The sequence below is a fragment of the Urocitellus parryii genome, chromosome 9, assembly GCF_045843805.1.
Source record: "Urocitellus parryii isolate mUroPar1 chromosome 9, mUroPar1.hap1, whole genome shotgun sequence".
Classification (NCBI taxonomy): Eukaryota; Metazoa; Chordata; class Mammalia; order Rodentia; family Sciuridae; genus Urocitellus; species Urocitellus parryii.
This window is the reverse complement of record NC_135539.1, coordinates 146,178,289-146,319,591: the sequence shown is the minus strand read 5'-3', so window position 1 is coordinate 146,319,591 and position 141,303 is coordinate 146,178,289. Positions and strand designations below refer to the sequence as shown.

Genomic DNA, 141,303 nt, shown 5'->3' with positions numbered 1-141,303 from the left:
GCAGCTCCATAGTTTTTCATCACTGAAGGGAGCTCTCCTCCTGTGAAGCCCTAGTTCTGGAAGGAGGTCAGGGAGCAGCTCCAGATCTTGTCATCACTGAAGGGAGCTCTCCTCCTGTGAAGCCCCAGCCCTGGAAAGAGGTCAGGGAGCAGCTCCATAGTGTGTCATCACTGAAGGGAGCTCTCCTCCTGTGAAGCCCTAGTCCTGGAAGGAGGTCAGGGAGCAGCTCCATAGTTTGTCATCACTGTAGGGAGCTCTCCTCTTGTGAAGCCCCAGCCCTGGATGGAGGTCAGGGAGCAGCTCCATAGTTTGTCATCAGTGAAGGGAGCTCTCCTCTTGTGAAGCCCTAGCCCTGGAAGGAGTTCAGGGAGCAGCTCCATAGTTAGTCATCACTGAAGGGAGCTCTCCTCCTGTGAAGCCCTAGCCCTGGAAGGATGTCAGGGAGCAGCTCCATAGTTTGTCATCACTGAAGGGAGCTCTCCTCTTGTGAAGCCTCAGCCCTGGAAGGAGGTCAGGGAGCAGCTCCATAGTTTGTCATCACTGAAGGGAGCTCTCCTCCTGTGATGCCCTAGCGCTGGAAGGAGGTCAGGGAGCAGCTCCATAGTTTGTCATCACTGAAGGGAGCTCTCCCCTTGTGAAGCCCTAGTCCTGGAAGGAGGTCAGGGAGCAGCTCCATAGTTTGTCATCACTGAAGGGAGCTCTCCTCCTGTGAAGCCCCAGCCCTGGATGGAGGTCAGGGAGCAGCTCCATAGCTTGTCATCACTGAAGGGAGCTCTCCTCCTGTGAAGCCCTAGCCCTGGAAGGAGGTCAGGGAGCAGCTCCATAGTTTGTCATCACTGAAGTGAGCTCTCCTCCTGTGAAGCCCTAGCCCTGGAAGGATGTCAGGGAGCAGCTCCATAGTTAGTCATCAGTGAAGGGAGCTCTCCTCCTGTGAATCCCTAGTCCTGGAAGGAGGTCAGGGAGCAGCTCCTTTGTTTGTCATCACTGCAAGGACTTCTCCTCCTCTCAAACCCCAGCCCTGGATGTTGTTAATTGAGTAGCTCCAAAATTCATCATCACTGAAATGGAACTGGCCTTCTTAGTAAATTTGGTTATGAAACTGGTATCCAGGTAAGCAAATATGGAGTGAGAGTTTATGAAAATAATCCTTTGCTACCTTCTTTTTGCATTGTTTAGATCCTATTGACCTGTTACACGTATGATCGTAATCTTCTGATGTGACCTTTCAGAGCCAAGGGTGATACAGTGGGTTGCTCTCCCAACTAGCAGGCCGCAGTTTTCACCTTTTTTCTGTACCTCCTGTCTTAGGTTTTGCATGACCAAATGCTACTGGAGGACTGCTGTGGCATCAGAGTGCCTCCACTGTCTTTAGTGAAGTCTCCAAGGTCATGTTGAAAGTTTAACACTGAATATCTCCCAACAGTTCAATAACTAAAGTTTATAATAATACAGAAGAAAAGATATAGTAGTTTCAACATTTTCAGCTTGAAGACAGGTACATTTAAGAAGGAAAGTATATGTCAGTGTGGCCGTATGTGTTCATTGGGACCCATTCGTGTTCCCAGTTCTTGAGAGATTGTGCAACCTTTAGTGTTCTTGGTGTAACATCATGTAACACTTGTTCTGCTGACCTGCAGGCATGAATGAGACAAAGGAAGGCATGGCAGTATGCCATGGGAATGATGCTCACCCAGAAACCTTTCTCAGGAAAGCAGCCTATATATCTTATGCATCATCTATAACTTGAAGACTATGCCAAAATCCAGCATCTTGAAATAACTAAGAGACAGGGCTCTTGCTTCTGTAGGATTTAAAACTGACTAGGTAGATGCACTGTGAGCACACAGCATGCATCTTCAAAGCCCCATGTCCACATAGATATTGCGCAGGTGGAATGTAGAACCTGGTGACCCTCAATCTTGTGGTACAAAATTCTTTGGGTCTTCAGACATCCCTGCCGGCATCTGAGGAGCACAAACAGGCCCAACACAGCCCCACTGACACCCAAATAGCCCGCACTGGGTTCGAGCTGCATCTTTGAACATAGCACCCAATGCCACCCTCCACCACCACCACCGCAACCTGACACTTCATCGCTGAAAGCAGCCACCTCCATCTTGGGACACCTTCGTCCCATTTTTGGTTTGGGCAACTCCCAGCTTGGAACACCAGCTGGGCAGGTATTGATAGCCCCCAATTCCCCCCTCTTCCCAGCAGCCGCTAACACTACACAGTGAATTCCCAATTCAAAATAACTCTCCAAGACAGGTGTGCAGCCCCCAGAGCACAACCCAGAAGACCTCTGGAGAGAAACGTTCCTGATTAAGAAGTAGCAAGGGAGAGGGTGAGTGATATATAGTTTTAGAGACTAAATTAGAGACCAGGAACTGTGAGGTCTAAAGGCTATATATAAGGAGATAAGACCAAGGGCCCACATCATACAAGCAGGCCCCAAAGGAGATTGTTGGGGTACAGTCTTTTATCAGGGACCAGCTGGTGCCTTACCACACTTCCAGGAGCTCCACCCGCAAGACCAAGCCTCCCACCCTGGTAACCTTCTCCATCCTGAGGGTGGAGATACCAGCAAACAACAGACAACACCACCTACTGGATGAGCAGGAAGCAGGAAAGACAATGAACTCCAACCAAAACAATCTTGTTTCTTCCTTCAGGGTTTTTTTCCTCCCTCTCTATTTTCCCACCCTCATATCCCCAACATTTGTAGAACCAAGTACTTTACATGACTTGGGACAATGACGACTGAGATGTCTGAATAGTATATTGCAGTTGTGTTGTGTATTCTTTTATCTCCTATTTTTACATTTTTATTTTTCTTAATATTTTTGTGTGTTTGTTTTATATACTTTATTGTCTTCCCACTCACTTGTCTCCCTCAATCTTGTGGTACAAAATAGAAGTGATGCTTTCTATTGAGCTTTTAATTTGATTTATTGTTTCTTTCATTTCAAGGATTTCTCTTTGTTTATTTTTTTCAAAACCTGCATCTCCTTATTAGTAACCTTGTGCTTTACAAAATAACTTCCTCTCTCTTCCCCGGCTGCTAACTATCTGGTTATTTGTCCACCATATTGTAAACTCTTTTGCAAACCTACTGTTTATATTGTAGATAATAATTGAACTCACCATTTCTGTATATTGTGACAAAACTGTAAACACCTTAATAGCAACTATTTGGTTTAAGGTTATATACTGGTTGTATTGGGATCTTTTAACAATTTTTCCCCTCAAAGGAGAGGTATTGGATCCATGAAGGGGCACTATAAGCCTAAAGAGTAAAAATGGTAATGCCATGATCCACAGTGCTAGAAGGGAAGATGCACAAACAACATTAAAAAAAAAAAAGGAAAAAGATGCTCCAAACAAATCAAGATTACACTATTAGAATCCACGGCCAGCACAACAGTAGAAATTACAGAGAAGGAGTTCAGGAAGTACATAATTAAAATGTTCTGTGAATTAAAGAATTATATAAGAGAAGAAATACAGCTATCAAAAGATAATTCTGATGAAGAGCTACATAAGAAAATACAGGAAGCAAACGATTACTAATAAGGAGATGCAGGTTCTGAAAAAAAAAACAAAGAGAAATCCTTGAAATGAAAGAAACAATAAACCAAATTAAAAGCTCAATAAAAAGCATCACCAACAGATTTGACCACTTGGAAGACAGAACCTCGGACAATGAAGACAAAATATATTATTCAAAAATAATGTAGATCACACAGTGAAGATGGTAAGAAACCATGAGCAGAACATTCAAGAAATATGGGATATCATACAAAGACCAAATTTAAAAGTTATCAGGATAGAGGAGGGAACGGAGTTCCAAACCAAAGGATAAACAATCTTTTCAGTGAAATAATATCAGAAAAATTTCCAAACATGAAGAATGAATTGGAAACCAAATTCAGGAGGCTTACAGGATGCCAAATATACAAAGCCACAACAGATCCACACCAAGCCACATTATAATGAAAATGCCTAGCATGCAGAATAAGGAGAGAATCATAAAAGCCACAAGAGAGAGGAATCAGATTACATATACAGGGGAACCAATTAGGATCTCTGCAGATTTTCAAACCCAGACCCTGAAAGGTAGAAGATCCTGGAACAATTGAGCAACTTAGAAATCATGAAAGATAACACAAAACTAGTCTGTGTCAAACCATCAGGTTTTAGGATGATTGTTGTGTAGCAAATGTTGAACGTGAGTGGCTGGAAAATAATAACAAATCAGGAAATTACTGAGTCATGTTCAGGGGACAGTGTGACTAGCCTGGCAATGTCAGCACAGGGTCTATGTGAGAAGCGAAGTGAAGAGTGAGGAGATGCAAGCTGGTGCCAGGCTTCAAGTCCCTGGAAGTTACTAGGCTCTAGCATCTTAAAGCAGGGTGCATAGCCCTTTCAACAGGCTGATCTTTAGGGGTGAAGTGGATTAGTGGGTGCCAAGCGAGGCAGAATAACCCACTGACATGGGCCAACATAGGAGACATGGACCAGTGCCCAGTGCAGCCAGCCTAGGGTGCTTTGCTTTGTGGTCCCTGAGAAGGCAGAAAGCATAGACCTTTCTGTGTCTTCTGTCAAGTCTCACATGCCAACTCAAGTAATTACCAGGAAAAGAACTTGCTGCTGGCATTTAGGAAACAGGAGAAGTGTTACTCTTTGGAGTAATTTGCTAAGATATCCTTTGGCCCTGTTAGGGGTCCTGAAAGAAGAAACAGGAAGGGCAAAGTTCATCTCCTCTTTTAGTTCTCAGTGGAACTTCAACCTACCACTTGCACAGGGTGGCACAGTAGAGCATCGCAAATGGGATTCACACTCTGTCAGACTTGAGAAGTCTAGGACTAGTACCACGTACAAATTTGGGGCTGTAAAAGGGATAATACCTAGCAAGGGTAAGCAGCCTAGGGACAAAGTCAGCCATTATTGATGTCACTTCTGACTTCCTGCCGCAGTACAGCTTCTGAGAATCTACACAGGAAGAGGTAAAAGTTTTACTCTCAGAAATACTGAAATCTTGTTCCAGTTCCATTACTGACCTTGTTAAGACCTTGGACAAGTTACTTGTCTCTTGGCTTTTGCCATCTTATCTGTGAATTGCAAAGATGAACCAAACCAGTGCTACTCAAACTTCAATGTGCGAATAACCTGCAGATAATCTTTTTTACTTGTCTCTTGACTTTTGTCATCTTATCTGTGAATTGCAAAGATGAACCAAACCAGTGCTACTGAAACTTCAAACTTCAATGTGCGAATAACCTGCAGAGAATCTTTTTGGAATATATTCTGGTTCAGCAAGTCTGGAGCAGAATCTGAGCTCCTGTGTTAATAAGTGCCAAGACTGTGCCAGAGCTGCTAGTGCATGAACTGTGCTGCAGGCAGCAGAAGAGCAGCCAATTCTCCACTGCCACCTTCAGGTGTGTGTTCTGATGAAGTTGTTTCTTCCTTGAAGTCATGAGCCCTCTTCCACCACTACCCTTCTAAAACATCATTATTGAGGTAAGGATGCCGATGGGTTTCCAGTGGCTGCCAGACATTTGTCAAGCTTAAGAAGCCAAAATAAATATTCTGATCACATGCAGTTTGTGAGTTGTGCCTGGCCTATATGGGTCCTAAGGTTGGCATCTGGATCCTCTTCAGGGCAGGAAAAACCCCAATCCAGAAGCAGCAATGAAACTGCCCTTTGGCACAGTTCTCAGTAGGACAACCCCCACCACTGCAAACCATCCTCTAAGCCAGTGGCACATGAATGGCTTCTGACACCAACTTCTGACTTCCTGCCCCAACACAGCTTACTACAGATGGGGAGGGTACTGAGGAAGGGAGCTGCTACCCTTTAGGTGACAGCAATCATCACTGGACTTCCAGGAACACCTTCCTCCATTGCCAAGGCAACTCGACCAAATTGGCCCTACAGCCCTGAGCCAGTTTGGTTTTGAGAGGAAGTAGTGCAGCTCTTCTCCTAGAAACAGCTGGTGGACTCATGGGCTCTTTTACCTTGCTTTTGCCCTGTGCATGTGGATGCGACTCAGAAATCATGGGAGTCACACTGCTGTGTTAAAGTCATGCATATTTTGTTTTATAAAAATATACATTTTTTATTCTATGGCCAAGTCAACATGAATGTAAGTGTCCCAACTCAAAGATGTGGATCCAACTCAACTAACACTCCTATCAGAGTGGGTATTATGAGATGAAGAAGTTCCCCATCATACTAAACAGAGAATTAGTGGTGCATATATCTTGGTCCACACACACCTTCTGCCACCCAGTCAGAGAGGATGCATTGGTCATAGCTGGATCAGAGGTCAGACAGATGCCGCATTAGAGAGAGCTGGACCAGAGGTCAGAGAGATGCCGCATTTGAGCCAGCCCTAGGCAGAAATGAGAAGCTTGTATTCAACTTTGGATTCAATAGTGGGGAGCTGTGGCTTTTTATGGAATTTCTTTCTTGTAGGTCTCCTGAAAAATGCAAAGATAAGAACAGATTTTGATCTCAGAATTTCTTACAGCTAGCAGTAGCCTTTGACCATAAAACAGTAAATATCAACAAAAGAAGTGGTGAGATCAATGTATTCATTTTTTTAAGTGTTTGCAATTTTCTTCATTTTGATATATTTTTTAAATTTGTATTGGTTCTTTTTAGTTATATATGACAGTAGAATCCACTATAATGTCATTATACAAACATGGACTATATCTTACTCTTACTAGGACCCCATTCTGTGGAGTACATGATGGAGAAGAGTGACCTTATGACATTTTCCAGTAAATTAATGTATCTGGAGATAATCATGCTAAGTGAAACAAACCAGTCCCCTAAAACCAAAGATCAAATGCGTTCACTGATATGTTGAAGCTAAACTACAGTTAAACGGGGGAGTAGAAGAGAAGTTCATGGGATTAGATGAATGGTAGCAAAGGGAAGGGAGGGAAATCAGAATAGGAAAGACAGTGGAATGCGTCTAAGGTATTCATTCTTATGAATGATGCAGCTAGAAGGTCCCTATTGTCACTCCTGTCTTGCTCCATTGCTGCCTGCCCTTTCTCCTGTTTTTCTATTTTCACATCAGAGCTTCCTGGCTACCCATAGCAGCTGCTTCACCTGGGAGGGAACAGGAGGGAACAGGTGAGGAGGAAGGGGGCTAGGAGCAAATGGATCTGACCTGGCTCCTCCTGGGTATTTAGAAGTTGGAAATCAATTGCCCAGTGTGTGGGGACTTGAGTCAGGTGGGTGTGTCAGGCCTGAGTTTCCTGTGACTTCACTCCTGGATCAGTGAGGACCTACGATGCTTCTTAACTTCACCCCAGCACAGACATTATAACTGGGTTCTCATCTGCATGTCCTCCTCTGATCTGCATTCTGGCCCCTCAAGGCTGGGATCCATTCTCAGCCTCCAGGGTACTCATGAAACTAGGTCACAAATTGCTTCCATCTCTTGGTAGAAGTGAACTGACATTGATGCTTTCTCTGCTCCTCTTATCCTGGAGATAACTAAGCATGTGCTACTTCACAGGAGGAATCATGAGTGTGTGAAGATCTACTATGACTCACCGCCAGCACACATTAGTCAGAAGCCCCCAGCCTGCTGAAGCTCATTGCCCATGTAAGGGCCAAAGCTTCTAGAGCTTGAAGTTGAATAGAAGGCAAAATTTAATCACCTCACCCTGTGAGTCAGAGGCAGAGGTGCAGGTTAGGGAGGGAGAAGGGAGGGCACCTGGATTGCCTGGCAGAGAGAAGCAGGTCAGTAGCTGTGCACGGGGAGGGGAGTCTCCAGCTCCTAGCCTGCTGTGTGCTCTCCACAGGGCCAACACTGTGATGAGGATAATGAGGTTCTAAGAGGTTCTCTGGTACTGCAGATTGGGTTCCTGGTGACCATGGATGTTTGGGGTCAGTTCCTTGAGCTGAAGAAAAGTCTCCCATCCAGGAGACTTTGTGAGCTGTGAGGCTGGAGAGAGAAGAGGACAGTTACGTGTCTTGCTGGCCTGGTCCCCTCCTAACCCTCTCCTCCTATGGAACAGACCTGCACAGGTAGCTGAGCTCACGCCCAGAGACCTTCTGAGAGACCATGTAGGTCCCCAGCCAGCTCCCCTTTATGGCCACATGGTGACCAGCTCTGGAGAACTTGTCCTTGAATAGCACAGGACCCACTTGAAAGCTATATGGTCTTTAAACAGCCTCCACCCAATTCCCAGTGGTAGGTGAGGCTGGGATCTATCACTCCTTCTCCTTTCGTGGGACACTTTTGATGCAATGCCAACCAGGTGCCTGAGAGGGTTCCACAAGCTTTTTTCAAAGTGGAGCCTCCCAGAAGAGGTGCATGCATAGTTACCTACCTCTGCCTGTGCTCTGTAGCATCACCAGCACAGCCCAGAGCAGACAGAGGAGCAGGGTGGAGTGCAGTCTGGCCTGGACGACACCCACATCCAGAGCCATCCTGCTGTGGAGCATGCTGAGCCAAGAGCAAGTGAGTTCTGTCTCACAGTCAGTGAGTCCCCAGAGTTTCCTGCCCGTGTGTGGCCACCCTCTGGAAACTCAGCAACCTGACCCGGGTCACAGCCTTTTCTGCAACCACCTACAAAATGCAAAGCCCGAGGGCTCCTAGAGGTGCAGTCCTCCGCACTCTGATAGCCTGTGAATCAAAAGACTCGTTTCCATGTGGTTCTCCCTCACACTTCAGCCAGTCAAAGACACGGGCACGAGCCGACCATTCATTATTCCTCCCCATCAAGCTCTGTGCTTGAAAGGGGCCTAGGATGAGGTAGGGTGGCAGAGCCCCTGGCCTCAAGTCCTGGCACCACTCGGGAGGTTTTCGACAACCCCCAATGTGGTGAGGGTTGTTCCCAAAGTGCGAGCTCAACAGTCAAGTGACTCCTTCACCTACACCCCATCTTATTTAAGAGGCAAAACACACCAAGCTTCAGAGGTTCTTGAATCCAGAGGTTCTTGCTCACTGATATCAATACCTAGAGGCCATTCCCTGTAAAACATCAGTAAGACATTTTTCCATCCTCCAAGGAGCTCAGCCTCTGCAGAAGGAGGCTAACTGACAAAACAGTGATAGTAATGTGGCAAATGGTGAGGTGCTCTGTCATGGGGAGGCCAGAGGACACTTCACTGACCTCGTGTGCAAATGTAAAGAGTGTCAGAAGTCAGGGAGGCAATAGGGAAAGACCAGGATGGGTTCAGTGCTCAAGTTTAAAACAGAACTTTTGCATAGAAAGGAGCATTGCAGCTAGAGGGGCAGCGACTACAGACAGGTGGGGACTGTGTGTAGACTCTCAGTGCCAGAAGAACACAGCACAGCCTGAGGGTCTGTTGTATGGTGTGGGAGGGGGTGCAGGAGACCACTGGCCCCAGCAGATCAGAGCCATCCAGGACCAACAGGATCTTAGAGCCCTGAGGTGGGAGGCAGGGGCAGGAAGAAGAGCTGAGCTGTTGTATTTCCCTGCTCCAGCAGGTTCCCTGAATCAGTGGCTCTCAAAGCCAAGCCCTTGGGCCAGCTATGTAGGCATCACTGGGAACACCTTAGAAATAGAAACTTCCACGCCCCACACTGGGCTCGCTGAATCAGAAGCCCAAGGCTAGCCCCCTCCAGGTGACCTAACACTCAAGTGTGAGCAACGTGGTCTACACCAGGCATCTTCTCTGAACAGCTTAGAAGCTTAGATAGAAGGGCAGAGAAATAGGTCTTGGACATGCCAACGAGGCAGACCTCTTTCCATCTGCCCAATTCAGGACCAGGTTCCAGGATACCAACTTTAAGTGCTTTAAGACTTAAACAAGAGGATGTCCTAAAAGGAAAATAATTGGAATGATGACTCTACTTCAAAAACACAAAGGAGAAAGGGAATGTTTAGTGTATGAATCCACAGGCCAATAGGTAAGAGGATTTTCAACCAATATAGAAATCAGGACTTTTAATGAAACTCCATGGAAACACTGTGAGCATGCAGAAGAAGCAGAGAATGGCACCATACCTGGGAGACACCCCTTGAGCACTGAGACTCCTGTGCTTCTTGTGGTCATTGAGAGTCCAGAGGCAGTGGAAAGTTTGGCTATGGCTGTGACACCTCTTAGAGCAAAGCAGGATTCATCTAGGAGTTTCTGGGTGCCACTCCTTCACCACAGCAGGCTGGAGAAGAAGGCTCTGCCTGCTCCTTGTGAGAGTCTGGCACGTGTGAGCTGCTGGCTGGTAGCAGCTGCTGCAGAGAAAATAATCATTTCCTACAAATGGAACCTATTTCCTCCAGGAATTAATCAAGACAAATGCAATCTAAATCCATTTAAACACAGTTGACCAGCCTCCACTCTGTGTCCCTTGATTATGGAAATTGAACTGTCTCCAACAGGCATGCCAGCCTCTCAGGCCCCCTGGGAAAGCTTATTCACATAAGGTCAGGGTGCCACCTGGTCACCAGCTGACGGCAAGTCACTGTTGGGGTTAGGTGTTGTATGTTCAAGACATTGCCCAGGTGCCACGTAGAGCTTCATTAAGAGGGTGGGAGCTCACTATGTAGTGTGTGAAGAGGCCAGCACTCAGCCCACATGCCAGGGAGCCCTGCACAGAGAGAGATGCCTGCTGCTACTAGGGAAAGTCAAGAGAAGGCAGCACTGGAGCTGGCTTTGAAAGGAAATCACTGCATCATAAAACTGAGGCCTGAGAAGGGAGGAGAGAGCATCTTCAGGAGGACTTCAGTGAGCAGTTGACAAGCTGACACAGTGTGGAAGGGCAGAGATGGGGCATGGAACAGCACCTGGGTTTAGATGGGGGGTCTCAAAGGCCCCTGGTCTGCACTAAACTGAGGGCCCTGACAATTTGCTCTCGGAACATGAAGCATGTGAGACATTTCTGCACTAAAACAAAGACGCTGGGCCCTGGTGCAGCACCCTCGGGTTCTGTGATGTCTCCAGCCAGCTCAAGCACCACTTCCCCCTGTGAAAGGTGACTGCTATCAGGAGAGCACAGCTCAGTGGTGCCTTCTGCTCGGTCTTCCATTTCCTGCTGCGATGGAAGAGTGCTCTTCCTTGCCTGCTAATTCACTTCAGAGAAGTGAATTGGCCCCCAGCTGCTGAAAAACAAGAGCGCAATTCCTAGAAATGCAGCCATTAAGACAGAAATTCCATTATGTGTGGTTGAGCAGCATCTGACCTCCTCCTCCTGTGTGCTGTCTCCAGCCTCAGAGGTCCTCCACGTGATGTTCTTGGCACGTGCTGAGCCGCAGATGGGGTGCAAGGAGGCTGTTTCAAGAGATTTGTGGCCATTTATCCAGTCCTGAGTCTGTATCCTTCTACAGTCTGACCCAGAGAAGCCTACCAGGATTGCTAGGAGGGCCAGTCTATTCCTGCGGAAGACCCCAGGACAGCAGAGAGCAGCTACGTGGGGGATGAGGGGCCGTTTGCTTGCTAGGGAATCTGCCCTGTGTGGACCTGAGTCTTTGCAGAGTTGAGAGGAAGCCCAGGGTTTAAGGTGGGTGTCATTAAATATGGATGCAAATGGGATCTCTAAAGATGCTAAGATCAGGAAATTCATGATGCTGTCTGCCATTGGTGGTGTTCTTGTGTGCCCATGTATGTATGTGTGTGCATGCATGTCATGTGCACATGACAAGTTCAAACAGTGGCCACTGGCTGCCTGTCTTGGAAAGGCCAGGAAAGGCCAGGAGATGATGGGGAAGATTTCAGGCATTTCCTAGAAAGCAGTGCAGAATGGAGGGTCCAGGTCAATCAGTCCAGGCTTTTGAAAAGTTCCTAAAACGATGGTTCTCCACCTTGGCTGAGCATCAGGATCATCCAGGAGCTGTGATAAAGCCCATGATCAACCACACACTGAGAAAGCAAGTGTAGTAGGTACAACCACTTTCAAAAGCACACATTCCTGTAGGTACATGTCCATAGGAAAGATGTACATGGGCCAGAAGCTCAATCTCAGCACTATCGCAACAGGTCAAATTTGAAAGCTATCACAAAACTTCTGAGCATCGGTGAGGATACAGCAAGTCCACATTCTTGAATACAACATTGGGAAGAAGCTGAATACAAATGCATACTGCCTTCAGCAGGAGTCCTGGGCACCAGCACCATGTGGGGCAAATAGTGGTAATTGATGAACACTTTCAAACAGAGGGAAGGATAACTAAATTAAAGGTATTCCTTCCTGTGCTTTGCCTACCAGTGGGCTAACATTATTTTGGCTTACCCATTCTGCTGTAGAGCGATAACAAAAATAGGAAGTAAAAGAGAAAGAAAGGCAGGTAGCAAGGAGGAGAAAGGTCGGGAGGAAGAAAATGAAAATCCATTTAATGTTGCATATTTTCTAGGCACTGTTCAGGGCACCAAGGCACACACCAACTCGTTTAATCAGCATCACTTACAGAGAAGAACAATGACACCCAGAGCCTCCACTGCTTGACGAGGATCCTTGCACGGCAGGATCCACTGCAGAAGTGGCTGAGCATGGTGCTTACTCAGGACCCGTGATGGCTGCAAATGTGCTGCTGGCTCTTAGGGGTGAGTGGCACTGCAAGTGCTGTGTGTTGGTCAGCTGATTCACGCCTCTACAACCCTAAGGGCGTGAACTACTGTGGAAAGCTCACAGTACAGGTGAGGGAACTGTACTAGAAGATACAGCCACAGTCAATGATGGCTCAGCACTGCCCATCACTGTGCCTAGCAGAGCAGGCATAGAGGGGGGCTTGCTCTGGTGAGTCCAGGTCACATTTGCTGCTATGGCACAATCGTGATAGCACTTCCTTCACTTGCACAGGTGCTAGGTTTACACAATAATCGCTGTGGTTCTAACTGCACCTGCTGGGGCTCTGTGATCTCCTGCTCTTTGGCTAAGAGTCTTACCAAACCAGAACCTTTCCCCTGACCATGTACTGCAAGTTGGGTGCACGTCTACTTTAGTAGTTCAGTTGTGTTGACCAGAAAATACCTTTATACGCTTCCTCGAACAGCTAAAGTCTCAGTGTCAAATGTCTCTAGGGAACTTATGCTGTTTCGTTGCCTTTTCACAGTCCACATCACACTTTCACTGACCATGGCTCCTCTCTGTTCAGCAGCCTCAACCTCTTTCACACCACAGTCACCATTCTGCTTTCACAACTCCACTGGACCAGACCACATCAGCGCTTGAGCTCTTCCTGGGTTTTGGTGATTCTCAAAATTCAACGTCATGTCCCTCTAGCCTCCCACTAAAAACCACCCCAGCAGCTGCGGCCTCTGCTTGGCTCTTGAAGCCACCAGCCCCTGGTCTGCTAGTCCTTCTGCTGACCCCTCTGCCTGTGACACTGCTCCAGGCCCACTCCTGCTGGGCAGCACTTTCTCAAGTGCCAGGTGGGTTCAGACCCTCTCCTGGGTGTGGTCTGCCTGGACCACCGCTTCTACCTGGGTCTCCCTGGGATATTCTGCTCTTGTTCTTCAGCGATGGTAATTGTGGTGTGTTATCTGGCAGGTCTAAAGCTTTGTTTCACTCCGGATGTGGAAAGGAAGTTCTGCTAGCCCTAGCAACATTATTCTTCCTCCAGAGTCTGTGTTTGTTTCAAACAGAAAGCAGACCTGAGTTTTCCCATTGATTCCTCTGCTGACAGCTGAAAGATCTCAGCCAATTTATTTCACTTCTGGGAAACACAGATAGAAGGTGCTGCCCACAAACCCATTGAGGTCTTGTCATTGACAGGATAGACACAATTCCTGTCCTCAGAACTGGCAGCATCATGGAGAAGGCAGAAGACAGTCATCACTCTCACAAGCCAACTGTGATTGGAGAAGTGCCAGACTTGTGGGGAAGACATGAGGTCAGCTATCAAGCAGCAGCCGAGTTGGACGTGAGGTCCATGTGTCAAGGGTCTGCTGCTGTGGAGTGCTGCAGTCCAACCTCAGTCTTGAAGAACCATCACTGACTTCTTGGGGCTGGGCCAGCCTTCCACTCCCAGGCTCTCTGCAGGCCAGCCCGGGCTGGGCTCTGCAGGTTGGTGCTGCTCCACGCCGTGCAGCCTCCGGGGACAATGGGCCGGCCAGCATCCCTTCTTCTCACAGACTCTCAGCAGTGTCTGAGGGCAGGCAGGAATCTTCTGTGATGGTCACTTTTAGGTGTTCAGCTGCTTGATCAGATGACCCTCTGGATGCTTCTCTAGAGGCAGTTCTGTAGGTTGACCTTTATGGTCAGTTGGCTTTGAGAAGAGATCACCCTCCAGGACGTGGGCCTCACAAATCAGCTGAAAGCTGCCAGAATAAAAACCGTGACTTCTGCAGAAGGGGTCCTGTCACCCTGCCCCGCGGCTGCAGACTTGACTGCCCCTCACAGGGTCCCTTGGGGACTGATTTCATTTTGATCAAGAAAGCCATTTCCTTATCAAAAGAAGACACACTGGTGCACTGGCAGTTGAATAAAAACCCAGACTTGCTTTTCTCATTACTTCATATAACCCCTTCTGGAAAATTACTCTTTCTTTGGAAAATGACTTTTTAATATGCAATTTGAGATCAGTTAATCTGTTTGCCTAGAATAATTTAATGATTTGTTGAATTTATATAATTAACTAGAGTTTTGTGTTATAAGTAACTGTTTCAACACAATCACCCCGCTTCAAGGTTCTTTACATGGAGCCATGCTTTGAAGACACTTTTGTGAGGTTCCAAGGCAATGGATTTCACTGTGATCATTAACTCCAGATCTTGACAATGAGACGTTCCCAGATGTTTCTATGACAACTACGGAAACACTTAAGAGAAAGTGGCTTAGGGTAGGCATGTGTCATAGAGCACACCCATCGTTAACCAGGCTGAAAAAACAAAAGTGTGAGAGACGCCAGAAGAAAAGGACCCAGCTTCTCTGTGTCTTCCCATGACCACTGGTGGCATGTACCGACGTACCTTCTGCTGGGAAATAGATATCCCAGACTGCATGCTTTTTTTCTTTGTTTAGGAACTTTAAAAGATGTCATAGTTAAAATAGCATCATTATTTTGAGTTCAAATCTTGCTAACAATACATGTTTTGCACTGACATATTTTCATAAATATTCATCTTTGAAATTTTTTAACAAAACTTACGCAATTCCATTTTTAGGAGTGAGCACCCAGGAGAGGATCCCACACACAAAGACCACAAAAGGAATATACGAATGGTGGACTTCTATGCAGGGTGGGCAGGAAAGCTTTGTAGATAGAGTGTCAGGAAGCTAGTTCTCAGTGTTCTGTTTCAAAGTTCAAAGTGGCAACTACAAAAATATTCAAAGTAGTCAGACAGGGTGCATATACATCCATACACCTTTCAAAATGCATGATTCTGAGCCCTTGGAATTCATAGTGTTGGAACTGTGAAAAGAAGAGGAGCCGGTGGGGGAGGAAGCTGCCTGGTTCTTCTCTCCTCTGAGTCTCGGTGGCAGTCATGGAGGAGTGCCTCTCAGACCTCACTTTTAGAAAGACAGCCAAATCAGGGCAGCTAGCTCACAGCTCCAGCTGCAGCATCCCCAGGATCTATGGCAGTACCCACACCTTCCAGTTAAAGTAAAAATATTCAGAGAGGGCTTTGAGATTCCAGGGCACACAGCATGCTAGAAGAAAAAGACACCAAGCCAATGCTGCAGAAACGGAATTGCCACCAGGTAGAGAAAGGTGAAAAGGACAGTTGGAGCATGATGATGGTGATGGCAGCCTGCAATAGAGTATGGACGAGGCAGAGAAGTCGGAGTGGAGGGGACAGTGGGAGGGTGACAGGGACAGGTAAGGCACTGCATGCCCTGTCATGGAGGCTGGCTGCAGGAGTTAGTGGGTGCTGGCCACACCATGCATGTATCCCCTGCTCTAGGAGAAGATACATGCAGACTTTGAAGACAGAGGTCAGAGGTTAGACAAGTTACTCTGCTGCAGTAGGCAGGGAGCCTTCAGAGGGCCTCATCAGAACCAGTGCAAACAGGGCAGCTCAAGCCCATTCCACATTCTGGGTGATTCAACTCTCTCCACTCATGATTTCTGCAGATCCCAGGGTTCACGGTGGAGGACTTATGTTTCCATGGTCTTCCAGGTACCAGATTTCTGCTTGGAATATTAACTCTTCTGTCCTGTGCCCTGCTCTCCTCCTCCGCTGTGTCCCTGCAGACCCCGTCTGCAGCCTTGGTCTGCTTTGGACACTTTCTCCACTCACTAAAACCACTCCTTACTCTCCATTTTAGCTCACCCACACCAGCTCAGCTTGTGGATAGACAGGAAATTCTTCTTGAGCCTCTTTGTGGGGAGTTGAGATGGGAGTTGAATGGGGATGGCTTCTTTGAGAGGGAAAAAAAAATCTTTTTAACAAAAGTCTCCTGGGGCTGGGACATAGCTCAGCAGTACAGAACTTGCCTAGATTGTGCAATACCCTGGTACCAAAAGTAAATAAATTAATTGATTAAATAAAATAGAAAGTCTCCTGGTTGACTTAAAATACTCCCCTATAAATCCAGCAACCATATGCCTAGCTATGTACTCAGTTGTGTTACAAACTTAAGTCCACACAAAAACCTGCACACAATGCTCAGCAGCTTTCTTCATAAGCACCGAAAGCCAGAAGCAATCAAGACATCTATCAATATGAAGGTAATGTCCCATTATTCAAGGCCAAAAGCCATGAGTTGTCAGCCACAAAGCTGGGCATGGTGGCACAGACCTGTCATCCCAGAGGCTCAGGAGGCTGAGGCAGGAGGATCATGAGTTCAAAGCCAGCCTCAGCAAAAGTGAGGTGCTAAGCAACTCAGTGAGACGCTGTCTCTAAATAAAATACTGGGGATGTGGCTCAGGGGTCAAGTACCCCTGAGGTCAATCCCTGGTACCCTTTCCCCAAAAAAATGAGACCTAGAGGCCTTGAGTGAAGAGGCCAAAGGAGGCAAGCTCAGTGTTTCTACCTGATGCCATTTGGAAGAGGCAAACGGAAAGAGTCAAAACAGCAAACACTGGGGAGGAGGGAGGGAGGAGAAGGTGGAGCAGGGGCCTGGGCAGACCCTCCCGCCTGGAGCAAAACGGCAGACAGGTCAGTGCGCATCAAGACCTGCAGCACATCAGAGAGGATCAGTGACCATGGGGAACGTCACAAAGGCCAGGCGGAAGGTGGGCTGACCAGGTGCCTGGCCTGCTGGGCTGGGAGTACCCTGGAGAGGCAACACGTGGGCTTGCCCGTTGGAACCTCAGTTCTGTCCCAGCAGAGGCTGAGGTCTCCGGCAGGGAAGACCTGAAGAAGTCAAGCCTCCACCAAGTAGGATAAACTGGGGAAAGTTCTAGACAGAGCTGAGTTTGGGAGGGAAGAGCAATCAGAAGCTACGAATTGGCCAGCCTGGACTAGGGGACGAGGGGTAGTCCTCTCAAGACCGACCTTCACCACACTAGACAGCATCTCTGCTGGACAGAGTACGGCTGCTGTGTCCTTCTTCCTGGTCAAGAAACGCTGGAGTCAGTGAGTGTGCCTCAGGTTGATAGCTGGGAATCTGAAGGAGGGAGTGGGCAGCAGAGAGCATGCTGGTTCCCCCAAGGTGGACTGCACACTTAAACTTCAACCCACTGGGTTTAAACTATCTGCTCGACCTGCCTGCTACATCTGTGGTGACAGCAGAGAATTCCCCATTGCAAAGAGTAGGAAGCACTCAGAGACTGTGCTCACATCTAGTCAGTGGCACCTCCCAATGTAACAACCAGAAATGGCCCCAGAATTGCCAATGTCCTGGGAGGGTAAACTTGCCCTGGTTGAGAGCAACCCACCTAAATGGAAAGAATGGCAAGCAAAAAGCCAGATCACAGAGGGCAGGACTGTCAGCCTCCTCTCATCTTAAATGCTTGAGCTGTGAGGGAAGACAGGGTGGCCTGGTGGAAGGTGAAGCGACTCGGCCAGCCTGGGGCTCGTTTCCAGCTCCACTGCTTGAAAGTCATGTGATGCTGGGTCTCAGCGTGTCATCTGTGCTGTGGGGAAGGACCCACCATGGCACAAACCACTGTGCCAAGACTTGATTCTCAGGAGATGTCCTCAGTGGGAACCAGGGCTGTCCTTCCATCAGGCTAGGAGGGGACAGGAACAAAGCCTGGAACAGACACTTAGCGGTTCCTCCAGTGACCTTCTCCCAGGGTGAATAAGCAGCTCCAGAGCGAGTTCTGCACTTCTGGGGCAAGGGCTGGAGGTAAGTCGTGGTGGGCGGGGACACAGACCTCTCAGGGCTGGGGAGACAACCATCTGAGTCAGAGAAAACTGGAACCAGCCACATTGAAAGGCATTCAAGACTAATTTAAAGAGGAAACAAAGCACAAGCGAGCTCTACTCTATAGCACACATTCAGCCCCATGAGCAAGAACTGCTCTACAACACACACTCAGCCCCAGGGAACTCTGCCCAGAGCACACACTCAGCCCCACGAGCAAGCACTGCTTCACAACACATGCTCAACCTCACAAGTGAGCTCTGCTCAGAGCACACACTCAGCCCCATGAGCATGCTTTGAGCTGAGCAATCTGTAGTCTCTGAATCTCCTCTGTCCTGTCTGCACTGGGGCAGGAGCTGGCCACCTGGTGCACTTGCTAAAGGAGTTGGGAGCAGGTGCGGCCCTGTGACGCATACTCCATATACACGATGGTCCCCAGGTGGGCTTGCCATGCTGGCAGAACCTAAGCCTGGTGCTGGGTTGGAAAGGGTGGCCACTGGGAGGCAGCCCTGGCAGAACCTGAGCCTGGTGCTGGGTTGGAAAGGGTGGCCACTGGGAGGCAGCCCTGGCAGAACCTGAGCCTGGTGCTGGGTTGGAAAGGGTGATCACTGGGAGGCAGCCCTGGCAGAACCTGAGCCTGGTGCTGGGTTAGAAAGGGTGGTCACTGGGAGGCAGCCCTGGCAGAACCTGAGCCTGGTGCTGGGTTGGAAAGGGTGGTCACTGGGAGGCAGCCCTGGCAGAACCTAAGCCTGGTGCTGGGTTGGAAAGGGTGATCACTGGGAGGCAGCCCTGGCAGAACCTGAGCCTGGTGCTGGGTTGGAAAGGGTGGTCACTGGGAGGCAGCCCTGGCAGAACCTGAGCCTGGTACTGGGTTGGAAAGGGTGGTCACTGGGAGGCAGCCCTGGCAGAACCTAAGCCTGGTGCTGGGTTGGAAAGGGTGATCACTGGGAGGCAGCCCTGGCAGAACCTGGTGCTGGGTTAGAAAGGGTGCTCACTGGGAGGCAGCCCTGGGAGAACCTGAGCCTGGTGCTGGGTTAGAAAGGGTGGTCACTGGGAGGCAGCCCTGGCAGAACCTGAGCCTGGTGCTGGGTTGGAAAGGGTGATCACTGGGAGGCAGCCCTGGCAGAACCTAAGCCTGGTGCTGGGTTGGAAAGGGTGATCACTGGGAGGCAGCCCTGGCAGAACCTGAGCCTGGTGCTGGGTTGGAAAGGGTGGTCACTGGGAGGCAGCCCTGGCAGAACCTGAGCCTGGTGCTGGGTTGGAAAGGGTGGCCACTGGGAGGCAGCCCTGGCAGAACCTGAGCCTGGTGCTGGGTTGGAAAGGGTGATCACTGGGAGGCAGCCCTGGCAGAACCTAAGCCTGGTGCTGGGTTGGAAAGGGTGGTCACTGGGAGGCAGCCCTGGCAGAACCTGAGCCTGGTGCTGGGTTGGAAAGGGTGGTCACTGGGAGGCAGCCCTGGCAGAGCCTGAGCCTGGTGCTGGGTTGGAAAGGGTGGTCACTGGGAGGCAGCCCTGGCAGAACCTGGTGCTGGGTTAGAAAGGGTGGTCACTGGGAGGCAGCCCTGGCAGAGCCTGAGCCTGGTGCTGGGTTGGAAAGGGTGGTCACTGGGAGGCAGCCCTGGCAGAACCTGAGCCTGGTGCTGGGTTGGAAAGGGTGGCCACTGGGAGGCAGCCCTGGCAGAGCCTGAACCTGGTGCTGGGTTAGAAAGGGTGGTCACTGGGAGGCAGCCCTGGCAGAAACTGAGCCTGGTGCTGGGTTGGAAAGGGTGATCACTGGGAGGCAGCCCTGGCAGAACCTGAGCCTGGTGCTGGGTTGGAAAGGGTGGCCACTGGGAGGCAGCCCTGGCAGAACCTGAGCCTGGTGCTGGGTTGGAAAGGGTGGTCACTGGGAGGCAGCCCTGGCAGAACCTGAGCCTGGTGCTGGGTTGGAAAGGGTGGTCACTGGGAGGCAGCCCTGGCAGAACCTGAGCCTGGTGCTGGGTTAGAAAGGGTGGCCACTGGGAGGCAGCCCTGGCAGAACCTGAGCCTGGTGCTGGGTTGGAAAGGGTGGTCACTGGGAGGCAGCCCTGGCAGAACCTGAGCCTGGTGCTGGGTTGGAAAGGGTGGTCACTGGGAGGCAGCCCTGGCAGAACCTGGTGCTGGGTTAGAAAGGGTGGTCACTGGGAGGCAGCCCTGGCAGAGCCTGAGCCTGGTGCTGGGTTGGAAACGGTGATCACTGGGAGGCAGCACTCCAGAACCTGAGCCTGGTGCTGGGTTGGAAAGGGTGGTCACTGGGAGGCAGCCCTGGCAGAACCTGAACCTGGTGCTGGGTTGGAAAGGGTGATCACTGGGAGGCAGCCCTGGCAGAACCTGAGCCTGGTGCTGGGTTGGAAAGGGTGGTCACTGGGAGGCAGCCCTGGCAGAACCTGAGCCTGGTGCTGGGTTGGAAAGGGTGGTCACTGGGAGGCAGCCCTGGCAGAACCTGAGCCTGGTGCTGGGTTGGAAAGGGTGGTCACTGGGAGGCAGCCCTGGCAGAACCTGAGCCTGGTGCTGGGTTGGAAAGGGTGGTCACTGGGAGGCAGCCCTGGCAGAACCTGAGCCTGGTGCTGGGTTGGAAAGGGTGGTCACTGGGAGGCAGCCCTGGCAGAACCTGAACCTGGTGCTGGGTTGGAAAGGGTGGTCACTGGGAGGCAGCCCTGGCAGAACCTGAGCCTGGTGCTGGGTTGGAAAGGGTGGTCACTGGGAGGCAGCCCTGGCAGAACCTGAGCCTGGTGCTGGGTTGGAAAGGGTGGTCACTGGGAGGCAGCCCTGGCAGAACCTGAGCCTGGTGCTGGGTTGGAAAGGGTGGCCACTGGGAGGCAGCCCTGGCAGAACCTGAGCCTGGTGCTGGGTTGGAAAGGGTGGCCACTGGGAGGTAGACCTGGAGACTCACTGCTCCACTCACCTGATTACTCTGCCCTTGAGATATTTTTGTTTGAAGCCGCTGAGATAAGAGGAGCGTTGCCATAGCAACTGCACTGATGTTGTTTGGTGTCTCCACGCAGATTGAACCACCCACAATTCCAATCAGCCATGTTCCGGTGGCCTGATTTCTGAAAGCCTAGTGCGTTTCCCTCTCGATCTCTCTATGAAGTTGATGGTGACTGTGGGAAGATCCCTGGGGTCTGGCAGGTGTCTGTAACCGGGCTTCAGAAAAACCATTTCAGATGGAACCTGTGGTTTATTGAGAGAGGCACACTCTAGCTGGATCAGGAGATGAGAGCCTCCGTGTGGGGTTTTGAGTAACTCCCTCACTGACCTTCCTGAGCCTCAGTTTTCTTATCTGGAAAGCAGGCTTGAGATGATTTCCTCCCCTTGTCCCCCTCATAGTCAGCACCTGCCCTTGGGGCTGCTGAGATGGTGTCAGAGCAAATGGTACTGTGCCAAATAGTCCCAGAGGAGAGGGGCACCTCTGAGCCACCAGCTGTGCGTTGGGTTCGAGGGGCCTGCAAAGATCTCATGGCTTTGGCTGCGAGCTTCTGTAACACCACTCATTCCTTCCCCAATTATTTCGTCTATGAGAAGCGCCAAGCTGCTTCCTCAGACAAGTACCCAAAAGTAAACTCCCCTCTGTTTTCTCCAAAGAGGAGCCTAGGACACACTTTCCTGATCAAAGTGTGAAATCATCTCAGAAACTGGAAACCAGCCACTGAGCAGGTACAGGGATGGCACCCTGGTCCCTTGGCATGGGTGGTCTTCATAGTCTGAGGGCCCAGAATAGAGCAGGGGCTGGATGAAAGCCCCTCCGTGGAGGGCAGCAGCAGCCAGGCAGAGGAGGCGAGTGTCGGGCTGCCAGGTGGGCACAGACCTGGAGCAGGAGGACCTCTGCCAGGCTGGGCAAGCCAGAATGTCTGACCTTCAAGCCTGCCACCCAGTGTCTCACCAGCCAGTTACAGAGCCCGAAATCTGCAACCCTTTCTCCCTGGTTTGCTCAGGAAGCCATCCTTGCTGCTGGGATCTCATTAGCATTTGAAATGGAAACTCACAGCAGCACCAGCCAGGGAAGGTCCTCTCTGCCTCTTCCTTCCCATGTCATGGTCTGCACGTGTCTGCTTTTGAGCATAGCAGCACATCTGTCTTCACAATGGCCATGGTGTTCAGCACCGCACTTCTCACGCAGAATCAGGAGCAGAAACAGTAGAATCGATAATGATCGTGGCCACATTTTATGATTACCTGAACTTCAAAATGAAAAATATCTTAGCTGCAAGACTTATGACCAAAATCTCTCTAAATTGCCTGGGCTGCCTCTCTGCACTCAGGGAGGAAGTGTGAACAACATAATTTAATCTCTGATGACTCAGTGGCTGGTAGGGACATTGGCATGAATGCCATCCATCAGTGAGGGAGGGAGGGCACGGCAGGTGAGTTGAGAGCTCAGAGACGGAATGCGACCAACTGTGCCTGGCTTTGAAACCTTCTCCGGAAGTTTAAAAAGATAGAGCTCTGCTACAGATGTATCTCCTGTGACCCATCTAACCCCTGACAGTGGTCACTGCTCCAACAGCACAGCATAAGGCTGAGGCTGAGGAAGGGTCCTGTGGATGTGGGCGGGCCTGCTGCTCCCTCCTCCTCCGTGTCATTGGTGCCCTCAGTCTCCAGCAGTGTCACCATAATTGCCCACTGAGGCCTGGCAGGATAACTTACAGAGGACCCAGAGCACCCCTGGGTCTCCAGGCCTCCAACTCACCAGCTCTGCTGACCAGTCCTTCAGGAGCCCTGACCTGTGTCCTTTCTATCTCTTCTGCTCCCTGGGGATGCCCCTGCCACCCGCTAGCCGCTGCCTTTCTCAGCCTCCCTGAGGTACAGCGGAATCCCAGAGCCTCAGTGGGAGAGAGGTGGCCAGGGCTGTGAGACAGCTGAGGACTTGGGGAGCAGGTGACTGCCCTGAAGCTCCATAGACCAGGTGGTTTTCAATGGCTGGGAGTCTGGATCAGGGTGTCGTGTGCTCTGGTCTAGCCAGGGGGCCCTTCCCCATGGCAGGCTGCCAACTCCACGTGCCCTTCAGGGTGGGAAGGGGCCAGAATGCTCTGGGGTCCCTTTACCAGGGCGGTCACTCCAGCCATGAGTGCTCCAGCTCACTTCCTAACCACCTCCCAGAGACCCCATGGCTGCACGCCATTGCACCGGGGTTAGGATCTCTCGTGTAAATTTTTGGGAGACACATTCCATCTATTTCAACAGCTCTGCACCATGAGAACAGGACTAGGGAACAGAAGCAGGCTGAGGGCTGTGGTTGCCAACTTGGCTCTGCTGGCCTCCCTGTGCGGCCTTCTCACGGATCTCCCTGCAGTTCAGATTCCAGGTTGGGCTTTTCGAACACGCTAATGCTTTTCTCTCACTCTTTCGGGAAAGTTCACGTCCTTCAGTGGCCTGGCCAACCAGGACAAGCTGGCCTCCTCCAACCATCCCTTCTTTGGTTCTGAAATCCCACTTTGCCACTCAGCCCTTGAGGTGGATATTTCCGCCCAGGAGCCCCTGCCTCCTCCACCCCGACTGTCTAGTCTGTCCCTGGGTGGGGTTCCCTTCATTCCACCTCCCTGCGGAGGCCCCATCATGAACCCAGCTCCCTGGTCCTTGCTGAGACCAGGGCTCATGTCCCAGCACCCATGGGGAGTCAGGCTGGTCTGGCAGGGCAGGGAGCCAGCGAGAGACTCTGAGGGGCAGTTGCCAGAGCAGGATTAAGCATTTGAGGGTTAATGTCTGCTAAGATGAATGTATCCAAAGGAATTTAAATAGGATGTCACAGAGACTTCTGCCCCTTCGGTTCCTTGTGGCCTTGTTCACAACCGTCAAGAACTGGCATCAGCCCGTGTGTCCACAGCTGTGGGTGGGCACAGTGGAACCCTGCTCTCCTGCAGAGACAGCATGAGAGCCATCACCTGAGGGGATGGGGACGGAAACCAGCCAGGTGCAGAAGAGCAGACTCTGCACAGTCTGATTCCAACGTGGAGTGTAAATGGGCATCTCATTGAGAGCAGAATGGCGGCCCCAGAGGCTGGACAGTGGGGATGGCAGAGGTGGCCCCACGACTGTAAATGACAATAGAGTGCTGTATATTCCATAAATCTAGAAGAGAGGTCCTGGAGTCTCTCACCCCGAAGTCGTGATAAATGTGAGGAGACAGGAGCGTCTGTCCTGACTTCAGCCTGGGCAGGGGCAACCCCTGAGCAGGTGAGATCTTTGGGTCCATCAAAAGGGGTCCAGTGCCTTGGCAGGGGGCCATCAGAATGGCAGGAAAGCCTGGGTTGCAGTGTAGTCTGAACCCAGAAGGAAACTTGGCAGATGGAGTGCACCCTACTCACATGTCTCGGGGCCTGGACACCAGGGAGGACAGTGAGCAGCCCAGTCTCCCCAGGGGGCATGAGTGTGCACTGACCAAGCCTTGGAAGCAGCAGCCTGGGGCTCTGTCTGTCTCCAGGCCTGGGCACCTGTGCTCTGGGCAGCCCTGCTTGCTCTGCTTGCCGATGGACTCCTTCAGTGCCCAGAGGCGCAAGGGCAGCGCTCAGAAGCGGAAGCCTGGAGTGAAACTCACAGGACAGGGCAGGGATGAAGGGAACTCTTCAGAGTGCCAGGAGGGCCCGCGGCAGCTCAGCGGTCTGTGCTGCAGGTACACAACTCTGCCAAGATACAAGAAGATGCAGGTGGGAGAGATCCATGTGTGAGGAGGGGGCACAGCCACCATGCCGGCAAAGCCAGGGACTCTCAGCAGATGCCCGAGGGGACAGAAGACTCCCGCTGCCTTCTAGTGGCCTTGTGGCCCTACCAGGAGTATTGAAGCAAGAGTGTTCCCACTTAGGAGGAGAGGAGGGTCTGGACCATGGCAGGGGTGGGGAGGGGGGTAGGCACTTATTGTGGGGGTTTATGGGAATGAAGAGCTTTGAGAGGGAGAATTACTGCCATTTTGGACATCCTGTGTTTGATGGGAAACGCAAATGAGATAATGCAGGGAAAGTGCTTCACACCATGAAGTGTTTTAGAAATGGAAGGGCTATTTTAAAAGGAGATGGTGAGAACCAGTTCATGACTAACCAAACCCCACCCGCCCTCCTGCAGAAACAGTGGTGCGCCTGAGCTGTAGGCCGGAAGAGCTGGTCCTAGTTCTGGGTCGGCACCCTGGCAGGAGCATGCCCTTAGCAAGGCGGTTCCTCTGCGTGGCCCAAGAGGGCCAGGCACACATCTCCTCGGGCTCCCTAGAGCTGGGGCGCTGCTCCCCACAGACCCTCCATGAGCACAGGGTATGCACACAAAGGGAGGGACCACATTACTGGAGAGAGAGAAAGGGGTAGCACCAGATTCCATCTCACTGCTCAGAACAGCACTCAGTTTAAAACTTACAAATGGTTTATTTCTGGAATTTTCATTTTAATATTTTCAGACCATAATTGGCCATGGGTAGCTGAAACCACAGAAGGCAAATCTGTGGCTGAGGGGACCCTGTGCCTGCTCCCTGGGCACACATGCTGGCCTCTGAGCCACACAGGGTCCCTTCCCTCCAAGAGGCAACCTCTTCCACTGCAGCTCAGCCTACAGCTCCAGAGGCCAGCAACTGAAATCAGGCTCTTTCAGAGCACCGTCTCTGTGAGCCTACAGGGACAGTGTTTTTTAAAAGAACTCTGAAGAGGAGAATAGGCAAGTGTCCCAGCCAGCCCTCACTCTGGCAGCCAGAGTTTGTGGGGCCTGGGTATGTGTGTCAACAGCATCAAGGCTCCTCAGTGCTGTGGGTTTTATCATTCTCTGTTGTTTGCTATCAGGAGTTTCCCAAATCCTTGCACAAAAAAACACAGTTCACGAGCATCGTGCATCGTCCAACTTCAAGACCTGACTCTGAAGGAGCTGCACTGGCTGCACAACAGCGGTTCCAGAGCCAGCCTTGGGGCAGGGCAACAGGTCTCCCTCAGCTACCCAGGCAGGGCCACGCCATCTTGGGACCCCCAGCCAGCAGCACTGAGCCAGTGTGCAGCCCGGTGCTGTGTAAAAGCGGCATGAAACACGTGGAGGACACGCAGCTGTGCTAACGCAGGGAGGCCTGAGACGCAAGCCAAACACTGTGGTCTGCTGTGGTCACCTCAGCAGGGCTGGTGCCACCAGACTTGCTTCAGGGTCGGCCCATGGAGGATGCTCTCTGCTGGGCCTCATGGGGTCCTTCTGTGCTTTGGAAGGGTCTGGAAGGTCCAGCCTGTGTGCTTCACTCAGGCCTCTGTTCTATTCTGATCCCTCTCTGGTCTGTCTTGTCTGCCGGTCCACAGTGTGCTCCCTGGATCTGGCCTCGGCATTCTGCTTCCTATTGCCCTTATCTGCTTCTCCTCCTCCATGAGTCACCCCTGGGCTGTTCTGGGCTTGGGAGCCCTGGCTTGGTGTTTTCTTGGTGTTTTGATCTTAGCCATGGTTTAACCCTTAAACACCAAGAGTCCAAAGCCAGGGCAGTGATAGAAGGCTGCTCAGAGGGAGTGGATTTTCTAACATTCTTCCTAAGGTGCACCAACTCGTCATGGTATTTGCAAGACTCGGTCACCTCCCTGAGACTCTCAGGTATCTCCCTCCTGCATTCCTAGCACCAGTAACTGTCACTAATTGGGAATGTTTGGCATTTTTACCACCAGAATAAGTTCTTTGGGGGTAGGAATGGGATCTGTTTTAGTCAACTTTTCCACTGCCATGACTCAAAAACATAATGAGAACAGCGTAGAGGAGGAAAAGTTTATCTGGGGCTAAAGGTTTCAGGGGTCTCAGTCCATTGCTCTGGGTCCAAGTGAGGCAGAACATTGTGGCAGAAGGGTGTGGAGGAGGGAAGCAGTCAGGAAATGGCCACAAGAAGCAGAGAAAGCTCCACTCACCAGGGATAAAACATATACCCCAGAGACACTCCCCCAGTGACCCACCTCCACCAGCCACACCTGCCTGCAGTCACTCTCTAGTTAGTCCATTCAAGTGGACTGATACACAGATGGGGAGAGGCTCCCCTGACCTGATCATTCCACCTCTGAACCTTCTTGCAATGTCTCACACATGAGCTTTTGGGGGACACCTCACATCTGCACCATAATGGTGTTAAGATGGGATTGGAATAATTCACCGAGTCAATCTTAAAGCAGCAGAAGGAAACTTTATTCCCCAGTTGGTGATCTGGATCCACCAGCTGGTGGGCCCAGGGGTCGGCAGCAAGTCTACACCCTTCAACCCCCCTCTCAGGGTTTAGTACACCTTTTATAGTCCAAAACCATATTAAAGCGTAAGTGCATGTGGCTATGATTCAAAACCATGAACAAATGTCATGAGATCTGAAATCATAAGCGGAAAAGAGAGTGGGCCAAAACATGCCTAGTTGAGAACAAGGTAGAGAATGGTTTCTCACATGAGACAATCAATCTCTGACAGGAGACACTGTCCAAGAAAAATGGGCACCAAAGAGAGAACACTTTCACATTGTATCAGAATTGCCATTTTGTGTTGCCAAACATGTTATGCTAAGAACTGTTGATGGGCACCAAGGCGGGGCTTTCCCTGGGACGTGGGGGCTCAGGGCCACATGGAGTCTGTTGGGTCATTGCCCATGTAGCCACCTCTCTCTGGTCTGGCCCCACCAGCCCTTCTCCAGAGGACAGCTGTGGTTTCCTGCACATCCCTGACCTGCTCCTGCCTGCTATCCACGAAACAGTGGAGGACCTGCCAGGCAAGTGTGAAATGCAGCCTGCCACTCCCTCCCATTGGAGGTAGGCTCAAGTCCCAACACCAGGACCCACAGACCCCATCCGACTCTAACCTGCCCCTGCTGCTCTCCGCAGCCTTCCTCAGATCCCAGCCCCGGGGCCATTTGCACACTTCTGTCTATGGAAGTCACACCTTCAGACCTTAAGGTGGTTTCCTGAGAGAATCGTGCTTCATCCTTGGAAAACAGGACTCCTCACCTCCATTTCTCAAGCTTTCCCTTCCCTTCCAAGCATTACCATTTCACATATGTGACCATTTCATTTGTTGATGACATTTGATCAAGGGCTGGGTAGTCATGGTCAAGGATTCACTGAGTGCACACAGAGGTTCCGGAGGACCCCACTGCCCAGTCTGGTCACAGTTGTCCTCCTCTGTGTGGGCCACAAGTGACCAAGTCACCCAGGGCTGGCTGAGTCCAGTGCTGAGCCCTGGGTGATGAAGCTTGGTGTTTGGTCCTCCCCATGGGACCAACCACAGGGTCACGGGGTGCAGGGCCATGCTGAGCCTGGTGCCCTGTGGAGCCCCACTCACCATACACAGGCATCACTTTCCAGACACAGGGCATGTGCCCAGCATAGACCTGGGCTGAACCTGGCTACCTGGTGTCACCAGGAAGCTGGGGTCGGGTTTGAGAGCCATGCTCAAAGAATGCAGAGCAGAGACGATGCTGCCAAGGTTGAGGAAGAGTTTGGTGAGTGTGTGCCAGGGGAGGGATATTCCAGGAGATGCCTGGGCACAGAGTGGGGAGGGCTGGGGTGTCTGCTGTGCTCAGTGGGCCAGCGTGCCGGCAGAAGTGGAGGGGGCTGAAAAGTAGGGCTGGAGTCAAGTCGTGGACCACTGCAGTGTGGGACCACGCAGTGATGCTTTAATCCTGGTACCTGAGGAAGAGGAGGTGGGAAGGCTGGTGCCAAGTTGCCAGGATCCAGCCCATCTGTGGGGAGCTGGAATTAGAACCCGAGTCTGCCCCCGCGAGGTTCCGGCAGTTTCCATGACACCGTCATCTTCTTCCACCCGCATAAAGCAAGTAGGCGCTCATGAGACTGCGGTTTCTGTCTTGGGCTAAGCTCGGCAGAAGAAGGATTTAGTCTTTGGGGCAGGGATATTTGATTCTTCCCCTACTTCTGGAAGAGGAAGGCCCAGCTGATTGAGTGGGCAGTGCCCCAGGGCCTCCGGTGCTTCACCCACTGTCACAGCGTTGGGTGGGCACTCCTGGTCCTGGGATGCTCACTAGTTGGTGCAGAGGAAAGCCCGCTTCCCAAGCAGGACATGGAGGTCCCTCCTCCTGGCACATGGCATCCTCTGGCCTCGGGTGTTTGCTTTTGAGTCTTAAGCTCAGGGAGGAGGAAGCTTCTAGCTGAGAGGAAATTGCCACCTGAGATGGTGCAAACACCCCAGGCGAGTTCTGGCTCACACCCTGCTCCAAGGGAAGGGCCTGAAGCCTGTGGGGCGCCTTTCCTCCTGAGTGCTGAGAAGTGCTTCCTTTTGCTCTCCCTGAGCCAAGGCTGAAGAGAGTCCACACCTATTGTGCGATGTGGGGGTGGTTCTCTCAGCCGCTTCCCAAGGCCCAGCCCTGGACAGCATCAGGAGCTCTCTTACCTGTCCTGTCACTTGGTTCTCACCACAGTCTCGCTCTCTATCATTTTGTCCTGGCTTCTCATGTCGGCTCTTGCAACAGTCTTCATACTGCTTGATGATTTCACAACCAGTCGGCTCTTTTTGATCTGCCCTCTTTAGAACATGAATCCAAGCAGAACTTGGGCTAGCCCACACCCCATCCAGCCTAGGGCAACTGCTAGTCTTCACTGTGGTGAGAAGCACCCATGTGGCTTCCTTTCACTCTTCATTCCCCACAAAGCTCTGCTCATACCAAAAACCTCTGTGGTCTCCACACAGTTCACTTTTTTCCCATTCTTCACAGTCATGCCATGACCTTAGGACCATCTGCCAGGAAGGCCAACCATCGCTCTGTCAAATGTGCAGTCTTGGAGGTTGCTTGGATCCTCTTGGTCTCATGGCACTCTCTCAGGGTGGGCTGTGTGAGGCCAGCACCCTGCTGGTAGGGGGCTTAGTAGCACCTTGGGCTGTATGTGCCCACTGCAGTGGGTAGCTCTCACCACGCCTGGCATTGTGATGTTCTGAGATGATTTGAACAGCAAGGATGTCTGTGCTCTCCTTGAGTTTACTTTCCAAAACCCTTCCCCAATTTAAAGGGTTCAGTTTATTCTCCATTCTCTGCTCTCCTGGGATTTCTTAGTTATGGAGGGAGTTTATAATGATGGCACTCACCTGGTGTCTTCTGGCTTGGGGCTTCTTCCCTGTAGGAGGCACCTTCCTGAAGAGCGCCGGGCATTGTGATCCCTGTTCAGGTCATAGGACCTGGCAGAAAGTCTGGTTAAGTGTCCAGTAAATACTCCTTTGTGAATCAATCCTCCATTCTGCAATGCAGAACTGATGAACGGATTCAAGCTCCTGACCTTGCTGACTTGACTTGTTCCTAGGCTCCTGCTCAGACTCTGTCCTTTTTCCAGGACAGCAGCAGGATGCCTCCATGAGTTGCAATTGCCTTCAGTGGGTCTCCACTGTGCCTCGGAAAGGCCTGGCCTCTGACTGCCCATGAACCCTCTCAGCCTCTAGTGGCATCCGTCCCTGCCATCTCTTCTATTCTTGAGTGGCTGCCTGCTTTCCTCTGCCTGGCTCAGATGAAGAGCGTTTCACATGCTCTTCTTCCACTTGGAATCATTTTCTAGGTATTTCTTGGTTTTCTCACCCATCAAATCCCGTTTCAGATGCCTCCTTTTCAAAGGGGCCTTTCCTGACCTACTACCCCACCATCTGCTCCACCACTTCCTATCTTCCTTTCGGCCTGGGTCACTCTAGAGATCTTATTTGCTGATTTTCTGATTCCTTCCTTGGTCATGAAAGCTCCACGGGGCAAAGACCTGGTCTGCTTGCTCACCTCTCAGTGCAGGTCCTCAAACAGCTCCTGGCTCAGAAGAGGTGCCGGAAAGCTGAGGCTTAGCTGAGCAGACACCGCAGCATTTGAGAGCAGAGCTCTCCACACACCAGATGCCTAGAGAAGGGAGATCACAGAGCAGCAGGAGTCAATTCTCGTGCCCATCAGAGAGAAGCACAAGACCACCAAGGCGGGGGGTGCCCTGGCCGCTTTTCCTCCAGCAAGCCCCATGGGATGCTTCCCCAAACATCCCCTACAAGTATTAATCCTTTTAAGAAAGCCAGAAGTCACCGTCAAGGAAGTGAACGACTATGAAAGCTGAAACAGAATGATGGCAGGAAGACCTGCTTCTAGCAGAGCCAGAGCAGTCGGTCTGAAGCAGCCCCTGCTTCCCGGAGCAGGGAAAGGGGCATGTGACTCCTCGAGCAAGGTGCGTAAAACTAACACCATGTTTCCCTGTCAGCTGTGCCCCATCTAACAATAAAACCACTCTCTCCACTCTACAATTCAGAAATGTGCTGGCACATCTGCCTCCCTCAGCAAGCCTGTCCAGTGAGGACCCGCTGGCTCTGGACCCAACTTCTGTGGTAGCACCTAGGCGAGTTCCCTTCCTACACGAGGCGTGCTTCCTGCTTGGCAGCCTGCGTGGTGGCCAGGTTGTCTCAAGGTCCACTAGGCACACCAGCAGCTGTGAATCATGATTCACAGGCAGACCCTCTTCTGAAGTTCTGCTGTGGACCTTTTCAGCATCACGGGATCTTTCTGGGTCTTCTCTTATGTTCCCTGCAAAGCCTGGAGGTTTGGAGGCAGATTATATTTGGATGTCCCCCCTTCTTTTCTGAAATACTGTTTGGAGGCTTAGGATTACGTAGACATAAACCCACTGCCAGGCTGGGTGGTCGCTCAGTGGTAGAGTGCTTGCCTTGAATGTGTGAGGCACTGGGTTCAAGTCTCAGCACCACTAAATAAATAAATAAATAAATAAAAATCATCAACAGCTTTAAAATAAATAAAATCATCAACAGCTTTTGTTTTGTTTTGTTTTGTACCAGGGATTGAACTCGGGCATGAAACCACTGAACCACATCCCCAGCCTTATTTTTTTTATTTTATTTACAGTGATCCTCCTGGGATTACAGGCATGCACCATCATGCCCAGCACTAACACAGGTTTTTTTTAAAAAAATAAATAAATACATGAATAAATAATAAACCCACTGCCAATGACAGCTGGAGTCTGCAGTCTGCTCCCTCCTGCAGTCCCTTTTGCAGGAGGAGAGACTGTCAGCATCAGGCAGTTTCCATTCTGGGTATGGTTTCTGGAACACTCAGGTCAGTCACAGAGCTGGAGATTTACTTTCCTAGCCTGGTTTCTCATGGCTGCCAGCATTGGCATCTGCCGGACAGCTACCTCTCCCCGGCTCCCCCAAGCCTCTGGAGGTCACACCTAGAGACCCGCACTGGCCCACTCCTTCCTGGCAGGGCTGAGGGTCGGACCTCGGGCCAGGTGTGAGGAGTGTTTCTAACCTACAGAAGAGGCCCCCGGAGTCCTCCTGGGGCGCCTATGCATGACAGCCCCAGGCTCAGGGGCAGTTTGCCTTGGTCAGACCCCTGCTGCAGGAGCCGGGCTGCGCTCTGCGCGTCCTCTGTGACCCACAGACTGTAGTGTGGAGCTCTCTTCCTCTCCTCCAGGCCCCGGCAGGAGCGGAGCTGCAGCGCGGCCATCTGATTGGCCGGTTGGACCTGGCTGGGCTATAAAAGAGACCCCTGCCGGCTGCGGAGGGAGATGCTCCCAGGATTTCGACTCCACTCTCCGCAGAGAAGGGCCGAGAGCACGGGAAACGGAAGCCACAGCCGCCGCTCCCTACCGTCTCCCGCTGCGCACCCCACCCGCCTCTCGAGATGTGCAAGGGACTGGCGGGCCTGCCGGCCTCCTGCCTGCGGAGGTAAGGCTGCTGCAGGCGTGCCGTTCAGAAGGACAGCCAGCTGCTTGCTGATTAGACTTGTAATGGTTCTCTGTACCAGATGCGGAGTGGCCAGGAGCCCTGCTGCTCTTGTTCTGTAGGACTAGTGGTTGTGGTGGCTGAGGGCGTAGGCCCCCAGATTTGGGTACCTGTGTGTGGTGGATGTCACTTGAGGAGACCTGTGATGACTTGGAAGCCCGGTCCTCTGAGCCAGGTGTTTGAGATTCAGGGGAGGCAGGTGCTCCAAGCCACACACAGAGGTCTGCCAGCCTCTGTGACCAACTGCCATCTGAGCCTCACTGCAGCACATGGGCTCGGACTCTGTGCTCCTGACCCCGCATATAGGTGTTCTGGGGAGGCACCCAGGAGAGGGCTGTAGCCTGGAGAAGCAGGCTCTGGTGGGTGCTGCACTGCCCTCTCTCTGGGCTATAAGCAAGTATCATGCTCCTTTCCAGGAGGCGCCTCCCCCCTTCCTGTCTCCAGCCCTGAAGTCAGCTAGGTCCGGTGGAAGATCTCGCCCTGGGGACATTGTTTTATCAATGTGCCAATTAAAACGAAAAAAGTCCTTAAAGCTTCGCAGCTGCTCCTCTGTCTGCTTTATTAAATGAGTGATTTTAGAGAATGCTCATCTGTTCGCAGTTGAGAATAAAAGGAAAGACTAGAGATCTTTCGTTATGAATCTTCAGTGAGGGTAACGTCAACCTGAGTTATATTAACTCCTCTCTTGTCTCCCTGCAAGTAGAAATCACATTAAATTTCAATTTGGAAATAAAATTGTTTTTCATGTGTCACTGAGGAGTTTACCTTTCCAACATTCTGCCCTCAGGGCAAGACCCTGCCCAGGCTTCTTCAGAGCAGCAGGGGTCTGGCAGGGGAAAGCCACTAGCCTCCAGCTCCAGTTCAGTCCAGTTACCTATGGAGTACACCTAGAGGGCTCGGGGTGGTGGGGATGGGAAGGCTAGCATGGCTCTGCCCTCAGCTGGCTGCCAACTTGACCGGGACCTGCTCAGCCCAGCTGCTGCGCATCTCCCCCAGTCCAGGCCCCAGAGGGCCTTACTGTTTCTGCCCACACGGATGGTGCCGTGAGGAGTCTGGCTCCCTGTATCCAAGGATGGCGAAGTCACCTGAGCTGGGCCCTCTCGGTTGTCCTATGCTGTGACGCCGCTCCATGGCATCTGGGCCAGCAGAGGCAGCAGGTGGAGTTGTGAAATGGCTTCTGTTGGCACTGAGTCTCTAACCAGACCCTCAGGACCAGTAGCCCAGGGACTGCTGTCATGGAGCAGGCTTTGCTGGAGGGGCAGAGGAAGGACCAGTGCTGAGGGCCAGGAAGGACCTCCTACAGGGCAGCACGAGAGACCACAGGTGCACTCCAGGCCGGCAGCCACCTGAGGGTCTTCCACGCTGGGTTCCATGCTTCCCTCACCAGCAGGAACGTCTAGTTATTTTTTCTTTTAAAATACCTTTCTCTTCTTAAATGGCTTCCTGGCTTTCACAATAAAAGAGGTAACGTGAAGACAGAAAATGATAGGGAGAGAGTGAGCCAAGACTCATTAGTAGTCCTCCCTCCTGCTCCTCATTAGGGGTCCTCCCTCCCACTTCTCTTAAGGGGTCCTCCTAACGCTCCTCATGGGTCTTCCTCCCTGATTCTCATTAGGGGTCCTGCTCCCACTCCTCATTAGGGCTCCTCCCACTCCTAATTAGGGCTCCTCCTCCCGCTCCTCACGAGGGGTCCTCCCTCCCATTCCTCATTGGGGTCCTTCTCTCTGCTCCTCATGAGGGGTTCTCCTTCCACTCCTCATGAGGGATTCTCTTCCCGCTCCTCATTAGGGGTCCTCCTCTCTGCTCTTCAGGAGGGGTCCTCCTCCCACTCCTCATGGGGAGTCCTCCTCCCAGTCCTCATTAGGGTTCCTCCTCCCTGCTCCTCCTTAGGTGTCCTCTTCTCTGCTCCTCATTATGAGTCCTCCTCCCTACTCCTCATGAGGGGTCCTCCTCCCAGTCCTCATCAGGGTTATTCCTCCCAGTCCTCATTAGGGGTCCTCCTCCCAGTCCTCATTATGAGTCCTCCTCCCTACTCCTCATGAGGGGTCCTCCTCCCAGTCCTCATCAGGGTTATTCCTCCCAGTCCTCATTAGGGGTCCTCCTCCCACTCCTCATTAGGGGTCCTCCTCCCTACTCCTCATTAGGGGTCCTCCTCCCACTCCTCATTAGGGGTCCTCCTCCCTACTCCTCATTAGGGGTCCTCCTCCCTACTCCTCATCAGGGTTACTCCTCCTGCTCCTCATGAGGGGTCCTCCTCCCAGTCCTCATTAGGAGTCCTCCTCCCACTCCTCATTAGGGGTCCTCCTCCCACTCCTCATTAGGGGTCCTCCTCCCACTCCTCATTAGGGGTCCTCCTCCCTACTCCTCATTAGGGCTCCTCCTCCCACTCCTCATCAGGGTTACTCCTCCTGCTCCTTATGAGGGGTCTTCCTCCCAGTCCTCATTAGGAGTCCTCCTCTCAGTCCTCATTAGGAGTCCTCTTCCCTGCTCCTCATTATGGGTCCTCCTCCCACTCCTCATTAGGGGTCCTCCTCCCACTCCTCATTAGGGGTCCTCCTCCCGCTCCTCATTAGGGGTCCTCCTCCCTACTCCTCATTAGGGCTCCTCCTCCCACTCCTCATCAGGGTTACTCCTCCCGCTCCTCATTAGGGGTCCTCCTCCCACTCCTCATTAGGAGTCCTCCTCTCAGTCCTCATTAGGAGTCCTCCTCTCAGTCCTCATTAGGAGTCCTCCTCCCAGTCCTCATTAGGAGTCCTCCTCCCAGTCCTCATTAGGAGTCCTCCTCCCAGTCCTCATTAGGAGTCCTCTTCCCCGCTCCTCATCAGGGCTCCTCCTCCCTACTCCTCATCAGGGTTACTCCTCCTGCTCCTCATGAGGAGTCCTCCTCCCACTCCTCATCTGGGCTCCTCCTCCCACTCCTCATCAGGGTTACTCCTCCTGCTCCTCATTAGGGGTCCTCCTCCCAGTCCTCATTAGGAGTCCTCCTCCCAGTCCTCATTAGGAGTCCTCTTCCCTGCTCCTCATTATGGGTCCTCCTTCCTACTCCTCATTAGGAGTCCTCCTTCCTACTCCTCATTATGGGTCCTCCTTCCTACTCCTCATTAGGAGTCCTCCTTCCTACTCCTCATTATGGGTCCTCCTCCCTGCTCTTCCTTAGGTGTCTTCTTCTCTGCTCCTCATTAGGAGTCCTCTTCCCTTCTGCTCATTAGGGGTCCTCCTCCCACTCCTCATTAGGAGTCCTCTTCTCTGCTCCTCATTAGGGGTCCTCCTCCCTACTCCTCATTAGGGGTCCTCCTCCCCCTCCTTACTAGGAGTCCTCCTCCAGCTCCTCCGCCACCCACTGCAGCCTGGCTGCCTGTAGCTCTGTATCCCTAAGCTGCTCCAGGGACAATTCCAGCCTCCTGCTCCTTTCAAAGCCTCTGGCCTGTATGCCTCCTGGTCGTGTAGCTTTTAAAGGAAGGTGGCAGCTGGAGATTGGATGCGTCCTCCAGGAGCTTGGGTCCAGCCCAGCCGGTGCTCATGCCCACCCCCCATCCCATGCACTGCACACCTCAGTGAGCTCAGTGCCCCCATAGCAACTGCTGGGCCAGCTGGTGGGGCTGAACTCACCTGCTCTCCAAGTGTGCCCAGTATCCCTCTGCCAGCAGGAAGGCAGATGAACTAGCAGCCAGCTGCCAGGAGGGGGCGTGCAGCAAGACGCATGGTATTTTGCTTTCAAACTAAAACAATCAAGATTAGTCCTGTGTCCAGTGTTGTTCCATTGGCCAGACCAGAGGCGCCACATTGAAAAAGAGGGAGGGTGTGCAGAAGAGGCTTCTGGGTCACAGCTGAAGGAGCCAGTGTTAGGACCCTGTCCTCCTGGTAGCTCCTGCCCACTCTGAGTCCCATTCCCTATATAGCTGCCTCTGCCCCTGGCACCAGTAGTGAGATCCTCAGGCTCCACTGACAGGTGTCTCTTGGGGACGGCCTCATTGCTAACTGTCCTCGTCCTCCTCCGTGTAGTGCAAAAGACATGAAGCACCGGCTAGGCTTCCTGCTGCAGAAGTCCGACTCCTGCGAGCACAGCTCTGCCCACAGCAAGAAGGACAAAGTGGCTGTTTGCCAGAGGTAAGAGAAATGGCCTTGGTGAAGATCAGCTGTGCATGACAACTGCTGAGGAGATGTCTGTGTCAGGGGATGGACTCTGTATCCTGAAGGCAAGGTTTGAATCCAGAGGACCTCCATTCTCCTGGAGGTCACAGTTGCTTAGTGAAAAACTGTCCTAATTGACAGCAGAGCTCATTATAATGACAGAAGATAACATCTCTGCATATTACCTAGGATCTTAGACGTCTTTCTCCAATTCTACATCATGGCATTCAAGTTATGCTTTTTCTCTGTGATCTCTCTAGGGTGAGCCAAGAGGAAGTCAAGAAATGGGCGGAATCACTGGAAAACCTGATCACCCATGAATGTAAGTCTGATGCCCCCTCCTACCCGGGGACCCTGGACAGAGGCACTCAGGATAAGACAAGTTTACCTTGTGCTGGTCTAATGAGACCTGCAGGAACGTTGGTATCTTTCTAGTTACCAGACCAGGATAAACTTGTTCTCACATCCCATCTGTTAAACACTTTACCGTGCCTAGAATTTTGCAATACACAGTGGAAATTCATACAGAAATAATTATTGTTCTCATCACATGGAAAAGTGGCAAAGAGAAAATATTCTGAATATGGACATCTTCCTGTAGAATTAGCCTCAGTTTCTCTTTCAATGCCATCTTGGTGGTTGATGGCTGTGTAGACATCTCTGAGATGTAACAATTTCTTGAAAGGGGCTTGAACCTTGGTTAGGGATCACTAGGTGTAACTGGGATCTGTTTGAAGTCTGATGCTCAGGGCCTGAAGCCTGACAGCTGTGGTTCTCCTGTACCAGGTGGGCTGGCCACGTTCAGGGCATTCCTGAAGTCTGAGTACAGTGAGGAGAACATTGACTTCTGGGTTAGCTGCGAGGAGTATAGGAAGACCAAGTCACCCGCCAAGCTCAGCCCTAAGGCCAAGAAGATCTACGAGGAGTTCATCTCTGTGCAGGCCACCAAGGAGGTAATTCTCCACCAGCAGTCTTCCTGGACCTGGGAGGAGCTCCTAGGGGTAGGTGTGGGGTGGGGTTTTCAGATCCTAGAGCTAGGAAAGCCACCCAGCATGCATTGCACCCCTCAACCATGCCAAGTAAGCCTGTTAAGGAAATGTCTTTCATCCACGGGCTTAAGTTGCCTCCTCTAAAGCTTTTTCCTGATAAATCTCCCCAATCTGGGAGACAGAGAGGAAGATGTTGCTCTTCCCACCTGAAGCAGGATGGATCTCCTCACCTCCCAGGTGCCCCATGGCACTGGGTGTCCTGGGTGCAGGGTGTAGCCACCTGCGTCCCAGCACGGAGCTGCACCTCTGACTTGGCAGGGATCCGGTCTGATGGAGCCTCTGTCTTTGTCCCCAGGTGAACCTGGACTCTCACACCAGGGAGGAGACTGGCCGGAATGTGTTGGAGCCCACAGTGACCTGCTTTGACGAGGCCCAGAGAAAGATCTTCAACCTGATGGAGAAGGACTCCTACCGCCGCTTCCTCAAGTCGCGGTTCTATCTGGATTTGGCCACGCCTTCCAGTGGCAGGGCCGAGAAGCAGAAGGGAGCCAAGGGTCCTGCAGACTGTGTGTCCCTACCCCCGCAGTGTGCCTGATTCCCTCTGAGGCCCAGCCTGGAATGGGAGATGCAGTGTTCTGGACACCTGAGGACAACAACAAGCGTGGTGACTGTGCACGGCCCTGTGTAAGTCACTGCCATGTAGACTTGGGTGGAGCAGCCCACCCTCCCCAAGCAAGCACCCAAGCGATGGCCTCAGGGCTGGGATTCCAGACCCACTGGCAGTGCCCTCCCACAGCATGACCTCCGTCTGGCCGGCTGGTGCACATCCTCTGACACCCATGTGGACATGCATTCTGCTGGCCAGCACTTCTGCAGGTGCGGTGTTAGGTGAGGTCCATGTATGGTACACATGAGTATGTGTGCATATTAAATATCTGTAATACATACATATGCATTCTGCATACATTTATGTGTCTATATATCAGTATATGTTGTTAATTTGATTGTGTATACACATGTTTCTGCAGGATTAGACAGAAGGCCTCAGGTGCTCAAATCAGTGTGTGTACACACTTCCACGCACATTCTCAGGGCAAGCTGAGCTAGCTGCCATGCAGGCTAAGAGGGGGTGACAACCTGTGCACCCTGGTTCTATAAAATCCATGGGTTTTGCTGGAGAAGAATCCAAGGGACTTCCTGCAGGTTTAGCCCTGACAGCCTCCGCCCTCAGTAAAGTGGCCAGGAAGGCTCATGTCCCTGACATCACAGGGCTCTGGCACGGGCCCCTTTCCTGGGTGCTCAGGCATGTAGTGAGCAGCCGGGCTGGGCTGGCATCCAGAGATGAAGGGAGTGAGGAGCTGTAGGCAGGGTCTAGCCAGCTTTGTGAGAGTGAGTCTCTGGCTGGGCCAGGGCACAGAGCTCCAGGTTACTGCTGTTGTCTGTGACCCTTGTCCCCTCCTGATCAAGGTCTGTTTTTATTCCCCTGAGAACTGAGAAACTTGGCCATCAGATAAGCTACTGAGTTCCCCTGGCAGGCTCTTTCCTGTAGGGTTCCAGGCTATGTACCTGCATTTATAAACCCAGCAGTGGAGAAAGGGTACATTTCTAAGGGGAAACAAGTTTTCACAAACTCAGAAAGTTTTCTCTTCAAGGCAAATCTTGTTCATACCATCCTAAACATCACAGACTGAAAAATTTTCTTCTATGTCCTGAGAGCAAAGAAAAGAGAAATGAAGAAAGTGGGAAAGGAGACCAGCTGTCCTAACAACTAGTTTTAAGCTCTCCAAGGCACTTGAAATATTTGACAATGCCTCATGGGTGCTGTCCCTGAAGTTCATCTGGGCATGTGTTTAGTGTTGCCTTGCTGTGCAGGCAGGGGTGGGGCCTGGCTGGGACAATTAGGGAAAGACCAGGAAGCCTTTCCTTCCCTTTCTCCTGAGCTGCTGCCTTGGAAAGTGCACATACTGCTCTTTCACCCTGACACAGGCTGCTGCTTAGCCGGTACCCCAACTGCATGTGCGAACCCTGGAGGTGTGCATCCCTTTGCTGGACACACAAGTTCCTGGTGGTGTCCTCCATCACCCTGGCTGACCTCACTGTTCTTTTCATCAGACTGTCTAACAGTCCTGTCTCCTGATGATGTCACGGTCCACCTGTGCAAATGACCTTGCCCTTTGTGACATCATGACTTCTGAGTGTATATGTGGCCAAAGACTGTACCTCATAGGCCGGCCTGGAAGGCCATTCCAAATGAGAAGTAAAATACTTTGTGGAATATATTTTGAGTGGTTCTTCATTGTAGTTTCCTGTGCTTTCCTGACTGATGTGGCAAGCTTCCCTGCTCAAAGTTCTGGACAAAAACTTCTGTATACACACCTGCCTCTTTTGTATGCTTCCTAGGCCTGAAGGCCCAGATTCCTGTGGAGCACAGGCATCATACAAAAAGGTTTATAAATGCTTCCTGCAACTGTATTCTTGGAAACATGTTAACATCCTCCAGACACACAGAAGAACATGAGGGAACAGGGCATTGAACCCCTAGCCTTCCAATATGAACCTAGTGGAAAGTAGAAGGGATGCGCTGGACCAAGGCATCCTGGTCCTCAAGCCCTCCCGCTGCCCCTTCTATACTCAAAGGACAGAAGCATCCTGGTCCTAAGTAATGCCCCTGTCCTTCCTCACTCACAGGACCATGGCAGCCCTGGTCCTCAGGCCCTGTCCTTCCTCACTCACAGGACTATGGTAGCCCTGGTCCTCAGTCCTGCCCTGTCCTTCCTCACTCAAAGGACCATGGCAGCCCTGGTCCTCAGGCCCTGTCCTTCCTCACTCACAGGACCATGGCAGCCCTGGTCCTCAGTCCTGCCCTGTCCTTCCTCACTCACAGGACCATGGCAGCCCTGGTCCTCAGGCCCTGTCCTTCCTCACTCACAGGACCATGGCAGCCCTGGTCCTCAGTCCTGCCCTGTCCTTCCTCACTCACAGGACCATGGCAGTCCTGGTCCTCAGTCCTGCCCTGTCCTTCCTCACTCACAGGACCATGGCAGTCCTGGTCCTCAGTCCTGCCCTGTCCTCCCTCACTCACAGGACCATGGCAGCCCTGGTCCTCAGTCCTCCCCTGTCCTTCCTCACTCACAGGACCATGGCAGCCCTGGTCCTCAGTCCTGCCCTGTCCTTCCTCACTCACAGGACCATGGCAGCCCTGGTCCTCAGTCCTGCCCTGTCCTTCCTCACTCACAGGACCATGGAAGCCCTGGTCCTCAGGCCCTGTCCTTCCTCACTCACAGGAACATGGCAGCCCTGGTCCTCAGTCCTGCCCTGTCCTTCCTCACTCACAGGACCATGGCAGCCCTGGTCCTCAGTCCTGCCCTGTCCTTCCTCACTCACAGGAACATGGCAGCCCTGGTCCTCAGGCCCTGTCCTTCCTCACTCACAGGACCATGGCAGCCCTGGTCCTCAGTCCTGCCCCTGTCCTTCCTCACTCACAGGACCATGGCAGTCCTGGTCCTCAGTCCTGCCCTGTCCTTCCTCACTCACAGGACCATGGCAGCCCTGGTCCTCAGGCCCTGTCCTTCCTCACTCACAGGACCATGGCAGTCCTGGTCCTCAGTCCTGCCCTGTCCTTCCTCACTCACAGGACCATGGCAGCCCTGGTCCTCAGCCTGCCCTGTCCTCCCTCACTCACAGGACCATGGCAGCCCTGGTCCTCAGTCCTGCCCCTGTCCTTCCTCACTCACAGGACCATGGCAGCCCTGGTCCTCAGTCCTGCCCTGTCCTTCCTCACTCACAGGACCATGGCAGCCCTGGTCCTCAGTCCTGCCCTGTCCTTCCTCACTCACAGGACCATGGCAGCCCTGGTCCTCAGTCCTGCCCTGTCCTTCCTCACTCACAGGACCATGGCAGCCCTGGTCCTCAGCCTGCCCTGTCCTCCCTCACTCACAGGACCATGGCAGCCCTGGTCCTCAGTCCTGCCCCTGTCCTTCCTCACTCACAGGACCATGGCAGCCCTGGTCCTCAGTCCTGCCCTGTCCTTCCTCACTCACAGGACCATGGCAGCCCTGGTCCTCAGTCCTGCCCTGTCCTTCCTCACTCACAGGACCATGGCAGCCCTGGTCCTCAGTCCTGCCCTGTCCTCCCTCACTCACAGGACCATGGCAGCCCTGGTCCTCAGGCCTGCCCTGTCCTCCCTCACTCACAGGACCATGGCAGTCCTGGTCCTCAGTCCTGCCCTGTCCTTCCTCACTCACAGGACCATGGCAGCCCTGGTCCTCAGTGCTGCCCTGTCCTTCCTCACTCACAGGACCATGGCAGCCCTGGTCCTCAGTCCTGCCCTGTCCTTCCTCACTCACAGGACCATGGCAGCCCTGGTCCTCAGTCCTGCCCTGTCCTCCCTCACTCACAGGACCATGGCAGTCCTGGTCCTCAGTCCTGCCCTGTCCTTCCTCACTCACAGGACCATGGCAGCCCTGGTCCTCAGGCCCTGTCCTTCCTCACTCACAGGACCATGGCAGCCCTGGTCCTCAGTCCTGCCCTGTCCTTCCTCACTCACAGGACCATGGCAGCCCTGGTCCTCAGGCCTGCCCTGTCCTCCCTCACTCACAGGACCATGGCAGCCCTGGTCCTCAGTCCTGCCCTGTCCTTCCTCACTCACAGGACCATGGCAGTCCTGGTCCTCAGTCCTGCCCTGTCCTTCCTGACTCACAGGACCATGGCAGCCCTGGTCCTCAGGCCTGCCCTGTCCTTCCTCACTCACAGGACCATGGCAGCCCTGGTCCTCAGTCCTGCCCCTGTTCTTCCTCACTCACAGGACCATGGCAGCCCTGGTCCTCAGTCCTGCCCTGTCCTTCCTCACTCACAGGACCATGGCAGCCCTGGTCCTCAGTCCTGCCCTGTCCTTCCTCACTCACAGGACCATGGCAGCCCTGGTCCTCAGTCCTGCCCTGTCCTTCCTCACTCACAGGACCATTGCAGCCCTGGTCCTCAGTCCTGCCCTGTCCTTCCTCACTCACAGGACCATTGCACCCCTGGTCCTCAGTCCTGCCCCTGTCCTTCCTCACTCACAGGACCATGGCAGTCCTGGTCCTCAGTCCTGCCCCTGTCCTTCCTCACTCACAGGACCATGGCAGCCCTGGTCCTCAGTCCTGCCCCTGTCCTTCCTCACTCACAGGACCATGGCAGCCCTGGTCCTCAGTCCTGCCCCTGTCCTTCCTCACTCACAGGACCATGGCAGCCCTGGTCCTCAGTCCTGCCCCTGTCCTTCCTCACTCACAGGACCATGGCAGCCCTCCTTCTCAGTCCTGCCCTGTCCTTCCTCACTCACAGGACCATGGCAGCCCTGGTCCTCAGTCCTGCCCTGTCCTTCCTCACTAACAGGACCATGGCAGCCCTGGTCCTCAGTCCTGCCCTGTCCTTCCTCACTCACAGGACCATGGCAGCCCTGGTCCTCAGTCCTGCCCCTGTCCTTCCTCACTCACAGGACCATGGCAGCCCTCCTTCTCAGTCCTGCCCTGTCCTTCCTCACTCACAGGACCATGGCAGCCCTGGTCCTCAGTCCTGCCCTGTCCTTCCTCACTAACAGGACCATGGCAGCCCTGGTCCTCAGTCCTGCCCCTGTCCTTCCTCACTCACAGGACCATGGCAGCCCTGGTCCTCAGTCCTGCCCCTGTCCTTCCTCACTCACAGGACCATGGCAGCCCTCCTTCTCAGTCCTGCCCTGTCCTTCCTCACTCACAGGACCATGGCAGCCCTGGTCCTCAGTCCTGCCCTGTCCTTCCTCACTAACAGGACCATGGCAGCCCTGGTCCTCAGTCCTGCCCCTGTCCTTCCTCACTCACAGGACCATGGCAGCCCTGGTCCTCAGTCCTGCCCTGTCCTTCCTCACTCACAGGACCATGGCAGCCCTCCTTCTCAGTCCTGCCCTGTCCTTCCTGAATCACAGGACCATGGCAGCCCTGGTCCTCAGTCCTGCCCTGTCCTTCCTCACTAACAGGACCATGGCAGCCCTGGTCCTCAGTCCTGCCCCTGTCCTTCCTCACTCACAGGACCATGGCAGCCCTGGTCCTCAGTCCTGCCCTGTCCTTCCTCACTCACAGGACCATTGCAGCCCTGGTCCTCAGTCCTGCCCTGTCCTTCCTCACTCACAGGACCATGGCAGCCCTGGTCCTCAGGCCTGCCCCTGTCCTTCCTCACTCACAGGACCATTGCAGCCCTGGTCCTCAGTCCTGCCCTGTCCTTCCTCACTCACAGGACCATGGCAGCCCTGGTCCTCAGTCCTGCCCTGTCCTTCCTCACTAACAGGACCATGGCAGCCCTGGTCCTCAGTCCTGCCCCTGTCCTTCCTCACTCACAGGACCATGGCAGCCCTGGTCCTCAGTCCTGCCCTGTCCTTCCTCACTCACAGGACCATTGCAGCCCTGGTCCTCAGTCCTGCCCTGTCCTTCCTCACTCACAGGACCATGGCAGCCCTGGTCCTCAGTCCTGCCCCTGTCCTTCCTCACTCACAGGACCATGGCAGCCCTGGTCCTCAGTCCTGCCCCTGTCCTTCCTCACTCACAGGACCATTGCAGCCCTGGTCCTCAGTCCTGCCCTGTCCTTCCTCACTCACAGGACCATTGCAGCCCTGGTCCTCAGTCCTGCCCTGTCCTTCCTCACTCACAGGACCATTGCAGCCCTGGTCCTCAGGCCCTGTCCTTCCTCACTCACAGGACCATGGCAGCCCTGGTCCTCAGTCCTCCCCTGTCCTTCCTCACTCACAGGACCATGGCAGCCCTGGTCCTCAGTCCTGCCCTGTCCTTCCTCACTCACAGGACCATGGCAGCCCTGGTCCTCAGTCCTGCCCTGTCCTTCCTCACTCACAGGACCATGGCAGCCCTGGTCCTCAGTCCTGCCCTGTCCTTCCTCACTCACAGGACCATGGCAGCCCTCGTTCTCAGTCCTGCCCTGTCCTTCCTGACTCACAGGACCATGGCAGCCCTGGTCCTCAGTCCTGCCCTGTCCTTCCTCACTAACAGGACCATGGCAGCCCTGGTCCTCAGTCCTGCCCTGTCCTTCCTCACTCACAGGACCATGGTAGCCCTGGTCCTCAGTCCTGCCCTGTCCTTCCTCACTCACAGGACCATGGCAGCCCTGGTCCTCAGTCCTGCCCTGTCCTTCCTCACTCACAGGACCATTGCAGCCCTGGTCCTCAGTCCTGCCCTGTCCTTCCTCACTCACAGGACCATGGCAGCCCTGGTCCTCAGTCCTGCCCCTGTCCTTCCTCACTCACAGGACAATTGCAGCCCTGGTCCTCAGTCCTGCCCTGTCCTTCCTCACTCACAGGACCATGGCAGCCCTGGTCCTCAGTCCTGCCCTGTCCTCCCTCACCCACAGGACCATGGCAGCGCTGTTCCTCAGGCCCTGTCCTTCCTCACTCACAGGACCATGGCAGCCCTGGTCCTCAGTCCTGCCCTGTCCTTCCTCACTCACAGGACCATGGAAGCCCTGGTCCTCAGGCCCTGTCCTTCCTCACTCACAGGACCATGGCAGCCCTGGTCCTCAGTCCTGCCCTGTCCTTCCTCACTCACAGGAACATGGCAGCCCTGGTCCTCAGGCCCTGTCCTTCCTCACTCACAGGACCATGGCAGCCCTGGTCCTCAGTCCTGCCCTGTCCTCCCTCACTCACAGGACCATGGCAGCCCTGGTCCTCAGGCCTGCCCTGTCCTCCCTCACTCACAGGACCATGACAGCCCTGGTCCTCAGTCCTGCCCTGTCCTTCCTCACTCACAGGACCATGGCAGCCCTGGTCCTCAGTCCTGCCCTGTCCTCCCTCACTCACAGGACCATGGCAGCCCTGGTCCTCAGGCCTGCCCTGTCCTCCCTCACTCACAGGACCATGGCAGCCCTGGTCCTCAGTCCTGCCCTGTCCTCCCTCACTCACAGGACCATGGCAGCCCTGGTCCTCAGGCCCTGTCCTCCCTCACTCACAGGACCATGGCAGCCCTGGTCCTCAGTCCTGCCCTGTCCTTCCTCACTCACAGGACCATGGCAGCCCTGGTCCTCAGTCCTGCCCTGTCCTTCCTCACTCACAGGACCATGGCAGCCCTGGTCCTCATTCCTGCCCTGTCCTTCCTCACTCACAGGACCATGGCTGCCCTGGTCCTCAGTCCTGCCCCTGTCCTTCCTCACTCACAGGACCATGACAGCCCTGGTCCTCAGTCCTGCCCTGTCCTTCCTCACTCACAGGACCATGGCAGTCCTGGTCCTCAGTCCTGCCCTGTCCTTCCTCACTCACAGGACCATGGCAGTCCTGGTCCTCAGTCCTGCACTGTCCTTCCTCACTCACAGGACCATGGCAGCCCTGGTCCTCAGTCCTGCCCTGTCCTTCCTCACTCACAGGACCATGGCAGCCCTGGTCCTCAGTCCTGCACTGTCCTTCCTCACTCACAGGACCATGGCAGCCCTGGTCCTCAGGCCCTGTCCTTCCTCACTCACAGGACCATGGCAGTCCTGGTCCTCAGTCCTGCCCTGTCCTTCCTCACTCACAGGACCATGGCAGCCCTGGTCCTCAGTCCTGCCCTGTCCTTCCTCACTCACAGGACCATGGCAGCCCTGGTCCTCAGTCCTGCCCTGTCCTTCCTCACTCACAGGACCATGGCAGCCCTGGTCCTCAGTCCTGCCCTGTCCTTCCTCACTCACAGGACCATGGCAGCCCTGGTCCTCCGTCCTGCCCTGTCCTTCCTCACTCACAGGACCATGGCAGCCCTGGTCCTCAGTCCTGCCCTGTCCTCCCTCACTCACAGGACCATGGCAGCCCTGGTCCTCAGTCCTGCCCTGTCCTCCCTCACTCACAGGACCATGACAGCCCTGGTCCTCAGTCCTGCCCTGTCCTTCCTCACTCACAGGACCATGGCAGCCCTGGTCCTCAGTCCTGCCCTGTCCTTCCTCACTCACAGGACCATGGCAGCCCTGGTCCTCAGTCCTGCCCTGTCCTTCCTCACTCACAGGACCATGGCAGCCCTGGTCCTCAGTCCTGCCCTGTCCTTCCTCACTCACAGGACCATGGCAGCCCTGGTCCTCAGTCCTGCCCTGTCCTTCCTCACTCACAGGACCATTGCAGCCCTGGTCCTCAGTCCTGCCCCTGTCCTACCTCACTCACAGGACCATGGCAGTCCTGGTCCTCAGGCCCTGTCCTTCCTCACTCACAGGACCATGGCAGCCCTGGTCCTCAGTCCTGCCCTGTCCTTCCTCACTCACAGGACCATGGCAGCCCTGGTCCTCAGTCCTGCCCTGTCCTTCCTCACTCACAGGACCATGGCAGCCCTGGTCCTCAGTCCTGCCCTGTCCTTCCTCACTCACAGGACCATGGCAGCCCTGGTCCTCAGTGCTGCCCTGTCCTTCCTCACTCACAGGACCATGGCAGCCCTGGTCCTCAGTCCTGCCCTGTCCTTCCTCACTCACAGGACCATGGCAGCCCTGGTCCTCAGTCCTGCCCTGTCCTCCCTCACTCACAGGACCATGGCAGCCCTGGTCCTCAGTCCTGCCCTGTCCTCCCTCACTCACAGGACCATGGCAGCCCTGGTCCTCAGTCCTGCCCTGTCCTTCCTCACTCACAGGACCATGGCAGCCCTGGTCCTCAGTCCTGCCCTGTCCTCCCTCACTCACAGGACCATGGCAGCCCTGGTCCTCAGTCCTGCCCTGTCCTCCCTCACTCACAGGACCATGGCAGTCCTGGTCCTCAGTCCTGCCCTGTCCTTCCTCACTCACAGGACCATGGCAGCCCTGGTCCTCAGTCCTGCCCTGTCCTCCCTCACTCACAGGACCATGGCAGCCCTGGTCCTCAGGCCTGCCCTGTCCTCCCTCACTCACAGGACCATGGCAGTCCTGGTCCTCAGTCCTGCCCTGTCCTTCCTCACTCACAGGACCATGGCAGCCCTGGTCCTCAGTCCTGCCCTGTCCTCCCTCACTCACAGGACCATGGCAGCCCTGGTCCTCAGTCCTGCCCTGTCCTTCCTCACTCACAGGACCATGGCAGCCCTGGTCCTCAGTCCTGCCCTGTCCTTCCTCACTCACAGGACCATGGCAGCCCTGGTCCTCAGTCCTGCCCTGTCCTTCCTCACTCACAGGACCATGGCAGCCCTGGTCCTCAGTCCTGCCCTGTCCTCCCTCACTCACAGGACCATGGCAGCCCTGGTCCTCAGCCTGCCCTGTCCTCCCTCACTCACAGGACCATGGCAGCCCTGGTCCTCAGTCCTGCCCTGTCCTTCCTCACTCACAGGACCATGGCAGCCCTGGTCCTCAGTCCTGCCCTGTCCTCCCTCACTCACAGGACCATGGCAGTCCTGGTCCTCAGTCCTGCCCTGTCCTCCCTCACTCACAGGACCATGGCAGCCCTGGTCCTCAGTCCTGCCCTGTCCTTCCTCACTCACAGGACCATGGCAGTCCTGGTCCTCAGGCCCTGTCCTTCCTCACTCACAGGACCATGGCAGCCCTGGTCCTCAGTCCTGCCCTGTCCTTCCTCACTCACAGGACCATGGCAGCCCTGGTCCTCAGTCCTGCCCTGTCCTTCCTCACTCACAGGACCATGGCAGCCCTGGTCCTCAGTCCTGCCCTGTCCTTCCTCACTCACAGGACCATGGCGGTCCTGGTCCTCAGTCCTGCCCTGTCCTTCCTCACTCACAGGACCATGGCAGCCCTGGTCCTCAGGCCTGCCCTGTCCTTCCTCACTCACAGGACCATGGCAGCCCTGGTCCTCAGTCCTGCCCTGTCCTTCCTCACTCACAGGACCATGGCAGCCCTGGTCCTCAGGCCCTGTCCTTCCTCACTCACAGGACCATGGCAGCCCTGGTCCTCAGTCCTGCCCTGTCCTTCCTCACTCACAGGACCATGGCAGCCCTGGTCCTCAGGCCCTGTCCTTCCTCACTCACAGGACCATGGCAGCCCTGGTCCTCAGTCCTGCCCTGTCCTTCCTCACTCACAGGACCATGGCAGCCCTGGTCCTCAGGCCCTGTCCTTCCTCACTCACAGGACCATGGCAGCCCTGGTCCTAGGGCCTGCCCCTGCTGCTCATGCACTCACAGGATCTCGTCATCCTTGTCTTTAGGCCCTGTCCCTCCTGCACTCACCGGGCCCAGGCAGTCACTGGAGTGTTGGATCCGAAATACTGTTGAGTAATGAAAGCTTGAGGTTCTAGTGGTGAGTTTGGATTATTTCCTTAGAAAAATACATCTAAATTTCCCTTAAACATAGAGACTATAGTTCTCCAACCTGCATTCTTGTCCCTGGCCCCTCATTTTCATTCTGGTATTGGAGGACTCTTAGCCCTCAAGGGAATGCTGGAAGGGCTGTCAGTCATGATCATTTCTCCCCAGTTTTACAGATGAGAAAAGCCGGGCACAGGGAAGTAAGTTCAAGGTCAAGGTGAAGCCTCCTGCAGGGGGCAGCGTGGGGACTAGAACTGGCCCTCTGGCCTCCTGCAATTCTTCCCCATGTCCCAGGTGCTGGTGCTGGTGGAGTAACAGTAGAGCCCTCTTTCAGGTAGGGGTATAGAAGGGCCCAATGTGTTCTCTGTCCTCGTCCGGCCACTTCTTTAGAACATCTTCCATGAAGATGTGAAGCAGCAGAGCCTGGGGCTGGCCTCAGAGTAGACATGGGCCCCTGGTTTAAGCAGCCTGTTTACAGGGCTGTCTGTACTGGTGGCAGAGTGCTGTTCCGTCTGTCAAGGTGCAGACCATGCTCTTCACCACGTGCTGCGTTGGGGCGGGGAAGATCCCAGGACATGGTTCCAGAGGAGTGGTTCTCAGCACAGTGTTGGAAAACAGAGAAGATGCACTGGGGTCTCCACAGCCCAGGTGACTCAGGCTGGGTTCTGGCTTCTGCACAACGATTGCTTAGACTTGTATAGTTAGAAATTAGAAGATAAAAAGATGAAAAAGGAGAAAGGGGCAAAGAGGGAAGAAAAGACACAAAGTAGAACTCCTTCAAGGGAAACCGGCTAGTCATCCGACCAGGCTAAGCATGTCCTCCAGGACAGCTCAGCCCGTAGTAGTTGGGTTGGCTCTGCAACCAGGCCCTGTGTGGAACTGAACTGCCCCCTTCCTTTGACTCAGAGGCTGAGCTCAAAACATGCATCTGTTCAGCACGCGGAGTCATCAGCCTTTCCCCATTGACTGGAAGACCTGAAAGGAACACCTTAGAGGAGGGAAAGTTTATTCAGCTCCGGGTTTCAGAGGTCTCCGTCAGCAGAGTTCCATTGCTCTGGGCCCATGTGAGGCACAGCATCATGGAGGAAGGTGTGGCAGAGAAATACAGCTCGGAACATGGCATCAGGAAGCAGAGAGAGCTCTGCTCACCAGGGATAAAACACAAACCCCAAGGGCATGCCCCGCTGCCCCACCTCCAGCCACATCCCACCCACTGGCAGCTGCCACCCAGTTAACCCCTTCAGAGGATGAAGGCATGGCCAGGCTAACATAAGTCATGTCAGCTCTGGGCTTTCTTGCATAATGGGTCAAATGAGTTTTGGGGGGGAACCACATGTCCAAACCAAATCAGGTTGTTAAGTTATAAGGAGACCAGCTAAATTTCCCCTCATCTCAATTCTCATGGCTTTGCCTCCAACATCTACATGCCACAGGGAAATAGGATGTGAGAAGGAAAATGACTGAGATTTTCCCTTTTTGTGATCTTAAATAGAGGAAAATTGAGTCAATTGACTTAGGACTCATTGGGATTTAGAATCCAATGTGAGAGTCACGGTTGAATGTGGAGAGTGGGGATAGAGAATTCTGAGATTGGGGTCTCTGATGACCTCATGGCTGTGGCTTGCTTGGTGTCTAGGAAAGTTTCTGTGCAAAGGTGCAAGATGCCTAGTTGCTGTGGTAATGCCCTTCATGAGGAGGCTCCATCCTAGAGTCTTATCAGCCTCGACCTTGCTTGCAGGCACACAGCTCCTGGGAATAGAGGAACTGTCTTGCTAGACAATCACAATGTTTCACTAGTTCTGCTGCTCCTGAACCTGTCCACATAATAGTAACTTTAAACAATGGACTTTCTTGAGAGCTACCAAAGTTCCTAACATTGTACATTGTAGAATGTCACTATGGAATAAGCTGCATAATGTTGCTAGCTCTGTAATTTTTGTGAATACAAAGAATAATGATTGCTTTAATCTAATCATGAGTTGTATATAAATAAAGATGGCTGGCATAATTCTTGAGACCTGCTTCTCCATCAGAGAGCAGCACTCCACTTGACTCCAGTTGTTATCTTCATAATCTGAGTCCATGAGTCTTTATTTTTCTTATCCCCCTTCACCCCTCCCGGAAACCTGCTAGATTGGCCATGTGGTCATGACACTTGGGGACTCTCTAAGCACATGAGTGACCACAGTACTATAGCTGGAATGTGGCCCCTAAGGAAACTTGAACTCAGGAGCACCTGGCATGTGCGTTCTGTGCTAAGGGCCAAGCCCATGCCAGGCGGCCTCACAGAGCCTTTCCATTCTGGATGGGAGACTTTGATACCAGAGAATTTAGAAATGTGCCCAAGATCATATGGCAAAAAGGGGCAGAGCATGGTCAAGCCAGAAATTGGCCCGCAGAGTGCTCATGGTTACTCATTCTGCTCAAGGAAGAAGGAGAAGGCAAGGAAAGCAACCAAGAGAAGACCAACAGGAGGGAATGGCAGTGCAGAGCAAAGGTGGAAGACAGAGGGCATCTCCAGCTGTGAGGTGGTGGGTGATGGGTCTCAGGCGTGGGCGGTGGGTGCTAGGCCAGTGCAGAGGCCAGGTGCCAGCATGGTGTGCACGCCCAGGCGGGGTCTGCCCCTGGGGCCTCCTTCCTTTCTCTGAATCTGCGTATCCCAGAGCCACTGTCCTTGCACTCACTTGGAGGAGGAAGCTGAGTGGAGCCTGGGCTCTCTCGCCTGGCTGCCGTCATGCAAGCAGCTGAAGCCCTCTCTGCGTGGGAGTCACATGATTTGGCCCCACTAGACACAGACACTGGGCTCGAGGTCCCGGTCACGTTGCTCCTGCCCCCTGGGGGGAGTCAGTGCGACCTGGGGCACAGCTAAAGACACTGTCCCTTCCACACCAGAGTGCATCCGAGGCAGCCACACACCCAGGTCAGGAGCCTGGCTGTGGGAACGAGAGGCAGAGACCACAGGAGGGACGGCAGGTTGGCCGGTGCACTGCTTCTGAAGAAGGGGAAACAGAGCTTCACTGCTCTCTGAGTCCCAGAGGGTTCCGCCGATCCATCCAGACATCCCGTAGTAGGAAAGTGTGCCTCCATGGTTTGGAACTGGGATGTCCCCAAAGGCCCACGAGCTGAAGTTCTGGTCCCCTGTGCAGTGGGTCATCAGGGGGCCATGGGAGATGCTTGGTCATGAGGAACCTCATCAGCACATTGGTTCATGGACACTGAATGGGCCACTGGGATGTGGTGGAATTACCCTGGGACTGTCTTGTCTCCAATCCCTTTCTCTGGCTCTCTGCTTCCCATCCACCAGGAGCTGAGTAGCTCTCCTCCACCATGCCCTTCCACCATTACGCTCTGCCTCGCCTCAGGATGAGAGAACAAGCTGTCAGCCGATCACGGATTGACCATGACGTCTTGTTAGGGTTTCACTATGGGGTGTCTCCAATAGCTCCTGTCTCAATGCAGCAATAGTCACAAGAGAAGTGACTGGATTGTGGGATCTGTGACATAGTCCATCCTAGTTTGACTAAACTGCTGGGGGCAACTGTAGGTGGGTGGGGGTAGGTCACTGGGGGCTGCCCTGGAAAGTGCATCTTCCCTGTGACTCCTCCTTCTCTCTCTTCCTGACCCCACCAGGAGCTGAGTGGCCTTCTTCTTCCATGACATTCAGCCTTCCATGACGTTCAGCCTTCCCTGGGCTCAGAGCAATGGAGTCGGCCATCTGTGGACTGAACCTCTGAAACCATAAGCCAAAACAAACTCTCCCTCCTCTAAGTTGTTCTTGTGAGGTGTTTTGGTCCGAACCATACAAAGCTGAGGCAGGTCCCTGAGATATCAGCTCAGTAACAATGAACTGTGGGCCAGGAAGCCTGGTGTGGTCAGGTGGAGACCAGCCCTGCTTTGTGTACCCCACCACAGGCCACAGGAGTCGCCTTGTTCTGCTCTCCTTTCTCCACACCGGTGGTTCTTTCTTCCTGCTGATCTTGTCCTCTAGCTGATATTTTCATGATTTGGGGTGTTAACTAACCCTTAAGACTGCAAATTCCCCATCAGAGGTTTTGCCTTTTCTGCTTCTTGCTACCTTGGTGATGGCCAGAATTCCACCCTCTGGCTCCACTTAAGGACAGCACCTGGCTCTGCAGCCAGAGCCACCCTCCATCTTCAGGGGTGACTGTCTACCCAGACATTACAGGCCAGGCCTGGTCAGGGTCTTGGCCTGGCTTCTGGTCTCCGGATCACCAGTCTGATACCCTCGAGTTCCATTCACGTCACTGCAGCTGTGTTCTCACATGCACATTTGATCTCCTCCTCCTCCTCCTGAAAGTCTCCAGATCCCAGGCCAGCATCAGGACTCCATGGCTTTGGGATCTGTGCAGCTTTCTAGTCTCGTGCTGGAGAGTTCTGATGGACTCAGCCAGGATGATTCCACAGTCCTGGGGTGGGTGTCCGCTGTCTCTTTCTGCTGGTCAGCCCCACTCATCATCTGGCTCACTCTCGCTGTTCTCAGCAGCTCCAGACCTGCTGCTGCCCGCACGCTGGGTGCTCCTTCGGGGCTTCCTGGTCCACTGAGTTATAAACTTATCTCCCAAACTGTGCTGCTGGTGCCTCAGGACGTGGGCATGTGGCCTGGATTTCGTCACCCTGTACCAGCTGAGGACTCTAGTGCTTGGAGGTTGAGAGCCTGCTGAAAGGGTGACTGGCACCAGCTCCTGGGTTCCCCGAAGTGACCCATGGGCCTCCCACTCCCCAGTGTCCAGAGCACTCCTGGATTCAGCCCTCCCACTGAGGTCCTGTCACTTCCCTCCTGGAAATGCGGGAGGCTCCTCCCAGCCTGTGCTGGGTCTGGTCTGACAGTACAGCAGGATGATCTGCTTGAGCCTTTGACAAAGAAAAGACTCTAATGAAGTCAAGTGAGCAGATGCTGTGCTTGTATCTGTCATGCATGTGATTAAATTCGCTTCTAATTTACATACAATCGTGTGTGGTTAATGCACAAACCTCTTCATTACAACCACAGGGTATATCCGCCAGCATCTGTTATTCTTTTCTGGTACCACTCTATTCCCATCAGCTTACTTTAAACATGTCACCACCCTCTAACAAAGAAGCTCTAATGATTATCACCTCCATTTACAGATGAGAAACTGAGGCACGGAGGCAAATGTCTTGCCCAATTCACACAGCCCATAAACCAGGATGGCTTCAGGACAGTGTGGCTCCAGAGCCCACCTGCCTCTCACACAGCTCAGACTTATGCTGATCAGATAAAAAAAAATGGGTGATTGCTCAAAAATGAGGATCAATTTACCTCTCTGTCCCCCAAAAAAATATTTCTCCAAAAGTTCCTTCTGCTAGTCTTGTGTCACACTTACTGCTGGGTACACTTTCTACATGACAGTTATTAATTCCTGGGTGAAAAGAAGGAAAGGAAAGAAATTCAGTGGGGTGACTGTGTGATAATGTCATTGAGTGTGGAGTAGTGACAGAAAATGGAAGAGCAGTGACTGAAATTGAGGATCTCTGATGACCTCAAGGCTGTAGTGTGCCTGGTGCCTGAGAATGGTTCTGTGCAGTTGCATGGTAACACCCTGCCTAAGGAGACTCTGTGAAAGAGTCTTATCAGTTTTGACCTTGATTTTAGGCACATAGCTCCTGGGAAGAGAGGGATTCTCATTGCTAGACAACCACAATGTTTCACTGGCTCTGCTGCTCCTGAGCCTGCCTACTTAACAGTAATTTTAAACAATGGACCTTATTGAATGCTACACAAAGCTCCTAACATTGCACATTGTGACTGTGGATTGCAATGGTGGAAAAGCTCCATAGATGTTTCTAGTTCCGTAACTTTCCTGAATACAAAATAGACTATGCTTGCATAGTCTTCAGTCTGATAATGAACATAAAGATTACTGGCATAACTCTTTAGATCTGCTTCTCCATCAGAGAGCAGCACTCCTAATCCCAGTTTTATCTTCAAAATCTGCATGTATGAGTCTTTATATTTCTTATCTCCCTTTGCCCCTTATTGTGAACTTTGAATTCACTCAAACTGTGAGTTTGGTCATGCTGGTCACACCAATTGAGGAAGTTTGAAAGCAGTAAACATGTCCAAAGCTATTGGTTCAGACCAGCTTTCTTCAAGAGACAGATCTGAGGACTCAAATACCTGCTCATCCTACAAAGACACTGAAGAGCAGGGAGCTGAGGCCAAGCCTGTGATCCCAGAGACTCAGGAGATTGAAGCTGTAGTGGTACGCCCTCTCCACTGAACATCTTAATCAAGCTTCTCCAGAGATACTCACCATAATTGTTCTTACCAGCAAGAATTTGTGCAAAAGAGTTTTCAGGTGGAAGGTGTGTTTACAAAAGCAGAATGTGATCAGGGGTACTGGCTCCAGGCCTCTAGCCTTGGTCTGTGGCCTTCACAGAGGCATTTACATTTCAAAGGAATGTAGATACTAGGGAAAGTCCTTTACAATAAGAGATGAGAGTGTGTGGTGCAAATTAGGTTCCTTGGAAACCAGAGGGCAGGAAAGGGGAGGGGAACTCTCCCTTTCCCAGGCACTGATTTTCACAGAGTGTCCTTGGGTTATTTTTGTATTCAGGCCTGGGTTGACTGCCCAGAATAGTGGAAAAAAACTTTTTTATGTGGACTTCTGCAGATTGTGAGCTTCTGAGCTCCCCCTCCCACTACACACTGGGTATAAAATTCTAAACATTTCTGAACTTGGAGTTCAGAAGAGTGAATTGATTTAGGCGAAAGCCTAAATCTGGACCTGGCTCTAGCCAATAAACCTGCTACCTGCTAATTCCTCAGTGTCTAGCCTCTTCTGTCCTACAACAAGGCAGGAGGATTGCAAATTCCAAGCCAGCCCGAGCAACTTATCACGCCCTAAGCAACTTAGTGGGACCCTGTCAGAAAATAAAAGATAAAAGAGATGAGGATGTGGCTCAAGGCTGAGTGCCCCTGGGTTCAATCCCAGAACCCAAAACCAAAAAACAATAAAAGACACTGCAGAAGCCCTGAGGCTGATAATAAAGCCCACAGAGAAGCTGAACCAGCAGGAGGATGGCTGCTGGGTCATGCTCATGGCCTGGAAACTCGGTAGCAGGGGACTCGCTTTTCAACAGGGTCATCTCCTCAGTGATGCCAGCTTCCCACGTGCTGCTGCCTCTGGGTTCCATGGCTTTACAACTGCTGCCCACTGAAGGCCCCCACTCCTCAGGGCGCCACCCACCAGCAGCCCCAGTATCCTGGGGAAAATGCAGAAGGCAGAGGAAGCATCCCCCTGGGTCTCCAGTGCTCCTGGAGCCTGTGATGGCTTCCTGCAGCTAGTCTTATTCCCACTCCACTGTGGTGCCCAGCAGTGGTAGACAGGTTACTCTGTCCTGGTGAATGTCCCTCAACACAGTGACCAACTGACCACACAAGGAGCTGGTGAGATTTAGATGATCTAAACAGCACAAGTTACACACTGGAAAACCTGGTGAACTCCATGTTAAAGCCACAGTCAGACAATGAAGGTTCTTCTTAAGCTGCCTTGAAAAGCTGCAGGAATTTTTCATGTGCTAAGAAGTGAACCTAAACAAATCAAATAATTCACTTTTATAATTAAACAATATATTCAAGCTACAAAAAAAACCTAGAACCAGCAGAAAAATAAACTTTTGAAAATTTAGAAATGTACAGTTAAATAGTCACGGGTAAAATCATAAGGAAAATAGAATCTCCTTGGAATCAAATAACCATAAAAAAATTACATGTCAGAATTTGTATCCCAGAGTCAAAGTGCTACTTAGCACATCCATTATTTAACACCTTGTAGAGAAAAATAAGAAAATGTGAAAAATAATGAGTTAATCCTCCAAGTTCAGACATTGAAAGGGGGAGACCCAGACAGAGCCCAGGAAGAAGGAGGCTGGAGACAGGAGCAGGAACCACCCCTCCACCACCCACGGGCCATGGGCAGAGGCCGCAGGCTGGCAGCAGGCCCTGAGGAGAAGCCTGCTGACCAAAGCAGCCCCTCTCCTCCCACAGCCCTGGGAGCCATGTCCACCCTCAGCACATGGCATTGCATGGCTCAGGGGACGTGGGCAGGCCATAAGCAGCACTCAGGGCTCCCCTGACCCTGCCATGGAGACTAGTCAAAAGGCTCAGGAGTCTCCACATCATGAAAGCACACAAAATGAGAACTAGATAAACAATTCACCTTTAGCATGGGCAAGAAAAGCACCTGCAATACAAACCAGATGCACAATCAACTAATACCCAGCATGGGCAAGACTGTGGAGGAGGAGGGCACATTGCTTATGGGAACACAAACTGCGAAAGCCACCTTGGAAAGCAATGTGGAATGACTTCTTCAATATCAACACCCATCGTTCAAAACCTGTGCTACGTATAGGAATATCAGGCAGTATCTGCCCCTGTGAATCCAGAGGTGTAGAAAAACACTCCCTCGCACTGATCATACATACCATCAAACTTGGCAAATTCACAGATAATAAATAGCTCAGGTGTCAAATAGATAAATGAATAATAGTGCTTTCTATGTCTTATAACACTATACAACAGTGAAAATTAATAAACTTACCCAGCAAACTTCAGCAGCACCTCAAACACACCAAGTGTGTACACTGTAAACATATACTGTTCCACTTTCATGAATGTCAGTAACAGAAAAATAGGGTAATATTTTATTTAAGGATATAAAACTGACAATCTTATAAAGAAAAGCAAAAATTTGACCAACAAAATTCAGGCCAGTAGTGGAAGAGTAGAATACGCCATTTGAGATTCGCATGTCGGGGCAGGAGGAGGTAGCTTCTCGGGGTCACTGAAGTGGACACACAGTTTTTATTCCATTTCTAAATTATTTTATAGAAATCACAAGAAAATGCAAAGACAACAGGCATATAAACGAAAAGTTGGGAACTAATTGTGAAGGATAAATTTCCATTGCCTACAAAAAGTCTCTGTGAATCAATTAAAAAAAATTAATGGAATGAATATGAAACTGTCACAGAGAATATGGCAAATGTTAATTAAATAAGAAGAAATCCATATGCAATCACAGAAAGTACCAATTATAATTACTGAAAAGACAGCATTTTTATTATCAGATGGAAGAATAAAGCTTCATATATCGTAGACAGTGCTGGCAAGTGTGGGAAGACAACCTCCTTCACGACTGTCAGAAGTCAGTCAAAACCCTGGATGCCACCTCTCTTTAACTCAATAATAACTCAACAGCCTTGACAGCAATGAGAGATGGAGACAGTGGAAACCCCAGTCACTGAAGAGCTGGTCGAACAAATTCAGATAAATCTTCACAATAAAATGTCATGCAGTTAGAAAAAGGATAGATGATTGTTGGCAGATGATCAGACCTGTCGGCTCAGGCAGTACCAGGTGAGACGATCTTTTGCTCCAACATAAACCAAGTAGGGAGCCACGGCTTGCATGAATGAAACGGCAGGGTGCACACGCTTGCTTACAGATAGAAAGCCGGGATGGCGACGTGGCCTGGAGACCCAGCACAGCCACAGACACCACCTGCCGCTGGTGCTGGGTATGTGGCCCTCCGGAAGCTGGCCCTTGGAGTGACGCTGAGTAGGTGACCTCCAGGTGCTGGCCCCTGGGGTCATGTTGAGAGCAGGCTCAGGGAACTCTGGATGCAGGGCTGAGTGGAGGGGTGCTCTGCTTAGAGGTGCTGGCGCTGGGAGCCTGGTGCCCAGGATGGCCCTGTGGAAATGGTGGCACCGTCCAGAGGTGGATGAACACTGAAGCAGGGGGAGTCCTGGTGGAGGGCGCCCAAGAGCAGGGCAGATCAGACACGGCATCATGAAGCAGAGAGGTCTGCTCACCAGGGACAGAACACAACCCCTCCAGGCACGCCCCTGAGACCCCTCCCCCAGCCATAGCCATCTGCCATCAGGTCAGTGATGGATGTTCCCAGGACCCTGTCACTCCACCACCAGACCCTCCTGCTCTGTAACCCACATGAGCTTGGGGGACACTGCACATCTGCACCATAACACTCGTCAGTCTCATTTTCTATTTGTCTTGTTCCAACTTCTATTTGCTTCCATCTGTTTTCCGCAGAGCATCACAAGTTTCTGCTCCTGCCTTTGGATCTTCTGCTTTGGTCTTTGTGGTCTTGCAGGCTTCAGCATTCCGACATGAGGGAACTACCAGTTATTCAAGGCCTGGTCTGGCATCCTGCAATGAACCTTGCATGACACAGGGTCTTCAATGTGCAGCTCAATTCCTCCTAATTCTCTAGATTGCTCTTTGACACATGGGTTATTGAGAGGTCTATTGCATGATTTCCTAACATCTGTGGATTTTTTAGTTATCATTACTTACAGCTACATTACCTCTGTGTAACTGTGCAATTTTAATTTTTTTAAAAAAAATTAAGTCTTGATATATACACATACAGAATATAGTTAATTTTTTTAAGACCATGCATACTTTAAATGTTAAATGGGTATATATTTTGATGACTATACACTTTAAATATTAAATGAATATATAGTTTGAGGGCACACCTCCCACGTGTAACAACCACGATGGGGTTTTCGGTACCCATCATGGCAACACACACACAACAAGACCAGATCACCACTTAGTAAATGCTATTTCAAGTGCCAAGGGTGGAGTGGCATGCACACAGATGGCTGGAAGGCAGTGTGCTGGCAGCCTTCCGGGAAACAGTTTGGAAGTTTCTCACAAGGACTAACGTACACTTGGTGTGACCCATGACACAGTTATTGCACATCTACCCAAGTGGATTGGAAACCATTCATACCAAACCTGAACCTCAACCCAGATAGCAGTGTTACTCACGATTGCCGAGCACCAGAATGGGCAAGGTGCCTCCTGGTATCAGGTAGAGAAGAAACCTCGAAGATTCAACCAATAGCCAGCAGCAGGAGGAGTGGACTATTGGTCGTGCCCAGCGTGGATGGACTTCAAATCATCTGGTCAGGGGGAGGACGCACACGGGGTGACGAGGTGTGCTGGTGCTCAGGAATGAAGCCATAGGACCTCGTTGTCTGGCTGCGGGTGGAAAGGGCACTGTTCTTTGTGGTGCTGTGGTGACACACATCATGCATTTGCCGACACTCATGGGCCATATGACCCAAAGCAGACACTTTACTGTAGGAGAACTTCAGAAAATTTTAAGTGCATTTTATAAAACTACCAGTGAACGTCCACACCATCTTGGAGGAGCAGGTATCAGATTTAGCTCTTTGTCTTAAGCAGATATGAAACAGAACAAAATACATAAAGCAACTCTTCTCCAATATTGGACACAGACTGATCCTGTGATCCTGGGCAGAATGGAAACACAAATTGAGTTCCACTTTGACCCCAGCTTTCCACTTAAGGGCATTTTAAAATCATGGTTGAGAAACATGAGATCGAAGGAGAATGCCACGGTTCTGCTGGAAGGAAGCAAGAGAACCCAGAGCCTGAAATTTCTGCAGAGGATGGAGTTGCAGATCAGGACCCTGAAGAGGCGAGGATTGTACAGAAGAAGCTCCAGAGCTCTGTGGAGCTGCAGCACTGGGTGTCAAGTCTGAAACTCAGCAAGCACAAGGAAAGCTCTGGGGGCTTGGCAGAGGGAGCAGGCAGATATGAAGGTGATCACACACCCAGCATAGTGGAGTTCTGGGGTCCTGAGAACCCAGAAGGACATGAGGGAAGTGCAATGGAGACTACAGGACACGGTGCAGGAGCACACCGGATATGTCAAAGGTCAGGTACCATGTTAAGCCCTGTCAAAGCCCCAAACAGACCTGTTCAAAAGGGAGTTGGTCTGTCATCAAGCTAACACCTACCAGGAGAGTTCCAATGCTCCTCAGAGGAGACAGCACTGTGGTCCAGACTCCAACTGTGGTCCCTGCAACGCCAAGCAGACATACCGGGAAACAGCTGTGGGTCAGTGACGAGAGCAGAAAGGCAGTCTACGCTACAAAGAACAGGGTGAGGCTAACTACTGGCTGCTACAAAACCCCCCAAGCCAAAGGAATGCAAACACTTGGCCCCTTCCTCCTTCCTTACAGGTGTCCACTGCAAAGGAAGACAAAAAAGAGAGTGAATAAGAAAGCAAGGGCAAGGCCAGTGTGTAGCCCTGCTCATGAGACATGGACATGGCACACATAGATCTGCAGACAATGGCCGACAGGGCTCCACAGAAGAATACAAAACAAGTCAGTATTTCAACAGAACAAGCCAATGTGTGGACACCAAATAGCAAAGAACAAAATACAAAAAGCAAGAGGAAGAAAGACTGGTGGAGAGGTGGCCAACTGTAATGGGGCTCCCACATTCAGGCACAGCAACCAGAAGAGTAAGCAGGCTGTGGCTTGGCAGGCTCCTCCCAGCCATTGTGGGTCCAGACCCACCTGCCCAGGGACCTGAGGCCTGGCAGCACTGCCAGAAGACAGTGGGGAAGGACAGTGTCTCCACAGTGTTGGGGGAACTGGATCTGCTTGTGCAAGAGTGAAATTGGAACATTACACCCTACACAAAAATTAACTCAAAGACACATTTAACCTGTAAAACCCTGGATGAGAAACCCTGGTCTTGGCAAAGATTTCTCAGCTGTGGCACCAAAAACACGTACAGCAAAAGTGAAGATAAGCAAGGGGGACTGCGTCAGCCGAACTCCTGCACAGCAGAGCAACACTCAGCAAAATGAAAACACAGCCAGGCAATGGAGAAGACACTTCCAGATAATAAATCAGGAAAACCGGTTAGTCCCCAAAATACGTGCGGACTCACACACATCAATGGCAAAATTAGCAGCCAGTTAAAGCTGAGTGAGAGATCCAGACGTTCCTCCAGAGAAGGTGACAGCTGAGCCAGGGCACTGCAAGGTGCCCTATGACTGTTCCATGATGGCTGCTGTGAAGATATGGGCAATAGCACGTGCTGCCCAGTAGCGGTGTACAATGTCCCCGTGGGCTCCAGGGGCTGGGCTAAGCCATGAGGCCAGGTCAGACAGGGCAAGTGCATAGTTACCCATTGTGTTACAACTCAGTGGCTTTATCAGGATGCAACTCCACCAAAAGCCAAGGAGAATCTGTGCTCAAGAGTGTTGAAAGAAAACCAAGACTAGTGCTTCTGAATTTCCTTGTTCATGAATTGGAAGATTCACTAGTATTGAGATATTCATTTTTCCCACATTTGACTTAAAATTCACCAAAATCCCAATTAATTTCTAAGCAGTTTTTAAAATAGAAATAGACGTTGACTCAAAAGTGTATACAGAAATGCAAAAGCCATAGGAAAACCAAAACAAATTTTAAAAAGACCCAATTAGAGGACATACCTTGTCTGTTTTCCAGAGCTTTCTTAAACCACAGTTATGAAGTAGCCTGGTTATCATTAGAATAGTGATTCTTATCATTAGAATAGTGATAAGCATATTTATCAAAATAAAATCCAGAAATGCAGGCACACTACTATACTAATGAATTTTACAGAGGCACCGAGAAAGGGAAGTGATTTCAACTGACATTGCTCATAAGGAAACATTCACATGATGAAGTGAAATGTCCCCACTGTAAACTGTGTCTGACCATGAAAAAACCAATATTGTGAATATTTTAGAAGCCAATGGGAAGTGTCCTCAAAGTCCTGAGCTGTGCCAGGACACCTCAGGACATAGAAAGCACAGGCTATGAAAGTGATGTAAAACCCTGCTTAGTAGAAGATACTATTAAGAAAATAAAAAAGGCAAGTTATGACCTGGAAAAACATTCAAGATAATCCCCAGGAACCACCCACATCCGGAATACAGAAAGGACTCCAACCTTTCAGTAATAGAAGGATAAGCAATGAAATGGGCAAAATGTCAGTGGGTGGGTATCAAAAACACATGTCTTCAACTCTGAGTCCTTCTTACTCGTGCTCATTTTGGGATCAGGTAACTGACAGCTGCACTAAACATATGGTCACAAAATAACTGAGGGAAGCAGCAGAAACACTACTTGTTGGTGAGGGTCTTTGGGGAGAGATCTTCCTTGTCTCACAGGAAACAGTGTACAATGGAAGAGCTATATTAGATAAAACATGAGAGCCTCGAAGTTGACCTCCTGCTGCGAAAGGTTCAGCACACATGAACTGCATTCCTTACCATTCCTGTGCTGGAGCTGAGTGGGAGCAGGTGGACTTCACCATCCTCACTCCTGTGCTGGAGCTGAGTGGGAGCAGGTGGACTGCACTGTCCTCCCTCCTGTGCTGGAGCTGAGTGGGAGCAGGTGGATTGCACCCTCCTCACTCCTGTGCTGGAGCTGGGTGGTATCAGGTGGACTGCACTGTCCTCACTTCCTGTGCTGGAGCTAAGTGGGAGCAGGTGGACTGCACTGTCCTCCCTCCTGTGCTGGAACTGAGTGGGAGAAGGTGGACTGTACCATCCTCACTTCCTGTGCTGGAGCTGGGTGGGAGCAGGTGGACTGCACTGTCCTCACTCCTGTGCTGGAGCTGAGTGGTATCAGGTGGACTGCACTGTCCTCACTTCCCGTACTAGTGTTGAGTGGGAGCAGGTGGACTGCACCATCCTCACTCCTGTGCTGGAGCTGAGTGGGAGCAGGTGGACTTCACTATCCTCACTTCCTGTGCTGGAGCTGAGTGGGAGCAGGTGGACTGCACTGTCCTCACTCCTGTGCTGGAGCTGAGTGGGAGCAGATGGACTGTACTGTCCTCACTCCTGTGCTGGAGCTGAGTGGGAGCAGGTGGACTTCACTATCCTCACTTCCTGTGCTGGAGCTGAGTGGGAGCAGGTGGACTGCACTGTCCTCACTCCTGTGCTGGAGCTGAGTGGGAGCAGGTGGACTTCACCATCCTCACTCCTGTGCTGGAGCTGAGTGGGAGCAGGTGGACTGCACCATCCTCACTTCCTGTGCTGGAGCTGAGTGGGAGTAGGTGGACTGCACTGTCCTTAAACCTGTGCTGGAGCTGAGTGGGAGCAGGTGGACTGCACTGTCCTCCCTCCTGTGCTGGAGCTGAGTGTGAGCAGGTGGACTGCACTGTCCTCCCTCCTGTGCTGGAGCTGAGTGGTATCAGGTGGACTGCACTGTCCTCACTCCTGTGCTGGAGCTGAGTGGGAGCAGGTGGACTGCACCATCCTCACTTCCTGTGCTGGAGCTGGGTGGGAGCAGGTGGACTGCACCATCCTCACTTCCTGTGCTGGAGCTGAGTGGGAGTAGGTGGACTGCACTGTCCTCACTCTTGTGCTGGAGCTGAGTGGGAGCAGGTGGACTTCACCATCCTCACTTCTGTGCTGGAGCTGAATGGGAGCAGGTGGACTGCACTGTCCTCACTCCTGTGCTGGAGCTGAGTGGGAGCAGGTGGACTGCACTGTCCTCACTTCCTGTGCTGGAGCTGAGTGGGAGCTCTGTGGACTGCACTGTCCTCACTCCTATGCTGGAACTGAGTGGGAGCAGGTGGACTGCACTGTCCTCACTCCTGTGCTGGAGCTGGGTGGTATCAGGTGGACTGCACTGTCCTCACTCCTGTGCTGGAGCTGAGTGGGAGCAGGTGGACTTCACCATCCTCACTCCTGTGCTGGAGCTGAGTGGGAGCAGATGGACTGCAGTGTCCTCACTTCCCATACTAGTGGGAGCAGGTAGATTGCAGCATCCTCACTTCCTGTGCTGGAGCTGAGTGGGAGCAGGTGGACTGTACCATCCTCACTTCCTGTGCTGGAGCTGAGGGGGAGCAGGTGGACTGTACCATCCTTCCTTCCTGTGCTGAAGTGGCAGTGGGAGCAGGTGTACTGCAGCATCCTCACTTCCTGTGCTGGAGCTGAGTGGTATCAGGTGGACTGTACCATCCTCACTTCCTGTGCTGGAGCTGAGTGGTATCAGGTGGACTGTACCATCCTCACTTCCTGTGCTGGAGCTGAGTGGGAGCAGGTGGACTGCACTGTCCTCACTCCTGTGCTGGAGCTGAGTGGGAGCAGGTGGACTGCACCATCCTCACTTCCTGTGCTGGAGCTGAGTGGGAGCAGGTGGACTGCACCATCCTCACTTCCTGTGCTGGAGCTGGGTGGGAGCAGGTGGACTGCACCATCCTCACTTCCTGTGCTGGAGCTGAGTGGGAGTAGGTGGACTGCACTGTCCTCACTCTTGTGCTGGAGCTGAGTGGGAGCAGGTGGACTGCACTGTCCTCACTCTTGTGCTGGAGCTGAGTGGGAGCAGGTGGACTGCACTGTCCTGACTCTTGTGCTGGAGCTGAGTGGGAGCAGGTGGACTTCACCATCCTCACTTCTGTGCTGGAGCTGAATGGGAGCAGGTGGACTGCACTGTCCTCACTCCTGTGCTGGAGCTGAGTGGGAGCAGGTGGACTGCACTGTCCTCACTTCCTGTGCTGGAGCTGAGTGGGAGCTCTGTGGACTGCACTGTCCTCACTCCTATGCTGGAACTGAGTGGGAGCAGGTGGACTGCACTGTCCTCACTCCTGTGCTGGAGCTGGGTGGTATCAGGTGGACTGCACTGTCCTCACTCCTGTGCTGGAGCTGAGTGGGAGCAGGTGGACTTCACCATCCTCACTTCCTGTGCTGGAGCTGAGTGGGAGCAGGTGGACTGCACCATCCTCACTTCCTGTGCTGGAGCTGGGTGGGAGCAGGTGGACTGCACCATCCTCACTTCCTGTGCTGGAGCTGAGTGGGAGTAGGTGGACTGCACTGTCCTCACTCTTGTGCTGGAGCTGAGTGGGAGCAGGTGGACTGCACTGTCCTCACTCTTGTGCTGGAGCTGAGTGGGAGCAGGTGGACTGCACTGTCCTGACTCTTGTGCTGGAGCTGAGTGGGAGCAGGTGGACTTCACCATCCTCACTTCTGTGCTGGAGCTGAATGGGAGCAGGTGGACTGCACTGTCCTCACTCCTGTGCTGGAGCTGAGTGGGAGCAGGTGGACTGCACTGTCCTCACTTCCTGTGCTGGAGCTGAGTGGGAGCTCTGTGGACTGCACTGTCCTCACTCCTGTGCTGGAACTGAGTGGGAGCAGGTGGACTGCACTGTCCTCACTCCTGTGCTGGAGCTGGGTGGTATCAGGTGGACTGCACTGTCCTCACTCCTGTGCTGGAGCTGAGTGGGAGCAGGTGGACTTCACCATCCTCACTTCCTGTGCTGGAGCTGAGTGGTATCGGGTGGACTGCACTGTCCTCACTCCTGTGCTGGAGCTGAGTGGGAGCAGGTGGACTTCACCATCCTCACTCCTGTGCTGGAGCTGAGTGGGAGCAGATGGACTGCAGTGTCCTCACTTCCCATACTAGTGGGAGCAGGTAGATTGCAGCATCCTCACTTCCTGTGCTGGAGCTGAGTGGGAGCAGGTGGACTGTACCATCCTCACTTCCTGTGCTGGAGCTGAGGGGGAGCAGGTGGACTGTACCATCCTTCCTTCCTGTGCTGAAGTGGCAGTGGGAGCAGGTGTACTGCAGCATCCTCACTTCCTGTGCTGGAGCTGAGTGGGAGCAGGTGGACTGTACCATCCTCACTTCCTGTGCTGGAGCTGAGTGGTATCAGGTGGACTGTACCATCCTCACTTCCTGTGCTGGAGCTGAGTGGGAGCAGGTGGACTGCACTGTCCTCACTCCTGTGCTGGAGCTGAGTGGGAGCAGGTGGACTGCACTGTCCTCACTCCTGTGCTGGAGCTGAGTGGGAGCAGGTGGACTGCACCATCCTCACTTCCTGTGCTGGAGCTGAGTGGGAGCAGGTGGACTGCACCATCCTCACTTCCTGTGCTGGAGCTGAGTGGGAGCAGGTGGACTGTACTGTCCTCACTTCCTGTGCTGGAGCTGAGTGGGAGCAGATGGACTGTACTGTCCTCACTTCCTGTGCTGGAGCTGAGTGGTATCAGGTGGACTGCACTGTCCTCCCTCCTGTGCTGGAGCTGGGTGGGAGCAGGTGGACTGCACTGTCTTCACAATGTCGTCAAGCTGTGGTGGGAGCAGGGTGCACTGCATGTCCCCTAGCCTGCACTGGAATTGTACCTTGGCAGGCCAAGTGAAGGACCTCATGGGTGTCTGACCTCCCCCATGGCTCACTCTGAAGCCACACATTTTGCTGGTAGGTAGAGGCAGCTTCTTGGCCTGCAGTGTCTCCACCTTCCTTGGGATCCTCTTTCTGATTTCCAACTCTGGGCTTTATTATATGTGTATCTCTGGATTGGAACTTACCATTCTTTGTGCAAAATTTGACCTGTTGAAATCTGAGGCAGTAGTGGCTTGGCTTGAGCTCTAGCCCTTTGTCCTCTCTTGTATTTCAAGTAGGTCTTCATTTCCCTTCTGTTCTGTCTGTGGACAAGCAGCTCCTGCATGGGACATAAAGACAAGAGGCTTTCAGAGGCGGCTCAGGAGATCCCTACAGGGCACACTGTCCTACCTAGTGATACCTGTACTGGTCTCCTCATTCATTCTCTCTCTCTCTCTCTCTCTCTCTCTCTCTCTCTCTCTCTCTCTCTCTCTCTCTCTCTCTCTCTCCTCTAGCTCCATCTTAGTAACTCTGCTTTCCTGATAGTGGCTGGCATAGGATTTGCATTGAGAATAGTTCCAGAGGAACAGACTCTTAGAGTTGAGTTCTCTGCATTGCTTCTGTCATTTCTGATTTGTTCTCAGATATTACTGTTTTTTTTTAAATATTCTGTTTTTAGTTGTAGTTGGACACAACCCTTTATTTCACTTATTTATTTTTATGTGGTGCTGAGTATCGAGTGCAATGCTTCACACTTGGGAGGGAAGCACTCTACCACCGAGCCCCGCCCAGTCCAGACATGACTGTTTCCAGGTCTGTGAGGGCAAGGGCAGCATTATCCCCTTACCTTCTGCACAGGTCAATGCACAGAGCAGGCAGAGTGGCCAGATGCTCTTTGACAGGGGGAGTGCAGTGGTGCTGGACATTGCTTCCAGACGATTGCAGATGTAGAGATCTGAAAATCTTCCCAGGAAGAGATATTCACCTCCCGTAGCCGCAGGGCCTAGAATTCTGAAAATCAAACCCATCCGTTCTTTCAGGAGCCTGAATTACAGTGAAAGTTGAATTCTCAGTCTCAGAGGGTCTTTCTTACTAAATCTAGGCCACTCACTGGGTAGAAATGGAATTCTTAAAATGGGATTAGGGCATCTGCCCAGGTTCTGAAGAAGCTGTGGACCTTGGATGTCTGAATTCCATGCACTGCTCTGGGTAGTAACGCCAGCTTTCCCACCTGCCTGTGGAGGGTCCCACCTCCTTTCAGATTGTTGCCTTGTGGAGTTATTGGCTGTCCTGCTTCCTCTTCTTGCTTCTTTACCCATAGCCAACTCAAGTCTCAGGAGATTTCCAAGAGCCAGGTAAAAAGTGTGAGCACTGTGGTGTGAATGAGGCGCCCCCCACCTCCTGTTAATATAGGACATTCAGAGGTAAAGGCTCAGATTGTGAGCGCTGCGAGCTAACCATCCCAGTGCCAGTGGACTGACTGGGTGGTGATATCAGCAAGTGGAGTGTGGCCAGGGGGGCGCGTCCCTGGGGGCTCCCTGGAAGGGCTCCTTCCCCTCTCTCCTTCCCAGATGCTGTGTCCTAGGCTTTCCTCCACCCCACCCTTCTGTCAGGATGTTGGGACTCACCTGGGCCCAGAGCTCCGGAGTCAGCTGATCGTGCTCAAAACCTCTGAAATTGTGACCTTGTGGTAAATTTTTCTTTCTCTAAGCTGTTCTTGTCAGGCCTTTTGGTCACATGGGGAAATCTAGCTGACTCAGAAACTGGCCACAGAGAAGTGGGCTAGTTACTGTGACCAACCCGCACATGTGGTTCAGAAACCTCTGGGGCTGGTTTGCAGGACTGGGGAGAAGTCTAGAGACGCGGGCTGGAGAGGCCTCAGAATGCTGTGAGCAGAACTGAATGGGCACTTTTGATGGGCTTCCAGGAGTCCGAATGCCAACAGCAATGCCGACAGCCAAGAATGCACTGCTAGGTCTCAGAGGGAAAGGGGACCACGTGGGAGACTGGACAGAGGCCATGCATGCCATGTTCTGGCTAAGAACTTGTCCATATTTGCCCATGTCTGAGATGGTGAGGGTGAATTGAAGGGAGTGGACTAATGAATCTGGTGGAAGAGATTTCAAGGCAGCATGTCCTTCAGGCCAAGGCATGGACATTTCTGGCAGTTTGGGCTGTTTACTGTGAGAAGCATAGCAAAGAAAAAGGATTTTAAAAATTACAGTAAAATATGTAAATCTGCACAAGAAGAGTGAAGTTGTTGAGACATTACAGTCACTTAAGAGATCATAGGTGTTAGAGTCTGTAAACAAGTCAAAATAAGACCTGGTATTTTGCCAGGGGAATGTTAGAGTTCATAAACAAGTCTGGATGGTGCCTGGCAAAATGCCAGAGGGAGTGGTTTGAGAAGTAACAAAAGCGAGCCATTAAGTGTGGAGATTCTTTATTGGTTGACTGGTGTATCTAGTTTGTGCTAATTAAGATAAGCTGTGCAAAATGTATAAATACTTCTGTTGTCCTACAATAAACGGCTCCTACTCCTGCTGTATCAATGTACACAAGTTATTCGTCACACCCCCCCACCCCACCCCATCACCCTCCCCCCCCCCCCTATTTTGCCCAGCCAGACGGGCTGTGGCAATAGGTACCTCAAATACAGACTGCAGGAGAGATGGCCCCAGGGCGTCTCAGGAATTGGCAAGACCACACCCATTTCAGGCTCAGGGGCGTAAAAGCAAAATGTCCTTTGAGAAGAGGACAGTGGGCATCCTGCTTGCCCAGGGGGCCTGGGAAGTGGTTTTTCCTCATTCAATCACACACGCACTCAGAGCCGCTGCAGACATGGCTCCTGGAAACTTAGCTTCGGCTAGAGATAGTATGGACCTGGGGTCCACCACGTGGTGCTGTTCTGCAGGATGCTGGAGTTAGGGGCATGGAGGCTTCCACCAAGATTCAAAAGAAGGTCTGGGAGGCCAGGCAAAGTGCAGCAGGGTCAGAGTCCCTGCAGAGATCCCCTGAGAGGGCAGTGTGTGAGACATGAAGGTGAAGCTGAAGTGGGAATGGAGACCCAGGAACTGAGAGTTGTCAGCCAGGTGGACTGGCTGCTGAGCAAAGCTGCTGGCTGTGGAGAAAGTCAGCCCGAGTGAGGGCCAGAGTTCTGCAGCCAGAAGGTCAGGGGGCAGAACTTCCCAGGGCCGAGACAGCACACTCATGACCACGTGTCCAGGGGCCAGAGGCTGAGCCACAGAACTGGTTTGCTCCATTGGGTTAGGTATGGCTTGGCCCCACCCGTCTTCCTAGGCCCCTCTTCTTCCTTCTGGACTGGAATGCTCACTCGGTGCCAGTGCATATGGGATATGTATAACTGGATTCTGAGTTCCACCAGGGCTCAGAGGCGAGAGTTTGCCTGGAGTCTCAGACGAGACTTTGGGGCAGTGCTGGGACTCTTAAGACTCCCAGAGGGTCTGGGAGATGGAGCTTTTGGAGACCAGGGACAAAGTCTTGTTTTGGATACTAGGTGTCCCTAAAAGCTCTGAATTTGAAGAATGTTCAGGTAAGATGACTGGATTGTGAGAGCTGTAGCCTGGTCAGTCCATCTTTGTTCGAATGGACTGACTGAGTGGTGACTGTAGGCAGGTGGCCAAGGCTGGAGGAGGTGGGTCCCTGGGGTGTGCCATCTTCTGTGTGCCCCTCGGCTTCCTGGCTGCCATGAGCTGAATGCTCCCCTCCAACTCCCTTCTGCCATGATGTTCTGCCTCACCTGGGCCCACATCAGCCGTGGACTGAGCCTCAGAAACTGTGAGCCCAAATCAACTTTTCTTCCTCTAGCTTGTTCCAGTCAGATGTTTTGGTCACAGCAATGAAAAGCTGGTTAACAGAGGAGGTGTGTTATACTCCAAAAGAATGGCCTGATTTTATAAACTTGTATCAATGGAAACCTGGAGTGTATGTGTGCAAATGGATCCTAAAGCTTTAGGATCAAGGTGGAAGAAAATAAAAACAGATAAACCCAAATTTATTAGCTCACTAAGCAGAGATTCAAGAATGCACACTTTAGTTCAAGGGGTTAGAAAATTGTTTGGTTGTTTGACTTAAAAAGGCTCCAATGGCGGCTTTCTTGAAACGTGAGAATCCCCCTGGCATGTTTTAGCTCAGGGAATTGGGGTGCTGGGCTGTTTCTTCATACAAGACCTTCTTAGCCATCCGAGTTCAGAGGAGACCTCTACCAGGTGGGTGCTGGGAGCTCTGTGGTGGCTGGTCCTGTGGTCACAGGTACAGTGGAGACTGCACAGCAGAGTAGGGTCCTAATGTAGCCCTAGGCATCAGAGCACTGGTAGCATGGTCATCAGAAAAGGTAGGAGGGGACCCAAAGGGACAGTGGAACCAGCAGCAAATACCAGAGTCTGGTGTTGGCATTGCCAGGGGAGTCCATGGGCGGTGTTAGACCACGACGCAAGAAAAGACCACTGACTCCAATTAAAATCAAATTAAAGCAAGCTTATTATTTAGACTGGCGGGGCTGCCTTACCCCTCAAAATCGTGGGAGCCAAGGACAGCAGCGAGGCTTCTTTGTGGCCCAGTTTTATAGCCCCAAAAGTTATACAAAAGGGGGGTTACAGATAACAACGCTCTGAGGAGCATAACACAAGTTTACATTTTTGCTGGCCCCGGCATCAGAATTTATGGAGATCTTAGAGACTCAGAGAGGGTTGTTATCCAGCCAGGGAAGGCCAGAATTTAAGAGGCGTCACTAAGGTTTAGGAAAGGGTTGTTATATGGTCAGGGAAAACCGGACATGCGTGAATTCAGGGCACGGGCAGGCATTCCAATCAGCTTTACAACATCAACTAATGGCCAGGCCATACAGACATCCTGATATTTTTACAGAAAACAGAAATGAATCCTTCATAACTTGTGACAAGCTGGCTTCTGATCTAATGAGAGAACTAGGCTAGGTATATCAGGCTGCCCTTAGTCTTGCTTGATCTGTATACGTGGGATTTTAGTAGACGGATGTCTGAGTTTAGTTCCCCAAACAGAATCCCCCTCCAGTGGGCTTGGTGGGCCTGGAGACCAGAAGGCAAACTGGGCAGTGGGAAGAATCCCCTTGCTGGTCCCCTGACCCACAAGTGAGGGCTCCTTTGGCTGAAGACACTTGGCCCGCTTGGCCCTGCACCACCAGCAGGCTCAGAGGAGCCAGGGTGTCACAGACAGGGCCTCTCCGGATGGACCGCCGCTGCCCGCTTCCGAGTTCCTTCCTAACCAGGGAGACAGCTCTGAACCTGTCTGCTCCCGACTGTCTGCGGGATCTGCGCAGAACATCTCATCTCCCTAAATTGCTTCAGCGTTCACACCCCTCCACTGAACACTGGCACCTCCGTGCCCTGCTTCCTGCTGGGAGTAGGGAATGAGGCCTGGAACTGGGTCAGGGCAGCAGCACCACACCTGGCCTGTCTCCTGTGGTCACGGCAGGCACGCTCACCTGCCCCTCACCTCTGTTCCCCGAGGTCACTGAGGGGATGGGAAGAAGTGCTGTAACAGGCTCTCGTGTGCACACAGTGCAGAAAGCACTGCCTTGGCTTTGTCAAAGCATGCCATCCATGTCCCTAGATCTCCCCCATGGCCTGGCCTGGGAGCCAGGAGCCCAGAGACTGGATGAACTGGAGGGCCTCACCACACAATCTGGAAACCACACTCTTCTACTTTCTCTGCCACCCTTCCTCATTCAAAAAGATGAACTGGGGGTCACGCAGTTCCAATGCCACTGAACTCTTGCAGGATGAAGTTGAGATTCGGATGGTGAGATGAGCCTTCTATGCCTGCTACCCCTGGAGTGGAACAGAGAGGCTCCGGGGTGGAGAGTCACTGCAGCTCCCTGACGCAAGTGATCCAGAACAATCCATTTGCTCTGTTTAGGGTCAGCAGTGGGCTGTGTGGGGAGCACAGGGCCTCATAGATGTGTCCCTACAAGGAGCACAGAGGCTGCTTTGGGGAAGAACAGAGCCTTCCCGGGCCCCACGAGGGTCCTATCGTCCCACAGCCACCCTCCCCATCTCAGTGGCCAGCATCAGGATGTGGAGTGCTGTTTGCTGAGTGCTCCTCTGGGGGAGACCTGGTCCCAGACTGTCCTCTGATCACCCAGGGGCAGAGCAGGATCTGGAAGTTTCTGTGTCCAGACTTCTTCAGAAGTTAAAATGTCAGACTTTGTCCCCCAATATTTTTTTTAGACGCTGATGGGCCTTTATTTTATTTATTTAGATGTGGTGCTGAGAATGGAACCCAGTGCCTCACACATACTAGACAAATGCTCCACCACTGAACCACAGCAACACCTGCCCTCCAACACTTCTTAAAGAGCAGTACCGGTGCCCGACATCAGGCTCCCAGCTGCTAGATGGGGACAGGGCCAGGGGAGCCCACAGGTGGAGGGTCAGAAGAGCCTGAGGAGCTTGGCCTGGAGAGATAAGGTCCGCTCCTGATTCCTAAGGCTTTGTGGCATGGCCAGGAGAAACAGGCCTGGAGGGAGAGCTGGCCCCAGGATCTGTGTGGGAGCTACAGGACCTGGAGCAAGAACCTGCTGAACCAGCCAGATGCCATGGGCTAAGGTGTGGCAATTACAATTTCAGAATGATAACAGCCTTCTAAGAACACACGTGATTTTTTTGAGGGCAATCCATTTGAGAGTAGGTATAATATTGTTGCCTAATAATTTAAAATGTTCAAATGAGAAGCTAAGAGACTTTCAAGAGTTTATCGAAGTGAATTTCTGTTTTTTGCTGTTAACAGCAGTGCTGGTGCGGTATTGTTCAGACAATAGACAGTGGAGAGCCCCTGTGACTTACAGACTCTGGAAGCCTCTGCCCTGGGTCTGTGGCCCCCTGCAGTGGAGCAGAGAGGCTCCGGAGTGGAGAGTCACTGCAGCTACCTGCCACAGTGATCGGAACAATCCATATGTAGATACACATAAGGTGGGGTTTTAAGCAGAAGAATCACAGGAGCAGACAGATGCTCTGGCCCTCTGGGGTCAGCCTAGGAGCTCTCCCAGCTGCTCTGACCCAGGCGGAGAGCACAGCAGTGGGCCCAGGTCCAGAGAGCATGCAGGAGACATGGTTCTCTAGGGAGACGCCCCTCCCACCTAGTCCAGCACACAGTGATCCCCAATAGAGGAAGCTGGGCAGATGTGCCCTTGGCTTCTCTGGAAGACACAAGAAACAGGTGACTGGTGCCATGGGGTTCTCGTGTTAAAGCAGGAAGAGGAAATGGCATTCCAGCAGGGACCCACACCTGAAGGAAGTTGGTCAGCCAGAAAGGATGCCGAGTTGGGAGAATCCTTATACAAGGGGTGAGGGGCCCGAGTCTGGGAAGCAGAGGTGGAGGGGGAAGGGGCGGTCCATGGAGTTCAGGGATGGAGGGGCATGGGGCTGTCTGTGAGGAGCAGGGGTGGAGGGGCAGGAGGCTGTCTGTGAGGAGCAGGGGTGGAGGGGCAGGGGCTGTCTGTGGGGAGCAGGGGTGGAGGGACAGGGGCTGTCTGTGAGGAGCAGGGGTGGAGGGGCAGGAGGCTGTCTCTGAGGAGCAGGGGTGGAGGGGGTAGGGGCTCTCTGTGAGGAGCAGGGGTGGAGGGGGTAGGGGCTCTCTTTGAGGAGCAGGGGTGGAGGGGACAGAGGCTGTCTCTGAGGAGCAGGGGTGGAGGGACAGGGTCTGTCTGTGAGGAGCAGGGGGGAGGGGACAGGGGCTGTCTGTGAGGAGCAGGGGTGGAGGGGACAGGGGCTGTCTGTGAGGAGCAGGGGTGGAGGGGACAGGGGCTGTCTGTGAGGAGCAGGGGTGGAGGGGACAGGGCTGTCTGTGAGGAGCAGGGGTGGAGGGGACACGGCTGTCTGTGGGGAGCAGGGGTGGAGGGGACAGGGCTGTCTGTGAGGAGCAGGGGTGGAGGGGCAGGGGCTGTCTCTGAGGAGCAAGGGTGGAGGGGCAGGGTCTGTCTGTGAGGAGCAGGGGTGGAGGGGACAGGGGCTGTCTGTGAGGAGCAGGGGTGGAGGGGCAGGGTCTGTCTGTGAGGAGCAGGGGTGGGAGGGACAGAGGCTGTCTGTGAGAGGCAGGGGTGGAGGGGACAGGGCTGTCTGTGAGGAGCAGGGGTGGAGGGGCAGGGGCTGTCTCTGAGGAGCAAGGGTGGAGGGGCAGGGGGTGTCAGTGAGGAGCAGGGGTGGAGGGGCAGGGGCTGTCTCTGAGGAGCAAGGGTGGAGGGCAGGGTCTGTCTGTGAGGAGCAGGGGTGGAGGGGACAGGGTCTGTCTGTGAGGAGCAGGGGTGGAGGGCAGGGTCTGTATGTGAGGAGCAGGGGTGGAGGGACAGGGTCTGTCTGTGAGGAGCAGGGGTGGAGGGGACAGTGGCTGTCTGTGAGGAGCAGGGGTGGAGGGGCAGGGGCTGTCTCTGAGGAGCAAGGGTGGAGGGGCAGGGTCTGTCTGTGAGGAGCAGGGGTGGAGGGGACAGGGTCTGTCTGTGAGGAGCAGGGGTGGAGGGGCAGGGTCTGTATGTGAGGAGCAGGGTGGAGGGGCAGGGGCTGTCTGTGAGGAGCAGGGGGTGGAGGGGCAGGGTCTGTCTGTGAGGAGCAGGGGTGGAGGGGCAGGGGCTGTCTCTGAGGAGCAAGGGTGAGGGGCAGGGGGTGTCAGTGAGGAGCAGGGGTGGAGGGGACAGGGGCTGTCTGTGAGGAGCAGGGGTGGAGGGGCAGGGTCTGTCTCTGAGGAGCAAGGGTGGAGGGGCAGGGGTGTCTGTGAGGAGCAGGGTGGAGGGACAGGGGCGTCTGTGAGAGGCAGGGGTGGAGGGGACAGGGCTGTCTGTGAGGAGCAGGGGTGGAGGGGCAGGGGCTGTCTCTGAGGAGCAAGGGTGGAGGGCAGGGGGTGTCAGTGAGGAGCAGGGGTGGAGGGGCAGGGGCTGTCTCTGAGGAGCAAGGGTGGAGGGGCAGGGTCTGTCTGTGAGGAGCAGGGGTGGAGGGGACAGGGTCTGTCTGTGAGGAGCAGGTGGAGGGGACAGGGGCTGTCTGTGAGGAGCAGGGTGGAGGGGACAGGGGCTGTCTGTGAGGAGCAGGGTGGAGGGGGCAGGAGGCTGTCTGTGAGGAGCAGGGGTGGAGGGGACAGGGGCTGTCAGTGAGGAGCAGGGTGGAGGGGACAGGAGGCTGTCTGTGAGGAGCAGGGGTGAGGGCAGGGGGCTGTCTGTGAGGAGCAGGGGTGGAGGGGACAGGGGCTGTCTGTGAGGAGCAGGGGTGGAGGGGACAGGAGCGTGTCTGTGTCTTGAGGGAGCAGGGGTGGAGGGACAGGAGGCTGTCTGTGAGGAGCAGGGTGGAGGGGACAGGGCTGTCTGTGGGGAGCAGGGGTGGAGGGGCAGGAGGCTGTCTGTGAGGAGCAGGGGTGGAGGGGACAGGGGCAGTCTGTGAGGAGCAGGGGTGGAGGGGAAAGGGGCTGTCTGTGAGGAGCAGGGGTGGAGGGACAGGGGCTGTCTCTGAGGAGCAGGGGTGGAGGGGACAGGAGGCTGTCTGTGAGGAGCAGGGGTGGAGGGGGTAGGGGCTCTCTGTGAGGAGCAGGGGTGGAGGGGACAGAGGCTGTCTCTGAGGAGCAGGGGTGGAGGGACAGGGGCTGTCAGTGAGGAGCAGGGTGGAGGGGACAGGGGCTATCTGTGAGGAGCAGGGGTGGAGGGGACAGGGCTGTCTGTGAGGAGCAGGGGTGGAGGGGACAGGGCTGTCTGTGAGGAACAGGGGTGGAGGGGACAGGAGGCTGTCTGTGAGGAGCAGGGGTGGAGGGGCAGGGTCTGTCTGTGAGGAGCAGGGGTGGAGGGGCAGGGGCTGTCTGTGAGGAGCAGGGGGAGGGGACAGGGCTGTCTGTGAGGAGCAGGGGTGGAGGGACAGGGGCTGTCTCTGAGGAGCAGGGGTGGAGGGACAGGAGGCTGTCTGTGAGGAGCAGGGTGGAGGGGACAGGGGCTGTCTGTGAGGAGCAGGGGTGGAGGGACAGGGGCTGTCTCTGAGGAGCAGGGGTGGAGGGACAGGGGCTGTCTCTGAGGAGCAGGGGTGGAGGGACAGGGGCTGTCTGTGAGGAGCAAGGGTGGAGGGGCAGGGTCTGTCTGTGAGGAGCAGGGGTGGAGGGGACAGGGGCTGTCTGTGAGGAGCAGGGTGGAGGGACAGGGGCTGTCTCTGAGGAGCAGGGGGGAGGGGCAGGGTCTGTCTGTGAGGAGCAGGGGTGGAGGGACAGGGGCTGTCTGTGAGGAGCAGGGGTGGAGGGGACAGGGGCTGTCTGTGAGGAGCAGGGGTGGAGGGACAGGGGCTGTCTCTGAGGAGCAGGGGTGGAGGGGACAGGAGGCTGTCTGTGAGGAGCAGGGGTGGAGGGGGTAGGGGCTCTCTGTGAGGAGCAGGGGTGGAGGGGACAGAGGCTGTCTCTGAGGAGCAGGGGTGGAGGGACAGGGGCTGTCAGTGAGGAGCAGGGGTGGAGGGGACAGGGGCTATCTGTGAGGAGCAGGGGTGGAGGGGACAGGGCTGTCTGTGAGGAGCAGGGGTGGAGGGGCAGGAGGCTGTCTGTGAGGAGCAGGGGTGGAGGGGCAGGGTCTGTCTGTGAGGAGCAGGGGTGGAGGGGACAGAGGCTGTCTGTGAGGAGCAGGGGTGGAGGGGACAGGGGCAGTCTGTGAGGAGCAGGGGTGGAGGGGAAAGGGGCTGTCTGTGAGGAGCAGGGGTGGAGGGACAGGGGCTGTCTCTGAGGAGCAGGGGTGGAGGGGCTGGGGCTGTCTGTGAGGAGCAGGGGTGGAGGGGACAGGGGCTGTCTGTTAGGAGTAGGGGTGGAGGGGACAGCGGCTGTCTGTTAGGAGTAGGGGTGGAGGGGACAGGAGGCTGTCTGTGAGGAGCAGGGGTGGAGGGGGTAGGGGCTCTCTGTGAGGAGCAGGGGTGGAGGGGACAGGGCTGTCTGTGAGGTAAGGGGTGGAGGGGACAGGGCTGTCTGTGAGGAGCAGGGGTGGAGGGGCAGGGTCTGTCTGTGAGGAGCAGGGGTGGAGGGGACAGGGGCTGTCTGTGAGGAGCAGGGGTGGAGGGGCAGGGTCTGTCTGTGAGGAGCAGGGGTGGAGGGGCAGGGTCTGTCTGTGAGGAGCAGGGGTGGAGGGGACAGGGGCTGTCTGTGAGGAGTAGGGGTGGAGGGACAGGGGCTGTCTCTGAGGAGCAGGGGTGGAGGGGACAGGAGGCTGTCTGTGAGGAGCAGGGGTGGAGGGGACAGGGGCTGTCTGTGAGGAGCAGGGGTGGAGGGGACAGGGGCTGTCTGTGAGGAGCAGGGGTGGAGGGACAGGGGCTGTCTCTGAGGAGCAGGGGTGGAGGGGACAGGGGCTGTCTGTGAGGAGCAAGGGTGGAGGGGCAGGGGCTGTCTGTGGGGAGCAGGGGTGGAGGGACAGGGCTGTCTGTGAGGAGCAGGGGTGGAGGGGACAGGGGCTGTCTGTGAGGAGCAGGGGTGGAGGGGCAGGGTCTGTCTGTGAGGAGCAGGGGTGGAGGGGCAGGGTCTGTCTGTGAGGAGCAGGGGTGGAGGGGACAGGGTCTGTCTGTGAGGAGCAGGGGTGGAGGGACAGGGGCTGTCTCTGAGGAGCAGGGGTGGAGGGGGTAGGGGCTCTCTGTGAGGAGCAGGGTTGGAGGGGACAGAGGCTGTCTCTGAGGAGCAGGGGTGGAGGGACAGGGGCTGTCAGTGAGGAGCAGGGGTGGAGGGGACAGGGGCTATCTGTGAGGAGCAGGGGTGGAGGGGACAGGGGCTATCTGTGAGGAGCAGGGGTGGAGGGGACAGGGGCTGTCTGTGAGGTGCAGGGGTGGAGGGGACAGGGCTGTCTGTGAGGAGCAGGGGTGGAGGGGCAGGAGGCTGTCTGTGAGGAGCAGGGGTGGAGGGGCAGGGTCTGTCTGTGAGGAGCAGGGGTGGAGGGGACAGAGGCTGTCTGTGAGGAGCAGGGGTGGAGGGGACAGGGCTGTCTGTGAGGAGCAGGGGTGGAGGGGCAGGGGCTGTCTCTGAGGAGCAAGGGTGGAGGGGCAGGGGGTGTCGGTGAGGAGCAGGGGTGGAGGGGCAGGGTCTGTATGTGAGGAGCAGGGGTGGAGGGGACAGAGGCTGTCTGTGAGGAGCAGGGGTGGAGGGGACAGGGCTGTCTGTGAGGAGCAGGGGTGGAGGGGCAGGGGCTGTCTCTGAGGAGCAGGGGTGGAGGGGCAGGGGGTGTCGGTGAGGAGCAGGGGTGGAGGGGCAGGGGCTGTCTCTGAGGAGCAAGGGTGGAGGGGCAGGGTCTGTCTGTGAGGAGCAGGGGTGGAGGGGACAGGGTCTGTCTGTGAGGAGCAGGGGTGGAGGGGCAGGGGCTGTCTGTGAGGAGCAGGGGTGGAGGGGCAGGGGCTGTCTGTGAGGAGCAGGGGTGGAGGGGACAGGGGCTGTCTGTGAGGAGCAGGGGTGGAGGGGCAGGGTCTGTCTGTGAGGAGCAGGGGTGGAGGGGACAGAGGCTGTCTGTGAGGAGCAGGGGTGGAGGGGACAGGGCTGTCTGTGAGGAGCAGGGGTGGAGGGGCAGGGGCTGTCTCTGAGGAGCAGGGGTGGAGGGGCAGGGGGTGTCGGTGAGGAGCAGGGGTGGAGGGGCAGGGGCTGTCTCTGAGGAGCAAGGGTGGAGGGGCAGGGTCTGTCTGTGAGGAGCAGGGGTGGAGGGGACAGGGTCTGTCTGTGAGGAGCAGGGGTGGAGGGGCAGGGGCTGTCTGTGAGGAGCAGGGGTGGAGGGGCAGGGGCTGTCTGTGAGGAGCAGGGGTGGAGGGGACAGGGGCTGTCTGTGAGGAGCAGGGGTGGAGGGGCAGGAGGCTGTCTGTGAGGAGCAGGGGTGGAGGGACAGGGGCTGTCTGTGAGGAGCAGGGGTGGAGGGGACCGGGGCTGTCTGTGAGGAGCAGGGGTGGAGGGGACAGGGGCTGTCTGTGAGGAGCAGGGGTGGAGGGGCAGGGGCTGTCTGTGAGGAGCAGGGGTGGAGGGGCAGGGGCTGTCTGTGAGGAGCAGGGGTGGAGGGGACAGGGGCTGTCTGTGAGGAGCAGGGGTGGAGGGGACAGGGGCTGTCTGTGAGGAGCAGGGGTGGAGGGGCAGGGGCTGTCTGTGAGGAGCAGGGGTGGAGGGGCAGGGGCTGTCTGTGAGGAGCAGGGGTGGAGGGACAGGGGCTGTCTGTGAGGAGCAGGGGTGGAGGGGCAGGGGCTGTCTGTGAGGAGCAGGGGTGGAGTGACAGGGGCTGTCTGTGAGGAGCAGGGGTGGAGGGGCAGGGGCTGTCTGTGAGGAGCAGGGGTGGAGGGGCAGGGGCTGTCTGTGAGGAGCAGGGGTGGAGGGGACAGGGGCTGTCTGTGAGGAGCAGGGGTGGAGGGGACAGTGGCTGTCTGTGAGGAGCAGGGGTGGAGGGGCAGGGGCTGTCTGTGAGGAGCAGGGGTGGAGGGGCAGGGGCTGTCTGTGAGGAGCAGGGGTGGAGGGGCAGGGGCTGTCTGTGAGGAGCAGGGTGGAGTGGTGCAGGGGCTGTCTGTGAGGAGCAGGGTTTTGCTCCGCCAGATTCCTGGTGCAGTGCAGGGCTCTTTGACACCAGCTGAATGACATCTCTCACTGGGCCAGGAAGGCATGTGGCCATGGCTTGGCCTGGACTTTGTCTGAGGGGAACCTCCTCACAGGAGGATTCGATGGCCTCTGAAGATGGTCTGTCCTGACAAAGACTTGGAAGAAATTGCTGCCATGATCCTGGGTTTCCCCTGGAGGTCGAGGGTCAGGATGATCAGGGAGGTGGGGGTTCTGCAGGTGCTGACAGTGGCCGGCTGGCCTCTCCAGGCCCCAGGGCCACCCTGCTGCCGGCTTGGCATGGCCTCAGCCTGGCCGAGGAACATCTGTGAAGCCTGCTGGCTCCCTCAGGTCTCAGGACCTGGAGTTCCCTGGAGCTCCTTCTTGTCTCCTTAGAGAAACTCAGCAGGCTCCAGCTGCTAGGTTGAGGGCCTTAGCTGCCACCGCACTCACTGGCCCTGGCTCCCACTTCCTGGGCTTCTGGGACTCAGCTGGAGCACAGGGGCTTCAGGGCGCAGAGCAGATCCAGGTGCCCCCTGGTCTTCCCATGGGTGACTTCCCACCCCCACCGGCACTGGAGGGCGTTGCCGGCTCAAGCGCAGCACCCTCACCCCATCACCTGCCACCAGCAGCAGCCTCAGTGGTGCAAGTGACTTGGAATTGTGACCTCAAGGAGGAGACCCTGAGGCCTGTCTGCCAGGATGAGCCAGGACCGCCCCAGCAAGCGCTACTTTTCAGTGACATTTTTTATCTGTGTCACTGTTTTAACAAGGTAAAACCAGAGGCATGAAAATGGGAAGTGCAGGAAGTAGCCAGGGACTTGCCTGATGGCTGACTGAACGGCAGAACCCAGTGCAGGCCCTGGGAGCCCAGCGGAAAGTCAACATTTGAAAGAGGTCCATGGGTGGCATCGTTTGCAAGACCCTGATGGGTGTGCTTTGGATATCTGAATGTGGGAGAGCCTGCCTGACCTGCCTGCTGGGGGCAGAATGGGCTCCCACAGGACAGGGCCGGTTCTGCTCAGGTTGGGGCCAATAACACCAGCACCTTGGAGTCGCAGGTGGCTCCTCTGATCTGGTGTCCAGACAGGAGCTGGGAGGCATCTGATCTCTGAACCCTGCTTTACATGTGTTTTCCTGGTGGCCTGAGAAAACCTCTTGCTTGGGGGGAGTCAGAAGTGTCCGTGATCTTTGTCCTACTGGAGTTTCTTGGTGGAAACTCCCAGAAATGAACCCAACCAAGATGACTGCAGTGAAGAGGCAATGTTGGAGTGATTCAGGGTGTTGCACCTATAGGAGATGCAGCCGGGCCCCTAGGAGCAGGACTGAGTACCTGAAGCCTGCCAAGGCCAAGGCAGGCGCGTCCCCGTCTCTCCCACGTCCACCTGTCTTCTTGCTGTCTCTGTCTCTTTCCACGTGGCTTCCTATCACTGCTCCTATTTTCACTTATTTTCTGCATAAGCTCTCCCCTTCCACTCCGTCTGAGTCTCACTAGCTTTGTGACCTCAGCATGTCACTTACCACCTGTAAGATCAGGATTTCAGACCCTTCACGGGCTCAGGGAGAACAAGAAGCCGTCACCCTCACTGAGCATCACAGGGTCCACATCAGTGCTGTGCTGTCTGTTCTCCCAGGGGTGACAGCAGTGACAATACTTACTGTCACCCCTGCCAGAACAAAGTGCCATCAGAGAATATGGACATGGCACTTTGTATCTCCTCTGTGGAGTCCCGCAGGTCGAGATGCCCGTTTAATGTACACATGCCACATAGTCACAGATATGGATGTGGTGCTTTATTTATCAAGAAGCATGAATCACATAGCATGTAAAGTGTTGGATATAAAAACCAGAAGACAGACATGACTCTCTCACAGTTACCAGCTGTGGACAAATGCTGACATGTGGGGAGATGACCCTTCCCTTCTGCTCCCCTTTGTGGCCATGGCTGCTGGAAATGTCCAGGGAGCTGCAGCTTCCTAGAAGCCTTCAGCTCCCGAGTCCTGACACCACGGGACATGAAGAGGACTCTTAGCAAGCATATCAGAATCACTCATCTGCAGGGGCGAATCTCTGCCCTGGCCCTTTGCCCACTACAGCCCTGCACTCCCCGGGGTGGCCAGGGAAAACTCTGCTGTACACCATGGCACATTGGGCAGACATGGTGGATGTTTCCTCTCGTAGAGGGAGGAAAGGAGGCCATCAGAGTGAGGCAGGAGGAAAAGCAAGTAAGATCAGTGATGGGCAAGAGGCTTGCTAGCGTGGACAGGAAGAGGGTGGCTTCATAGCTTCTCTTCTATAAGAGGAGCCTGCTAGATATGACACCAAGGGACTCTCCACGGGTCTCCAGTGTGTTTATCCTGCTCATCTCTGTGTGCCATGAGTTCCCCTCCTGGACACCTCCTCCAGGGAGCCCTGGTCCTGGCAGCTGGGGTGGGCAGTGTAGGAAGGCCTTTCTGTGGTTACTAGGTACTGACGGCTTGGTCTGCCACAGGACCTCCTTGGTAAATCATGTCAACACAAGAAACAGATGTTAATTGTCACCTGCAGAACCTGACCCAGCAAATGACAAACACACACTTGTCTAGCAGAAGCAGAGACTGGACAGCTGGCCAGACCCTATTACAGCTCAGGGATGCACCCTGAGCCCATGCAGGGCTGCCTGGCCCAAGGTTTGAATGCATCTGTGTTGAAAACTGGTCTCTCCACTCTGCCCTCTGGTACCTAAGGCAAATAGGGAAAGAAGGGGGTGTCCACTCTGTCTTTCCAGGGCCAACAGCTGGGGTGCTGGCTTGAGGTCTCCTCCAGCTCCACTGAGTCAGGGACCCACCCTGCTGCTCTACAGTAAGACGCAGCTGCACTGGCTACCAGGCTGGGTTGCTGCCTCCTGGCCAGTGGGCTCAACTTACAGGTCTTGGCCTGCTAGAGGGAGCAGGGGCAGCAGTAGGAAGTCACTTCCCCAGGACACAGCTGCCCTTAGGTGACCTGGAATCATCACAATATGGGACAGGTGGCTTGGAGAGGCCTGGGGTGCTCATTACTTCTCAGCATATTGTAAATGGACCCCTTTTGTTCTCTGGGCAATGATTAAGGCCACCCTGTTGAAATGAACTGTGTACAAGAACACATCACTAAGTAAAACCCAAGGCTTTACAGAGGATGAAAAAGAAATTCTTCATCAAGTTCTTCTCCCTCTGCTAAAATCTGAAATCTGCTGAATCTAATTTGTACAGTCAAGGGGAGTGAGCCTCAGCCTCCAAGGTAGCCGCCACTCAGGCAGGAGGCAGGACAGGGTGGGGTCATGAAGGGCTGGTAGCTTTGCAAATTGCAAACTGCAGGGTCCCTTGGAACTGCCTCTCCTTGGAAGCCTGCAGTGGCAACCACACTGCCCTCCAAGGTACACAGGTGTGGAGAGCAGAAGTAGGACATTGACTTTCACCTGGTGACTGCTGCTCTGAGTGAGGTCCGGGAGCCAGGGCAGCGCCATGTGCACAAGCTGTTGGGTGGGGGTTACAGGAGCAAGCCCCGCTGCAGTAGCCGAACACCATGCTCAGCTTCCTAATCTGCTCTAGAATCCAGCCTCCTTGTCCTGCTCTAACTTAAACCTCATCTGCCCAGCCCCACCCTATACCAAACCCAGGCAGAACAGCCACCAACACCTGGGCCACTGCACCGTCTCATCCATCTCCAGGGACCACAGCCTGCTCCACACCTCCCTACTTCCCAAGTCCTCCTGCAGGGGCTGCGACTCCAGGGGAGGGAAACCGCCAAAGCCTCTCAGGCTCCCGCCATCCACTCAGGGCAGGGCAGAGGAGTGGGAGAAAGGGATGCACACTGGCTCCTGGAGAGCTCCTCCCACTTTTCTAACTTCTCAGTTCCCCAGATCTAAAGGAATGTGTTTTCTTCCTGTTACCATGGAAACAACTAATAACATGAGGTGTTGTTTTGTTTTTCCAAGTTTCAAAATACTTTCCAAACCTTTCAGAATTTTTTCTAGGGCAGTTTTAATACATTGGGTTTCTCATTTCAGGCTGGAATATTTACGTTCCTTGCACTACTTGTATGCTGGAAGAGTTTCTGATACGACCTGTGTATTCAGCTCTGAATGTACAGCTACCTGTAGGTAAGCAGAGCATGCCTGGCCACATCCCAGCAAGGTACCACTGGGGCCCTTCCTGCGCTTTGCCTCCTCCTCCCCTACATCTGCCACAGGTCTGCACTGGCTTGAGAAGCACCAGCTGCAATCTGCCATCAGCAGACCTCTGGGTGGAATCTGTAATGTCCACTTCAATCTCTGGGTGTTTTCAAATGCTTGGTATTTAAAATAATGTGGATAAGACATTTAAATTTTTAATTATTTTTTTCTTAAAAATGTTTGGCATTCAAGAAAAACACAAGTCACCTAGATTTTTTGGTTGCAACATTTCTAGCTGCATGAGAAAGGCAGGTGTTGGCATTTCCCTGACTCAAAGCAGAGCAGTCAGGTGCTGGGGAAGAGGGTGCCAGCATGCCCTGGCATTCCTGTCTCAGCTCCTGTGAACCCACACAGATGCACAGCTGGACTCACACACACAGCCTGGTCCCTGACTGCCCTCAACTGACACAGGGACTTTCACCTGGGCTGCACAAGTCCATCCCCCTGCAGATGTGGTGCCAACTCAGTCACTCCAACCCACTTCCAGTCAAGAATTCAAACACATTATCCCTTGAAATCACAAAAACACAAAGGCCAGCACACTTGGATTGGCCCGAAGAACAGTAGCACAGCTGCTGCTCTCCGGACATTCCTAGGGGATTACAAGCAGGAGCTGCACCCATGAGAAAGGAGCATGCACATGGGCAGGAGTGAATGTAGGACTGGACAGGGTCACCTTCCCCTGGATTCCCCTCATCACCTCCCTCTGTGAACTAGCCCGGTGTCCTCCTTGATCTCATATACATGGTTCAGCTTGATTTTGCTTATTACCAAATTATGTGAATCATCTCTAATGAGACCTACTACAGTTCAGGAAAAGTCTAACAACGTTTATGATAATGCAATGTATAATCAGAAGTTCAGGTCCACCATACAGCGTGGCCTATGCCTTAGCTGTGCAGGAGGCAGGTGGGGAGTGAGCCTCAGCCTCCAAGGTAGCCGCCACTCAGGCAGGAGGCAGGACAGGGTGGGGTCATGAAGGGCTGGTAGCTTTGCAAATTGCAAACTGCAGGGTCCCTTGGAACTGCCTCTCCTTGGAAGCCTGCAGTGGCAACCACACTGCCCTCCAAGGATGATGAGCCTGCCAGACAGTCAGCCTTCACCGACAGGGATATGCCTGCCTGGCAACCCCTGCAGGCCATGTCTACCCTTGGAAGTGCACGCCCTCCTGACACCTAGAAGGCAGTCACTCCAGGGAACAGCAGCAGCTTTATAAGATCAGAGAATTTTTGGAATTAATTGTACCCTCACAAGGATTTCAAATAATTTGGAAATAAAAATTTTGGTCTACATCCCATGAACATGAATACATTTATAAAACAGCCCATTGTTGATCTGAGGTCATTGATTTAAAATATAATTTGGTGAATTATAGGGAGGAAGTGAGGGAGGGATAAGGACAGAATTAGCCTGAATCATATTTGGATTGGTTTTATACAAACACAGTACTTGTGGTTGTATCTCAACACTATCCAGCAAATATGAAGATGCTTGAAGGGAAAGAGCAGAATTTTAAATTCACTTTAGAATTAAACATCAATAAGACTCTTACCACCTCTTCTGACCAAATTCAGGAATGAAAAAGGGGTAACTAAAAAAGGTCCCTGGAAACCGGCTTCCCTTCCACACTCCTCAGCCGGTGCCGGTGGCCATCTGCTATCTCAGCCACACTTGATGACACCCTGTTCTTGTCTTGCACATATGTCTGAGGCAGGACCATCTGATTCTGACTGGGGCTAACAGAAATCAGGCAGAGCTTGATTAAGAATGGAGCAGAGGCAGAGCCACTCCAAAGCAGTGGGCCAGGGTGAGCAGCCCTTGGCCCTCGCTACGCACCGTGAGCAAAGCCTTGGAGGGTAGGTGGATGTGCAAAGGGCCGGCTATGGTGGAGGGCATGGCTCAGGACCAGGCCACTACTTGACCAGCTCCTGATAGAACTCGGAGCGCAGGAAGCGAGGCAGTGAATCCTTCTCCATCAGGGCATGGACTTTCTTCTGGGCAGAGTCAAAGCTGCTCAGGGAAGGCTCCACCAGGTTCTTCACCGTGAGGTCCTTGGTGAAGTGGTCGATGTTCACCTGTGGACCAGAAGCAAGGCTGCAGGGTCAGCCCAGGCTGCAGGTGGAGAGGGGAAGAGAAGGAGGCTGAAGGTACCAATAAAACACCTGAGGGAAGAGTCCTAAACAGGGAGAAGGCTGGGTGAGTCAGCCCTGAGGCCAGGCAAGCACACTTCGGTGACTCAGACTCTCCTGGCTGCCCTCAGACCCCGGCCCCACCAGAGCCTGCACAGCAGGCAGCACACTGTTGAGCCTAGCAAGACCAAGGAGACACTGCTTTACAGAACACACACGCACACACAAACACATACACATGCTCACACACATTCACGTGAACACACATGCACATGTGTGTACACATGTGCACACATGCACCCATGTGCATGCATGCATATGCACACACACGCACATGATCATACACATACACATGAACACACATGCATTTCTGCACACACCTGCAAATATGTACATATGCACATGCTAACACACATACACATGAATGCACACAAAACATGTGCACACATGAACCCATACACATGTGCACACATGCACCCACATGCATGCATGCATGCACGCACACACACCTGCACATGCTCACACACATGCACCTGCACAAGTGTACACATGCACATGCTCTCATACACACATATGAACACCCATGCACATGTACACACATATACATTTGTACACATGCACCCATGAACATGCATACACATGTACCTGCACATGCTCACACCTGCACATGCTCACATGCATACACATGCACCTGCACATGCTCACACATACACATGCTCACACACATACACTTAATCATGCTCACACATGTACACACACATGCTCACACATGCACATGCATACACACGTACATGATCACATATGTACATGCACACACATTTGCACACCTGCATGTCTTCACACATGCACATATTCACACACATGCACCTGCACACCCATGCACATGCTCATACAGCACCCACACATGTACCCATAAACATGCTCACATGCTCACACATGCACATACATGCACCCACACATATGAACATCATGCACATGCATGCTTGCACACACACACACACACACACACACACACACACACATAGAACGTTCAGTGGCTTTGAGACCAGAACACTAAGGAGTGTGTCTGAGCCCAGGGGTCTTGCCACTGAATCTCACATCTTTCTGCCACAGCATTTGCTTTCACACCTTGCAGAGGGAGCAGAGAGGAAAGGAAATTTTGACCAGGGACCCATGACCTCATCCATGACTCAAGAAAATGAGGAAACAGGAGAGAATGATCACATAGCTGCTAACATTTGTTGAGTGGCTCATCTCTGCCGGTGGTGTGCTCTTCCTGTGGATAAACTTGGGGATCCTATAACCACATCAAGAGGGTACTGCCATCTATCTTCATTTCTCAGCTGAAACAGAGATGTGGAAATAGTATGTGATTTGCTCAAGGTCACAGTGGTGAAAAGCAAATCAAGAAGCCAGCAAAGCCATGGAAAGTGGTGGGCTCACATGTGCTGTGTGCAGGGCCATGCACTGCCCAAGCTGGGCATCACTCATATCAGGACTGTGTGGCCGGTTCCCCTGTGGCTGAGCAGGGCACAGCCTCAAGAACAGGCCTGAGTGTGATTTGAAAAGAATGTTTGTACTTCACAATATGCTTCAATGACTCTCAAGGGGTCTAAGTGTAATAGAGAAGAAAACAGAATCAAAAGGGCCAGTGGTCCTGAGTTGGAACCCTGGAGGAGGTTTGAGGGTCTTTCCTGGGTTTACTGGAGGTCCTGCCACTGAACAGAGCCATTTCCAGAATTCAGATACTTAGGAGCAGCAGTAGGCTAATCAGAGACTAAGGCAGGCCTGGGGAGGACAGGGCAGGAAGACAGCAGGACTGAGCTGTGCTTGTAAGCTCAGGGCAAGTGCCCGGTACTGGCCCGGTGGAAGAGCAGCGGTGGGAGGGGAGCAGCCTGCAGGAGGACAGGGCCAAGACCTGCCTTTCATGCCAGTTTTCTGGCTGGCAAGCTCAAACTGCAAGTCCAGGGGCAGGAGTCTGGGCAGAGGGGCAGCCACAGCAGACTCCTCTATTCTCAGTTCAGAGCTCCTCCCACTGTATTGGCACCTCCTTTCTCCACAGAAAAGTCTTAACTGGGTGGCTCCAGAAATCTTCACGGTAGCTGATTTTAGGACTGTCAAAAAAGAGTCTCTACAAAAGAGTTCAATGTAGATTAACTTCCTATTTTCGAATTGCCCTCTTTTACTTGGCCACTGGCCAGGAAGAGATCAGCACTGCAGGTGCTGGACGCCCCTTTACTTGTTTTTCACAAACATATATCCAGTAGAGTAATTTGTAGAAATGTGTAAACAAGGCTTCTGGCCTTGAGCTGGGCTTCACAGAGAGGTCTACCCTTCTAAGAGAAGTCACAACTGGGCTCCATGGTAACAGCTGGCAGGGGGAGGGAAGAGAGGGGAGAAGAAGCTCTCCCCTCCTCAGGAGCTGTCCTTGAGGGGTTAACTTGCCCAGAACAGTGAGAGAAAAATTGCTTTTATGTGAACTTCTACAGACTGTGAACTTCTGAGCCCCTCTCCTTACACGCTGGGTATAAAATTCTGAAACTATCTGAACTTGGGGTTCAGAGGATTGATTAATTACAGCAAAAGCTATGCCCTCTGAACATGCAGCCAAATAAAACTGTTCCTGCTCTCTTTCGTGCCTTGCCTCATCCCTACATCAATAACTTAAATGTAGGGCTGGGATTGTGGCTCAGTGGTGCGCAGGACCCGGGTTCGATTCTCAGTACCACATAAAAATAAAGGCATTGTATTGTGTCCATCTACAAAAAAAAAAAAAAAAAAGATTCTCTCTCTCTCTCTCTTTCTCTCTCTCTTTAAAAAATATAATTTAGATGTAGGCAAATGATGCAATGCACAAGTTGTCTCCATAATCAGCTACACATGGCCATTTCATTTCATTTTAAAAAACTCTTAATTCCAATCTCTACGATTGTATCTCTCAGATCCTGAAAAGCGAGCTGAAGTAAAAATTCAGAGAAACAAAACACTTGGATGACTACGTAATATAGATCAATCTTTTCAAACTGAAAAAGTGAATATTTACATCAAAATGCAAGATTAGCAAAATTTATTAAACATAGATGAATGCAAAATGTCCATAGTCAAGAAAAACAAGCTCTGAGAGAACACAGGCCTGAGAGAATTGCACAAAGCCACACATCTAGTATGGGTCTGTTGGATACAGGCATCCACTGACCTCAGGAACATTAGCCAGACAGTCCTGGTGTGCCAATGCCCAAGAAGGATCCACCACTCTGCTGTCCTGCTCTGGCTCATTACCCAGGGGCAGGATCCACCTCTCTGCTGTCCTGCTCTGGCTCATTACCAGGGTCAGGATCCACCTCTCTGCTGTCCTGATCTGGCTCATTACCAGGGTCAGGATCCACCTCTCTGCTGTCCTGCTCTGGCTCATTACCAGGGTCAGGATCCACCTCTCTGCTGTCCTGCTCTGGCTCATTACCAGGGTCAGGATCCACCTCTCTGCTGTCCTGCTCTGGCTCATTACCCAGGGACAGGATCCACCTCTCTGCTGTCCTGCTCTGGCTCATTACCAGGGTCAGGATCCACCTCTCTGCTGTCCTGATCTGGCTCATTACCCAGGGGGCAGGATCCACCTCTCTGCTGTCCTGCTCTGGCTCATTACCAGGGTCAGGATCCACCTCTCTGCTGTCCTGCTCTGGCTCATTACCCAGGGGCAGGATCCACCTCTCTGCTGTCCTGCTCTGGCTCATTACCCAGGGGACAGGATCCACCTCTCTGCTGTCCTGCTCTGGCTCATTACCAGGGTCAGGATCCACCTCTCTGCTGTCCTGCTCTGGCTCATTACCCAGGGGCAGGATCCACCTCTCTGCTGTCCTGCTCTGGCTCATTACCCAGGGGTCAGGATCCACCTCTCTGCTGTCCTGCTCTGACTCATTACCAGGGTCAGGATCCACCTCTCTGCTGTCCTGCTCTGGCTCATTACCCAGGGGTCAGGATCCACCTCTCTGCTGTCCTGCTCTGGCTCATTACCAGGGTCAGGATCCACCTCTCTGCTGTCCTGCTCTGGCTCATTACCAGGGGACAGGATCCACCTCTCTGCTGTCCTTCTCTGGCTCATTACCCAGGGTCAGGATCCACCTCTCTGCTGTCCTGCTCTGGCTCATTACCAGGGTCAGGATCCACCTCTCTGCTGTCCTGATCTGGCTCATTACCAGGGTCAGGATCCACCTCTCTGCTGTCCTGCTCTGGCTCATTACCCAGGGACAGGATCCACCTCTCTGCTGTCCTGATCTGGCTCATTACCAGGGGTCAGGATCCACCTCTCTGCTGTCCTGATCTGGCTCATTACCCAGGGGTCAGGATCCACCTCTCTGCTGTCCTGCTCTGGCTCATTACCCAGGGGTCAGGATCCACCTCTCTGCTGTCCTGCTCTGGCTCATTACCCAGGGGCAGGATCCACCTCTCTGCTGTCCTGATCTGGCTCATTACCCAGGGGTCAGGATCCACCTCTCTGCTGTCCTGCTCTGGCTCATTACCAGGGTCAGGATCCACCTCTCTGCTGTCCTGCTCTGGCTCATTACCCAGGGGTCAGGATCCACCTCTCTGCTGTCCTTCTCTGGCTCATTACCCAGGGTCAGGATCCACCTCTCTGCTGTCCTGATCTGGCTCATTACCCAGGGGCAGGATCCACCTCTCTGCTGTCCTTCTCTGGCTCATTACCCAGGGGTCAGGATCCACCTCTCTGCTGTCCTGCTCTGGCTCATTACCCAGGGGTCAGGATCCACCTCTCTGCTGTCCTGCTCTGGCTCATTACCCAGGGGTCAGGATCCACCTCTCTGCTGTCCTGCTCTGGCTCATTACCCAGGGGTCAGGATCCACCTCTCTGCTGTCCTGCTCTGGCTCATTACCCAGGGGTCAGGATCCACCTCTCTGCTGTCCTGCTCTGGCTCATTACCAGGGTCAGGATCCACCTCTCTGCTGTCCTGCTCTGGCTCATTACCCAGGGGTCAGGATCCACCTCTCTGCTGTCCTTCTCTGGCTCATTACCCAGGGGTCAGGATCCACCTCTCTGCTGTCCTGCTCTGGCTCATTACCAGGGTCAGGATCCACCTCTCTGCTGTCCTGCTCTGGCTCATTACCCAGGGGACAGGATCCACCTCTCTGCTGTCCTGATCTGGCTCATTACCCAGGGGCAGGAGCCACCTCTCTGCTGTCCTGCTCTGGCTCATTACCCAGGGGTCAGGATCCACCTCTCTGCTGTCCTGCTCTGGCTCATTACCCAGGGGCAGGATCCACCTCTCTGCTGTCCTGCTCTGGCTCATTACCCAGGGGCAGGATCCACCTCTCTGCTGTCCTGATCTGGCTCATTACCCAGGGTCAGGATCCACCTCTCTGCTGTCCTGCTCTGGCTCATTACCAGGGTCAGGATCCACCTCTCTGCTGTCCTTCTCTGGCTCATTACCCAGGGGCAGGATCCACCTCTCTGCTCTCCTGCTCTGGCTCATTACCCAGAGTCAGGATCCACCTCTCTGCTGTCCTGCTCTGGCTCATTACCAGGGTCAGGATCCACCTCTCTGCTGTCCTGCTCTGGCTCATTACCCAGGGTCAGGATCCACCTCTCTGCTGTCCTGCTCTGGCTCATTACCCAGGGGCAGGATCCACCTCTCTGCTGTCCTGCTCTGGCTCATTACCCAGGGGTCAGGATCCACCACTCTGCTGTCCTGATCTGGCTCATTACCCAGGGGTCAGGATCCACCTACCTGCTGTCCTGATCTGGCTCATTACCCAGGGTCAGGATCCACCTCTCTGCTGTCCTGCTCTGGCTCATTACCCAGGGGTCAGGATCCACCACTCTGCTGTCCTGATCTGGCTCATTACCCAGGGGCAGGATCCACCTCTCTGCTGTCCTGATCTGGCTCATTACCCAGGGTCAGGATCCACCTCTCTGCTGTCCTGCTCTGGCTCATTACCCAGGGGACAGGATCCACCTCTCTGCTGTCCTGCTCTGACTCATTACCAGGGGCAGGATCCACCTCTCTGCTGTCCTGCTCTGGCTCATTACCAGGGGTCAGGATCCACCTCTCTGCTGTCCTGATCTGGCTCATTACCCAGGGGTCAGGATCCACCTCTCTGCTGTCCTGATCTGGCTCATTACCCAGGGTCAGGATCCACCTCTCTGCTGTCCTGATCTGGCTCATTACCCAGGGGACAGGATCCACCTCTCTGCTGTCCTGCTCTGACTCATTACCAGGGGCAGGATCCACCTCTCTGCTGTCCTGCTCTGGCTCATTACCAGGGGACAGGATCCACCTCTCTGCTGTCCTGCTCTGGCTCATTACCCAGGGTCAGGATCCACCTCTCTGCTGTCCTGATCTGGCTCATTACCAGGGTCAGGATCCACCTCTCTGCTGTCCTGATCTGGCTCATTACCAGGGTCAGGATCCACCTCTCTGCTGTCCTGCTCTGACTCATTACCAGGGTCAGGATCCACCTCTCTGCTGTCCTGCTCTGGCTCATTACCAGGGGCAGGATCCACCTCTCTGCTGTCCTGCTCTGGCTCATTACCAGGGGTCAGGATCCACCTCTCTGCTGTCCTGCTCTGACTCATTACCCAGGGGACAGGATCCACCTCTCTGCTGTCCTGCTCTGGCTCATTACCCAGGGGCAGGATCCACCTCTCTGCTGTCCTGCTCTGGCTCATTACCCAGGGGCAGGATCCACCTCTCTGCTGTCCTGCTCTGGCTCATTACCCAGGGTCAGGATCCACCTCTCTGCTGTGTTGCTCTGGCTCATTACCCAGGGGTCAGGATCCACCTCTCTGCTGTCCTTCTCTGGCTCATTACCCAGGGGACAGGATCCACCTCTCTGCTGTCCTGCTCTGGCTCATTACCCAGGGGACAGGATCCACCTCTCTGCTGTCCTTCTCTGGCTCATTACCCAGGGTCAGGATCCACCTCTCTGCTGTCCTTCTCTGGCTCATTACCAGGGTCAGGATCCACCTCTCTGCTGTCCTTCTCTGGCTCATTACCCAGGGTCAGGATCCACCTCTCTGCTGTCCTTCTCTGGCTCATTACCAGGGTCAGGATCCACCTCTCTGCTGTCCTGATCTGGCTCATTACCCAGGGGTCAGGATCCACCTCTCTGCTGTCCTGCTCTGGCTCATTACCCAGGGTCAGGATCCACCTCTCTGCTGTCCTGCTCTGGCTCATTACCAGGGTCAGGATCCACCTCTCTGCTGTCCTGATCTGGCTCATTACCCAGGGGTCAGGATCCACCTCTCTGCTGTCCTGCTCTGGCTCATTACCAGGGTCAGGATCCACCTCTCTGCTGTCCTGCTCTGGCTCATTACCCAGGGGTCAGGATCCACCTCTCTGCTGTCCTGCTCTGGCTCATTACCCAGGGTCAGGATCCACCTCTCTGCTGTCCTTCTCTGGCTCATTACCCAGGGGTCAGGATCCACCTCTCTGCTGTCCTGCTCTGGCTCATTACCCAGGGGTCAGGATCCACCTCTCTGCTGTCCTGCTCTGGCTCATTACCCAGGGGTCAGGATCCACCTCTCTGCTGTCCTGCTCTGGCTCATTACCCAGGGGTCAGGATCCACCTCTCTGCTGTCCTGCTCTGGCTCATTACCCAGGGGTCAGGATCCACCTCTCTGCTGTCCTGATCTGGCTCATTACCAGGGTCAGGATCCACCTCTCTGCTGTCCTGATCTGGCTCATTACCCAGGGGTCAGGATCCACCTCTCTGCTGTCCTGCTCTGGCTCATTACCAGGGTCAGGATCCACCTCTCTGCTGTCCTGCTCTGGCTCATTACCCAGGGGTCAGGATCCACCTCTCTGCTGTCCTGCTCTGGCTCATTACCAGGGTCAGGATCCACCTCTCTGCTGTCCTTCTCTGGCTCATTACCCAGGGGTCAGGATCCACCTCTCTGCTGTCCTGATCTGGCTCATTACCCAGGGGTAGGATCCACCTCTCTGCTGTCCTGCTCTGGCTCATTACCAGGGTCAGGATCCACCTCTCTGCTGTCCTGCTCTGGCTCATTACCCAGGGGTCAGGATCCACCTCTCTGCTGTCCTGCTCTGGCTCATTACCAGGGTCAGGATCCACCTCTCTGCTGTCCTGCTCTGGCTCATTACCCAGGGTCAGGATCCACCTCTCTGCTGTCCTGCTCTGACTCATTACCAGGGGACAGGATCCACCTCTCTGCTGTCCTTCTCTGGCTCATTACCCAGGGTCAGGATCCACCTCTCTGCTGTCCTGCTCTGGCTCATTACCCAGGGGACAGGATCCACCTCTCTGCTGTCCTGCTCTGGCTCATTACCAGGGGACAGGATCCACCACTCTGCTGTCCTGCTCTGGCTCATTACCCAGGGGACAGGATCCACCTCTCTGCTGTCCTGCTCTGGCTCATTACCAGGGGACAGTATCCACCTCTCTGCTGTTCTGCTCTGTCTCAGGTGCAGGATTCATCTCCTTGGTGTCTTGCTCTGGCTCATTTAGGATCTTTCTCTTTGGCTCATTACCATGGGGCAGGGTCCACCTCCCTGCTGCCCTTCTCTGGCTCTTTACCAGGCGATAGGATCCACCTCCTTGATACCCTGCTCTGGCTCATTTAGAAGGGGCAGAAAATACTTCTCTGGTGCCCTGCTCTTGCTCATACCAGGGGCAGAATCACCTTTCCTGTCCTCTGCTCTCCCTTATTATCAGGGAGCAAAATCCACCTCTTTGCCATGGCTGGTTACCCAGGAGACGGTATCTACCTCCCTACTGCCCTCTCTGGCTCACAATGCAGGGCCTGCGTTGGGAATCCATGCATAGGATTATTCCATTCCATCAGCCTGTGTCATTTACAAGCGAGGTCTATGTTATTTTAATTGGAAGCTTGTGGTTCGTGTCCTCTGTTTTCTTGTTCTAGTAGGTTAATCAGCCAGGATTTATTTTGAAACTATTTAAGAATCATATTTTCATACCAATGATAACTTCAAAGGGACCTTGAGAGCAATGTTTTCCTGGAGCTTAGTACAACTTTCAAAGGTCTGGGTGATTTCCACCATTTTTAGATATTCAACAAATCCTAGAATCCTATGAATAGGAATGACAACAGTAGGAATGCAAGCTGCAGAGGAGAATATACTGGGAATAGGGAGTGTGGTCCTAACCTAACTCCAACATAACCTCCATTCCAGTTCACCTGCTCACTGTACGTAGAGTCCATAGGGACAGAAATAGGATGCTGGACCCAAATGGCAGCCCAGGAGGGAGAGCTCACAGTGGGCATGGAGGAGCGGAAGGCAAGCAGGGTATTCCAGAGCTCAGAGCACAGAGAGGGATCCCAGTTCCCTCCAACACCTTTCAGCTCCTGGACTGCCCAAGGTCCTCTGCACTCCTGGCCTGATGGCCACTGGTGTGGAATTTGCCATCCATCCAGATACATGGACCAGAGAGGGATTACAAAGGCCAGAGAGGGATTACAAAGGAACTAACAATTGATGCTGTGACTGCAGCTCTTGGTCCTGGGGAGCAGAGGGCAGTGGGATTCCCTGCCAGTCACCGTGAAGGCACTGTTGCTGCCTGAAGGCATGCTCCGCCAGTCTCGCTGAGACCCCTAGTGTCCAGGCTGGTTTAGAGTGGCCTGACACAGCACTGACGTCCTTGCTGCTGTGTCTGCACTTCCTGGTCAGGTTTGAAGTTTGGTTTCAGTAATAGCAAGAAAAAAACAAACTCCCTCAAAGTCTCCTCATGGCTGAATCAGAGCCGGTCTTGCGGGCTCAGCCAGGGGCACATGGGCTCCATGTCGAGCGGCTATCTGTGCTGCTTTCATAGACTGAAGTCTGGTCCTGTGGTCCCAAGGACAGAGGAGATGCCCAAGGCCAGAGGCAGGGGAAATAGGATGGGAGAGTAGGGAGGAGGGGGAAGGAGCTGCAGGGTTAGGGTTAGGGGCATAAAGACAGTGTGGGACAGAGGCGGGATGCTCGGGGGCACCATTAGTCCAGACACTGGGGTGGGTGCTTCCAAGCCTGATTTAATCCTCCAACAACTCTACAAAGCAGTCTCCTTTATTCCTGTTTCACAAGGAGAGGAACTAGGTTAGAGAGACAGCAATTCCTCCAAGATTGCAGCTTACTGCTCACACCAGGGCATGGGGCCAGGGGTGGAAATTGGCCAGACAGAATCGAGAGCTCCAGTGTTGCCCTGGGCAGACACTGTGCCACCAGGAGCAGACCTGAGCTCCAGCGCTGGCCGTATCTCAGCTGGAGCCATCCTGGGGGCCAGTGGACCCTGGCTAATGGTGCCCACCCACCTGCCACCAGGACCCACCTCCTTAGGAGCCTCGGTTTGGATGAATTCCTCGTAGATTTGCTTTGCCCTCTCCGCCATCTCCACAGGTGACTGGATCTTCTTGTAGTCCTCACAGGCCAGCCAGAACTCAAGGTTCTCTTCACTGAACTCAGACCGCAGGAAACTTTTGAAACTGGCAAGGGCATCTAGCAAGGCAAGAAGTCAGTTGGGAAATTTGTTAATTTATTTAGTGACACTGAACCTTTCCACACCTCCCAAGTGACTTCCCAAATGTGTCTGTCATTGACATAAGAACCTTACAAATGTCAATTCCTGGATCTTCACTGCAAACCTGAGAGAAAGGTACTGAAAAGTCCAATTTTACAAGTGAGGCCAGAGAGGTCAGTGACTGCCCACAGAAGCCCACCAGGCCAGAAGCAGAGTGGACTCCAGGCTAGGCAGCTGGACTTGGAGTCCGTGATTCAGAGCCTATCTGCTCAGATCTGCCTTGTTCTGCTTCTTGGACCAGACTGATCAGTAGCAGCAACTGCTCTCCAATGCACCTGAGAACACAAGGCCAGGTGTGTGCCAAGAGGAGAGGTCGGGTAGCTCTCCTTCCCTGCGGCTAAAGCTCTCATGAGTCTTAAGCCAAAGGTATCAGTCTCTGTCGAACAGAAATTTCTAAGGCACTTTCTGTTTGCCAGAAAATGAAACCTGAGGAGAGCCCATACAACCAGATCTAGGACTGCAGAGGAGCCAGCTGTTCTATAGAATAACCAGGCAAATTGACCCCTCAGCCCACAGGATCACCTGAGGAACCAGTCTGTCCCCACATGACCACCTGAAGACCTCATCAGTCCCCACAGGACCACCTGAGGACCTCATCAGTCCCCACAGGACCACCTGAGGACCTCATCATTCCCCACAGGACCACCTGAGGAACCAGTCTGTCCCCACATGACCACCTGAGGACCTCATCAGTCCCCACAAGACCATCTGAGGACCTCATCAGTCCCCACAGGACCACCTGAGGCCCTCATCTGTCCCCACAGGACCACATGAGGTCCTCATCAGTCCCCCACAGGACCACCTGAGGACCTCATCAGTCCCCACAGGACCACCTGAGGACCTTGTAGGTCCCCAAGGATCACCTGAGGACCACATGCGTCCCCACAGGACCATTTGAGGACCTCATCCGTCCCCACAGGACCACCTGAGGTCCTTGTAGGTCCCCACAGGACCACCTGAGGCCCTCATCAGTCCCCACAGGACCACCTGAGGACCTCATCAGTCCCCACATGACCAACTGAGGACCTCATCAGTCCCCACAGGATCACCTGAGCACCTCATCAGTCCCCACAGGACCACCTGAGGAACTCATCAGTCCCCAGAGGACCACCTGAGGACCTCATCAGTCCCCACATGACCAACTGAGGACCTCATCAGTCCCCATGGACCACCTGAGGATCTCATCAGCCTCACCCATGGGACTCACCTGGCTTTTGTGAGATCTTTCCCACCCAAGCCTTAATGCCCCTTCCTGCTCGAGCTAGATGGAAAGGACCAGTGGCCCTTCAAACAACAAGAAGGCTACCAAGTTCATTGGACCCTTACCATTTATTATCCAGACCTTAAAAATACAAATCTCTTAGGAGGATAATTATCTGGAGCTTAAGATTACATAAACAAACACACACTGTGTCCACAAACAGACACACTCATCGTGTACACAGACACACAGTACACAAACATAGACACTCACAATCATGTCCACAGACATCGACACACATTACATACACAAAGGTGAACGCACAATAACTCTAAAACCCAGTTATCTCCACTAGAAGCTCTGTGTGGTGTTCTATTGACATGCCCATGTGCACACATGAGTTCTGTGTGGAGACAGGTCTTCCCCTCCGAGAAACAGGAAACCGCTGTGAGTCCAGAGGGGCCAGCTGCTCAGGGTCCTCCACACATTGCTGACTCCCGCCTTGGCATCAGCACCAACTGCCTCACACTCCGCCCCCTGATGGCTGGCTGGCTTTCTTTCTTTCTTTCTTTCTCTCTTTCTTTCTTTCTTTCTTTCTTTCTTTCTTTCTTTCTTTCTTTCTTTCTTTTGTGTGTGTGAGTGTGTGTGTGGTCCTGGGGATTGAACCCAGGGCCTTGTGCAGGTGAGGCCAGCACACTACCACCTGAGCCAGGCCGCCAGCCCCTGCTGGCTTTCTTAGCCCTCAGCGCCTGAGATGCCTGAGTGTGTGGCCTACGAACTGATGCTGTGGGAAAGGGCTGTAGAGGGCAGGGAACCAAGGCAGGAAGGGTGGCAGCCCTCGTGGGGTCCCAGGAACATTGGAGCAGTCTGACAGGCTGCCCTGCCCTACCTGTCAGGCCAGGTCCTTCCTAACCATTAGGAGATGGGCACCAACTTTGTTACCAGGGGTTGAATCCAGGGGCACTTGACCACTGGGCCACATCCCCAGCCCATTTTATTTTTTTTAATATTATTTTTTAGTTGTAGTTGGACACAATGCCTTTATTTTATTTATTTTTATGTGGTGCTGAGGATCGAACCTAGTGCCTTGCACGTGCTAGGTAAGTGCTCTTCCTCTGAGCCACAACCCAGCACCCCCCCTCAGCCGTTTTTTTTTTTTATGTTTTATTTTGAGACAGGTTCTCACTAAGTTGCTCAAGACCTTATTAAGTTGCTGAGGCTGGCTTTGAATTTTCAATCCTCCTGCCTCAGCCTCCCAAGCAGCTGGGATCACAGGCGTGCCACACTGTGCCTGGCAAAAGCACTACTTCCTTCCTTCCTTCCTTCCTTGCTTCCTTCCTTCTTAATTAACTAATTAATTTCACAGTAGAATGCATTTTGACATATAGTATACAAATAGAGCACAACTTCTCATTCCTCTGGCTGTACATGAGGCAGAGTCACTCCGGTTGTGTAATCAGACATGTATACAGGGTAATAATGTCTGTCTCTTTCTACCATCCTTCCCATCCCCACAGCCCCACCCCATCCCTCAGTCCCCTCTACACAAACCAAAGTTCCTTCATTCTTCCCTACCCCGCCCCACCACCCCACTATGGACTAGCATCTGCTTATTAGAGAAATCATTCAGCTTTTGGTTTGCGAGATTGGCTTATTTCACTTAGCATGATATTCTCTAGTTCCATCCATTCAAATAAGGTTTAAGATGCACCCAGGTCTACTGGGTGCAGTGGCCAGTGCCTAGAGTCCCAGCTGCTCCAGAGGCTCGGTGGAGGATCACTGCAGCCCAGGAGGTCAAGGCCAGCTGGGCAACACAGCAAGACTGGGTCTCTGGAGAACACAAAGGAGGCAGCACGTGGGCCCAGCCACCTCTTCTGCCTCAGGAGCAGCAGGCAGAGGGCACACAGCCTGCACTGTGCATCCCTGCATGCCCGGCCTGTCTCCACCCTCCACCCTCCTGGCCCTCCTGGCCACAGCACAGCCACAGCCCATGCCAGCCTCCCCGGTGAGACCATCAGCAGGACTGAAGAATCGCCAATGCGGGAAGAGCGCCAGGCGTGCCCTGATGCAGCCCTGGACCCGAGCACTTACGGTCATTCTGCAGGAGCTTGTCCAGCGAGTCACGCCACTGCAGAGCCTCGTCCCGCGAGGGCCTGAAGAAGAGGGAGGACGGTGAAAGCAGGCCGGGGCAGGCAGCCCGCATACGGCAGGGCCACTGCCCTGCTGAGCATGATGCCGCTGACACCATTCTGGTACGAGGACGGTCTGTGGTGTCCCAGCAAATGGGTCCTGGCAGTCAGCGGCTGCGCTGTGGTGTCCCCTGGCAGATCTGTCTCCACAAAGCCAAGCTTCATGACCCGTGGGTCCCAGGCCAGCGGCTTCGTGGTCTCCATCCCAGGCCCACCCCAGGGCCGGCCACCCCTCCCAGGGCTGAACTCCTCTCAGCCTTGCCCATTTGCTCTGCGGGGCCTGGGGCTCCCCATCCCCAGGCCCTCAGCAAGGTAGTGGAAGATGGGCTGATTGTGCCTCATGCCAGGAAGTGATCCTAGCAAGTCTGCATTTTAAACATCCATGCCAGTTCCCTGCCCGTTAGGACAGGGGAGTATTTTTGAGAAAAGCGGTTGGCACACCTCGAGTGGAACGTTGCCACAGATGCCAGCGGTGCTGACTAAGGAGAATTGGTGGCCACTGGTCATGACCTCCCTGGTGCTTCATCACAGTGCCCGTCCCCTCCTTGCAGTTCTTCCCTCCCGTCAGTGTGCCAGGGACCTGCTGGCCTCATCTGGGAGGTGTCCGGCTCTCCCTGCTACAGAGAAAGAGACGGGCACGGTGGGCCAGGGAGGTGTTTTAGCTCCGGCACACAGCCAACTCTGCACCCAGCCCGTGGGCTCCTGTTTCTAGTTTGAGAAACAGCAGGTGGCTTTTAATGTTTCGATCTAGTAGCTGAGACTGACACAGCCGTGGGTCCTTGTCCTGCAGGCTGAGAAGCAGCCTCACTGTCTGCAAGGGCAGTGGCACCTGCAGTGCTGAGCTAACCCCCTGACTCCATGCCCCGTGACAGAGCCTGCACAGACGGAGGAAGACATAGCTGTCATTGGCTGAACAGGTGAGCCGCCTTCTCTGCCCTTCATCCTGGGGGAAAGGGGGATGGGGAATGGCACAGACCTGCGTCCCTCGACTTTCTGGCCAGTGACCACTTGGGCTCTTCTACACTGCCTCATACTGAGACTCTCCCTAGGAATGTGTTCTTTGGCTCCTGCATCGCTGTCACAAGGCCTTGTATACCCTAATTTCTTCACTAGAGTGGTTTCAATATTTTGTACTTAATAGACACATATCACATCAAATTGTACATAGAAGCAGCAGAATATTAAGTTACTGGATAAAAGAAACTGGCTCAGAAAAGGGGAAGGCCTGATGCACTCACTGAATCTTCTGATCCTGGTGTAAGTAAAATGAAGTCACTTCCCTGTGCCCTTTCCTCCGGGGTGAGAAGTGGGAGAGCCACGGTCTGAGCAGGTGCGCCAAGCTTAAACACCTTGCCAAATCCTATCTGTCCCAGGTGGTCTTGTTGGAGCCAGCTAGCAGTCGATGCCAGCAGCACATCACAGCCCAGATCAGTCCTGGAAAGGATACATGCAGGGCCCACTCAGGGCCAAGTTGGCCCATAGTAAGGTCAGGGTAGCCAGGTGGACGAAAGCCCCACAGCTCCTTCGGCTGGCACCCTGGGAGGCCTAGAGGTTCATCCTGTCCTGATTCTCAGAATGCATAAGCCCTCATTAGGTCCAACTTCTTGGAAACAAGACAGATGCAGGATGGCCAGTCGGCATCCTGGGCTGCAGGTCAGAGCTGACCAAACGGAGTGGGCGCCCTCTGTGTGTGAGTGTGGAAGGAGGGGCGGGAAGCTCAGTGAAAGGAGGGAAAATGAGCTTCGGTGGAGGTCTGACAAGGCCCAGCTTTTGTGGTTCAGGGGCCATCTCAACTGGAAGCCCCTCCTGTCCACCCTCTCACCCACCCTGCCTGATCTCCCTCACTGCCTGGGGGATCGCAGTCTTCAGGAAACCTTCCCCTTCTCCCGGCCCTGTGGCCTAGCCCCTGCAGCACCAGCCTCTAATGCATGAGTTTCTTGTGAGGGTAAAAGATGTCTGCAATTTGGGGTCCACACATGGACGTGGAAAAAGGCCAGGGTTTCCCCACCGGTACCCTGTCCATGGTGCCCAGGGAAACATCGGCCATGGGATAAGGACTCAGCAAATCCTCATGGATCTGCGGCTGATTGTGAGCTGCAGGCACTGCAGGGCAGCCTGCAACAGACATGTCCAGGTGCTGAGTACGTGAGTGCTGGCCCACTTACCCAGAGCAGGATGGGTGGCTAACAGCCACAACTGAATGAACTGAGATTTTTCAGTGGCTTCTAAGAAGCTATGGCCACGCCTGCTGGTGGCTGTGCCATGCATGGGCTGTGACCTCAGGTGGGGGAGGGTGTCATGACCTCTCTCACACCACTGCTGGTGTGGGTTGCCATGTTGTCTGTCTGGGCTTGGGCTGGGTTTGCAGTCTGCAGGGTGCCTGGCTTGACTTAATATTCCTGGTAAGTGTCTTTGCAGGTCCCTGCTCCGGTGGGAAGGTGATCCCCAGGGGTGCAGTGATACTCACCAAGGCCTGCTCTGCTCGCCCTGCCCTCCCCACAGGTCTAGCTGCTCAGGACCAGCCCAAGTCTGTGAACCCTGTCCCGCCTTCACCCCGTGGCCAGCAGTGACCAGGCTTCTAAACAGCAGCACTTTCCGAGGTCGAATGTCTGATCCTCAGCAGGACCCACTTTGCAGGCAGTGGGTGAATCCACCCTGGCCACAGCTGTGATGGGCGATGGTACTCAGAGCCCAGTCAGGGGCGTTTGTGTGCAGTCAGCCCAAAGCCCCTGAGCTGCAAACAGCAACAGCAATAGCAGGACCCCCAGGCCCCGCCAGAGATGGGAGCCTGGAGTGAAAACCTCAGAGGAGCGCCAGGTCTCCCCTGCCATACAGTGGTCCATCACTGCCCCACCTGCAGTGTCCACAGGCTAAGCCCACGTGGTCTGCTGACTCTGCTCATGGCTTACTGTGAGGGCTGCAGCCGGCCTGGGGCTTCTCAGATGCAGAGGGTGGGCGAACATGGGGCCACTTGAAGAAGAGGCTGGTGGGGAGGACAGAGGCCCAGGCGCTAGGAAGAACGCTGTAGGAGGAGGCAGCCAGTGGGCAGACACCCTGATCGACAAGTTGGAAGTCTAAGAAGAGGCAGCTGGTGGGCAGACACCCTGGTGCACAAGTCAGAGCTCTAAGGAAAGGTCGCTGGTGGTCAAGTGAGAACTCTGAAGAGGACAGAGCTCATGGGCAGATACCAGGTGGACTAGGCACCCAAGCTTCCCTGAGCCATAAGCCTCAAGACTGATAAGAAGGAGGCAAGGAAATGCTGGGTGGTGGGGCAGGTATAGACTTCAGTCTCTGCAGTCAGCCATGAGAGGAGTGGTCAAGAGCCAGGAAGGGCAGCTGGGCCCTGTGCAGACTGGAACAGGCACAGCCCCGCTCTGTGGAGGGTTCCAGGGACAGAGAACCAGGAACCTTACCAGGCGGAGCTGGTTCTGGGGGAGGACACCGGCAGCTTTTTCTGTTTTTCTCAATGGCCTAATTTTTATGCAAATATGAATGTTTTTTAAAACAATAAATAAAAGAAAGTGTCTCCCAGGAGAGGAATCCCTGCTGATGCCAAGGAGAGGGTCAGAAACACTTTGTGAAGAGAAGGTACTTATCCTCTGATAGAACGTGGGTAGAGAGCACCCAGGGGAGGAGGCGCCCCAGGATGGGTGGGCAGGGTGGCAAGTTTGGGAGCAGCAGACATCAGCAGGCACTCCCAGGAATGAAAGGGTTCTCTCAACCCTGAGAACGTTTGGGAGGGGTGGGGATGGAGGTCAAGGGGCAAGAGACCCTGCAGATGGGGCCCAGCCTTCCTCCGGGGCTTTAGCAGGAATCCCTGGGCCCAGACTGCAAGCATGTCTGTGGGGCTTGTGCCATTTCTTAATGCCGATCCCAGCAGGTCAGTACCTGACCCACTGCCTGAGACTGCTGCTTCCTGCTGATGAGCCCTTTCAGCTGTGAGAGTCCACTGGAGGCAAATGGAGATGTCCACTTAGGGTGAATGGCAATTTTAAAAAGAAAAATCCCTGTCGGTGAGTCTCAACTCGTCCAGCTAGTTGGAGTTGGGAGGTGCCTAGACAGGCCTGGCTGGTGGAGCACCCAAGTGTTAGTTTAGGAAGGAGAAAGAAGCTGGCAGGCACACTCTGGTCTCCGGGATCTTCAGCAGTAGAATTCACCTGTTTCTTCCTCTGTGCAGAGAGAGGAGGGCTGCCCACCCTGTGTGGTAGTCTAGGAGCGCGTGGGGACTCTGTGCCTCCCATGCTGATGGAAAGAGGGCCAGCGTCCGGCAGGAGCTGACATCTCGACTCCCTGGCACTGCAGCTTCCTGTGGTGCCCAAGTTCACCTGAGCACAGGAAACCCAGGAGTGCTGGTTTAGGACCGGAGAGAGATCCTGCTCTGCAGGACTTAACAATGGCCATCCAGCATCCGCTCTTCTCTGGACCTGGGAGGTCTCCACATTGGAGAAGCTGAGACTTGAGTCATCTGCCTGACCCTCAGAGGAAAACGCTCCTCACACCCTGAGAACGCTGGCCCTGCCCCCAGCTGCCAGCTGCAGCCTCCTGGCCCATGGTCAGGGTGCTCCTGGCCCCAGCCAGCGCCAGATCTGAGTGCTGGCTGACCAAGCAGGTGGCTGCTCCCTCTTACAGAGTAGGGTATGACTTTCCCAAGGTAAGGGCTCTTTCTCCCTCTCCTTCACTGAGTGTGTGTGTGTGTGTGTGTGTGAGTGTGTGTGTGTGTGTGATTCTGTCAGTATCTGAAATTGTGCTCCATAAATGGAATCATAGGGAAAGTTTATCTACAAGCCAACTCTCGGAGGACTCTGATCTGCAGAGAGTGATGAGGGTCTGTGGAGCAGGGGTGCCTGGGCTCACTCACTTCTGGGGCTTGGCTGGCTTCTGCACCTTCTCATTGTATGGGATGATGAGGTCAACAGCCGAGTCGGGCTTCTGCAGGAGTGTGCCCAACTTGATCTTGATCTCCTTGGCCCTGGAAGAGAGAGAAGGGAACAGGATTGTCACACCAGCACACAGATCTCAAAAACAGACCTCCTCTGCCTCCAGGAAACAAAGGACAAAGCCATGTCCCTGCCTCTGTGCTTTTGCAGCAGGAAGCGCACCAGTGCAGAGACTGCTCGCCAGCACTTGCAGGCTGGCCCTGGTTAATCCGCACCGTCTTGTTTTAATCGTAATTGCTATACATGCATTCTCTTCTTTACTACAGAGAAGCTATAGTCGTGCCATTTTCATCCTGAGGATGAGAAAACTGAATAACAGGGAGCATAAATACCTACGACAACCAGCCAGGGTGAGCCGTGTCTCTGGAGTTGACAGGGTAATGGCTCTGCCTAGTCCACCCATCCTCAGGACTCTGTGCCCCACTACCAGTTGGGTACATGACATTTTATAAATTATTGTTTACTGCCTGGCCCCAGCCAGCTGGCAGAGCCTCTCACATGCAGCCGCCTTCACAGAGGCACCCTGGTGGCCTCGGACCTGCCAGGGCTGTCTGCTGCCCTGGGTGGCCAGCATTTCAGGGCGTGAATGTAGTCCCGGTTCTGGACTCCCCTCCTCCAAGATGCAGCCTTCTCACTCTCAGTCCTAAGGGTAATCTTGAGGTCATGCTTCCCTTTATCGGGACTGAGATAAAGAGCACTGAGCAATCTCTGATTCTCACCAAGGAGTGAGCCCTGCAGACACCCAGATGGTCCTCGCCTGGGTGCTGTGGCACTTCACCCAGCTCGTAAGGGTGATGTCAAACTGTATGACATTCATGATTATGTGTCTGTTTCCAATTTGACAAGAGAACTCCTGGAAAGTAGGAATCTTAAAGGCTTCCATCCCCTGTGCCTGGCAAAAGGCTGGCATGAAAAACATTCAAGAATACTTGCTGAGAATATCTAGGTCTTTTTCCTCATAGAGCTGTTAACATTTTTCTTTGAGTGGAAGCTAATCATAACCAGGCGAGACAGAGAAGCCGTGGGGTCAACCTGTAGTTAAGTTAGGTTCTGCTTCTTTTCCACAAACCACAGGGAGACCAGATGAAAGACTTCAAGTTACAGAATGCCAGGAGGATGATTACGGATGTCAGAGAAGTGAAGAGCACTCCACTAAATATCTAGTTTTGACACCCCATTTTTCCTTAGCACAGGGGGTACAATAACTACTGCTAAGAGAGTCCATTCTGCATTGTCCATCCTTTCTGCTCTTTCCCCAAGACCTTCTCACCACTAACCCAGTGGGTTGGCTCCCTCCCTGCCCAGCATGGCAGGCTGTAGAACAAGATGCTCTGTGCAGGACCAGGCCAAGCCCAGATGTTAGGGTCCCCTAGGGTCAGGAGGGTGTGGTGAGGTAGGAGCTCTGTGCAGGACCAGGCTAACCCAGATGTTAGGGTCCTCTAGGGTCAGGAGGGTGTGGTGAGGTAGGAGCTCTGTGCAGGACCAGGCCAAGCCCAGATGTTAGGGTCCTCTAGGGTCAGGAGGGTGTGGTGAGGTAGGAGCTCTGTGCAGGACCAGGCTAACCCCAGATGTTAGGGTCCTCTAGGGTCAGGAGGGTGTGGTGAGGTAGGAGCTCTGTGCAGGACCAGGCCAAGCCCAGATGTGAGGGTCCTCTAGGCTCAGGAGGGTGTGGTGAGGTAGGAGCTCTGTGCAGGACCAGGACAACCCCAGATGTTAGGGTCCTCTAGGCTCAGGAGGGTGTGGTGAGGTAGGAGCTCTGTGCAGGACAAGGCTAACCCCAGATGTTAGGGTCCTCTAGGCTCAGGAGGGTGTGGTGAGGTAGGAGCTCTGTGCAGGACCAGGATCAACCCCAGATGTTAGGGTCCTCTAGGCTAAGGAGGGTGTGGTGAGGTAGGAGCTCTGTGCAGGACCAGGCCAAGCCCAGATGTTAGGGTCCTCTAGGCTCAGGAGGGTGTGGTGAGGTAGGAGCTCTGTGCAGGACCAGGCCAAGCCCAGATGTGAGGGTCCTCTAGGCTCAGGAGGGTGTGGTGAGGTAGGAGCTCTGTGCAGGACCAGGCCAAGCCCAGATGTTAGGGTCCTCTAGGCTCAGGAGGGTGTGGTGAGGTAGGAGCTCTGTGTAGGACCAGGCCAACCCCAGATGTTAGGGTCCTCTAGGGTCAGGAGGGTGTGGTGAGGTAGGAGCTCTGTGCAGGACCAGGCCAAGCCCAGATGTGAGGGTCCTCTAGGGTCAGGAGGGTGTGGTGAGGTAGGAGCTCTGTGCAGGACCAGGCCAAGCCCAGATGTGAGGGTCCTCTAGGGTCAGGAGGGTGAGGTGAGGTAGGAGCTCTGTGCAGGACCAGGCCAAGCCCAGATGTTAGGGTCCTCTAGGGTCAGGAGAGTGTGGTGAGGTAGGAGCTCTGTGCAAGACCAGGATCAACCCCAGATGTTAGGGTCCTCTAGGGTCAGGAGGGTGTGGTGAGGTAGGAGCTCTGTGCAGGACCAGGCTAACCCCAGATGTTAGGGTCCTCTAGGCTCAGGAGGGTGTGGTGAGGTAGGAGCTCTGTGCAGGACCAGGCCAAGCCCAGATGTTAGGGTCCTCTAGGGTCAGGAGGGTGTGGTGAGGTAGGAGCTCTGTGCAGGACCAGGCTAACCCCAGATGTGAGGGTCCTCTAGGCTCAGGAGAGTGTGGTGAGGTAGGAGCTCTGGGCAGGACCAGGATCAACCCCAGATGTTAGGGTCCTCTATGCACCTCTAGGTGTATTCTGAACCATGACACACTCAGTGTCTGCAGCAGTGCACAGCCTTCACCTGATGCAGAACCATAGTCTGGGAGGCATTATGGAGGTTTTCTGCATTGTTCTTGCCTATAGAAAATCTGACATGAATGCAATTATGACACAGAAGTAAGGAAAACAATCTTCAAAGACCTTCCCTATGCCAGGAGCAGGCTCTGTCTTATAAACACTTTTCGTTTCAAGTTTTCTGTTACTATTTATTTATGCTTTCCCCATGAATACACTGTTTATACGTTGTAGATAAGTGCTCCAGATACCCCACAGAAAACATTTACCATCCGTTTGAATCAGATTCCCAGTAGTCACTTAATTATAGTTGTTTTTTTAATGGAATTATGTGGAAATCAACTGTTTATAAAATTGTTGTAGATAATCACATTCCATTCCATTCCATGTTTCACATTTCATCATGTGTACTAAGTCACGTTCCATTTCACTCAGCCATAAAGAAGAATGACTGTATGACACTTGCCAGTAGATGAATGGCACTAGAGATGACCATGCTGACGGAAGTAAGCCAATCTCCAAAAATCAAAGGCAGAATGTTCTCTCTGATATGTGGATGCTAACACACAATCAGGGGAGGGAAAAGTAGAAGTTCATTGGATTAGACAAAGGGGAACAAAGGGAAGGGAGGGGGAAGGGTAGTAGGAAAGACAGACTTTCCTGTGGACATATGTGAACACACGACCAGGGAAACTCCTCATCATGCACAACCACAAGAATGGGATCCTAATTAGAATCAGTCACACTCCATGCATGGATAATGTCCAAGTGCTTTCTACTGTCATGTATATATAAAAAGAACAAATTTAAAAAATAAAGTCACATTCCACTTTCCCCCTGTTGGCCTCAGAGGTGGGAGGGGGACCCTGCTGGCTCCGGACGCCTTGCTCCCTCCGGGGGCTGCCTGCACAGCCCCTCAGAGACAGCCTGCGTGGGGGATGCCAGTCTGCTTAATTAGAAGCCTGCTGGGGCACAGGGCCTGGCTGCGTCTGTGTGCAGGATCCAGGGCAGTCACAGTTGGAGTCACGCCTACCTGGGCGCTTCTCAGTCTCAGGAGGAAAGGGTCGGGCCTGTTTCCTCCTGGCTTCTGGAATGCCTTTCCCCGTCCCCTTCCCCTCCTCTTAGCTGCACCCATAGGACTCCGGGAATGCAGCAGGACCAATGGAAACTGCAACAAAGCCCAAGCTCACTGCATTATTTCCCCTTTAAACATAAACTGGAGCCTAGCTGACCTTAGAGTCAAAGGCAGCTCTCTGGCCTGTTTACTGGCAGTTTCTGAACACACCAGGCACTTCTTTCTGGCTGTCACTAAGGCCTGTTAACAGGAAACGATTGTATACCTTCTACATCGTCCTCCCTCTTGTTATCCTTTTGTTTTATAAGGAAAAACGTTTTGAAATGAAATCAAAGGGAAATGCCCAGGTGAGAGTTTGATTAAAGGCTCAGAGGAAGATCACTCGTTCTGGAGATGACTCACATTAGTGGTTTCAACTGAAAGGGTTTGAGTGAGTCTAGGGTTCGGCAGTTTTGAATCTGCTCCCTGTGTAGGTATGCGGGCTGCAAAATTAAAATGGAAAGGTACTGGCCAATTAAACTCAGTGCAGCCTAAGTCTCTGCTGCAGATGCCCCCTGCTGGCCAGGAAGGCATGAGCCAGCCCAAGAGCCTAGAGTCTAGGCTCCTTCAGAGGAAACACTACAAAAGCACATTTGCATATAGGCAGAAAGAATATGTCATCTCTGCCTCCTAAAAATTCAGCAAACACCCAGGGGAAATGAACGCAAGCGTTTACAAAACTTGCTACAATCAGTCTCAAGGACTGAAAGAGGAAATGGGCCAGCCAGTCCTGTGTAACTGAGCTCAGAGGTACACAGAGCCCAAGAGGGGCCGCCAGACATGACAGCCCAGAGGACACTGGCTCACTGCGCCAGGCCACCAAGAAGGACTTGTGGGCTGGAGGCAGATAGGACATGGGATCAGAGCACTTTGTGAGACAGGGAGAGCTCAGGAGAGACAAGCAGGGCTAGTGAGCTTCCAGGACCTGCACAATAGAAGGGCATGTGGGTGGAAATTAGGTCAGTTCTGTGATGGCAATTCTCAAGCCCAGGGTCCTCTGAACACAGCCCCTGAAATCAAGATCGGCTCTCAGGCAGGGAGAAAGCAGCAGTGGTTCACAGGGGTGGAGAAAGAACATCTATCACTTTGGCATCTTGCCTTTTTCCAAATTAACCCCCGTTGTTAGAACTGTATAAAATTTACCCATTGCTTGGGCTTTATCAGAGTATGAAAGCAAGAGGTCTGGTGCAGGACTGGGTGCTACAGTATGAATCACTGTCCTAGCAGAGGTCTGGTGCAGGACAGGGTGCAGCTTGTATCACTGTCCTAGCAGAAGTCTGGTGCAGAACAGGGTGCTACAGTATGTATCACTGTCCTAGCAGAGGTCTGGTGCAGGACAGAGTGCTACAGTATGTATCACCGTCCTAGAAAGTCTGGTGCAAAACAGGGTGCTACAGCATGTATCACTGTCCTAGCAGAGGTCTGGTGCAGGACAGGGTGCTGCAGTATGTATCACTGTCCTAGCAGAGGTCTGGTGCAGGACAGGGTGCTACAGTATGTATCACCGTTCTAGCAGAGGTCTGGTGCAGGACAGAGTGCTACAGTATGTATCACCGTCCTAGGAGAGGTCTGGTGCAGGACAGGGTGCTACAGTATGAATCACTGTCCTAACAGAGGTCTGGTGCAGGACAGGGTGCTACAGTATGTATCACCGTCCTAGGAGAGGTCTGGTGCAGGACAGTGGCAGCTTGTATCACTGTCCTAGCTGACACGTAATTAACCGGAGGGACGTGGCAAATAGCTTTATGGTCAGTTAGTGGGAACCATTCTTCATTGGTCCAATGATAGAATGGTGGAGGGTGGCAAATAGCTTTATGGTCAGTTAGTGGGAACCATTCTTCATTGGTCCAATGATAGAATGGTGGAGGAAGGTGGGAGACCTCAGGGCATAGATGTGTTAGTGACTTGTGATACAGTTGCACCTGGCCATCTCTCCAAAGACACAGAGTCCTTCCTCATGTGCTGGGGCTGGATATTGATGCCTGAGGGAGCAGGAGTCAGCCTTGTTGGCTGTATCCATGGGAAGCACTTACCCTTCAGCCCTTGCAGCTCCCACAGTGCCCTAAGGCCCCCCCTCAGTGCCCTAAGGCCCCCCCTCAGTGCCCTAAGGCTCTCAGTTCTGCTGCCGCCACCAAGCCCCTCACGGGCAGCCTGAAGGAAGAGGCTGGGGAGTCCAGACTGCTTGAACAAGCTGGCTTTCGGTCAGGACTGCGGGGCCAGCACCTGCTATCCCAGCTAAGGGTGGAGGAGTCCTTGAGCCCATGAGTTCCAAGCTGGCCTGGGCAGCAAAGCTGACCCCATCTTAAACACCATAGCCTGGCCTCACACAGCTTCTCCTTTTGCTCATTCATTTAGTCAAGATAAAAAATATGCTTACTGAATGCCAGACCCTTGCAATTCACTGTGACATGTTTGAAATTCCCCATGATATAAGACAGTCCTCTCCAGGAGTTTATGTTCTAGTTGGGTGAGACAGACACAAAACAAGGAATGGGAACCATGAAAAATGACGGCCTATTGTAAAGGAGACTGGTTGTAACTGTGTCTGTTTGCAACTGTGCTGGCTGTAACTGTGGCTGGTTATAATTCAAGCTGGCTCTAGTGGGAGCTGGCTGTCATTGCACAGTGGACATCTGGGCAGTAGCTGACCTTTCTGCTGGCCCTAGTCTGGAATGCACTTCTTAGTGGTCATCAGCAGCTGTGTGAAGGTCACACTCCCGAGGTGACTGCTCTGTGTCTCGGCCAACCTGGTCAGGATCAAGGCCATACACTCTGCTAGTCAGCCACACGGCGCTGGCAATGAGCTTCCTGTGTGGGAGACAGTGGGCTCCCCTCAATCGTGGCACTGATTCTGGAAGATCTGGATGGAGACACCACTCTGGGAACAGCTGCCCCAGCCATAGGAGGGCAGAAAGGTGCACTTGGCCCTCAGCCTACCACTAACCACTAATAGTTATAGGTATCTACCCCAAACACCTGAGTTGGTCATGAGCAAGTTGATGTGGGCTCATCTTCCAGGCTGCTTACTATCTGAGGGACCTTGTGCAAATTCTGCCATATCTCCGGGCCTTAGATCCATCAGCCCCAGAAATGATGGTGACATGGAATGCTGCTGTAGGAGGAGTGGGAGGAGTGCAAGAAGTAACGCGTGGTTGCAAGATCTCCCTGGCGCCTGGCACAGGAATGGCACTCAAGTCATGGCCAGTGTTGTGCCACTGCTGTCACCAACCTTCTTGTCACCAGGTCCACTTAGGTAACAGGCATGCACTCAGCTGCCTTGAGGCGTTTCCTATTCCTGGGGAGTCACGTTTGATTCCTTAGGCTCTGTCCCTCCTCAGTGGGTGAATGGACTATCTCCTCAAATTTGACTTTCTTGGTAATGCAACAAAGACACAAATGTGAGAAGAATTAAGATAAGCCGGATATGATTCCTGGTGATCCCACATGTGGAAGGTAAGAAGAAAGCTAGGCTTCAAACACAGGAGACAGTGTACTGTGGAACAGCAACTGAAAGAAGAAATGCGACCCGACTCATTTCAGGCACAGGAGGAAGGTCCACTGCTTCCTGGTCACCTGGGAGAAACACATCCTGTCTCCCGGGTCTTGAGATGTCCAAGGGTGCACAACCAGGTGAGATCCCAGTCGTCGAACTGATCACACAACCCCTGAACCCACCATCAAGGACTCCACCAGGGTCCATTGGCCACCACTCCTCCAGCCAGGGACAGAATACAGGCAACCTGAACCACTCTGCCGACAATGGCTCTCCTCCCTGAGGAGCCAGCTCAAGTGTCCCTCTGTGTGCACTTTCCTCTTGCTGTAGGACTCCAGGCATTGGTGCTCCTGTCTCTGAGAAGATGATATGGATAGGAGCCCACTCCCACCTTTTCCCATCCCAGAACTCCCTGGGGAGAAATGCAAGCTTATCCCCAAAGAGGACGGAGAAGACCACTTCTCAATGAATGATAAGAAAAAAAGCAGGAAAACCAAGAGGGGAGAGAGGGGCACCCTGGGGCAGGGCCACAGCAGCCATGTAGGTTCTTGTCACCCCACACCGCACACCTTGGCCGCACCACAGAGAGGGACGGAGAAGCGGTACCCCTAGCACCGGGAATCCGACTGGAACCCAACCTGCAGGACATAGAATGGAGTTTCACACAGGAAACAAACAGCCATGCATCCTTCTAGAATTATTAATCAGAATTATTATGATTAATTAGAATCATTAAGGAGCCAGCCTCCTGGAAGTGCAGAAAGGCTCCCTTGGACAGGGCTTGCTCCAGTTGAACAGGGAAGGGAGCTCACTAGCCCCTCACCACCTGGACAGGGAGTGCGGCGGAATTCCCACCCAGGTGAGGTCAGCAGGAGACCAGATACCAGCCATTTCATACAGATGCCATGACATTTGAATGGTGCATTGATATTACTAGGCATGCCCCAGATTTCTGGCCATGATCACGGTCACCAGCAACCTGCTGAGGGCAGCCACTCTCTTCCCTGCCCCTGGCAGGAATGCGTCTTTCAACTGCAGTGAACGTCCTGACCCGGGTGACGGTGATGTAGCTGGCAGCATTTGCACGGCCCTAATCTGCACCTTGCCAAGGCTGTTCCTGGAGAGAGTCACATGGAGCCTTGCACTCTTGTCCAGAAAACCAAAATAACACCAAAGCCAAGCTCTATCCCCTAAAGACAAGTGATGGAATACCAGTGGCAAAGAGCAAGAATGTTGGTGCCAGTTACCCAGATCTTCCTTCCTTAAGGTGTGACTCTGGGTGAGCTTCTGCACACCCCCTTGCCTGTTTCCTCCTCTGTGGGATAGGTGGCCACAGTGCCTGGGTGAGGCCACTTCTCAATGAGCAACAGGCATGCACCGAGCTGCCTTGAGTCCACATGAGTCCCCACCATGCTGGTGCCGGGAGCTCCAGGAGCAGCAGCCTTGGTATCACCATGAGACTGTCCTCCTCATTCCTAATAAACTGCATGCACATGGCTCTTGTCTCCAGAAAGTGCTCCGAGGGTGCCCGTCCTCTCCCTCCTAAGTGCACCGCCCTTCTCCAGGCTGAGGCTGAGACCTCGGCCTCACTTTTTCCATCTTGTCCTTCAACGCCATCTTCATTCACTGCTGAACCAGCCTCTGGAGACCTCCCCTGCTCACCTGTGATGGGTCCCAGCAACAGCCACAGTGGCTCCTCCCACGAGAGGGCAGGAGATTCACCTGGAGAACAGACTCTGGGCCCACCCAGAGCACCTTGGGCCAGGAGCATGGAGAAGCACAGGTGTTCCCACCCTCCTCTCCGGCTTCCAAGTCCTCCCTCCCTCACCTCACTCCACTCTTCCTCCAGTGTCTCCTGCCCTATCCTGGGCCTCCTCAGCACCTGCAGCCGGCTCCCTTCCTCCACCTAGGTACCAGCTTGAAGCTTTTGATACTCTGAGTGAGACAGTCCTCTCCTCCCCAGACCTTTGAAGCCACACTATCTTGTCTGTTTTCTCTCCTCCCTACTGTGAAATCACAAGATGGAGGCATTTTTAAACCATGTTAGAGAGTCTTTAATTTGCTTTGCTCCCATTTTAAAAGTGGAAAACCTGAGTTCGTAGAAATTGGAAGATGTCCTCCACTTCTCATAGCTAGTAAGCAGCAGAGCTAGGACAGCAGATTTTCTTGGTTCCTAGAGTTCCGTGTTCACATTCTCAGGGAACAGTCTCCTGGAGCAAGGCAGGGCATGCTGCCTGCGTCTCTACAGAGCATCTCAGCAGTGGTAAGTGGTTGATGTTGCTTTAGCTGCTGGGGCAGAGAGGAGAAGCCACCAGGCCTTGGGTTTGCTCCAACTCCTTACCAGCAGGGTGACTTGGGCAGGTTCCCTCATTTCAAGTCCTCATTTCCTGGGTAAAATGGTGATAATAGAGTTCCTACCTCATAGACACATTGTGAGGCTGAGGAAAACAATGCACTCAAGCATTTAGAATACACTCAGTGCACAGAAAATACCCAACACATGGCTGCTTCTTATTACTGACACTCCCCCATGGTGGCAAGGTGTAGAAGGTGTGGTTAATGGGCAGATGCCAAACAGATGTGTGGAAGGGATGAAGTATGATTGCATAGGAAGGAGGGATGGATTGGGTGGGATAGGATGGGATAGGATAGATGGGAAGGGATGGGATAGAATGGGATGGATGGGATAGAATGGAATGGGATAGGATGGGATGGGATAGGATGGGATGGGAAGGGATAGGATAGAATGGGATGAATGGGATGGATGGGATGGGATAGGATGGGGTGAAATAGAATGGGATAGATTGGAGAGGATGGATGAGCTAGGATGGGATAGGATGGATGGGATGGGATGGGATAGAATGGGATGGGATGGGATAGGATGGGATAGGATGGGATGGGATAGGGTGTTGGGATAGGAAGGATGGATGGGATGGGATGGGATAGGGTGAAATAGAGCTGGATGAGATGGATTGAGAGGATGGATGGGATAAGATGGGATGAGAGGCTGGATGGGATGGGATGGGATAGAATGGGATGGGATGGGATAGGATGGGATGGGATAGGGTGTTGGGATAGGAAGGATGGGATGGAATGGGATAGGATGGGATGGGATAGGGTGTTGGGACAGGATGGATGGGATGGGATGGGATAGGATAGGGTGAAATAGAGCTGGATGAGATGGATTGAGAGGATGGATGGGATAAGATGGGATGAGAGGTTGGATGGGATGGGATGGGTGGGATGGAATAGAATGGGATATGATTGGGTGGGATGGGATGGCATGACTTGGGTAGGATGGGATAGGATGGAGTGGGACAGGATGGCATGGCATGGCATGGGTGGGATGGGATAGGATGGGGTGGGCTGGGATGGATGGAATGAGATAGGATGAGATGGGGTGGAATGGGATGGGATAGGATGAGGTGGGATGGGGTGGAAAGGGGTATACAAAGATCCCCTGGGCACTCAAGATGAGCTCCTTCCAGAACATCTCCCCCTCATAACTATGGGACTCGTTCTGAAAGCATTGAGAATGTTGCTGTCGGCCCTTCACTGGGCACCGGAGGTGGAGGGACAAGGGTATGAGCTGGAGGCCTCTGCAGCTACCTTGGGTGGCTCAGGCACACTGCAGTATCACCCCCATGGTATTTTAAAAACAGTATTGTTTTCCCCAAGCTAAGGGTTCCCATGGAGACCAAGACATTCCCAGGCTTTTGTGGCCTGTCTCTGACATCCTCCTCTGGAGTGAGAGGGGTCAGGGGTGGACACACAGGCAGGACAGAAACAGCTCCCTTCCTCTGACCTTCAAGTCCCATCTTATTCAAAATGTCACTGGCAGGATTTCTAGACTTTGGGAAATCCAGTTTGAAAACTAGATAATGAATTGTGGGAAAACGGTCCTCTGGTGGGGGCAGACAGACGCCATGGCTATTTTGGGTCCCAAAGGTGGAGGGTCAGGGGAAATTCCCGTGAGAGCTTCTCTAGATGCTGTCCTCCCACAGCCCTGGAGCATCTCACATCCTCTCTCAATGGCCAATAAGGACTTCAGGATCCAGGGCTTCTTGTAGGTGGGCCTTCATTTACCTTGTTTCATACATGACAAAAGAAAAGCACCCAGAGTGAGGCAGGGCCCTGGAGAAGGAGGGAGGAGGGAGGAGGAGAGTGGAGCCAGTGCATCTCAGTGAGCACCCACATGAGTCCCGTCACTCAATAGCGCCCAGCCCCCAGAGCCTCAGTGGAGATGCAGATTCACAGCCACCAACATTTCGGTTGGCATGTGTCTTTGCCACGTGGCTAAAAGGCCGTGTTCAGCAAGCCCATGATGACTCAATGAGAATAAGAACACCATTCTGTAGTGTAGAATTAGGTCCCAAAATGTCGCCCTACCAAATGTCCTATTCTCCAGAACTCTGCTTTCTGTACTGATTTACTTGTAAGACCTGAGCGCAGCAGCCGCTGTTTGCCATGCTGTCCTGGAAACCATGGGATGTTTCCCAAACCAGGGGAAAGCCTTCCTACTTGTAGCTTCCACCCCCTCAGGGCACAGCAGTACACAGCATGCTGCTGAGATGTGCTGCAGAGAGCTGGGTTGGGGTCGGCACCCTGCGGTTGACCCCAGCCCAGAGAGCACACTGAATTCACTGGCAAAGCTGTGAGGTTGACAATACCTGCTCTGCACATCTTACTGAGAATTAAATTAGAGAATATCAAATACCAAAGTTGAATCTGAGAAAAATAGGGTAAGAAGTGCTGCTAACTGTAAGAAGGTTTTAAAAAATTCTGCAATAGTTAAAAGCCTGGAGAACTAGCTTCTCCCTGGGGAGAACTAGGAAAGGTTTCCTGGGTAGGCAGGTATCTGGGGATGTCTGACCTGGATGAGACCCTGCGTGCCAGGAAAGAAGAGAACATTTGTACCCAAAGCCTCTCCCAGCTCGGTAGGTTTTCCTCCCAAAGTTTAATAGAAGCTCACACTTTTAGTTCTAAAACACTTCCTGGGAATTTTAAAGAGGTTTTCAAGGTCCACGCATGTATTTGAGGATCACACTCCTGGAAATTTCTCCCCAGCATTCCGAAACCACCCCTCCAGCTTCCCCCCTCCCGCAGGACAGTCTGCCAGGTGACTGTCACACATCGAGTACAAGACTGACAGCCGCCCACAGGGTGGTCACTGAACAGGGGTGGCTGAGCCCCAGACCAGACCAGTCTTTGAGTGGAAGCAGAGGGTAAGAGCCAGGTAGAGGTCACCGGTGCCACCCGTGGAAGCCCAGGTCTCACCAGTGCCCCCGGGTCGCACCAGCCCAAGGCTGAGCTCCCTTGAGTGCCACTGAGGCAAGTGAAGAGATGATTTCATGTATCAGACAAGCAAGTGGTGATGACGGACCCTTGTTGGATATCAAACACACCAAGGAGTAAGACCTGAGAACTCAGAGAAAAGGGAAGAACAGCGACTTCCAGGAGGAAACCTCGAGGTTGAACTTTGAAAAGACCAGGCCTGCACTGAGAAGGTTCCCCTTCCCCCATGGTCCTGGCTGGACAGTAATGGCCCTCCAGTGACACCCAGGTCTCAGTGCCTGGACAGGAAGGGGCTTTGCAGAAAATAATCAAATACCAAAGTTGAATCTGAGAAAAATAGGGTAAGAAGTGCTGCTAACTGTAAGAAAGTTTTTAAAAAATTCTGCAATAGGTGTCAAGTGGGGGATCTGCAGTGGGGGTTACGCTGGGCTTTCGGGTGGTCAGAGGGTCATGATGGGCAAGGCAGGAGGGCCAGGGTCATGGGATGAGAAGCAGAAGTACTGGAAGATGCTACTGCTGGTTGTGAGGGTAAAGGATGGAGCCGTGGTCCAGGCATGCGGATGGCCTTCGAAGTAAGAAGAGGCAAGAGATGTCTTCCTCCCTCGGCCTCCATGGGTGTGTGGGATGTACCTGCAGGTGGTGCTGGCCTTCTCCCTGAGACCTCCAGCCCTGTCTGAGAATAACTCAGCCTGCAGCAAGGCTATAGCCGTGGGGCAAGTTGACCCCAAGGAGCACTCAGCCTTTGCTCCTCAGAGAGACCCTTTAGACACCTAAGGCCAGGCTCTGCCCATTTGCCCCTGGGCCAGATGATCTGCTTCTAGCCTGTGGCCTCCTCCTGGCCCAGCTGTGCCCACTGTTGTTCCTCTGTCCCTGGCCCAAAAGCTCAAACTGGACATGACTGACGGCCTCCATTACAGACCTGTCCACATAGCCTGGTTTTTACACGTGTGTACGTGTGTATGCTGTCTGAATTAATCCCTAGAGCCTTGCATACCGAAAGTGCAGCTGGTTTTTTGGTGCTGGGAATAAAACCCAGGACCCAGCATGTGCTGGCAAACACTCTGCCACGAGCTCACTCCAGACCTTTTTATTTTGCTTTGAGACAGGGCCTCACTAAACTGCCCAGGCTGACCTGGAACTTGCCATCCTCCGGCCTCAGCCTCCCGAGTCACGGGGATCTCAGGCATGACTACCATTTGTGGTTCACACTTTAAAAAAAAAAAATCAAACAAATAAGTAGCAATGTGTAAGCATCAATTTACCAACTCTTAAATTATCCAGAAAGATCAGGGCAAGGGATTCTGAGTAAATATCAGCTAATAATCCCTAGAAGAGGTCAGAGTTGAGAAAGACATGCTCAGGACTTTCTTCCAGAGGAGCCTCCCAACCCCAGCCGACCCCGGGCAGGTGGCTCTCTGTGACTCTCCCTCTCTGGGCCCTCGTCCTTTCCCTTGGGTCCCGTTCTGTGCCCGCTCTGCAGCTCTGTGGGGAGGGGGAGATGGCTGCCTGTTCTGGGCCAGGCCTGGGGCAGGCAGAGAGGAAGAGCACCCCACTCTCCAGCCGACTGGGCACTCAGCACCTCCTCTGCTGCTCCCAGGCATCCTGTGCCCGTGAGCACACAGACCTGGAGGAACCAGATTATTTGCCCAAGTTCACACAGTGAAAGGTAATGGCAGGATTCCACCCCACCTCATTTCAGTGTCTGGGCTCTTGAAAACTGCACATACTGCTCAGGTCCTGCATCTGATCAAAAAATGTGGGAAAAGGGAAACTTTAAAGGCTGCAGTGTAGTCACCAAAGCCAAAGCCCGGTGTTAACAGAAGAGTAAATGTTTTGAAATTAACGACACAGCAGTATGAATATAAAGCCAAATTGTGAATCAGAGCCCATCAGGTAAAGTGAAATAAAGGTGACTTGTGAACCCAGAGGCTTCTCCTCAGCTCTAGTCCTTCAAGACACGTGGCCTAGACACGTCACCACAGCAGTGCAGACCTGCCTGCCATCTGTGGAAAAGGGACAGGCTGTCTGTGGTCCCCAGCTGGGTGCGGACTGGGGAGGTGGACACGCCCTGGGTAGGGCGGGGGTCCATCAGCTCCCCCATCCCTGCCCCGTGTGACTGAAGAGTGCTGTGCCTTCTCCCTGGATGGTCTCCATGTGAGCTATCGCTCCTTCCCCTGCCCTAAGTGGCCATGAGGCAGGGCCTGCTCCCTGATGCTCCTCCCCACAGCTGTCCTGCCCTCCACACTCACACCTCAGCACACTGGCCCAGCAGGAACCCAGGCAGGACTCTGGTCAGTGAATCTGGACAATGACAGAGTGGGGTGAGAATTTTGAGAAAACCCAACTTTCATTTTCCCCAGGGCCACAGCTACAACAGGAAGTGAGTGGCCATGAAGCCCCCAGTACAGCCACCAGGGGCACTGGAAGAGACCCATGCCTGTGGGGTGTCCACTGATCCTGTCAGCAGATGCGGTGAGAGTGGCTGCCCGTCCACCCTGGGTTACTCTTTTCTGCAGTAGCTAAAAGGAAAGGCAGTGCTGGGCAGACCTCCACTGCAGACCAGCCCAGAGGTGGGTCTGTCCGAGCTTTCACTACCAACCTAGAAGCCGCTGGCAAAGGGAAAATTCACCCAGACAGCAAAAGTACCTCTGGTCACCAAGAGGTAGCCAGGGTGGGGTGGTGAAGCCAAGCGACGTCTGGGGCTTCAGGGCAAGGGGCTGCTGTGGGTTCTGGAGGGAATTCAGTCTCCCGAGGAGCTTCCTGCAGTGGGTGGGGCTAGCAGGCCTCTACAGAGGCTGTGCCTGGTCTCGGGGCAGGCGGCTGTGGCCGGGTCCCCCCACCTGCAGGACTGCTGAGGAACACTGTGACCATCCCTCTTCCTGCAGGAATGCCAAGTGACGGATCCCAGAGGTGGCAGCGGATGAGCACGGCATGTGAGTGTGCAGGCTGGCCATGTGATTCTCAGTGTCCACCCTCAGAGTAGGCCTGCTTCCTGGGCACGGCAAATGCTCCCCACCTTACTGCTGCAGGGGGAGCAAGAACCAGGAAGCCTCGGCAAATTCACTGCTTCCTCCTGAGTGTCCTACAGGCGCCAGTGAGACAGCAGACTGATTGACACGGAGGGAAGAGTTTGGAAGGGAGAGCCAGACTCTTCTCCAAGGTCGAAATGTTTAAAAGGTCACCAAGAAATGAGGTGGGCCAGTGCAACACTGGACATAACAAAGAGGAGGGAGGATAGAAGAATACAAGGGCCATCGATGGCTGGAAGCCAGTCCTGTGTGACACCCGGAGGGCTGGGCACACGAAGCCCCATGATCCTCCCACATTAGAGGGCCCCACACAGGCCCCTCTGTTTTCCAGGTTGGAGAAGTTTAAAAAACCAGGAGACAATAACTATGATCAGGAACCTGACCTGCAAAACTGCCTGAAGCAAAAGTTGGACCACTCCATGGAGACCAGATCAGGAGGGGCCAGGGCACTGGGCTGGGCTCGGCCCCGGCAGGGGATCCAAAGCTTCTGTATGAGTAGGTAAAATGGTCAGGGAGTCAGAAGTTTCACGTGTCCTCAGGCCCCCTGAGAGACACGTAAGAACTGAAAGATCAACAGATTCCCAGAGCTGGACTCTGAACAGGCTCTGTGAAGTGGCTCACGTATTGGACCTTGCCTGATATCATATGCAGCTGGGACCTGTTTCCATGCCTGACTGTAAAACCAGAGACACTGAAATCGGATCTCTAAGCCCTGCTGGCTGAAGACGCTCTTCGCAGGTCCACAACACTGTCGGTGCAGCAAGAGTACTGGCGGGGACTCTGCCTGGGATGTGCAGGGGGAAGACTCCCAGACTCAGCCCAGGGCTGCCTGGCTGCACTCTCTGTGTCCACCACTCTATGCACCCTGGGCTTCTGACAAGAGCCCAAGGACCTCCCACCAGGGCCGCCACAACACATACTAGAGGATTCCCTCGGAGGGGCATGTCCGACCTTGCCACTGGACATGAGTCAAAACCATCTCTCTACCCTTGAACAAAAAGGAGTCTTGAGCCTTGAACACCAGGTCTGGGCCATGTGCAAGCCCTCTCATGGGCGGCTGTGCAGAGCAGGTAGTTTGTGAGCTGGGGGAACTTACACAGAATCGTGCTTCCAGGGTGCAAGGAGGAGATGGACCCACGGAGCCTTTTTCCCCAGAACTATTTTGGCACAGTGTGAGAGCTGCCATCACCTGGACTGTGCCCATGAGCACTCGACTGGCTGACAAAGCCATGCTGGGCTAGTGGACAGCACTTCTAAGATGAATGGACAGTGTCCAGCTGAGGGTGCCACCCCAGCCAAAGAAGGGAGAACAGCTCAGACCAGAGGTTGGCCTGCAGCTTCCCCAGCGGTGATGGAAGAATCAAGCAGGGGATCAGCTGCTGTACTCCAGTTTCCACTGAGTCAGGGGGAGTGGCCACAGACCTGGCCAGAGAGAAGGGCAGTGGCAACCAAACCCATCAAAGGCATACCCACAGCAAATGTCTCATCTCATGAGGGGGTCTCCATGGTGGGGATTTGATGGCACATTGAAGTAGGACCTGCCATCAACAGGACATCCCGGGTCTAGAAGGAGATATCCCTGTCCTTGTTGGGCATGGCCACCCGGGAGCACGAAATGGTGGACCTAGAGTCTGCAGCCCGGCAGACCTGGGCTGACTCTGGACATCTTCCTCCTGCACCCAGCAGGGAGTGAGCTGAGGCTGGAACCTTGGAGGCCGCGGGCATCTAGACAGGATCAGATACTGACCATGGGCTTCACTTTCCAGGGTTAGGCACCAGTGCTCAGAGTCCCATGAGAAACAGGAAGGCACCGCACAGGTTTGCAAGGCTGGCTGTCCCTTCTGCAGACCAGGAGTTCAGTTTGAAACCCATAACCCCAGACGGGCAGAGATCATCTTCAGAGTAATGATTGATAGAGACATGGAACGGGAACTAACACATGGGCTGTCTAAAGGGGTGGAGTGGAGACAGGCAGGACAGGCCGGTCCAGCCTTCATGGGCTCAGCACAGGAGTGCTAAAGCAGAGGCCCCCACGCTGGTGGATCTGGGAATGAGGGCGGAGGATGCTTTCCCAGCCCGAGGCTGTTCCCTTGATGCTCCATATCACCCACATCACTTCCCATCTCTAGACACAGTAGTCAGAGGACTAGGACTGCCCCTACAGGCCTGGGAGAAGGGAGATCCCGAGGGTCTGGGGCACTGTGCCTTCTCCTCTCTGGAAAAGCCCCCAGTGCCCTGTATGGTGCCGTGGTACATTCAGCACCTGGGCAAAGCCACTGGCCACTGCAGGAGCAGGTGATGCAGGAGGCTCCTGGGAACTGGCAAGGGCCCATGGCAGAGGCCACAGAATGGGCAAAACTCATGCCACCCCCTGAGTAGAGACCTGGGTATAATAAAGGGAAGAAGCCAAGGCAAAGGCAGGAGAAGGCAGTGAGGAGGAAGGAGCCTGACATCACTGAACACTCGGAAGACTCAGGGCAGGAGACGTAGGTCTCAGCTCCAGCCAGGGCTGTGGGGCTCTTGGCAGCACCCAGCCTCTCACCTGACCAACAGGATGGGAGAGAGCGCAGACGGGATTCCCTCCACCTAAGAAGGTCTCCACAGGGTGCAGGGCAGGCTGAACAGTTGGAAAAGAAAGGGTACTCTGACTCAGGGCCAGCACCTATTGACTGTTATCATTGACTGTAAGCCAGAGGCCAGGGGTAGCTCTGCGGCACAATGAGAAATATATATATATATATGTGTGTTCTCTGCTCCAAATTCCTGACAGAGATCCTACCTCACCACACCCTCCTGACCCTAGAAGACCCTAACATCTGGGCTTGGCCTAGTCCTGCACAGAGCTCCTACCTCACCACACCCTCCTGAGCCTAGAGGACCCTAACATCTGGGGTTAGCCTGGTCCTGCACAGAGCTCCTACCTCACCACACCCTCCTGACCCTAGAAGACCCTAACATCTGGGTTAGCCTGGTCCTGCACAGAGCTCCTACCTCACCACACCCTCCTGACCCTAGAGGACCCTAACATCTGGGCTTGGCCTAGTCCTGCACAGAGCTCCTACCTCACCACACCCTCCTGAGCCTAGAGGACCCTAACATCTGGGTTAGCCTGGTCCTGCACAGAGCTCCTACATCACCACACCCTCCTGACCCTAGAAGACCCTAACATCTGGGTTAGCCTGGTCCTGCACAGAGCTCCTACCTCACCACACCCTCCTGAGCCTAGAGGACCCTAACATCTGGGCTTGGCCTAGTCCTGCACAGAGCTCCTACCTCACCACACCCTCCTGAGATCAGAGAACCCTAACATCTGGGGTTAGCCTGGTCCTGCACAGAGCTCCTACCTCACAACACCCTCCTGAGCCTAGAGGACCCTAACATCTGGGGTTGGCCTAGTCCTGCACAGAGCTCCTACCTCACCACACCCTCCTGACCCTAGAGGACCCTAACATCTGGGCTTGGCCTAGTCCTGCACAGAGCTCCTACCTCACCACACCCTCCTGAGCCTAGAAGACCCTAACATCTGGGGTTAGCCTGGTCCTGCACAGAGCTCCTACCTCACCACACCCTCCTGACCCTAGAGGACCCTAACATCTGGGGTTAGCCTTGTCCTGCACAGAGCTCCTACCTCACCACACCCTCCTGACCCTAGAGGACCCTAACATCTGGGGTTAGCCTTGTCCTGCACAGAGCTCCTACCTCACCACACCCTCCTGACCCTAGAGAACCCTAACATCTGGGGTTAGCCTTGTCCTGCACAGAGCTCCTACCTCACCACACCCTCCTGACCCTAGAGGACCCTAACATCTGGGCTTGGCCTAGTCCTGCACAGAGCTCCTACCTCACCACACCCTCCTGAGCCTAGAAGACCCTAACATCTGGGGTTAGCCTGGTCCTGCACAGAGCTCCTACCTCACCACACCCTCCTGACCCTAGAGGACCCTAACATCTGGGCTTGGCCTAGTCCTGCACAGAGCTCCTACCTCACCACACCCTCCTGAGCCTAGAAGACCCTAACATCTGGGGTTAGCCTGGTCCTGCACAGAGCTCCTACCTCACCACACCCTCCTGACCCTAGAGGACCCTAACATCTGGGCTTGGCCTAGTCCTGCACAGAGCTCCTACCTCACCACACCCTCCTGAGCCTAGAAGACCCTAACATCTGGGTTAGCCTGGTCCTGCACAGAGCTCCTACCTCACCACACCCGCCTGACCCTAGAAGACCCTAACATCTGGGGTTAGCCTGGTCCTGCACAGAGCTCCTACCTCACCACACCCTCCTGAGCCTAGAGGACCCTAACATCTGGGTTAGCCTGGTCCTGCACAGAGCTCCTACCTCACCACACCCTCCTGAGCCTAGAGGACCCTAACATCTGGGTTAGCCTGGTCCTGCACAGAGCTCCTACCTCACCACACCCTCCTGACCTTAGAGGACCCTCACATCTGGGCTTGGCCCTGGTCCTGCACAGAGCTCCTACCTCACCACACCCTCCTGACCCTAGAGGACCCTAACATCTGGGCTTGGCCCTGGTCCTGCACAGAGCTCCTACCTCACCACACCCTCCTGACCTTAGAGGACCCTCACATCTGGGCTTGGCCCTGGTCCTGCACAGAGCTCCTACCTCACCACACCCTCCTGAGCCTAGAAGACCCTAACATCTGGGCTTGGCCTAGTCCTGCACAGAGCTCCTACCTCACCACACCCTCCTGAGCCTAGAAGACCCTAAAATCTGGGGTTGGCCTGGTCCTGCACAGAGCTCCTACCTCACCACACCCTCCTGAGCCTAGAAGACCCTAACATCTGGGGTTGGCCTGGTCCTGCACAGAGCTCCTACCTCACCACACCCTCCTGACCCTAGGGGACCCTAACATCTGGGGTTAGCCTGGTCCTGCACAGAGCTCCTACCTCACCACACCCTCCTGACCTTAGAGGACCCTCACATCTGGGCTTGGCCCTGGTCCTGCACAGAGCTCCTACCTCACCACACCCTCCTGAGCCTAGAAGACCCTAACATCTGGGCTTGGCCTAGTCCTGCACAGAGCTCCTACCTCACCACACCCTCCTGAGCCTAGAAGACCCTAAAATCTGGGGTTGGCCTGGTCCTGCACAGAGCTCCTACCTCACCACACCCTCCTGACCCTAGAAGACCCTAACATCTGGGTTAGCCTGGTCCTGCACAGAGCTCCTACCTCACCACACCCTCCTGACCCTAGAGGACCCTAACATCTGGGGTTAGCCTGGTCCTGCACAGAGCTCCTACCTCACCACACCCTCCTGAGCCTAGAGGACCCTAACATCTGGGTTAGCCTGGTCCTGCACAGAGCTCCTACCTCACCACACCCTCCTGAGCCTAGAGGACCCTAACATCTGGGCTTGGCCTGGTCCTGCACAGAGCTCCTACCTCACCACACCCTCCTGACCCTAGGGGACCCTAACATCTGGGGTTAGCCTGGTCCTGCACAGAGCTCCTACCTCACCACACCCTCCTGACCCTAGGGGACCCTAACATCTGGGGTTGATCCTGGTCCTGCACAGAGCTCCTACCTCACCACACCCTCCTGACCCTAGAGGACTCTCACATCTGGGGTTAGCCTGGTCCTGCACAGAGCTCCTACCTCACCACACCCTCCTGAGCCTAGAGGACCCTAAAATCTGGGTTAGCCTGGTCCTGCACAGAGCTCCTACCTCACCACACCCGCCTGACCCTAGAGGACCCTAACATCTGGGTTAGCCTGGTCCTGCACAGAGCTCCTACCTCACCACACCCGCCTGACCCTAGAGGACCCTAACATCTGGGTTAGCCTGGTCCTGCACAGAGCTCCTACCTCACCACACCCTCCTGAGCCTGGAGGACTCTCACATCTGGGGTTGGCCCTGGTCCTGCACAGAGCTCCTACCTCACCACACCCTCCTGACCTTAGAGGACCCTCACATCTGGGCTTGGCCCTGGTCCTGCACAGAGCTCCTACCTCACCACACCCTCCTGACCCTAGAGAACTCTAACGTCTGTGGTTGGCCTGGTCCTGCACAGAGCTCCTAACTCATCACACACTCTGGGGCGTGAGGTACCAGCTCACCACTTTACCAGGGGGCAAACCTGGGCATACAGACACAGTTCCCACACATTTGTGGCAGCTGTCTCTGACCTGGGGCTGCCCAGGCCTGGGAGAAGCTCTCGTGGCCTTGTGGCCTCCCTCATGAGGTAAAGCACAGCTCCTCAGGCTCTAGAACCACTCCTGGTTCCCCAGGCCTGGGGCCCTAAGGGTTCCACGTTTTCCCACTCCCTCCATCCAACCCGCTCCTGACTTTCGGAGAAAAGCCAGGGGAACCAACCTCCCTTGGGTGGTCTTCCTGGTCACTGATGCTGGGTGCCTCTCTGTATTGCACAGAGCCATGAATCCAAGTTTCACCTGCTCAGCTGGAAAGCAGGGTCTCAGGGGGAAAGCCGCTGCCCAGGGGCATGACCTGGAAACTGACAGAGCGGATCTGCTTGAGTGCCCACCAGCAGGCCTCCATGTGACAGGGAGAAGGTGTTCACTGGGCTGCTGTAAGCTGATTGTTTCTAGGGCCTGATGCAGGGTAGAATTCAGAGCTTTCCCTTAGAAGTTGACCTGTTTGCAAAGCACAAGGCTACCCTACCTATTTCATAAAGGTTCTCGCCTGCCCTCAGGGAGGCAGCCACCGGGTCCCTGCTGGTGCTTGGAGAGGAGGATGGAAAGGAAGGACCTTGTGGGTGCAGGAACTGAGAGCCACGGAGGCAAGGGTGGTGGCTGCACTTTCTCAGGTGCCTCTGAGAACAGTCCTAGAGAGGCTCCCTGGGTGCCTGCTAACAGCCTCCCAGGTCTGCTTCCATCTCTGCAGAACACTCTGCTAGGCTACATGTGATTAAAAGTACAATTTTACTCACAGTGGCAGAAGATCATGAAGCACATGCATCAGCACGTATTAATCTCAGGATTCTACACATGCAGTAAATTAGAAAGTTCATCCATCAGCTAAAAAGAGCTTGCTCCCTAGCTGTTGTTTGATGTTCCATGTGAACACTCATCCTGGAGTATGAGGATTTACTGTATCAATAGAACCACACAGTGGGAAGTGTGCCACCCCGCCCACCCAGAGCCCAGGGTGAGACCCTGCAGGACACAGGAAGATCAGGAGTGAGTCGACCTGGTCTACCTGGCACAGAATTGCTGATCTGACCCCAGCTGGGCAAGCGCTCTCCCAGGAGCATTGCCCCAGCCCAGGTAAGTGATGATGGTGACAGTGAATCAGACACATCCATGATGGAGACGACTAGACAAGCCTTCCCTCATGAGTCTCAGGAAACTTTAAGCCAACTTACAGAAATATGAAGGGCAGAAGCAGTGGCAAGCCAACTCTGGGTGTTCTGCTGGCCGAGGAGTGTGCCTCGGGGCCACGAGGCCTGAGGCTGTTGAGTTCTGGGGCAGTGGAAGGGGAGAGGCAAGCTGGGCCCAGCGAGTCTCCAAAACACACAGGTAAGGCCAGCTGAGCCTCTCTGTGGGCAGAGGATGCTGCTGTTCCAGCTCATCTCCAGGTATTTGGGCTCCTGTGGGAAGCCATTCTCACACGTGATCGGGTGCCTCCCGTTGAGGGTCTGAGGCACTTTGGCATAAGTCGAAGTTTTTCCCGGCCCTCTCCTGATGAGAGAGCCCATCCGTGTGGGGGTGTGCCTGACCACTGACCCCGGGGACCCAATCGCTGACCCTGACCTTGGAGTGCAGCCCCCCCTCAACCTTCATTGGATGGAATTCTCCCCTGAATCTCTGGTTCCCTAATAAAAGGCTACTCCCCGGCGTGCTCGCTCGCTCTCTCCTGCTAGCCCTGAGTAATCCTTGCTGCCCTGCTGGGCGGCTAGAGGAGCGAACCAGAGAGAGGAGCCGTCTCGGACCTAGCAATAGAATTAAGGTAACTGAGTCTGTGTGTTTTTATTTCGATCTCGTCTAACTAACTTTATGCCTAGAACCTCATTAATGAAACCACTGCGCAGGCCGCGTGGTAGATTTGGCGCCCACGAGGGGGGCATTCTAGATTAGTTAGATTGAGTGGGAGCGCGCTATAAAGATAAGGAAAAAAGATATAAGGATAAGGAAAAAGGAAATAAAGAAATAAAGGAAAAAGATAAAGATAAAGGAAGAGGTGACATTGGGTCACAAAAGTACCTGGAGTTATTGAAGGAAAGAGACGTTAAATTAATTAAAATGGGAAATTCAACTTCTTCTGATAAGGAAATGTACCTGACTATTTTAGACAGTATAATTAATCAGAAAGGGAAACAGATAAAGAAAACTCAGTTATTACAATTTTTAAAGATTGTAGGTGAATATTGTCCTTGGTTTTGTGAACAGGAATCTCCAAATTTACTTACTTGGGAGAAATTAGGAAGGAAGTTACAGAGAGTTTGTATTTCTAATGAATTACCTGGAGGCATTGAAAATATACAGAAAACATGGACAGCTCTAGAAGTTTGTCTTTTTAAATATATGGGCCAAAATTCACGGCCCCCTGAGGACCTTTTAAAAGGCATTCAAGGAGCTATTAGGTCTATTCAAATGGAGAATCAGCCTGAGGCTAAGTTAATTCCCTTCCCCTTAAGCCCTTTAAAAACAAAGGCACTAAGGGCCAAGCCAAAGGTTCAAAATGTGAACTTAAACTCGCAGCGCCATGCGGAGGATTCAGATGGCGCGGATGAGCCCGCCTTCTCGCCGCCATCCTTTCCTCCTAGCGGGAGCCGAGCAACAATATGGGGAATTCCAGGGAAGGTCGCACAGTGTGACGTCACTGGCGCCAACCAGAACAGTCCGCGATTTTTACCGGGACAGGGACAGAGATCACAGACAGTTTTCTTAGGACCTTCAAGGACAGTTGAATTAAATCCTGAAACGGGGCCAGAACAAATTCCTACTGGGATTTTCGGGCCGCTTCCTGATAATACTGTAGGTTTAATTTTGGGACGAAATAATTTGAAGGGAGCCATTGAGGTAATACCTGGTGTGATAGATTCAGGATTTAAAGAACAGCTATATGTTACTGTAAAAGCCAATTATCCCCTAAGACTCACCCCAAAGGATACTTTTGCCCAATTAATATTATTGCCTTGTGTCTCTGAAAGGCACCTGCCGGCAGATTCAGTTTCTAAGCAGCCGGACAGAGTATATTGGTCACAGTTAGTAAGACAAGAACGCCCTTTATTAAAACTTAGAATTAATAATAAAAATTTTCTAGGAATAATCGACACAGGAGCCGATATTTCGGTATTGTCTAGTCGGTTTTGGCCTAGAAACTGGCCTTTGCATGTAGCACCAGCTAACCTAGAGGGAATAGGACAGGTTTCACAGCCTGCTCAAAGTGCCAACTATCTCCATTGGGAAGATTCTGATGGGAACAGTGGAGTATTTAAGCCTTATGTGTTAGAGTCTTTACCAGCTAACCTATGGGGAAGAGATATTTTAACCAAAATGGGATTATTATTAGTTACTCCAAATTCTATAAGGTCAGTTGAGGAAGTTAATCAGAGGTATTTTCCTAGAGATGATAGGGAGACCTTTCAGGAAGAGTATCTGTTTACAAGCCAGTCTCCACGACAAAGATTAGTAAATGCTCCAAACCAAAATTTTTACTAGGGGCCCTGAGCACTTCCCCGATCCCTAAGACAGCTGAAAAAATCACGTGGCTCACAGAGGAGCCTATATGGATTTCTCAGTGGCCCATCTCAGGGGAAAAGCTTAAAATAATTCATAGATTAGTTGAGGAACAATTTCAGGCTGGTCATATTGAACCAACGCTTAGTCCTTGGAACACACCTATTTTTGTTATTAGGAAAAAGTCAGGAAATTGGAGATTACTACAGGATTTAAGGGCAATAAATCATGCAATTCAGCCTATGGGATCATTACAGCCAGGACTTCCCTCCCCCACAGCCATTCCCTTAGATTATAGCTTGATGGTAATAGATTTAAAAGACTGCTTTTTCTCTATAAGGTTGCATCCTGAAGATTGTGAAAGGTTTGCTTTCACTGTCCCAGCAATTAATTTTAAGGAACCTGTTAAGAGATATTGCTGGAAGGTTCTTCCTCAGGGAATGCATAATAGTCCTACACTGTGTCAAAAGTACGTTGATCAGGCAATAGATCCCATAAGAAATAGCTTTCCTGATGCATATATTATTCATTTTATGGATGATATATTATTGGCTCATGCTAATCCAGAGATACTTTCAGAAATTTTTACTCAGAGGCTTCACTTACAGCAATGGGTTTATGTATAGCTCCTCAAAAAATTCAAAAGGTGTCTCCTTTTCAATATTTAGGCCAGATAATTCAAGGACGTACAATCCGTCCTCAAAATCTTCAGATAAGAGTTAAGGAGTTACGTACCCTTAATGATTTTCAAAAATTATTGGGAGATATTAATTGGCTAAGGCCATCCTTAAAACTAACTACTTCTGAGTTAAGTCCTTTATTTCAGATATTACAAGGGAATCCTTCTCCAACCTCTCCACGTCAGCTAACTTTGGAAACTAAGGCAGCCTTGAAAAAGGTTGAAGTTGCAATTAAAAATGCACAGCTTACTAGAATAGATCCTAAAGAAATAGTGTATTTATTAATATTTCCAACTGAGCATACCCCAACAGGAGCCATATGGCAAAGATTAGGAGTTATTGAGTGGATTTATTTATCCCACTCTCCTCAAAAAACATTAATTCCTTTTCATGATTCTATAGCTCAATTAGTAATTAAAGGTAGAACTAGGATTTTACAATTAATTGGATCTGAGCCTGATATCATAATTATTCCATTTTCTGCTCAACAAACTAACTGGCTTTTTCAAACTTCTAACTATTGGCAGATAGCTTTTGCTGATTTCCCTGGACAGATAGATAGCCATTATCCTCGTGATAAGATTGTACAATTTGCATCATTAACATCACTAATTTTTCCAAAAATTGTAAGAACTCACCCAATAGAGGGAGCTTTATCGGTGTTCACGGATGGTTCTAACTCCGGTAAGGCAGGTTTTTTCAGTCGTGTTCACACAGAGGTGATACAAACTTCTTATACTTCTGCCCAAAGAGCAGAGCTTCAAGCTCTGATCTGTGCCTTAGATTACTTTTCAAATGAGCCTATTAATATTTATTCTGACAGCTTACATGCAGTCGGAGTTACCAAAAATATTGAAACTTCAATGATTGGGTTTACTTCATCACAGGAGTTATTTGAATTATTTCATAATTTACAAAAGACAGTGCTAATGCGAAAGTACCCATGTTTCATAGGACACATTCGAGCCCATACTAATCTTCCTGGACCTCTAGTTTCAGATAATGACAAAATTGATAAGTTAGTAGCTTTTTGTCAACAGATGTCTTCATATGACTGTGCACTAGCTTCCCATTCCTTGCATCATCAAAATGCTTCTAGCTTACGTAAAAAATTTAGTATTACCAGAGAACAAGCTCGTCAGATTGTAAGCCAATGCCCAAAGTGTGTTATTCACACTCCATCTCTGCCATCAGGGATAAATCCCCGTGGATTAAAACCAAATCAGATATGGCAGATGGATGTAACTCATATTCCTCAATTTGGTAAGCAATCTTATGTGCATGTCATAGTGGACACTTATTCTAGATTTATTTTTGCCACAGCACATACTAAGGAAAATGCTCAACATGTAATTTCTCATTGCTTAGCAGCTTTTTCCGTTTTAGGGTGCCCTATGCAGATTAAAACAGATAATGCCCCAGCTTACGTAAGCTCTTCTTTTCAACAATTTTGCCAAGAGTTTCAAATTAATCATAAAACAGGAATTCCTTATAACCCCCAAGGTCAAGCCATTGTGGAACGAGCTCATTTATCTATTAAGCTTCAATTACAAAAATTAAAAGGGGGGAATAGGATTGTCACTCCCCAAAATAGCCTTAATCATGCCTTGTTTGTTTTAAATTTTTTAAACTGTGATGCAGAAGGTCACACTGCTGCTGAGAGACAAATGTCTCCTTCAGTAACAGGCCCTTTAGGCAGAGTTCTGTGGAAAGATTTACAGACTGGTCAGTGGAAGGGACCAGATCCGATAATAATGTGGGGAAAAGGGCATGCTTGTATCTTCCCAGAAGGTGCCTTCCGTCCTATTTGGGTGCCTGAATGTGCTATCAGACATGGAGGAGATAGAACCCAGATTCAAGAGACTGAGGATCGACCCAGAGGAGCCACTACCCAGAAGGAGGAGATTTCGGAAAAGGATGAAGAAAGACCAGATTGAACCAGTCGAAAAGCTGATTTCGTGGAAAGACGTAAAGAAGCTAACAACCCAGGCTTCCCAAATACTTCGACGCCTAGGAAAGAACAGGACCCCAGTCTTGATGGTAGCGACAGTAATTGCCCTACTGGGCTGTCAGGTAAAAGGGAATCAAGTAGACACTTATTGAACATATTTCCCAGATCCACCCCTGGTACACCCAGCTGTGTGGACTGGAGAATCTATTCCAGTATTTACTAATGACTCATTCATGATGGGAGGATTTACAGATACTCATATTACTCCCAATCATGTGACTAGATTTAATTATTCTGGCTACAGTGCCCAATTACCTTTGTGTTGGTCACATGATAAACATGCTGGCTGTCTGAAAGTATCATTTGAAGAAAAGACAGCGATTGGTAAACCTAGATTGACAAATAATTCTATTTATGGGGACTTAAAACCTAATACTAGATCAGTAATTAAAATGGGACTTTCCCATAACAAGCCAGTCATTTCTGCAAAACCTCCACAGATATCCCACTGTCCAAATAGTTCTATAATTGAGATCGGCACCTTTCCTAAATGGATGGATTGTGTAAATGCCTTTCCTGTACAACATAAGGTGTCTAAAGATAGTGGGTATATTTTAGACTGGTCTCCAAAAATTGATAAGAGACAATTACGAAAAAATTCTGCTATGACACCTGCAGGATTTGTCAGTAATATTTTGACTTATAGTGAAGGAGGTATTCAAAAAGATATTTGGCGTTTAATTGCTGCCTCAGAGTATTTACATTTTACAGATAAGCCTTTACCAAAATTTGTCGGCAAGAACTGTAAAGAGGGATCTTGCTATGGCTTAAGAGCTTGTGTCCAATCTCCTTATGTTTTAATTATTGGAAATGTAAAAGTTAAATGGATGGGTGACAGATATGTTATTGCTTGTAATAAGTGCAACCTAACCAATTGTATTACTAGGTATAATGGAGGAAAAGGAGTGCTGATACTTCATCAGCCCTCTTTTGTTTTATTACCTGCTAATATTTCAGAGCCATGGTATGCTGATGCTGGTTTACAAGTCTTGCAGCAAATTCATGCTCAGCTAACAAGACCTAAACGTGCTATTGGAGTCATAATTGTTGGTGTCTTAGCACTGGTCTCATTTATTGCCTCAACTGTCTCTGCGTCTCTGACGTTGTCTCAAAATATTCAGCATGCAAAATTTCTTAATAATTTAGCTCAAAATACTTCCAAGGCTCTGCATAATCAAGTAAATATTGATGAAAGGATTGAGACTAAATTAAATGCCTTAGAGGCGACTGTTATAGACATAGGTAATGAACTTTCAGCCTTAAAATTTAAGGAGAGGCTTAAATGCCATGCTAATTATAAGTATGTATGTGTTACAGCTGCCAAGTACAATGCTTCTCTCTGGGATTGGGAGAAGGTTAAAAACCATTTATTAGGTATTTGGCAAAATAGTAATAATAGCTTGGATATTCTGGAACTTCATCACCATATCCAAGACATTCAAAATAATAAAGCTGATTTTTCAGATCCTTCTTCTTTGGCTAACCAAATATTGAAGGAGTTAAATGGATTCAACCCTGGAAATATTCTTAAACACTCCGCTTGGTACATTATTGGATTATTCTCTTTGCTGTTAATTCTCTTTTGTATTGTAACTATAGGATGGCAAGTCTTCCAATCAAGAATCCAGGAACTCCAGAGAATGAACCGCCGCCTCATTTTTAAGACAAAAAAGGGGGAATATGTGGGAAGCCATTCTCACACGTGATCGGGTGCCTCCCATTGAGGGTCTGAGGCACTTTGGCATAAGTCGAAGTTTTTCCCGGCCCTCTCCTGATGAGAGAGCCCATCCGTGTGGGGGTGTGCCTGACCACTGACCCCGGGGACCCAATCGCTGACCCTGACCTTGGAGTGCAGCCCCCCCCTCAACCTTCATTGGATGGAATTCTCCCCTGAATCTCTGGTTCCCTAATAAAAGGCTACTCCCCGGCGTGCTCGCTCTCTCTCTCCTTCTAGCCCTGAGTAATCCTTGCTGCCCTGCTGGGCGGCTAGAGGAGCGAACCAGAGAGGGGAGCCGTCTCGGACCTAGCAATAGAATTAAGGTAACTGAGTCTGTGTGTTTTTATTTCGATCTCGTCTAACTAACTTTATGCCTAGAACCTCATTAATGAAACCACTGCGCAGGCCGAGTGGTAGAGGCTCCAGCTCTGTACCTGAGCCCATTCCTCAGGCTTTACCCAGAGCAGGTAGGGGCAGGGGCAGCCCTGAACAGCAGCAGCTCTGGCCTGCAGTTGGTCCCTGGGCCACACTGATGCCCTAGCCGAGGCTGACAGCTGGGACTTAACTGCTCCCAGTCCCTCTTGTGTGCAGGGCATTAACTATCTTGCTGTTGACCACAGTGAACAAGCCCCCTCGGGCCTCATTCAAAGCACTATAGAGCCTTGTGGAAACAAGTAACAGGCTGTGTTATCTCCCAAGAAATCAATTTGATGTTGTGTCCAGGGTGGAAGTCATCCAAAATAAAACCCGGGTTCTTAAAGAGACAGAAGTTGTAGGTGACTTTCTCAGATAAGCCTTGGCATGGCTTCAGGGCAGAATGCAAGTGCTTCTCCTTTGATAAAACAGATCAAACTAATCTTAGTCAAATCCATTCCTTATAATAGGAGAAACGTCCCTTCCTCCATGCACCACAGAGGATTGTCAGGTGAGACTTTCTAATGGGATACTGGCTCTGCTTCTGTTCACTTTAGACACTTGGGACATCCTCAAGAGCACTGTCCGGACCCAGGACAACCCGCTCCAGGAATGCTGGCTGGGTGACCCCTGCATCCCAAAGCCGCCTTCTGTCCAGCAATCTAGCTACTTCTATCTGATGCAGTCAGGGCACAGAGAAGGCAGAGAAGCCCCCTCTGCCTCCAGCAGCCCCCTCCTCCCCCTGTCACTAGGGAAGGTGACCATCTACACATCCAGACCCTCTGAGCACAGAGAGAAGCCCCCTCTGCCTCCACCAGCCCCCTCCTCCCCCTGTCACTAGGGAAGGTGACCATCTACACATCCAGACCCTCTGAGCACAGAGAGAAGCCTCCTCTGCCTCCACCAGCCCCCTCCTCCCCCTGTCACTAGGGAAGGTGACCGTCTACACATCCAGACCCTCTGAGCACAGAGAGAGGCCCCCTCTGCCTCCACCAGCCCCCTCCTCCCCCTGTCACTAGGGAAGGTGACCATCTACACATCCAGACCCTCTGAGCACAGAGAGAAGCCCCCTCTGCCTCCACCAGCCCCCTCCTCCCCCGTCACTAGGGAAGGTGACCATCTACACATCCAGACCCTCTGAGCTCAGAGAGAAGCCCCCTCTGCCTCCACCAGCCCCCTCCTCCCCCTGTCATTAGGGAAGGTGACCATCTACACATCCAGACCCTCTGAGCACAGAGAGAAGCCCCCTCTGCCTCCACCAGCCCCCTCCTCCCCCTGTCATTAGGGAAGGTGACCATCTACACATCCAGACCCTCTGAGCACAGAGAGAAGCCCCCTCTGCCTCCACCAGCCCCCTCCTCCCCCTGTCACTAGGGAAGGTGACCATCTACACATCCAGACCCTCTGAGCTCAGAGAGAAGCCCCCTCTGCCTCCACCAGCCCCCTCCTCCCCCTGTCATTAGGGAAGGTGACCATCTACACATCCAGACCCTCTGAGCACAGAGAGAAGCCCCCTCTGCCTCCACCAGCCCCCTCCTCCCCCTGTCACTAGGGAAGGTGACCATCTACACATCCAGACCCTCTGAGCACAGAGAGAAGCCCCCTCTGCCTCCACCAGCCCCCTCCTCCTCCTGTCATTAGGGAAGGTGACCATCTACACATCCAGACCCTCTGAGCACAGAGAGAAGCCCCCTCTGCCTCCACCAGCCCCCTCCTCCCCCTGTCACTAGGGAAGGTGACCATCTACACATCCAGACCCTCTGAGCTCAGAGAGAAGCCCCCTCTGCCTCCACCAGCCCTCTCCTCCCCCTGTCATTAGGGAAGGTGACCGTCTACACATCCAGATCCCTTCTGAGCACAGAGAGAAGCCCCCTCTGCCTCCACCAGCCCCCTCCTCCCCCTGTCATTAGGGAAGGTGACCGTCTACACATCCAGATCCCTTCTGAGCACATCTCCTGAGGAACTCACTCAATCCCTGGAGCCAGCCTGTGGTGGACTCTCACATCTGCATATCACAGTTAGATAAGGAAACTGAAATAGAGAGCTTAAACACATTGGCAGAGGAGGGAGGACCTGGCCCAGGCAGTTTGCTGATGGCATCTGCACCCTGAGCCTTGTTCCCTCACTCTGCACAAGCACTTGTGGAACAGGCAGCACCCCCACCCTGGAGGAACACTGTTCTGGGTCCTCAGAGAGGTGTGAGGACCCCCCAGAATCTCTGCTCTTCACAGATGACCCCAGTCACCCCAGCTCTGCCGCAGCAGATGTGCCTGAGGGTGAAGAACCCCCTGGCACCCCCAGATTACATCAGAGCTCCGCCTCTCACCTCTCCAGACAGGAATGGGGCAGCGCTGCGAGCCCCTTACACATCCTGGCAGGTGGTCTGGGGCCTCTGCTCTGCACACGACTTCTCAACAGCCAACAGGAAAAGTCTGAAAACCTCCTCGGGTCTGGGGCTGCCTCTCCAGCTGAGAGAGATATAGGCTCTGGCCCAGCCCCCTTTGGCTCCCTGGACCAATCAGGGCTGCAGAGGAAGCTGCAGCAGGAGAGGGCTGTGCTGCTGGGCTGCCACCCTCTCCTGCTGAGATCTCCTCAGGGTGGCAGGGTGGCTAGGGTCCCCTTACAAAGGACCTTGGTTCCGACCTAAGGTCAGGCCGCCACAGAGACTGGAGGCGGGAGGAGGCCCAGGAGCCAAGGCCAGAGTCCAGCCACAGATGAGACAAAGTGACCTTTATCAAATCAAAGCACTTATAAAGGTGTGTATGTGTGTGTGTGTGTGTGTGAACATATGCACATGTATGTGTATGTGTGTATATGTGTATATGCATGTGTGTCTATATGTATGTGCATGAATGTATGTGTATGCGTGCACAAGTGAATGTGTGTATGTATGACTATGTATGTGTGCATGAATATATATATGTATGTGTGTATGTGTGTGTATATGTATGAGAGTATGTGTGTATATGTATATGAATATGTATGTGTGTGAATGTATGTGTATGTGTGTATGAGTGTATGTGTGTATATGTATATGAATATGTATGTGTGTGAATATATGTGTATGTATGTGTGTACACATTTATGCCTGTATGTATGTATATGTGTGTATGTGTATATGTATGTGCATATGTATGGATGTGAATGCATATGTCTGTATGTGTATATGTTTAGATGCATATGTGTATATGTGTGAATGTATGGATGTGAATGTATGTGTCTATGTGTGTATATGTTTATATGCATGTGTGTACATATGTGTATGTATTTGTGTATGTATGTATGTGTATATATGTGTTTGAATGTACATTTATATATGTGTGTACATGTTTTTGTATATGTGTATGTATGTGTATGAGTATATATGTGTGTATGTGTATATGTATGCATTTGTATGTATGTGTGTATGTATGTATGTGTCTACGTGTGTATATGTACGTGTATAAGTGAGTGTGTATGTGTGTGTATTTTCTTTGAACAACGGCTCTCTCTGCTTTTTTGCAACCCTACCCTAAGCACAGTCACTTGGATGTCCAAATGGTCGTCCACAAATACTGAGAATGTATCCAGGCTCTGCCGCTCACTGGCCAACTCAACAAAGGCCACTAATTAATCATGGCTGATGACCTGCAACTTGAGGGAAAAGGAGCAGATGACCTTGGGCCTTGGTGAGAGAAAGTCAGAGGACTTGGGTCCTTGTGGGTGAGGGGCAGAGGACCTGGGGCCTTGGTAGGAGGAACAAGGGGACCTTGGGCTTTGGTGAGAGAAGAGCAGAGGACCTGGGTCCTTGTGGGTGAGGGGCAGAGGACCTGGGGCCTTGGTAGGAGGAACAAGGGGACCTTGGGCTTTGGTGGGAGAAGAGCAGAGGACCTGGGTCCTTGTGGGTGAGGGGCAGAGGACCTGGGGCCTTGGTAGGAGGAACAAGGGGAACTTGGGCTTTGGTGGGAGAAGACCAGAGGACCTGGGGCCTTAGTGGGTGAGGGGCAGAGGATCAGGGGCCTTGGTGGGAGAAGAGCAGAGGATCAATGGCTTTGGTGTGGAGAAGAGAAGACCACCTGGAGCTTTGGTGGGAGAAAAGAGAAGACCACCTGGAGCTTTGGTGGGAGAAGAGAAGACCACCTGGGGCTTTGGTGGGAGAAGAGAAGACCACCTGGAGCTTTGGTGGGAGAAAAGAGAAGACCACCTGGAGCTTTGGTGGGAGAAGAGAAGACCACCTGGGGCTTTGGTGGGAGAAGAGAAGACCACCTGGAGCTTTGGTGGGAGAAAAGAGAAGACCACCTGGGGCTTTGGTGGGAGAAGAGAAGACCACCTGGGGCTTTGGAGGGAGAAGAGAAGACCACCTGGAGCTTTGGTGGGAGAAAAGAGAAGACCACCTGGAGCTTTGGTGGGAGAAGAGAAGACCACCTGGGGCTTTGGTGGGAGAAGAGAAGACCACCTGGGGCTTTGGTGGGAGAAGAGAAGACCACCTGGGGCTTTGGTGGGAGAAGAGAAGACCACCTGGGGCTTTGGTGGGAGAAGAGAAGACCACCTGGAGCTTTGGTGGGAAAGAGAAGACCACCTGGGGCTTCGGTTTGAGAAGAGAAGACCACCTGGGGCTTTAGTGGGAAAGAGAAGACCACCTGGGGCTTTGGTGGGAGAAGAGAAGACCACCTGGGGCTTTGGTGGGAGAAGAGAAGACCACCTGGGGCTTTGGTGGGAGAAGAGAAGACCACCTGGAGCTTTGGTGGGAAAGAGAAGACCACCTGGGGCTTTGGTGGGAGAAGAGAAGACCACCTGGAGCTTTGGTGGGAGAAGAGAAGACCACCTGGGGCTTTGGTGGGGAGAAGAGAAGACCACCTGGGGCTTTGGTGGGAGAAGAGAAGACCACCTGGGGCTTTGGTGGGAGAAGAGAAGACCACCTGGGGCTTTGGTGGGAAAGAGAAGACCACCTGGGGCTTTGGTGGGGAGAAGAGAAGACCACCTGGGGCTTTGGTGGGAGAAGAGAAGACCACCTGGGGCTTTGGTGGGAGAAGAGAAGACCACCTGGGGCTTTGGTGGGAAAGAGAAGACCACCTGGGGCTTTGGTGGGAGAAGAGAAGACCACCTGGGGCCTTGGTGGGGAGAATGGAAGACCACCTGGAGCTTTGGTGGGAAAGAGAAGACCACCTGGGGCTTTGGTGGGAGAAGAGAAGACCACCTGGGGCTTTGGTGGGAGAAGAGAAGACCACCTGGAGCTTTGGTGGGGAGAAG

The 141,303-nt window shown here is 53.0% G+C and overlaps 2 protein-coding genes across 4 annotated transcripts; one reads left to right on the top strand and one right to left on the bottom strand.

Annotated features, from left to right (window-relative positions):
- The first annotated feature begins 32,669 nt into the window (after positions 1 to 32,669).
- On the top strand, positions 32,670 to 40,266 carry Rgs4 (regulator of G protein signaling 4). 2 transcript variants are annotated; one of them, XM_026380998.2, is made up of 5 exons: positions 32,670 to 32,812; positions 36,872 to 36,976; positions 37,261 to 37,322; positions 37,787 to 37,953; positions 38,345 to 40,266. In XM_026380998.2, the coding sequence occupies exons 1-5, from the start codon at positions 32,769 to 32,771 to the stop codon at positions 38,582 to 38,584; spliced, it is 618 nt and encodes a 205-aa protein (XP_026236783.1). In that variant the 5' UTR covers positions 32,670 to 32,768; the 3' UTR covers positions 38,585 to 40,266. The 2 variants fall into 2 exon arrangements, with proteins under 2 accessions (XP_026236783.1, XP_026236784.1); XM_026380999.2 differs by lacking the exon at positions 37,787 to 37,953 and having other exon boundaries at positions 38,345 to 38,503.
- Positions 40,267 to 82,463: 42,197 nt separating this feature from the next.
- On the bottom strand, positions 82,464 to 138,521 carry Rgs5 (regulator of G protein signaling 5). 2 transcript variants are annotated; one of them, XM_026380996.2, is made up of 5 exons: positions 138,401 to 138,521; positions 105,803 to 105,913; positions 100,847 to 100,908; positions 97,306 to 97,472; positions 82,464 to 86,952 (listed from the first exon to the last, which is right to left on the bottom strand). In XM_026380996.2, the coding sequence occupies exons 1-5, from the start codon at positions 138,442 to 138,444 to the stop codon at positions 86,791 to 86,793; spliced, it is 546 nt and encodes a 181-aa protein (XP_026236781.2). In that variant the 5' UTR covers positions 138,445 to 138,521; the 3' UTR covers positions 82,464 to 86,790. The 2 variants fall into 2 exon arrangements, with proteins under 2 accessions (XP_026236781.2, XP_026236782.2); XM_026380997.2 differs by having other exon boundaries at positions 86,798 to 86,989.
- Positions 138,522 to 141,303: the final 2,782 nt, after the last annotated feature.

What these genes read in the sequence shown, in the direction of transcription:
- Rgs4 (XM_026380998.2), top strand. Translation starts at nt 32,769, where the DNA reads ATGTGCAAGGGACTGGCGGGCCTGCCGGCCTCCTGCCTGCGGAG. An exon ending in AAACCTGATCACCCATGAAT is followed by an intron (nt 37,323 to 37,786) that starts GTAAGTCTGATG and finishes CTCCTGTACCAG; the next exon opens with GTGGGCTGGCCACGTTCAGG. An exon ending in CTGTGCAGGCCACCAAGGAG is followed by an intron (nt 37,954 to 38,344) that starts GTAATTCTCCAC and finishes CTTTGTCCCCAG; the next exon opens with GTGAACCTGGACTCTCACAC.
- Rgs5 (XM_026380996.2), bottom strand. Translation starts at nt 138,444, where the DNA reads ATGTGTAAGGGGCTCGCAGCGCTGCCCCATTCCTGTCTGGAGAG. An exon ending in AAGCCAGCCAAGCCCCAGAA is followed by an intron (nt 100,909 to 105,802) that starts GTGAGTGAGCCC and finishes CCTCTTCTTCAG; the next exon opens with GCCCTCGCGGGACGAGGCTC. An exon ending in AAACCGAGGCTCCTAAGGAG is followed by an intron (nt 86,953 to 97,305) that starts GTGGGTCCTGGT and finishes TCTGGTCCACAG; the next exon opens with GTGAACATCGACCACTTCAC.